Source organism: Oncorhynchus tshawytscha, linkage group LG13, assembly GCF_018296145.1.
Source record: "Oncorhynchus tshawytscha isolate Ot180627B linkage group LG13, Otsh_v2.0, whole genome shotgun sequence".
In the NCBI taxonomy this organism is placed as follows: domain Eukaryota; kingdom Metazoa; phylum Chordata; class Actinopteri; order Salmoniformes; family Salmonidae; genus Oncorhynchus; species Oncorhynchus tshawytscha.
The window spans coordinates 32,588,420-32,732,598 of record NC_056441.1 but is presented as its reverse complement, the minus strand read 5'-3'; the positions used below and the strand labels follow the sequence as shown (position 1 = coordinate 32,732,598).

Here is a 144,179-nt window from a genome sequence, read left to right as displayed (position 1 = left end):
CGGTTCCCCTCTTTCCACTGGGATTCTCTGCCTCTAACCCTATTACAGGGGCTGGGTCACTGGCTTACTGGGGCTCTCTCATGCCGTCCCTGGAGGGGGTGCGTCACCTGAGTGGGTTGATTCACTGTTGTGGTCATCCTGTCTGGGTTGGCGCCCCCCTTGGGTTGTGCCGTGGCGGAGATCTTTGTGGGCTATACTCAGCCTTGTCTCAGGATGGTAAGTTGGTGGTTGAAGATATCCCTCTAGTGGTGTGGGGGCTGTGCTTTGGCAAAGTGGGTGGGGTTATATCCTTCCTGTTTGGCCCTGTCCGGGGTGACCTCGGATGGGGCCACAGTGTCTCCTGACCCCTCCTGTCTCAGCCTCCAGTATTTATGCTGCAGTAGTTTATGTGTCGGGGGCTGGGGTCAGTTTGTTATATCTGGAGTACTTCTCCTGTCCTATTCGGTGTCCTGTGTGAATCTAAGTGTGCGTTCTCTAATTCTCTCCTTCTCTCTTTCTTTCTCTCTCTCGGAGGACCTGAGCCCTAGGACCTGAGCTCCAGGACTACCTGACATGATGACTCCTTGCTGTCCCCAGTCCACCTGGCCATGCTGCTGTTCCAGTTTCAACTGACCTGAGCCCTAGGACCATGCCCCAGGACTACCTGACATGATGACTCCTTGCTGTCCCCAGTCCACCTGGCCATGCTGCTGCTCCAGTTTCAACTTCCACCTGACTGTGCTGCTGCTCCAGTTTCAACTGTTCTGCCTTATTATTATTCGACCATGCTGGTCATTTATGAACATTTGAACATCTTGGCCATGTTCTGTTATAATCTCCACCCGGCACAGCCAGAAGAAGACTGGCCACCCCACATAGCCTGGTTCCTCTCTGGGTTTCTTCCTAGGTTTTGGCCTTTCTAGGGAGTTTTTCCTAGCCACCGTGCTTCTACACCTGCATTGCTTGCTGTTTGGGGTTTTAGGCTGGGTTTCTGTACAGCACTTTGAGATATCAGCTGATGTACGAAGGGCTATATAAATAAATTTGATTTGATTTGATTTGATTTGATCAGCCAAAAGGAAAGGGTCCGCTTTTTCCAAAAATGTCACTCCTACTGTCACAGACTCATCTTTATCCCGACCCTCGGTGCAAGCCTTGGGCTCCGAGATCTTCACCACTCCTTCCACCTCCGATACTTCGCCTTCATTTACTTCCATTTCTCCTCCTGTCTTCAATCTGGTGTACAGCTCACTCTGCTTACACTTTCCACCATTCTTCTTTAACGAACCGTGTCCCATTTTCCCACAATTCTTTACCTATTCAAGCTCACCCTCTTCCTCCCTCTCTCTCTCTCTTCGACCTCCTCTGCCTCCCCTTTTCCCTCCATTCCTCTAAGTACACGTCTCCTTGTGATAATACTGCACTTCTCCGGGCATACATCTCATGCTTGCCTTCTCAAGGGACACCATTTCCAGCTATAGCTTAAGGGATGGCCCACAGTGCCTTGCAAAAGTATTTATCCCTCTTGGCGTTCTTCCTATTTTGGTGCATTACAACCTGTCATTTAAATAGATTTTTGTATTTGTATTTTTCATGTAATGGACATACACAAAATAGTCCAAATTGGTAAAGTGAAATGTAAAAAAAAATTATTGTTTCATGCAAGTGGCACCATGAAGACCAAGGAGCTCTTTCAGCAGGACAATGACCCTAAGCATACTGCTAAAGCAACACTTGAGTGGTTTAAGGTGAAACATTTAAATGTCTTGGAATGGCCTAGTCAAAGCCCAGACCTCAATCCAATTGAGAATCTGTGGTATGACTTAAAGATTGCTGTACACCAGCGGAACCCATCCAACTTGAAGGAGCTGGAGCAGTTTTGCCTTGAAGAATGTGCAAAAATCCCAGTGGCTAGATGTGCCAAGCTTATAGACATACCCCAAGAGACTTTCAGATGTAATTGCTACAAAAGGTGGCTCTACATGGAGGGGGTGAATAGTTATGCACACTCAAGTTTTCTGTTTTTTTTGTCTTATGTCTTGTTTGTTTCACAATAAAAAATATTTAGCATCTTCAAATTGGTAGGCATGTTGTGTAAATCAAACGATACAAACCCCCCAAAATCCATTTGAATTCCAGGTTGTAAGGTAACAAAATAGGAAAAATGCCAAGGAGGGTGAATACTTTCGCAAGCCAAGTGCTATTCAACTATATTCTTACAGGGGCCAGATATAAATGTAAAAAAATATGAGGTTAATTGAACGGGGGCCGGGCATTTTCCACGTGATTATTCTTAGGAAGAGCTTTTCTTAAAATTAAATGTTTCTAAAAGTAATTAGGAAAGAAGTGGAGGGCGCATAACCAACATGAGTCCAGGTGCAACCAAAAACTGTGATAATCATTAAAAAGGAAAAGGCACAACACTTGCTCACCAGTTTTTTATTTTATTAAAAGGTTCTTAAAAGTAATTAGGTGATTCCAGCCTGAAAGAAGTGCAGTGCATTCGGAAAGTATTCAGGCCCCTTCCCTTTTTCCATATTTTGTTACGTTACAGCCTTATTCTAAAATGGATTAAATTTAATAAAATCCTCATCAATCTACACACAATACCCCATAATTTAGAAATGTTTACAAATGGACGATGAAATATTTTTTTACATAAGTATTCAGACCCTTTCCTATGAGACTCAAAATGAAGCTCAGGTGCATCCTGTTTCCATTCATCATCCTTTAGATTTTTCTGCAATTTGATTGGAGTCCACTTGTGGTAAATTCAATTGATTGGACATGATTTGGAAAGGCACACACCTGTCTATATAAGGTCCCACAGTTGACAGTGCATGTCAGAGCAAAAACCAAGCCATGAGGTCAAAGGAATTGTCCTTAGAGATCCAAGACAGGATTATGTCGAAGCACAGATCTGGAGAAGGGTACCAAGAACACAGTGGCCTGCATCATTCTTAAATGGAAGAAGTTTGGAATCACCAAGACTTTTCCTAGAGCTGCCCGCCTGGCCAAACTGAGCAATCGGGGGAGAAGGGACTTGGTCAGGGAGGTGACCAAGAATCCGATGGTCACTCTGACAGAGCTCCAGAGTTCCTCTGTGGAGATGGGAGAACCTTCCAGAATGACAACCATCTCTGCAGCACTCCACCAATCAGGACTTTACGGTAGAGTGGCCAGAGGAAGCCACTGCTCAGTAAAAGGCACATGACAGCCTGCTTGGAGTTTGCCAAAAGGCACCTAAAGGACTCTCAGAATCTCTGGTCTGATGAAACCAAGATTGACCTCTTTGGCCTGAATGCCAAGCGTCCAGTCGGGAGGAAACCTGGCACCATCCCTACAGTGAAGCATGGTGGTGGCAGCATCATGCTGTGGGGATGTTTTTCAGCGGCAGGGACTGGGAGACTAGTCAGGTTCGAGAGAAAGATGAATGGAGCAAAGTACATAGAGATCCTTGATGAAAAACTTCTACAGAGCTCTCCAGTCCTCAGATTGGGGCGAAGGTTCACCTTCCAACAGGACAACGACCGAAAGCACACAGCCAAGACAATGCAGGAGTGGCTTCGGGATAAGTCTCTGAATGTCCTTGAGTCCAGACTTGAACCCGATCCAACATCTCTGGAGAGACCTGAAAATAGCTGTACGGCAACACTCCCCATCCAACCTGACAGAGCTTGAGAGGATCTGCAGAGAAGAATGGGAGAAACCCAACAAAAATACAGGTGTGCCAAGCTGGTAGCGTCATACCTAATAAGACTCAAGCCTGTAATTGTTGCCAAAGGGGCTTCAACAAAGTCCTGAGTAAACATGAATACTTATGTAAATGTGAGATTTCAGTTGTTGGTTTTTTATACATTTGCAAACATTTCTTAAAAAACAGTTTTTACTTTGTCATTATGGGGTATTGTGTGTAGATTGATGAGAAAAAATACAATTTAATCAATTTTAGAGTAAGGCTTTAAGGGAACAAAATTTGCAAAATGTCAAGGGGTCTGAATACTTTCCGAATGCACTGTATGTTTGAATTAAATTCCCTCAGTCATTAGGTGCATTTTTTTTACACACTCCCTTCTAACCACAGGAGGTTGGTGGCATGTTAATTGGGGAGGACGGGATCGTGGTAATGGCTGGAGCGGAATCAGTAGAACTGTATCAAATACATCAAACACATGGTTTCCAAGTGTTAGATGACATTCGATTGGCTCCGTTCCGGCCATCATTAGGAACTGTCCTCTCCTCAGCAGCCTCCACTGCTTCTAACGAGTCCTTGTGACCACCAGAGAGGAAAACAGAAGGCATGTGCATGTTCCTGAGTCATAGCTTTCAGGAATGGGGGCATAATATTTTGTAGCTTAAACCGCTCAAACTCTAGAGCCAAATATAAAACAAAATCAACATGCCATATAGGCACTAGAAATCACTAGAACCCACTAGAACGCCACTAGAAACCACTAGACACCACTAGAAACCACTAGAAACCACACTAGCTCTCACAGTCTCATGTCAGAATTAGACGTTCATCCATGTTTCTCAAACGTCACATTTCGAAGTTCTTCCAAATGTCAAATTTCAAAGTGTTTAAGGTTAAATTTAGGTTTAAGCATTCATTTTGAAATCTTAAAGTTAGGCATTAACTCCGAATGGTTAAGGTAAGGGTTAAGATTTGAAATAGTCTTAAAACAAAAATCACAAAAACATATTTCTATATCACTGGATTCGAACATGCAATCTTTGGCACCAGAGGCAGATGCTCCATCTTTCTGACACATCAAATGTCAAATGTCAAATTTAGAAGTGGTTAAGGTTAAGTTCAGGCATTAACTCCAATGATTTATTTCTTTTGTCTCAAAATAACTTTCTATCGCCGGATTCGAACATGCAACCTTTGGCACCAAAGGCAGATGCTTGACCAGCAAAAACCACTTTCTATCACCAAATTCGAACGTGCAACCTTGGCACCCAGAGTCAGATGCTTGACCAGAGGTAGATGCTTATGCCCATCTGCCTTCCTAGTGTCTCTTCATTTTTTTTCTTCTTTCAATTTAGACCAAGACAACCAGGTGAGGGGAGTTCCTTACTAATTAGTGAGCTTAATTGATCAATCAAGTACAAGGGAGGGGCGAAAACCCGCAGACACACGGCCCTCGGAATGAGTTTGACACGTGTCGTACAGTATAGCTATTATTTAAAACAGTAGTCAAATTTGGCATTAATGATCAAATTATCTTTAATGACCCTAAGATTAAAAACTCCCTATGAATGAACGAAAGTTCAGTATGAGTACATAACTTATACAAGCTACTTATACAGATATGATTTTGGGAAGGAAACAGGCACACGCTGTGGCACAGGCAATTCAACGCATTCTTAGTCTTCTACATAATTCACTTTCAGACAGTCATGCCCTTTGTATTGTAATAGTGTCATTATGTGTGGTCTCATTCCTCTGTCTCTGCTTGTGTTGGTGTGCCAACCTGTGTGTGTGTGTGTGTGTCTACATGTGTGTCACATCTATGACAGAATTCTTGTCATTACTGCAGTTGAAACCTTATGTAAATTTGTTTACTTGACAAGCCTGAAAAAGCGACTTTAATTTTATGTCCCTGAACTACCTTTCAATTCTTTGACAAAATATGACTTGTATGGTTATGAGTCCTTAAATGACTCATAGTCTCATAGTTGAGATATGGTGCAGCGATTTTTGGGGCTTGTATCGAACTCCTGGTCTCACTCTGAAGGCAAACAGGCTGACCACTCCCAGTATTGAAACTTTTTTTGCAGTGCTTACCAGGTTGTTCAAATATGTAAATATTTTGATTGCTTCCACAAGGACTTCATCTCATGTATATCTTAAATCAAAATGATGTTTACACTATGAGAGAGATAGAGAGATACTGTTCCATTTTTAAAAACGAAACAACAACAAAAAACGCCGGCTAAACCACTTCTATTCTCGTTTCAGTCACGTCATTATTACGGAATTCCAGAACCTGTTAAAACTTGCAGCATAGTGAATTTACTATATTCCTGTTGTTTACATACTTGGCCATAGACATTTCTGCAATGTATGTGTGGCTCAGCACCGACCAGGAATATACTTTCACCTGTCCAAGTTCTTTCACACCAGTGCAAACGAAGGAAAGGAGACTTGAAGAGGAAGGCACTTTTGATTATTAAGATGCACTCGTAGATTTCCTGCCACCCTCATCCTTTACACTTGAAGAAACATGAGTCACCCTACAGGGCAATAGTAGGTAGTACAATTTAAATACAGACGAAGCAGCATTATCACTGTCATATAATTATCTGAAGATGCCCAACTCCAATCCTCAGGCACTGCAATCCCGCTGTTTTTAATTTCCCCCTGCACTTGATTGATTGTCACTAATTTCCCAGAGACCGATTCAAAGGCATGAACACTGTGGTCCACGAGGACTGTAGTTGTACGCAGCTGCTATATAAAAAGCAATGATGAAACTGAAATACCAAGAAAGAGCTGTCGGTTAGTAGTAATTGTAGCTGTAATTGAGAGATGCAAACTGACGTGTTTATGTTGTAATAGTCAGTTGGGTTTGCTGCTTCTAACAGGTAGTGGTCTGGAAAGGCAGGCCATTGCAGAGAGCAGACCGTTGTCTTTGATGTGAGGTCGTGTGGTCAGAGATGGAGAGAGACTCTGACTGTTCTCACCAACAAGATGAGGCCCTCGCTAGAAAAGTGACAAAGTGATGACAGATCAGAATATGTAGAGCTACAATCAACAAATGCAACAGTGAGGGATTCTGGCATGTACTAGGCCAGTGGTTCCCAACCAGGCCTATCCATGGGGGGTACTTTACCATAAGCTGACTGGTAAAATGCACATGAGGGGGCACTTCAGGGGTACTCCGGGCAGAACATACATTCAGTTGGTGGTACAGTAACCAAAATAAGTTGGGAACCACTGTACTAGGCTACTGTTTTTCAGTTCAGGGTACAATAGTCCACACGGCAAGGGATCAAGGGTAATTGTCACAAGTAAAATGCATTTACAACTGTGTGTTTCTGCTTAAAGAAATAATAGCCCATAGCGACTGATGTACTGTATATACTTTGTAAATAGATCAAGTTGAATTTACCAATTTGATACAGATCTATTCTATTTATTTATTTATCCGTTATTTTACCAGGAAAGTTGTCTGAGAACACGTTCTCATTTGCAGCAACGACCTGGGGAATCGTTACAGGGGAGAGGAGGGGGATTAATGGTGACTGAGTTGGTTTGAGGGCCAGATTGGGAATTTAGCTAGGACACCGAGGTTAACACCCCTACTCTTACGATAAATGCCATGGGATCTTTAATGACCTCAGAGAGTCACCCTACACAGGGCAGTGTCCCCAATGACTGCCCTGGGGAATTGGGATATTTGGGACCATTTTAAATAAATAAAATAAAAATAATTGGGACAATTTTTTTGATGTTTCATTTTGCTAAGACAGAGGACCAGGCAGCCTATTTAGTTGGTGTGGAGCAGCAACAGGTGCGACTGAGTCAGAGGTTCAGGTGCAAAAATAGGTGGTATTTATCTTCAGTAATGAAGAAGACTGGATCTAGCATTGAGTATTTACAAAATGGACAGTTTTTATGAAAAGAGTTGACAAAAATAATCAACTTCAAAAATAATAGACTTACTTGGCCAAAATAGTACACTCAGGAAAAAAAGGAAAGGTGCTATTTATAACCTAAGCTATTCGGCTGTCCCCATAGGACAACCCTTTGAAGAACCCTTTTTGGTTACAGGTAGAACCCTTTCCACAGAGGGTTCTACATGAAACCCAAAATGGTTCTACCTGGAACCAAAAAGGGTTCTCTTATGGGGACAGCCGATGAACCCTTTTGTAACACTTGACTTGTCAATGGAAACACACAAAGCTGATTATAATCTGATCGAGATCTGTAAGTAAATGTTACAATTAGTGCTGCTTCTCCTGAATGAGGAGAATGGGTATCCTAGGACCTGCCCTAACCTGGCATAGACCACTCAGACAGTCAAACAGGGACATTAAGTGATAATCACCCTAGAAAGGCATTCCCATTACACACTTGACATTAAAATGAACATTACTTAATATTAACACATTAATGTTAATGCCTCAGTTTGTGTGGGGAGAATGAAGGGAAATGACTCAGGCACATGGCAATGACTCAGGCACATCGTCACACATTTTCATTTTTCAACAAAGAATTACTTCATAAACTCAGAAAATAACAGTCAGTATCTGGTGTGCCCACCAGCTGCATTAAGTACTGCAGTGCATCTCCTCTTCATGGACTGCATCAGATTTGCCAGTTCTTGCTGTGAGATGTTACCCCACTCTTCCACCAAGGCACCTGCAAGTTCCTGGACATTTCTGGGGGGAATGGCCCTAGCCCTCATCCTCCGATCCAGCAGGTCCCAGATGTGCTCAATGGGATTGAGATCCAAACTCTTCGCTGGCCATGGCAGAACACTGACATTCTTGTCTTGCAGGAAATCACACACAGAACGAGCAGTATGGCTGGTGGCATTGTCATGCTGGAGGGTCAAGTCAGGATGAGCATGCAGGGAGGGTACCACATGAGGGAGGAGGACGTCTTCCCTGTAACGCACAGCGTTGAGATTGCCTGCAATGACAAGCTCAGTCCGATGACGCTGTGACACACCGCCCCAGACCATGGCGGACCCTCCACCTCCAAATCGACCCCGCTCCAGAGTACAGGCCTCAGTGTAACTCTCATTCCTTCAACGATAAACGGCAATCTGACCATCACCCCTGGTGAGACAAAACCGCGACTCGTCGTTGAAGAGCACTTTTTGCCAGTCCTGTCTGGTCCAGTGAAGCTGGGTTTGTGCCCATAGGTGACGTTGTTGCCGGTGATGTCTGGTGAGGACCTGCCTTACAACAGGCCTACAAGCCCTCAGTCCAGCCTCTCTCAGCGGACAGTCTGAGCACTGATGGAGGGATTGTGCGTTCCTGGTGTAACTCGGGCAGTTGTTGTTACCATCCTGTACCTGTCCCGCAGGTGTTACATGTGGTCTGCCACTGCGAGGATGATCAGCTGTCCACCTTGTCTCCCTGTAGTGCTGTCTTAGGCGCCTCACAGTACGGACATTGCAATTCATTGCCCTGGCCACATCTGCAGTCCTCATGCCTCCTTGCAGCATGCCTAAAGCACATTCACGCAAATGAGCAGGGACCCTGGGCATCTTTCTTTTGGTGTTTTTCAGAGTCAGTAGAAAGGCCTCTTTAGTGTCCTAAGTGTTTCAAAACTGTGCCCTTAATTGCCTACTGTCTGTAAGATGTTAACAACTGTTCCACAGGTGCATGTTCATGAATTGTTTATGGTTCTTTGAACAAGTATGGGAAACAGTGTTTAAACCATTTACAATGAAGATATGTGAAGTTATTTGGATTTTTACAAATTATCTTTGAAAGACAGGGTCCTGAAAAAGAGACATTTCTTTTTTTGCTGAGTTTATTTCTAATTTTCTGCTTTGGGATGCTCCTGCATGACCGATTAGTTGTGATATTATTTGATTCCTTTCTAAATCACTTTTTTTTGCTTGGCCTAATTGCACCTGTGTAGGCCTAAAGATGTTGAAATAATCAATTCTAAGTAAGACTTCCATGGACTTTACATCTCAATGATGCCTATATTATGTTTTTTGGAAGTGCAGCTAACTGTTATAAAAAGAAAAAAAACAAGTCTTCAAATCTACCAATGCATTTGCATTACTTGACAAAAAGGATAAAAGCAGTCAACTGATTCATATCTGTAACATGGATTATTCTGATCCATTTAGCTTATTTTGTTGGTTTGCGTATTGACCACAGTACTACAGTCTTTCTAAATCTATTCCTGTGGGACCCAGAAGGCCTAGCACTAACACACCTGACTCAACTACTTGACTAATCGCTAATCACTCAACTCGTGAATTGTTGAAGGGCGTGTGTTGATAGTGCTGGGCTAGAACCAGAATGTGAATGAGAGGCACTGCAGTACAACAAATAAGAACAAACATGCATAGTGGTTATTTATTGCATTTGGATATACAGTCCCTTCGGAAAGTATTCGGACCCCTAAACTTATGACATGTTTTGGTAGGTTACAGCCTTATTCTAAAACGATTACATCGTTTGTTTCCCTCATCAATTTACATAAAATACCCCATAATGACAAAGAAAAAACTGGATTTTAGAAAAGTTTGCTAATTTACAAAAAAAAAACGGATATATCAGTACATATCTATTCAGATCCTTTACTGAGGACTTTGTTGAAGCATATTTGGTAGCGATTACAGCCATGAGTCTTCTTGGGTATGACGTTAAAAGATTGCCACACCTGTGTTTGGGGAGTTTCTCCCATTTTACTCTGCAGATCCTCTCGAGCTCTGTCAGGTCGGTAGGGTTGCTGCACAGCTATTTTCAGGTACCTCCAGAGATGTTCGATCAGGTTCAAGTCCGGGCTCTGGCTGGGCCACTCAAGGACATTCAGAGACTTGTCCCGAAGCCACTCCTGCATTGTTTTTGCTGTGTGTTTGGGTCGTTGTCCTGTTGGAAGGTGAACCTTCGCCCCAGTCTAAGGTCCTGAGCACTCTAGAGAAGATTTTCATCAAGGATCTCTCTGTACTTTGCTTCGTTCATCTTTCCCTCGATCCTGACTAGTCTACCAGTCCCTGACGCTGAAAAACATCCCCACAGCATGATGCTGCCATCACCATACTTCGCCTCGAGGCATTCAGTCCTCAATCTTGGTTTCATCAGACCAGAGAATGTTGTTTCTCATGGTCTGAGAGTCTTTAGGTGCCTTTTGGCAAACTCCAAGCGGGCTGTCAGGTGCCTTTTACTGAGGACTGGCTGAGGAGTGGCTGAGGAGTGGCCAGTCTACCATAAAGGCCTGATTGGTGGAGTGCTGCAGAGATGGTTGTCCTTCTGGAAGGTTCCCCCATCTCCACAGAGGAACTCTAGAGCTCTTTCAGAGTGACCATCGGGTCCTTGGTCACCTCCCTGATCAAGGCCCTTCTCCCCCGATTGTTCAGCTCTAGGAAGAGTCTTGGCGGTTACAAACTTCTTACATTTAAGAATGATGGAGGCTACTGTGTTCTTGGTGACCTTCAATGCTGCAGACATTTTTTGGTACCCTTCCCCAGATCTGTGCCTCGACACAATCTTGTCTCGGAGCTCTACGGACAATTCCCTCGACCTCATGTCTTGTTTTTTTCTCTGACATGTACTGTCAACTGTGGGACCTTATATAGACAGGTGTGTGCTTTTCCAAATCACGTTCAATCAATTGAATTTACCACAGGTGGACTTCAATCAAGTTGTAGAAACATCTCAAGGATGATCGATGGAAACAGGATGCACCTGAGCTCAATGTCGAGTCTCATAGCAAAGGGTCTGAATACTTATGTAAATAAGGTGTTTCTGTTTTTAATTTTTAATTACATTTGCAAAAAATGCTAAAAACCTGTTTTTGCTTCGTCATTATGAGGATTTTTATTTATTTAATATATTTTAGAATAAGGCTGTAACATAACAAATGTGGGAAAAGTAAAGTGGTCGGAATACTTTCCAAAGGCACTGTAAATGCATTCAATGTTAGGCACATTAAACAATACGATATATAGTCCAATACACTAACATAATGCAATTTCCTGTAGTTGGCATAACTCCAAAACGATTCAAATGCTCAACATTCAACGTCAACCACCCTTAAAGGACACTGCAAGGCATTCGAATTCAAAGAAGAAAGTACAGTATACAATTAGTGTCCGCTTGTTTGTGTTCATGTTGATCAGTCTTGCTTTAGTCTTTCTTCAACCAGTTTTTCTGTCATACATTGTGAGCAACTAAAACAAGAAAAGAGTTGTCAGTTAATAGTCGCTAGTTGTAGCCCGAAATGTGAGATGCAATGATTCTACCGAGGCGTTTCCTTATATTTTAATAGTCAGTGTGCTTGCTGCTTTAAACAGACAAGTGGACAGGAAACACAGGCCCATGCAGAGAGCACAGCCTTGTTTTTGATATGAGGTGTGTGGTTAGAGTGGTTAGAGGTGGAGTGACTCTGAGCTCTTACAAACACTGTGAGCTCCTCCGTAGGAGCCTGTGCTGTTTTGCAAACACATACAGTACATAAACATGAATAATCTTACTTACAAGGAGAAATCTGTGATAATTACTGAATTATCCATTTCTAACCATTATACCACGTTTCGATGGATGTGTTGAGGTTTATCTATCACGACAAATACAGAAAAAATTGGAATTAGAATCAAAGTGCTCCTTAAATGGCTCCTAAAATACTCCCTAAAAATCCCTATAGTTTTTTTTTAATATGCTGTGAAGTATTGGTGTAAGCTTTTAATCATACCCCTTTTATCTAACATAGGGACACTTGAAGATGTAAAAAAGAAGAAAAAAAGGTTTCCGGTATTTCGATTTGAAGGGTGTATATATATATATATATATATATATATATATATATATATGGTTAAAAAAGCTTTGAGACAGTCATTCTTCTGATGTGTCAAGATGCGTGCCTGCCTTTTTCTGTTGTGGAGTACTCTCTCAGGTAAATTCATTTCCAACTCTTGTGCTATTACCACTTCAACAATGCTTCCTTTATGGCAAATTCTTAAGCCAAACATTGGTTAAAAAAAATTAAAAAACAGATTCGCTTTTCCATCACAACTACCAATCAGACAGTTTGCATAATTCTGAGTTTCATAATTCATGTTTCTGCTTACAGCTACTTGGACAAACCAAATAATTGTGACCCAGACACCTGGTGTGGTGAAGATGATAGCCAGTGGCACGGTGACTTTGAAGTGCCACGTTGATCAGATTCTCGCCTTTTGCCACTCAGTGACTTGGATGAAAGTAGACGCCAGGACTGGAACAATGAGCACAAGAACTAACGTAAAGATTAATACGACATCTGAGGTAGGGAAACGGGACAGAGTATGTTCGGCAACCATCACCAACGCATTAGTGAGCGACTCTGGCATGTACTACTGTTTGGCTGTTCACTCCAAGGCGGTCCACACTGGCAACGGATCCAATCTAATCGTCACAGGTGAAATACAACTATGCATTTGCTAATATCAACACCATATAAGCTGCACTGCCAATAACAAGGCGGAAGGAATATCCCCAAATGATAATTGAAAGTTATTCTTCTCATTACAGAGAGCAGCACTGAATCCCCAAACATCAAAATCGTCTCATCAGACAGCGACGGCTCCTCCGCCGCTCTGCTGTGTTTGGTGTCTGGAGTGGTCCCGTCTCAAGTCCATGTGTTCTGGCTCATAGACGGGAGAGAGGACAGTGGACTTACTGAGTCCACCTGGACAGACAACAGTGATTCAGCCACAGAGTTCACTAGGAACCAGATTCTGGTCAAAGCAGAGGAGTGGGACAGAGGAGCAGAATGCACGTGTGTGGTAGAGTTCGAAGGGCAGTACATCAACAAAACCGTGCAACACAATGGTAACTGCTCTTCCTCTTACTATCATTAGTTAGCACTACTGTAATAATATTGACCGTATGTTCATGTAGTAACATTAATTTGACATTAAATGCAGTGAATTTTAAGATATTGAAACGTTCTGTATTGAGCTGTACCATTCCCTTTGATGAGATGTTATTGTGTCCTGTCAGATTTCTCCACAATGTGTTACACCATAGTGAGTCTCTACAGGGTTCTGGGAATTGTGTCCGCTCTTCTTCTTCTCCTTACACTGATTGCACGGGTACAGCTATCCTGCAGGAGCAACAATTCAGGTAAGAGGTATTTTTGTATGATAGTTCATTATATACTGAACAAAAATATAAACGCAACATACAACAATTTTAACGATTTTACTGAGTTACAGTTCATATAAGGACATCGGTCATTTGAAATAAATTCATGAGGCCCTAATCTATGGATTTCACATGACTGGGCAGGGGCGCAACCACGGGTTGGCCTGGGGGGGCATAGGCCCACACACTTGGGAGTCAGTTCGAGCTAATCAGAATGAGTTTTCCCCCACAAAAGGGCTTTGTTAGACAGAAATACTCCTCAGTTGAATCAGCTGTCCGGGTGGCTGGTCTAAGATGATCCTGCAGGTGAAGAAGCCGGATGTTGATGTCCTGGGCTGGCGTGGTTCATGGTCTGTGGTTGTGAGGCCGGTTGGACATACTACACAATTCTCTAAAACGACATTGGAGGCAGCTTATGGTAGAGAAATGAACATTACATTATCTGGCAACAGCTCTGGTGGACATTCCTGGAGTCAGCATGCCAATGGCACACTCCTTCAAAACATGAGACACCAGTAGCATTGTGTTGTGTGACAAAACTGCACATTTTAGATTGGCCTTTTATTGTTCCCAGCACAAGGTAGATATGCCACACCTGTCAGATGGATGGAATATCCTGGCAAAGGATAAATGCTCACTAACAGGGATGTAAACAAATTTGTGCACAACATTTGAGAGAAATGTGTTTTTTTGTGCATATGGAACATTTCTGCTGTCTTTTATTTCAGCTCCTGTACATGTTGCATTTATATATTGGTTCAGTATAGTTACGTGTGCGTGCATGAAACAAAGTTCCATGTGAATACACACGTGTTTTTTTGTTTGACATTTTTCTTTCTTTTTTATAACTTTTGACTAACTAAAAGTGCTAACTGTGTTCGTTTGTTTTTTCTTCAGGCAAGCGTAAGAAAAGCAACAGAAACCCCCCAAACTAAAGAAAAGGAGAGCTTTGGGATTCTGTCTTCATTGTGAAAACTTCAGGAAACCAACATTCAGAATTTGAGGGCTTTGAGTGAATCAGAGGGCTTCATACCAACTAGGAAGACGTTAAGTATGTAGTACGTTTTCACTGGGTGTCGAAAGGCTATAGAATTTTTACGTGACTTCTTATAAAAAAAATCCTTTTCACTTTGCTTTTGATTTCATTACATGAAAATTGTCAGATAAGCAATATGCATAAAAAATAAAATGTGTTGGAATAGCCCAATTCTTCCATAAAGTGATATCCTGAAAGTACTGTAGTGATGAAATGTTTTTTTTCCCTCATCTTGTGTCACCATCTCAAAACATCCAGTAGATATCAGTGTTTACTCAAAATCTACAACCTACCCTTCCTGTCACTTGTGCGTCCATTGTAGTGACACTGATTGAATGAAGAATAGCGCCGAAGGAGATGGCTGCCATTTTATAATCCCATAACCAATTGTGCTATTGTGTATACTTTTTTGAGCTATTTGTAACTTTTTAAAAAGTAAGCATTTCACTGTCAGGTATTCGGCACATGTGACAAATTAAATTTGATTTGAGATAGGCTGGAGCTTTTTTAAACTATTCTAAAACATCAGGTAGAAAACTGCATTAACCAAGTTGTCTGCATCAACATTTAAACAAACTAGCCATCATTTTTTTTTACTAAGTTTTTATTTCTGTGATGGGTCTACATTGCCCCATGCTGTATCATAGTGTAGAAGTGTTTAATTGTGTTTTTATTTTTTACAGTTGACTAAAATCAGTGTAACCTTTTATTTAACAAAAAGGACTACTGTACTTTGTATTGAGAGTATTAACATTTCATTACCTAAATGGGAATACTTTTGTTCAGTCTTGCCATTACTTACTTGATTTTACCATGACTTAATCTAAATGCATCATTTTCATTAATTAGCCAGGGTGATTTATATTCCATTCAGGACTAAGCAGCAGCATAACTATTTTCCAACCCTTTAAAATAATGTTGTTGTGGTAAAATGAACTGATACAATAATAATAGTACATTCCATCTATTTTCTGAGTTTCATTGATATCGTGAAAGCTGCTGAGGTTAAGTGATAGCTGATAGCATATCACGAAAGTACAAAGGTTCATCTCTCATAATGTGCTATTGGGTGAAAAAAAAGCCTGCAAATAGAATTTGCTAGTGGTTTGTTAATAGCAAGGAACAGATTTGACCAAAGCTGTGTCTGTCCATAAGCATATCATACTGAGAATACCAGAGCGATAGATAGATTGAGTGTGTGTGCAGGAGAGCGTTAGGCAGCTAAAGCTTAAACTACTGTGGTATGTGGTCAGCTTCTGTTCTGAAGGCTACAGTCCTGCACCTGTCACACTTTTTCATATGTTACACAATCTGCAGTCTGTGCCGGATCAAACAACTCACAAGTGTCAAAAACAGTGAGCCTTCTCATTTTGGTCAGAGAAACAGGCCGTACAGAGTTTGTCAAAGTGCGTTTCAGATTGAGAATTTGAATGTATTTTTTTTAGCATTCAAGCAACGTTTTTAAACATGTGTTCAAATACATAGGCAGTGTTGGCACCAACAGTTCCAGGAAAATTGTAAATTAGATAAGAGGTAATGAAAGAGGTAATAAAATGAAAACAAAGAAAAAAACAAGATATTAATTTACAATTAATCCCTGAGGGTGAGACAGGATAGCTAAGAACACTTATTTCCAATGTGGTCCTCTGTGTAGGACAAAACCAGGACAAGGTCAAATTCTGTCGTTCTGCCCCTGAACAACCCACTGTTCCTAGGCCGTCACTGAAAATAAGACTTTGTTCTTATTAACTGACTTGCCTCGTTAAATAAAGGTACAAAATGAATAAAAATACACAGGAAAACACTTGGGCCTATAAGCAGCCAATTAGCCTACACCACAATAAATATATCATCATTACAAAATTCAAGACTATTTCAGTAATTTTCCTATGTAGGCTTGTACACGTTTTCCCACGGAAGGGCTCTAACCTGACCTCTGAAAACATTTTAGGACTGGGACAGTTTAATGACTATTAGGAGGATTTCCCACAGTTGAATTACAATATTAAAAAAAGAGCTCTGTGTCGCTCTGGGCACTTAGCAATTGGGGACACTGGCTCTTGCTTTATACACAAATACATACATAATAATCTGAAAACTCTTATGCAATTTCTCCTTCCAAAATATTATTGGATAATTGTATTTGGGCGTCTCCCAAACTGGATGTGGTCCAAAGTCGCATACTGGACCTCCTGTGGAACAATCAACACCAGGGAGTTCATTATAGGAACATTTGTTTCTCAAGGAATCAGAAATAGGTATAGCTGTTGCTGCTGCTTTAAATACAGAAATGCTTTAACACTTCATGTGGACTGAATTGGGGCAGCAATACTGCAAATGTAAACCAGGGTCTCATTTGTGACTATTCACACCATAGAAAGGATAGTCAGTCAATCTCAATCAATACATTCACAATGAAGATAACTGAGTAATAATCTAAAACAATCCTTCTAGGGGTGAGAGTAGGTTTAGCCTCATTTCATTGGAGTTTGTTAACAAATGTAATCCATATAAAAATGCCAATCTGTATTTTACACAAACCACAAGATATTTCGCCAATAAGTACTGTAATTACACTATACTTACCAAGTAATACGCCAGTATGAGACATGAGAAATTTTCAGAGCAGTATGTTCGGATCATAACACTACGGCCAGGAACCACACCCTAATAGGGTATCCCCCCTTAATCATATCACAATAAACTCTTACCAGTTGAATGTGGACACAAATAAGCCTTTCTGTTTTATAACTTTTCTGAAATCTTGTGTACAAATATGCAAATGAAGTAGTAACTTATTAAATATGCATATATTTGCATATCACGCAAATACATTTTTCTGGACAGTGGATAAAGTCAGCCTAAATATTTTGGTTTCATTTTGTTAGGACAATCCAGGACCGGACTTACACACAGCCGATTGTAAATAAATACTTTATTTCATCTTTCTATTTGTAAAATACTAAAGAAAGTGACATAAAATGTATTGTTGGTACATTTTTCAGAAGAAAAAATCCTCTAGAATTAACGTTTGACAACATATTAACAATCTGGAGTATACTTCTAAGGATAACACACACAATTTGGTTAATACAGATGCTTCTGAGGATGAGAAAAATGAGTTGGCGGGTAGGAAGAATCTGACTTTTGGGAAATGGCATTTAATGACAAGGACACTGAAATTTAGACTACCAATTTAGACCCAATCACCCTCTTGTCCAGTTTGCAATATGGGCTTTTAAATTATGTGTGATTCAATGTAGTGAGCTTTGCAACTATGGATGTATATGTCCATTTAAAAATGCAGTAGTATGATACATTAATGAAAATATACATTTATCAACTTTTTGACATTTTTACTTTTTGAAAATACTATTATTAATGGACCAAAATACTAAAAAATCTCTAAATTGATAAGTACAGTTGAAGTTGGAAGTTTACATACCAAATACATTTAAACTCAGTTTTTCACAATTCCTGACATTTAATCCTAGTAAAAATTCCCTGTCTTAGGTCAGTTAGGACCAACACTTTATTTTAAGAATGTGAAATGTCAGAATAATAGTAGAGAGAAGGATTTATTTCAGCTTTTATTTCTTTCAGCACATTCCCAGTGGCTCAGAAGTTTACATACACTCAATTAGTATTTGGTAGCATTGCCTTTATATTGTTTAAATTGGGTCAAATGTTTTGGGTAGCCTTCCACAAGCTTCCCACAATAAGTTGGGTGAATTTTGGCCCATTCCTCCTGACAGAGCTGGTGTAACGCAGTCAGGTTTGTAGGCCTCCTTGCTCACACACACTTTTTCAGTTCTGCTCACACATTTTCTATAGGCTTGAGGTCAGGGCTTTGTGAAGGCCACTCCAATACCTTGACTTTGTTGTCCTGAAGCCATTTTGCCACAACTTTGGAAGTATGCTTGGGGTCATTGTCCATTTGGGAGACCCACTTGCGACCAAGCTTTAAATTCCTGACGGATATCTTGAGATGTTGCTTCAATATATCCACATAATTTTCCATCCTCGTGATGCCATCTATTTTGTGAAGTGGTGCCTCCTGCAGCAAATCACCCACACAACATGATGCTGCCTCCCCCATGCTTCAAGGTTGGGATGGTGTTTTTCAGCTTGCAAGCCTCCCCCTTTATCCTCCGAACATAACAATGGTCATTATGGCCAAACAGTTCTATTTTTGTTTCATCAGACCAGAGGACATTTCTCAAAAAAGTACGAACTTTGTCCCCATGCGCAGTTGCAAACCGTAGTCTGGCTTTTTTATGGCGGTTTTGGAGCAGTGGCTTCTTCCTTGCTGAGAGGCCTTTCAGGTTATGTCGATATAGGACTCGTTTTTACTGTGGATATAGATACTTTTGTACCCGTTTCCTCCAGCATCTTCACAAGGTCCTTTGCTGTTGTTCTGTGATTGATTTGCACTTTGCGTGGTCCCATGGTGTTTATACTTGCGTACTATTGTTTGTACAGATCAAAGTGGTACCTTCAGGCGATTTGGAAATTGCTCCCAAGGATGAACCAGACTTGTGGCGGTCTACAATTTTTTTCTGAGGTCTTGGCTGATTTCTTTTGATTTTACCATGATGTCAAGCAAAGAGGCACTGAGTTTGAAGGTAGGCCTTGAAATACTTCCACAGGTTCACCTCCAATTGACTCCAATTATGTCAATATGCCTATCAGAAGCTTCTAAAGCCATGACATAATTTTCTGGAATTTTCCAAGCTGTTTAAAGGCACAGTCAACTTAGTGAATGTAAACTTCAGACCCACTGGAATTGTGCTACAGTGAATTATAAGTGAAATAATCTGTCTGTTAACAATTGTTGGAAAAATTACTTGTGTCATGCACAAAGTAGATGTTCTATCCGACTTGCCAAAACTATGGTTTGTTAACAAGAAATTTGTGGAGTGGTTGAAAAACAAGTTTTAATGACTCCAACCTAAGTGTATGTAAACTTCCAACTTCAACTGTACATGCAAAAATGTACTTTTATCCTGTGGTGCCTGGCCTTACAGTGTTTTTCCCCCAATGTGGATACACTATGGACCAGTTCCCTAGACACATATTAAGCCTACTTCTGGACTAAAAAACTATCTCCAGAGAAAATGTTTTTAAGTCAAGGACTATTGGCTTAGTCGAAACCGGCCCCAAGAGTTAAGTTGGGCCGAAATGTTGATTTAAAAGTTCTACCTGAGAAAATCTGATAGCACAGCAATGGATTATAAAGGTATGCAACGTAAAAAAAAAATTTGGCACCTTCACCAAAAATTCTAAACCAAATACAATAGCTACTTACCGAGACGGATGATCTAACTGCCTTTCTAGCTTCTCCGAGTCTCCCTGCAAATGTTACAAGTCAGATCATGACAAACACCAATACAGCCATTACATCCCCGATAAACTAGTGTAGTTCAAAATGTTTTGGAATCCTTCAATCAACCAACCCTGCATCCTCCATCGAGAGATGCTGTGAGAACTAATGGTGTCTCAAAGTACGCCAATGGCACCCCATTTACTTCTCTATGAAATATTTTAATCTCATCTCTCACACTCAAATGTAAAACAGAGTCCCCTAAAAAATGTCCCAACTCCTCATTAACAGCAGAAATGTGAAAAAAAAGTAAGCTCATTTATTCTATCTATTTCAACTGAATAGTTAAAAAGATAATGAAAATGTGCCTCCTGGGTGGCGCAGTGGTTAAGGGCGCTGTACTGCAGAGTTCCTGGGTTCACGCCCAGGCTCTGTCGTAACCGGCCGCGACCGGGAGGTCCGTGGGGCGACGCACAATTGCCCTAGCATCGTCCGGGTTAGGGAGGGATTGGTCGGTAGGGATGTCCCTGTCTCATCACGTACCAGCGACTCCTGTGGCGGGCCGGGCGCAGTGCGCGCTAACCAAGGTTGCCAGGTGCACGGTGTTTCCTCCGACACATTGGTGCGGCTGGCTTCCGGGTTGGATGCGCGCTGTGTTAAGAAGCAGTGCGGCTTGGTTGGTTGTGTATCGGAGGACGCATGACTTTCAACCTTCGTCTCTCCCGAGCCCGTATGGGAGTTGTAGCGATGAGACAAGATAGTAGCTACTACAACAATTGGATACCACGAAATTGGGGAGAAAAAGGGGTAAAATTCAACAACAACAAAAAACACCAAAAAAAAGATAATGAAAATGCAAAAACATTTTCGCCCACTAAATACCACCAAGTTGATAAACGCTATCTTAAAATCCTTCTAAAATCATTGGCTGTTGTAATCCTAAATTAGAAAAATTATAACATTTTACCAGATTGATGCTGCCTGCTCTCTGTGCCTGTGCCTCTTTGTCTGAAATTGAAACAGAGTAGTTCACATTATCACTCCAGCGACCACTGACTTCTCAAATTAAATGTTGGATTAATGGTCAGACACAAACCTTGTATCCTCATCAGTAACCATGGGATGTCCTATAGGAAAAAGCAACAAAAATGCCACATTTAAAATCCAGGTTGAAGTATACATTATGAATCAATGATAATGTTCTTTGCCATTTGTTCAAATTCACTCTATGATCTGATCTCAAAAGCAGAGGGAGTAAACTGTACAACTAAGGAAGAACTACTAGAATTGCATATTTCCAACATTCCTATTTCTGACATTGTTGTAGAGTGAAGTAAGATAGAGTAACTACGTCGTTTGTGACTTTGGCTCAGTTTCTCTGATTTTAAGACTGAGTTCTTCTTCATCAATGTTGAAATAATTGGCAGTCAGGAGGGGGTAGGTGTATTATAGCTGCAGTTCAGCTGTAGTCAAATCAAAACTGCAAAAGCAGAACCATCTATATGCCGCAGACACTTGACATAACGATCTCTATAACCATCACAGAAAAGCCTAAGGAACAAAGACAAGAATAACCTTTCTTAACGTTCCTGTGCAAGAGAAAATATACAGTAGATATCCTTTTGCATTCCATTTGCTCAGAAAAGGACATAATGGAATAGAATTGTCACCCCCACATTTGGTCACCTATTCTATAGGTAGTAAAAACATTCCCTTTACCTATATCTTAGTTTGACGACTGAACTGGCCTACTTACACACCTAGCCATGACCATAGGCATCATGTCATAGCCCTAATGTTTTTGAGGGGGCTCTGATAATTTACAAAATAAGCTACATCTTTGTACATTTGTGTCCTACAAACTGATCAAATTGATGGGGCATGTACCTTCCTCGGTTTCAATGGTTATAATGCCTCTGCTGAGGACAATGATATACCGTACATTGTCTTCCACAAGGTCATTTGGTATTTGTTTCATACAGTTTTGTCCAATTATTGATTAGATGTAACTTACCACGGTGCCGACACACAGCGACAGTGACAGCCACTATAATGGTGAGGAGAGCAGCTGCAGATATCCAATACAGCACCATTGTGCACATGCCAGTGGAATCTGTGGTGTAGGTCAAAAATACAGGCAAGAAAGAATACACAATGTACATAGTAAATGAGAAGTTGATAAGAGAACAACGTTTAAATCAGAAAAGGAAAATCATCACAAACTCTATCACATTGGAAAAATATATAATTAAGTACAAGTGATAACTGCTATTATTGAAATATAAATGATTAGGGTGGGGACACACTCTCACATGTATGATAGTATATGGTAGTATATGTAGTAGTATATGTATGGTAGTATAAAACATGTGTTTTACAGTGTTTTACAGTGTATGTGTATTGCCCTTTATGTGAAACTATAATTGAGCCTTTCCTCTAGTATAATATGCTCATCCCACCCATCCTCAGATTTTCTCATATCTTTGTAAGAAAAGTTAATAGGCTACTTTTGATTAGAAATGCTTCTGATTTAGGATGACGGATGGCTTTTTGCAGAGGAGACTGTTGAAATTAACATATAAAGTGAGTATTTGAGAAACAGTGATGCAATTACCATTGGGCTTTATCAGGGTTTTGTTGATAGAATTTCCTTCAAACTCCACCACACACGTACACTGCACCCCTCTGTCCCACTCCTCTGCCTGGACTAGAATCTGGTTCATAGTGAACTCTGTGGCTGAATCACTGTTGTCTGTCCAAGTGGACGAAGTTAGTCCACTGTCCTCTCTCCCGTCTATGAGCCAGAACACATGGACCTGAGATGGGACCACTTTCAACACCAAACACAGCAGAGGGATGAAGGACTCTGCTGTGTAGTATAGAGTCGTCAACACAACAGACCCGTCACCGTCCGATGGAGAGAGGAGTTTGATGGCTGGCGATTCAGTGATGTTCTGTGTTCTCTCTCTCTCTGGGGAAAAGATTGTCAGAATTTTAAACAATTAAATGACTTGTTGAAATGGTTGTTCAACATAGACTACACTCTGAATGCACAATTCTTCATTTAGCCCATACAGGCAACCACATTCAATACGTTCAAAGGGTTACAGAAATTCTATGCAATATTTACAATTGGCTATTTAGATTTTTCGAGCACAAGATTTATTTTTGTGTGTGTACTTTTTTTTTTTAAACACATCTGTGTATTTTTTTAGCAGTCAACTTTGTGAATGAAAATACCAGACATTCAATTTACCTGTCACAACAACTCTAGAACCATTGCCAGTGTGGATCATTTCGGATTGAACAGCTGAACAATAGTACATTCCTGAGTCGCTCACTGTTGCGTTGGCGATTGTAGCAGAACATAGTTTGTCCTGCTTCCCTTCTCCCTCCTCAGAGTTGTTATCAATCTTTAAGTTTGCAATCTTAGTCAGTGTTCCATTCCTAGGGTCTACTTTCATCCAAATCACAGAGTAGCAGTAGGTGATAAGCTCAACCAAATAGCATTTCAAGGTCACTGTATCACCAGTCTTCACCATCATCCTCGCTGGCGTCTGGATGATAATGGATGTGTGTGTAGCTAAAAAAAACAGAATAACAAGAATATAACATATATTTCAACTAATTCCTGTTAGAATGTTTGGTGAATTTCATAACTTGGTTTTTCTGAACATGAATATACCAAGCGTGGATGCCAAACAGAGGGGAAAAAAGCGTACTCCCTGTCCACTTAGAAAAAGATTTAGAAACTTTTATAGGCCTCCTTTGTCTAACCTAAAATGTGAATTATCTTGAAATTGCTAGATTATAAAATGAATATTTACAGCCAGGATACAGATTCATTGACATGATCAACATTTATTCTCACACAAGTTTATTAAGAAGTTATAATTTACTAGAATACTGTGGTTAAGGGCTTATTTCTTGCAATAAATGAATGTATGCACGGTGGTGATGAGACATAGGCTAAACCCCTTACTACCATTATTCGTTTTCCTAAATAAATGTACCTTTCCTACATTTATTAGAGTCATACTAGAGTCATACTTGCCTTTCAAAACATGGCTCCAGCACAACAGAAGTATCAGGGGCCATGGCATTTTAGATTCACGGAATTTGAAGGGCATCATCTCTTTGAGTCTGTTCAGCCACCTTGACGAGATGAAGGTGTCTCGCGCATAGCCCTGCTAGGTCGCAGAAAGCGAGACCGACAACATCTCACCGGAAATGAACATATAAAGTGTCCTGCGTTATAACAAACTGTGAGCAAGGAAAGATAGGTCATATTCCAGCAAAGGCCTCTACAACAAAAAAACTTAGAATAAATGCAAAGTTGACAAGATTGCACCGACTGAATGCAACGAAGATACATTTAAGAATTGACTCACTAAAGAACTGCCTGTTTTCGACAACTACGGCTAGGCTATATTGAGATGAATGAATAAACATGATGACATCAAGGATTATTTGTTTTAATCAATTCACGTCCGTGATCTATAACCTCAGTTTGTACAAAAAGTAATAAAATACGTAATTTTGAACAAAAAAAGAATGTAAGAAGAATGTAATTTACTCTGTAAGAATATAGCCTATTATGCCATTGACCTGGTTCTCTGTAAAGTAGTAGGCGAATTACCTTTTCAGAATTATTTTTGAAATTGGCTTAATTCACTATTATTATTAGGCTACGTCAGTTTTTTAAATCATTATTATAATAATTGTTTATCTTACCGGATATCATCGTTAGCCAATTAAACAATACATCACTAAAAACGTTAGGCGTGTATGTCTATAGAGATATTGTTATAATTGTTAACATTGCCTAATTATCTGAACATAATATAATTCATAACGTCTGTTGTGATTCTGCCATGTGATGTGTGCCTTATCTCTATTTATGGCGCTGGATTCTACTAATGATGGATTCCAAGCCAAAGTCAATTTACATGTTGGTATAAACTTTCATTACAGGCTGTTCTAATTCCAGAAGGGAAAGTAGAACACGTGGATAAGAGAAACATTAGATAGGCCTACATTCAAATACAGACGGTTCAGTGTTACATAATGATTTTCTGTTGTTGTATTACATAACAAAACAACAATTGTAATGTTAAATTTTAACACTAAATAGGGTAGTTCATATTCAGGTGGGGGGGACAAACATTTGAGGTATATTCTTAAAAACTAAGACCATAAAGATTTATATAAATTTATGTTCATAAACTCCTGCCATTTATTTTAACGTTGCTCGCCTTGATCTAACCTCAAAGGGCGCAAGCGATGTTGCAACCGAGCGAGGAAAAATAGCTTGAGGCGGCGCCTACACAAACTACCTGTTTACCATTTGGGGTTTCTAGACCACAAAGCTCATGGAAACTCTGAGATACTGCTGACATTGCTGAACAAAACAGTCTAAACATATTCCCGGAAATCGACAAAGGGGTTTGATGAAATGACAATAACATGTTTTAGGCTGAAACATGTGAGATTATAGGTCTGCGTAAAAGGAGCATTTTGTCTTTGTGGTAAAGGCAAAGGCGGCATGATGATTGAGATAAATGCGTTGATGCTGCAGTCGTGCCACTTTTCTTTTCTGTCTTGGTTAAAAATATCAGCATTTCTAACACCATTATGAGTTAGAGGCTTTCAAGAGGTAATATTTTGCATGAAGTCTTTGATGCAGTGTTTGACTTAATCTGATGCTGACCTGTGAACTCCAATATGTTCCCATAACATTCACAGAGATGCTTCTTGTTGTTAGTAATTTGATTAAAATAAAAACATATGGACTTACAATGATTGGGAGTGAACTTGTAGATACAATGCCCTCCTTAATGATTGGGACAGTAAAGTATTTTTTCTTTTCTTTTGGCTCTATACTTCCAAAGTTCATCCATATTGTGTGAACCATTTAGAAATTACAGCACTTTTTTTGAACATAAAACGTATTGGGACAAATCACTTGTATTTGTATTAAAACAGTAAAAAGTTAAGTATTTGCCCCATATTCATAGCACATGATGCATCGAGCTTGTGACTACAAATCGTGAATATTGATGAAAGACAAAGTTACAGATGCACAAATATCATAGGAGGATTAGCTAACATGCTAAGGACTTGCAAAGTAGCTAAAAAGTTGTAAGTAGTTGAAAAGTTGCTAACTAGCTCAACTGCTAAAGTTGTCCATGATGAGATTCGAATTCACAACCTTTGGGCTATTAGACATTCACGTTACATTCGTTTTTGCGTTAAGCAACCATCTGTCTTAAGTAACCATACCAAACATTCCAAACATTAGCATTAGACTAAATCGAGTTCTCGGATTTACGTACAATATAATACGAAATGCTCTGGGACCAGGTTCCCCCTGTTATCGTAATGGTGAGCGATTATCATGTTTTGGGGGTATGACATTTGTGCATCGGTAACTTTCTCACTCATAATTATTCACGATTCATTCAGGATTATCCCTAATCATGGTAGCATCCACATTAATGTAGAAGTGTTTAGAAACATATTATATTCTTATCAACAATAAAAGTGACTCCAAAATGACACAATACATTATTTTCCATTTATTTTTATTGGGAACAAAATAATCTGAAACACATCCAAAACAAACATCAAATGCATCCCAAAAATGTGTAGAGTCACAAGCTTGATGTAGTCATTGCGTGTTATGAATATGGGACCAAATACTTAACTTTTTATAACTTTAATACACATTTGTCCCAACACCTTTTCGCCCATAAAATTGGGGGACTATGTGCAGAAATTGCTGTAGTTTCTAAACGGTTGCAAGCGCCATGCTCTACCAACTAGCTATATGGGACAATTTAATGCAATAAGACCCACAATGGCCACAAACAAGTGCGTTCGAACTCCAATGAGCGCACGCCCTCTTTTGGTAAACATTTATGCTATGCACGCAGGTTAGGCTACCATTTGCCTTGACTCTCGAGTCGCAGAGATTCGGAAGACACTGCCATGACTTAGCCTATCAAATACAAATTATAAACGTATAACAGCCTACTTAACTACAATAACATGGTATTTACTTTTAGATTGTAATAATTGCTTGTAATAATTGCAGACCTAGTGAATAATGTGTTATGGCAACAAGCACCGTTTCTTTATCCTGTCAGATAAGATGTAGGCTATAGACCAATATATGTAGGTGCTGTCAATACACTCACCTATCATTTTGTATATTTGGAAACTGTGCTAAGTCCTGCAGAGGCATGAAACATTGCCATTCGCGCAAAGGGCTGTTCCAAGGTAGCTGCTAAGACTCAAATCTTAGGCTATTTTCTATTATTATCCATCTTACCAGCTCCTTTCCTCGCTGTGTTCATGACCTACCTATTGAGAGATGGGAAGTAAAGCTGCAGGGTACATTGTTAAATACATTTTGGTATGGTCAAATTGGACATTCTGGTATGGTATGGTTTAAATTGGACATTCCCAGTAGCAGTGCGTGGGTAAAATCACTTGGGATGCCAAGCCCGCCCCCCCCCCAAAAGAAAACTCATTAAAGCCATTATGTGGTAATTGTGTTGTTTGCTCCATAACCTGTTAATTCATATGCCTTGCGGCCCTGGTATATAGGCCGAAAGGCAGAGACAACAAGAGGACAGAGGCAGAAAAAAAAAATCAATCACACCGTTGTTTTACCACAAAATCGGATAGCAGCCTCTGACCAAATTAAGTCCATAAAGCATATTAAATGTACAGTAACAGACAGTTGCATGACCTACAGCATGGTCAATCAAGTTAATGTTTCCATTTCAACTTCAATATTTCAACATCATCAAATCACCTCTGCTTAGTCTAATACAGTCACAACTAAAATATACCAATGACAATTTAGTCCAATCAATGTAAGCTAAATATGATGTGGCTGTCCATGGTTCTGATTTCTGTGCGCGTTCGTCCAAGTAGAAAAACGTGATGACTCACCCTACTTGTAGAGAAACACCAATGCCATCCTCTCTTTCGTGCTGACAAAACGGTCTATAACTCTGTCATACAGTACATACTTTTATTTTTTGTTGTCTTAGTCTACCTGGCTAAAATGCTTGCTTGTTCCTTCCTTAATGACCTTCCGTATACCGGCCCAACAAGAAGGCTGAGGGAAGAGCTTTTTCGAATTTTCACCAGAGAATTGCCAGAAACTGTTCTGTGGAGGGTGCAAGATCAAGTAGTGACCTGGTAAAACGGATTGTTGATCTACATGTCTGCACATGTAATGAGCTCTGAGGTGCAGGGTTGCAGTCAGATGTTGTGGGTTAATGGATCCTGTGCTGTGTAAATTCAGTTTTGTTTCATATCCAGCGTATATAAAACAAATGATTGGATAAAAAATGTAACTTTTTCCAGGTAATTTATTTACATGTTATTGGGTACAATCATCCAGGTATCATCAGAGAGGTGGTTTTGACTGCAAGGTATGTGTGAAGAGCCTACCCAATGGTTTTTACTTGCATAGGCCAAAAGGATGTTTTACAAAAGCCTTGTAAATTAATAGCTTAGGATAGCTCATGTGGCCATCTTAGTTTCTGGTTTTGTTCAATTTGATTTGGCTAGGCCTACTTATTCCAAATTATAAACCTGGTGGTTCGAGCCCTGAATCCTGATGGCTGACAGCCATGGTATATCAGACTGTATATACCACGGGTATGACAACATTTATTTTTACTGCTCTAATTACATTGATAACCAGTTTATAATGGCAATAAGGCACCTTGGGGGTTTGTGGTATATGACCAATATATCACGGCTAAGGGCTGTGCCTAAGAACAGCCCTTAGCCGTGGTGTATTGGCCAAATCTTGGAAAACAGCTTTTGTTTTACCACTCCTCAAGGGAGGTGATGGTAGTGAGTTGGATAATTATCGGCCCATCTCTAAGCTCTCCTGTTTGGCTAAAATTCTAGAGTCACTGGTGAATAGGCAACTACAATCTTTTTTAATTAACAGTATTCTTTCTAGTAATCAATCTGGCTTTAGACATAAACACAGTACTATTACGGCCACTGTACGTGTTGTAAATGATATTACTAATGCCCTAGATAATAGAAAGTATTGTGCCGCCTTGTTCATAGATTTATCTAAAGCTTTTGACACTGTAGATCATGCAATACTTTTGGGTAAGCTGTCGTCCATAGGACTGGGACTGGATGCCTGTCGTTGGTTTCATAACTATCTAAAGGATAGAAGTCAAGCTGTTAGAGTCGACGGCATCCAGTCGGAGCCATTGGAGTTGGTTAAAGGGGTCCCACAAGGTTCTATACTTTGTCTATTACTGTTCACTCTCTACATAAACAATATTGGTGATGAGATAAGAAAGTGTCAAATTCATTTATATGCTGATGACACTGTCATATATTCTATCGCTTCAACGGCTGAACAAGCATTATCACTATTATTTTAAGATATTACAAGAGTCTTTTATACAGCTGAAACTTGTTTTAAATGCAAAGAAAACACATTTTATGATTTTTAATAGGTTCAAAAAGTTGGTTGAAAATACACTTGCACTTACGAGCTTAGATGGTTCTCGAATTAATCAGGTCTCTGCATATAAATACTTAGGGATATGGTTGGATGATAAACTGTCTTAAAATGCATATTGATGAACTTTGTAAATGGCTAAAAAACAGGCTAGGCTTCCTCCATAGAAACAGGACATGCTTGTCCTCCACAAATAGAAGACAAATTGTGCAAGCTACTTTTATGTCTGTTATAGATTATGGGGCTATTATTTACATGCATGCTATGGCATCAACACTTAAATCGCTGGATGCTACTTCTCATTGCGCACTTACAGTGGGGCAAAAAAGTATTTAGTCAGCCACCAATTGTGCAAGTTCTCCCACTTAAAAAGATGAGAGAGGCCTGTAATTTTCATCATAGGTACACTTCAACTATGACAGACAAAATGAGGAAAAAAATCCAGAAAATCACATTGTAGGATTCTTAATGAATTTATTTGCAAATTATGGTGGAAAATAAGTATTTGGTCAATAACAAAAGTTTATCTCAATACTTTGTTAAATACCCTTTGTTGGCAATGACAGAGGTCAAACATTTTCTGTAAGTCTTCACAAGGTTTTCACACACTGTTGCTGGTATTTTGGCCCATTCCCCCATGCAGATCTCCTCTAGAGCAGTGATGTTTTGGGGATGTTGCTGGGCAACACAGACTTTCAACTCCCTCCAAAGATTTTCTATGGGGTTGAGATCTGGAGACTGGCTAGGCCACTCCAGGACCTTGAAATGCTTCTCACGAAGCCACTCCTTCGTTGAGGTTTTCACTCAAAATCTCACGATACATGGCCCCATTCATTCTTTCCTTTAACACGGATCAGTAGTCCTGGTCCCTTTGCAGAAAAACAGCCCCAAAGCATGATGTTTCCACCCCCATGCTTCACAGTAGGTATGGTGTTCTTTGGATGCAACTCAGCATTCTTTGTCCTCCAAACACGACGAGTTGAGTTTTTACCAAAAAGTTATATTTTGGTTTCATCTGACCATATGACATTCTCCCAATCTTCTTCTGGATCATCCAAATGCTCTCTAGCAAACTTCAGACGGGCCTGGACATGTACTGGCTTAAGCAGGGGGATATGTCTGGAACTGCAAATCCTGCATCCATGGCGGCGTAGTGTGTTACTGATGGTAGGCTTTGTTACTTTGGTCACAGCTCTCTGCAGGTCATTCACTAGGTCCCCCCGTGTGGTTCTGGGATTTTTGCTCACCGTTCTTGTGATCATTTTGACCCCACGGGGTGAGATCTTGCGTGGAGCCCCAGATCGAGGGAGATTATCAGTGGTCTTGTATGTCTTCCATTTCCTAATAATTGCTCCCACAGTTGATTTCAAACCAAGCTGCTTACCTATTGCAGATTCAGTCTTCCCAGCCTGGTGCAGGTCTACAATTTTGTTTCTGGTGTCCTTTGACAGCTCTTTGGTCTTGGCCATAGTGGAGTTTGGAGTGTGACTGTTTGAGGTTGTGGACAGGTGTCTTTTATACTGATAACAAGTTCAAACAGGTGCCATTAATACAGGTAACGAGTGGAGGACAGAGGAGCCTCTTAAAGAAGAAGTTACAGGTCTGTGAAAGCCAGAAATCTTGCTTGTTTGTTGGTGACCAAATACTTATTTTCCACCATAATTTGCAAATAAATTCATTAAAAAATGTGATTTTCTGGATTTTTTTTTCTCATTTTGTCTGTCATAGTGTACCTATGATGAAAATTACAGGTCTCTCTCATCTTTTTAAGTGGGAGAACTTGCACAATTGGTGGCTGACTAAATACTTTTTTGCCCCACTGTAGGTTTATTACGGGTTGTAACGTTCGTCGTTGGGAGAAAGAGAGGAGGACCAAGGTGCAGTGTGGTAAGTATTCATTATGCCTTTTAATGAAAACGAATACTCGAACAAAAGAACAAAAAACAATAAACAAAACAGTTCTGTATGGTGAACATACACTACAGAAAATAATCACCCACAACTCAAAAGTGAAACCAGGCTACCTAAGTATGGTTCTCAATCAGGGACAACGATTGACTGCTGCCTCTGATTGAGAACCATACCAGGCCAAACACAGAAATCCCAAATTATAGAAAAAGGAACAGACTGCCCACCCCAACTCACGCCCTGACCATACTAAAACAAAGACAAAACAAAGGAACTAAGGTCAGAATGTGACACGGGTGCTAGCTACAGAACTCACCACTGTGTTTTATATAAAAATGTAGGTTGGACTTCGCTGTCCATGAGACGAGAACAACATGCTCTCGTGTTTGTCTATAAAGCACTTCTGAATAAGCTACCTTCTTATTTATCATCACTCATCAACATTAGAATTAGAATTCCTAAAACCAGGTCTCAAGCATGGATTACACTTGAGGCCCATGCGATCTCCACAGAGTTTTCCTGTTCCTGTTACGCTCCTTGCCTATGGAATAGCCTGCAGACTAAACTTAAACTTGAGACTCTTGTCCCCTTTGCCCATTTTAAATATTTATTGTAGCATTTTTATTTTTGTATTGCTTGTAACTGTTTCGGGTAATGCAAGTTCTTGTGCTGTTAGTAGAATAACCTGTGTGTAAATGAAATATGTTGCTGTATTTTTGTTTAGTTTTTTGTATTATCTGTGATAAAAAAAAGAGACCTTGGTCTCAGTCTATGTTCCTTGTTGAAATAAAGGTATAATAATAATATACCACACCCCCCCGTGCCATATTGCTTATATATATATACTACAGTAGACCTATTATAATCAGCATTGTTATTTCCAAAAACCTGGATATGTGGAACAAACAGAGTGTCAAGTAATATGTCTGCCAGAATGCTCTGCTGAAGTTAGTAGTGGATGATACTAGTAAAAGCCAGAATGGGCTTTAAAATTGACAAAGGCATTGAGAAAAATGTGTTAACATTAATTGTAATGAAGGGAAAATGTAATGATGTGACCACAAGCAACATAGTGGATTTGATCTGGATTTTAACCTATAATATTGTGTTATCAGCAGCAGAGGATAATACAATCTTTGGTTATAGTCTTACCGGTTTCCTCCTATAGGTGGCGCCTGTTGATCAAGAGAGATAGTCTACGGTAATCTGTTGATCAACCGTGTGTTCACTTTGCTGAGCGGGGGCCATACAATTATATGGGAGGAGGTAGGCCAGGCAGACAGGCGTTTTTTCCACTGGGAGCTCCAAGAGCAAATGTTTACGGTCAGCGGTTTCCTTTTGTGGGCACGACTTATTTCGTTCGGAAGCGAGAGCAGAGCTTGCTACCTGAGCGGCGTAAACTACTACACCAATCCGATCCAGCCTACCTGAACTCAAGGGTGCGCTGGATAGAACAACGCGGAGAGAAGACACTCATAAACGCATTCCGTGAAGATACCTTGTTCTCTGCCCTTTGAGATGTAGGTAAGAACACTGACGAGTAGGCACTTTTAGTAGCCTTTTTCAATATTTGCAGTAGAGCACGTTAGATAGGCTAGCTATGTACTTTAAATTAGTACATTTGAACCAGCACAACCACTTAACGTTGTTAGCCGGAACATTGTTGCTAGTTCAGCTTTTCATTCAGTGAGCGTTTTGATTGTAAACGGCCCATTTTACAGCCAGCATAACGTTACTCTCGTGGTAGACTTCATATGTTTTGTCGAATTTGCATTGTGAATGGGAACGGAACAAAACAAGATTTGTTATAATACACGCCTGTATTTTGTAAACGATTCTGAATGCCTTTTGCGCGCTGGGTGTTGTAAACCGAGAGAAAGCAACAATTATGGGATGAACTTTGGAAAACACGTGTTTTCCTCTGGCTGACTCGCGCTGTGGAATGTTTTGGGAGTGGAATGTGGGGATTGTTTTCCATTTGTCTTGTACTTTTGTTGTTTTACTGTTATGAAATTCAGTTGCAGCGTTCACTCTGGAATCCAATGTTTGTGGGTGTCGAATAATATCAGCAGTGAAAAAATAAGCTATATTCACTAGTTCATAACCTTTGACTTGGTTGTCTGTCTGTGTTTGCCCAGCGAAGTTGGCCAACCAAACTCATACAGCTTGGTGAAACTTTTCAGTTGTTGATATAATGACCAACCGTATCAGACCTAAAACACTCATTAGCTAGTCTGTTCATTTTCAAGCAGTTAGGCCGATTAACCTGTGCCCCCGCACATTGATTCTGTACCGGTACCCCCTGTATATAGCCTCACTTCTGTTATTTTACTGCTGCTCTCTACTTATTATATTTTTTACTCATCTATTTTTTTACTTAACTTATTTTTCTTAAACGTATTGTTGGTTAAAAGCTTGTAAGTGAGCATTTCACTGTAAGATCTACACCTGTTGTATTCGACACATGTGACAAATATAAATCTATTTATTTGACTGGGTCAATAACATCTTAAAGATGTAGGTTAGGATTGTCTACGCGCTCTAAAACGTGAGTCTACCTCCTGATTCCATTGTCACTGCTGCTCGTGGATGGAGAATGCAGAATACCCATGCAATATAGGCTAACCCATGAAATGGCTACATTTGTGTTTCAAAGTGATTTTAATGCATTTTTGTTATTCTGTGACAGATCTAATGCCAACGGAAAGCCATGCTTGGCTGCAAATATGAAAGAAGTCATTGACTGACTGTTGTCTTTGTGGCAAAGGGATGGAGAGGGAGGGTTGTCTTGCTCTTACCCACTCAGGTGGAAAATTGGATAGATAGTTGAAGTGTGCATCAGAGGCGCACAAACTAATTATTCTGTCTAGGGTTGGGTGGTATCCAGATTGTCGTAGTTATACCGCTTCTGTACCATACCAGGACATACTGTATTACCGAATGTGCGCACAAGGGGTGCTATTTCACAAAACAACAAAAAATTGGACACACACAGAGACAAAGGCATGAGGGGATTGAATGTCTCTGCTCTAACCAAGAAGCTTGATCTTGACATCTAGCCTCGTAACTATCAAGTTAGCAAAGCAAATGCATAGCTGGAGCCCTGCGCTGGATATAATTTGTGACACATTTTATATATGCCACATGACCTACAGTTTGTGGACACCTGCTCGTCTAACATCTCATTCCAAAATCATGGGCATTAATATGGAGTTGGTCCCCTCCCTTTGCTGCTATAACAACCTCCACTCTTCTGGGAAGGCTTTCCATTAGATGTTGGAACATTGCTGCAGGGACTTGCTTCCATTCAGTCACGAGCATTAGTGAGGTCGTGCACTGATGTTGGGTGATTAGGCCTGGTTTGCAGTCAGCGTTCCGATTAATCCCAAAGGTGTTTGATGGGGTTGAGGTCAGGGCTCTGTGCAGGCCAGTCAAGTTTTTCCACACCGTTTGTTTGGAAGCACAGAATTGTCTAGAATGTCATTGTATGCTGCATTTGTATTTGACAAACAGATTTGTTGTAAAGTTGACGGTGCCACGTTGAGTCAATGAGCCCTTCAGTAAGGCCATTCTACTGCCAATGTTTGTCTATGGAGATTGCATGGCTGTTTTAAATAACTCATCAACAGGTGTGTCTGAAATAGCTGAATCCACTCATTTGAAAGTGTCTACATATTTATATATAGTGTGTGTAATAAATATATATTTTTTACGGTATTGAAAATCATACCATCTGTATTTTGGGGGAAAAAACAGTATATCGCTCAAGCCTCCTTCTGTCATTGGTGGAGGATCTCCACAGCTCTTGAAACCAAAGCCTGCACAGCACAATCATCTTATTTGAAGTCAGCTTCAGCCTCTGGACATGCTGATGCTTTATTGCCTGGCTGGTAGTCTGAAGTTCTCCAACCCTTTCGTCTGACAGTATTGTTCATAAATGGGGGCTTTTCCCTCAGATCTTCATATCATGAGTCGGTGAGTAATCTGTGAAAGCAGATAAAGGTGCGTGGTGGGTAGAAGTGCAGGTGTCTAGTGGTTCTAGTGGGGGGTTGTGGCGGTGTGCTATTGCATCCTAGTTAATAGGCTTGTTCATGGAAAAACAGTTGTGCAGCATGTGTGCATGCTCATGTCCGCACACGCACACCGATACACGCCATTAGACATGCAGATAAACACACTCAATCTCAGCTAGACACACGCATGAACGCACGCATACCCGCACACTCAACTAAAACCCCAAACCCCTCGTCAGACCTGGTAATAGAGTGGTGAGGAGGAGGAGTCTGCTGTGTATGGAAGTGACGTTGCCATTTCTTTAATGTTTTCAGGTTCATTTAAACATAATTTGAAGCTTTGTTTGATTGACAGTAACAGCTGATTTTGGGATTGTATATCAATTCGCTCATCTTATAAATCTGTCATCTAATGTGTTCATTTTTAAACCTTATGCAGCCAGTTCCAGATATCAGGGCATAAAAAATATAACCGCTGTCCTTAATTAGCCTAGTGGGCATGTGCGCTCAGCTATATCCTGTGCCAAGCTTGTTTTCCCTGGCTGGCTAACTGAACTATGCAAATTTTCGCCTTCATTGCTAAAGGTCATAAATACTGCACCTTACACTTCAAAACTCTGTTGCTAGTTATAAAATCATGTAACCAAGAAATTTGCTGGAAAGAAACTTAAATGATTTATTGAAATAGTCATGACTGGTTTGGGGTATCTGTCGTGTAAGACAACGGTGGCGAAGGTTATCATTGCTCCTTAACACGAATCCAAGTTCTGTTTTGAGATACATAGTTGTAAGGTTAGCTGGAAGTTTCTGTCTGTTTTTGGAACTGTGGCAACGGGTAGCCTCTTACCGCTTGGCTCGATGGGATTTGTAGTGATTTTGCCAACACAGCCAGATATGTAAACAGTATTGTACACTTAACCTTTTTTAAACGCCAAATATTTGTTGCGGACCTTGTTAGTTTAATGAGTAATCCAGTAATGGCACAAGTTAATTGATATGAACTAAATTGATATGAGGGTCTGCGGAGCTGCTCCTCCTCGCCACTCTACGCTCCGGGCTGGTCAGATCTGCTGTAGTCATGGCAACCCCACAGGCCTAGGGGGATCAAAGCTTTCGCCTGAGATTTGCCTCTGTCTTTTGCCTCGCTCTCGCTTGCTCTTTCTCTCTCTGTCCCACTCTCTCGATGTCACATCTGTAGCCTGGCTTGGACAAAGACGAGTCTTCTCTTTCTTGTCTTCTCCTCTTTCTTTGCAGCTGGGGTTACCCCTACCACAATGAGTCCTAGTGACGTTTTCATATAACCCTAGTCCCCAATTTTGTCTCAGATTATACCGGGCCAGGACTTTGATGGTTTTGACCTGCGCATTTTTACATTATAACCATATGAACGATTGTTGCTGTGGACGCAACTCTCATTCTTAATGAAGCCGTTCTCACACAGAAAAGCTTTGCTTCTGTTTGCTTTGCTTATTCACCTCATCCCTTTGTTTTGGTGGCTCTGTTTTGCACCGTTATCATTTGACTGATTTGGGAAAGCTGCATACAAAATGTATTTTTATTTAAAGATAAAGTTCTGTCTAGCCCCAATTCAGACTTACGCACAAAAGTAAACTTGTAAATTTAGAATGGTACTGTGAAATGAAAAGTATTTGAAGATTAATTTTGCCTCTGCTTATAAATGAAAGAAAACGTTCTCCTTTTGAAATATATTGTCTGTGCATCTCTGAGTGATGTTCTATAGATTCCAGCGGTCATTTCATGTTTTCATGTGCATCTGAGATACTGCTGTTCAAGCAGGCAGAAATGAGTCCGGTATGACACAGCATTGCCATAAAGCCACTCTCACAACACTGGAAGTTAATAGGAATTACTACTTTACACCGCAAAAATGTCTATCATACATGTCAGATTTCAATACTGGCCAATGTCAAAACACAGGAGGTCGTCTTCTCTCAAATGAGATGTTGATTAAAAAAATTGCGATATTCCTACCTTGAGAAATGTGTAATTTAAGAGGGTCCATCACATTTCTCCTATTTGTCTGCCTCTTCAGTCCAGGGTGCATACATAAAGCGATATGAGGAATCATCTTTGTATCTGTGCCATTTTATAGAGTCTGTGACAGCAGGGGCAACGACGTTGAGTACATTTTGGCTGAACCCCAACCCACACACACAATTGGCTGAACCCTCCTGATGACCTGGTTGGACATGACTCCAACAGGAGTCAGAAGTCCCACCCACTTGACAACATTAAAATGGTGCTGCCCATGCTAATTCTGCCTTTTGGCCACTAGTTTTCTATATCATTCTCCATGGGTACGTTGCATGGTGCCATTGCAAAGACTCCACTCAGCGAGACACATCGATCTGCAGGTTGAACATATTGAGATTGTAGACTCCTAAATTGATAATGCAGTTTGTTTAGGCAATATGTTTTTTTGTTTTTTTTTACAGCTAACTAGGTTCTTCACTTGCTGATATTGACTTTGATATTAATGTGTGTAGCTACGTTTGTGTGCTAGCCAGCTAGCCAGCCAGAGACAAAATTTAAAAACATGTTCTCACAATATTTAACTCTGTGAATTAGTGGATTGTTTTCTTTAAGCCCACCTCCCCCTTTCATTTTAAAGGTGCTCTGGCTACTGTCAGGGGCCTTGCTACTGTCTCTTCTCAGAATTGCAGAATGAGGGTTTTATGCGGGCATTATATTGCCTGTAAAGTTATAACTCACCCAGAACAACTGGATCTTGCCATAGTCTTACCCTATGATTTGGGTGTGCCTGTGGGTGGCATTGGTCCAATCGTCTTTGGTCCAAATCAGATGATGGTTATTATATTTAAGGCAGGGTGGTATACCATATTTGACTATATACCGGTATTGTTGCACAGACGAGTTTGGGTTTTTACTTTACCACTTCTGTAAGGCCATTCTACTGTCAATGTTTGTCTATGGAGATTGCATGGTGGTGTGCTTGATTTTTATACACCTGTCAGCAACAGGTCTGGCTGAAGTAGCCAAATCCAAGTAGCCAAATCCAGTAATTTGAATGGGTGACCACATTTTTGTATGTTTGTAGATAGGTATGTATGTATATATATGTGTGTGTGTGTGTGTGTGTGTGTGTGTGTGTGTGTGTGTGTGTATAAACGCAACATGTAAAGTGTAAAGTGGTGGTCCCAGGTTTCATGAGCTGAAAAAAAGATCCCAGAAATGTTCCATTAGCACAAGCTTATTTCTCCATATTTTTTTTTTGCACAAATTTGTAGACATCCCAGTTTTGCCACAAAACACAATGCCACAGATGTCTCAAGTTTTGAGGAAGCGTGCAATTGGCTTGCTGACTGCAGGAATGTCCAACAAAGCAGTTTCCAGATAATTGAATGTTAATTTCTCTGGTCTGCGGCCTCAACTGCAGACCACGTGTAACCATGCTAGCCCAGGACCTCTACATCCGGCCTCTTCACAAACAGTCAGAAACTGTCTTGGGGAAGCTCATTTGCGTCCTTGTTGTTCTCACCAGGGTCTTGACCTGACTGCAGTTTGGCGTCGTAACCGACTTCAGTGGGCAAATGTTCACCTTCAATGGCCATTGGCACTCTTTAGAAGTGTGCACTTCACCGGTTTCAACTGTACTGGGCAGATAGCGTGTATGGTGCCGTGTGGGTTAGAGGTTTGCTTATGTCAACGTTGTGAACAGAGTGCCCCATGGTGGTCGTGACAAGACCCTGACTCCCGTTGTCAAATATTCAACATGGCAAGTCTACATATGTTTAGGAGTTAAAATGGAACAAAAGGAACATTTGTTGTCTAACTGGGAGTCTTGTGAGTGAAAACATCCAAAGATCATCAAAGGTAAACGATTAATTTGATTGCTTTTCTGATTTTCGTGACCAAGTTACCTGATGCTAAGTGTACTTATTGTTTTGTCGAGCGATCGATAAACTTACACAAACGCTTATTGCTTTCGCTGTAAAGCATAATTTCAAAATCTGAGACGACAGGTGGATTAACCAAAGGCTACGCTGTGTTTTGCAATATTGCACATGTGATTTCATGAACATGATATATTTTCTAGTAATATTATTTGACTGTGGCGCTATGCTATTCAGCGTTGCTGATGACAATTATACCGGATCCGGGATGGGTTGGTTCAAAGAGGTTGTCCTCTTGGTGTTGGGGCAGTATTTTCATTTTTGGAGAAAAAAAACGTTCCCATTTTTAAATGGGATATTTTGTCAGGAAAAGATGCTAGAATATGCATATAAGTGACAGCTTTGGATAGAAAACACTGTTTCCAAAACTGTAAAGATATTGTCTGTGAGTATAACAGAACTGGTGTTGCAGGCGAAAGCCTGAGAAAAATCCAATCTGGAAGTGCCCCAGGTTTTGAAAGCACTGGGTTCCAATGACTCCCTATTCAGCTGTGAATGTACCATCAACGAGCTTACGCTTTCTACGTATTCCCCAAGGTGTCTACAGCATTGTGACGTAGTTTTACGCATTTCTGTTGAAGAATAGCCATAGGTGGCCACATTGCGTAAGTGGTCACATGGTGGCCCCGAGAGAGATTCTTGCGTAAAATACAGAGGTAGCCATTACTCCAAATCAGTCCTAGTGAAAAACGAATTGTCCCGACGGATATATTATCGAATAGATATTAGAAAAACACCTTGATGGATTCTAAACAACGTTTGCCATGTTTCTGTCGATTATTATGGAGCAAATTTGGAATATGGGTGACCGCAAAACCCGGCGATTTCTCAGCCAAACGTGAAGAACAAATGGAGCTATTTCGCCTACAAAAATAATATTTGGGGAAAAAATGAACTTTGACTGTCTACTTGTGAGTCTCGTGAGTGAAAACATCCGAAGTTCAAAGGTAAACGATTTAATTTGATTGTTTTTCTGATTTCCGTGACAAGGTTGCCTGCTGCTAGCAAGGCATAATGCTATGCTAGGCTATGATAAACTTACACAAATGCTCGTCTAGCGTTGGCTGTAAAGCATATTTTGAAAATCTGAGATGACAGGGCATTAACAAAAGGCTAAGCTGTGTTCCAATATATTTCACTTGTGATTTTCATGAATAGGAATATTTTCTAGGAAGATTTATGTCCGTTGCGTTATGCTAATTAGTGTCAGAAGATGACAACGGTCCCGTTCACGGGATGGGATGTCACTACAGGTTAACCGACTTGCCTAGTTAAATAAAATAAAAATAATTACTTGCCAACGTACAATCATTGGACAAATCTTAGGAAGTCTCTGGATTTTGCTCGCCCGAAGTAGAGTATCCCATGATAAGCTGTAGGCCGCATGTGTGGAGGTAGTGGTGTGATGGTGCTTTGCTGGTGACACGGTCTGTGATTGATTTAGAATTCAAGGCACACTTAACCAGCATGGCTACCACAGCATTCTGCAGCGATAGTCCATCCCATCTGGTTTGCACTTAGTGGGACTATCATTTATTATTCAACAGGTCAATGAACCAACACACCCCCAAGCTGTGTAAGGGCTATTTGACCAAGAAGGAGAGTGATGGAGTGCTGCATCAGATGACCTAGCATCCACAATTACCCAACCTCAACCCAAATTGAGATGGTTTGGGATGAGTTGGACCGCAGAGAAGGAAAATCAGCCAACAGTGCTCAGCATGTGTGGGAACTCCTTCAAGACTGTAGGAAAAGCATTCCTCATAAAGCTGGGAGGGAATGCCAAGAGAATGCAAAGCTGTCATCAAGGAAAAGGGTGGCTACTTTGCTGGCTACTACATGATTCCATGTGTGTTATTTCATATTTTTGATGTCTTCACTGATAAAGAAAACCCCTTAAAAACTACAAACTTTTGACTGGTACTGTATGCCAGGTAATCAGCTTTACAAGGTGTGTAGAGCCTAATGTGCTTAATTTTTAATTTTTAATAATTCTTAATTTTTTTTGGCCACTTTAGCTGTGATACAGACCTTATTAAAACATAAGCCTATGGGTGAGGCTACATGAGGTGTGTGACTATGATTTGGACAAATCGAGAGAAAAAAGGGCATTGTTTCTAATGCTGGGCATCATTCACAATTGATAATACATCATTCACAGGCAATAGGCAAATATTGTCACCCATCAGACTATTCTTGATTTAATCTTGTCTTTACATATACCATATAATAAATATACACGTGTGTGAGAAATTTGTTTTGATTTAGAATGGACTATTATCATGCACCTCGATACAGGTGCAGCGGGGGAAAAAATACATGTGACCTATACACTTATATAGCAAATGGAGGACACTTTTCCCGTGGTTCATTTTCATGCCAGCCAGGTAGGCTATACTCAGGTTGTAAATATAACCAATGTGCTTAATATTAGGAAAGTTGAGAAATAAATACACTAGGCCTAGCTGATGGGATCCTCTTTTTAGTAGAGGCCATCACTCTGTTTTCTCACGGAAATGCATGGCCTATAGAAATGTTGCGCAACATGAGATCTCGTGAAGTATTTGATTACATTTTTGAAAACATTTGCATTTATGTCAGAGTGATTTAGAGGGACAATAGAGTGTTGAGTACCAGGCAGTCAGAAAGTTTGGTAGGCTACTGATGACTAGCATCAGAGCTTGGAGAAGCCCAAATACCTTGATTAATAATTAAGAACAAATTCTTATTTTCAATGATGGCCAGTGGGAACAGTGGGTTAACTGACAGATTTGTACCTTGTCAGCTCGGGATATGAACTAATATATATATATAATATATATTATACTGCTCAAAAAAATAAAGGGACGCTAAAATAACACATCCTAGATCTGAATGAATGAAATATTCTTATTAAATACTTTTTTCTTTACATAGTTGAATGTGCTGACAACAAAATCACACAAATTATCAATGGAAATCAAATTTATCAACCCATGGAGGTCTGGATTTGGAGTCACACTCAAAATTAAAGTGGAAACCCACACTACAGGCTGATCCAACTTTGATGTAATGTCCTTAAAACAAGTCAAAATGAGGCTCAGTAGTGTGTGTGTGTGTGTGTGGCCTCCACGTGCCTGTATGACCTCCCTACAACGCCTGGGTTTGCTCCTGATGAGGTGGCGGATGGTCTCCTGAGGGATCTCCTCCCGGACCTAAACTAAAGCATCCGCCAACTCCTGGACAGTCTGTGGGGTCCCAGATATGCTCAATTGGATTCAGGTCTGGGGACTGACCCATCGCCAAACCGGTCATGCTGGAGGATGTTGCAGGCAGCAGAATGTTCTCCACGGCGTCTCCAGACTGTCACATGTGCTCAGTGTGAACCTGCTTTCATCTGTGAAGAGCACAGGGCGCCAGTGGCGAATTTGCCTATCTTGGTGTTCTCTGGCAAATGCCAAATGTCCTGCACGGTGTTGGGCTGTAAGCACAACCCCCACCTGTGGACGTCGGGCCCTCATACCACCCTCATGGAGTCTGTTTCTGACCGTTTGAGCATGCACATTTGTGGCCTGCTGGAGGTCATTTTGCAGGGCTCTGGCAGTGCTCCTCCTCGCACAAAGGCAGAGGTAGCGGTCCTGCTGCTGGGTTGTTGACCTCCTACGGCCTCATCCACGTCTCCTGATGTACTGGCCTGTCTCCTGGTAGCGCCTCCATGCTCTGGACACTACGCTGACAGACACAGCAAACCTTGCCACAGCTCGCATTGATGTGCCATCCTGGATGAGCTGCACTACCTGAGCCACTTGTGTGGGTTGTAGACTCCGTCTCATGCTACCACTAGAGTGAAAGCACCGCCAGCATTCAAAAGTGACCAAAACATCAGCCAGGAAGCATAGGAATTGAGAAGTGGTCTGTGGTCACCACCTGCAGAACCACTCCTTTATTGGGGGTGTCTTGCTAATTGCCTATAATTTCCACCTGTTGTCTATTCCATTTGCACAACAGCATTTGAAATGTATTGTCAATCACTGTTGCTTCCTAAGTGGACAGTTTGATTTCACAGAAGTGTGATTGACTTGTAGTTACATTGTGTTGTTTAAGTGTTCCCTTTATTTTTTTGAGCAGTATGTGTGTGTGTGTGTGTGTGTGTGTGTATATATATATATATATTCAAACCAATTTTCATTTGTCACATGCGCCGAATACAACAGGTGTAGGTAGACCTTAGCATGAAATGCTTACTTACAAGCCCCTAACCTACAATGCAGTGTAAAAAAAACGGCACCCGGTAATGCTTGCCATGCGGTAGCAGGGAGGACAGTCTATGACTAGGGTGGCTGGAGTCTTTGACAATTTTTAGGGGCTTCCTCTGACACTGCCTGGTATAGAGGTCCGAGATGGCTGGAAGCTTGGCCCCGGGGGGATGACGTCATCGATGCACTTATTGATGCAGCCAGTGACTGTGTATGCCTCAATGCCATCAGACGAATCCAGGAACCTATTCCATTCTGTGCTAGCAACACAGTCCTGTAGCTTAGCATCTGCTTCCTCTGACCACTTTCTTTTATTGACCTGAGTCAGTGGTGCTTCCTGCTTTAATTTTTGCTTGCAAGCAGGAATCGGGAGGATATAATTATGGTCAGATTTGCCAAATGGAGGACGAGGGAGAGCTTTGTATGCGTCTGTGTTGTAAAGGTGGTCTAGAGTCTTTTTTTTCTTTTTTCTCTGGTTGCATGTTTAACATGCTGGTAGAAATTTGGTAGAACGGATTTGTTTCCCTGCATTAAAGTCCCTGGCCACTAGGACCGCCACCTCTGGATGAAAGGGGGATACCTAGTCAGTTGTAAACCTGAATGCCTTCAACTGAAATGTGTCTTCCGAGTGTTTTCCTGTTTGGTTATGGTGGTATGCAGCTCATTGAGTGCTATCTTAGTGCCAGCATTGGTCTGTGGTGGTATATAGACAGCTATGAAAAATACAGATGACAACTCTCTAGGTAGATAGTGTGGTCTACAGCTTATCATAAGATGCTCCACCTCAGGTGAGCAAAACTTTGAGACTTCCTTAGATATCGTGCACCAGCTGTTTACAAATATACAGTGCCTTGCGAAAGTATTCGGCCCCCTTGAACTTTGCGACCTTTTGCCACATTTCAGGCTTCAAACATAAAGATATAAAACTGTATTTTTTTGTGAAGAATCAACAACAAGTGGGACACAATCATGAAGTGGAACGACATTTATTGGATATTTCAAACTTTTTTAACAAATCAAAAACTGAAAAATTGGGCGTGCAAAATTATTCAGCCCCTTTACTTTCAGTGCAGCAAACTCTCTCCAGAAGTTCAGTGAGGATCTCTGAATGATCCAATGTTGACCTAAATGACTAATGATGATAAATACAATCCACCTATGTGTAATCAAGTCTCCATATAAATGCACCTGCACTGTGATAATCTCAGAGGTCCGTTAAAATCGCAGAGAGCATCATGAAGAACAAGGAACACACCAGGCAGGTCCGAGATACTGTTGTGAAGAAGTTTAAAGCCGGATTTGGATACAAAAAGACTTCCCAAGCTTTAAACATCCCAAGGAGCACTGTGCAAGCGATAATATTGAAATGGAAGGAGTATCAGACCACTGCAAATCTACCAAGACCTGGCCGTCCCTCTAAACTTTCAGCTCATACAAGGAGAAGACTGATCAGAGATGCAGCCAAGAGGCCCATGATCACTCTGGATGAACTGCAGAGATCTACAGCTGAGGTGGGAGACTCTGTCCATAGGACAACAATCAGTCGTATATTGCACAAATCTGGCCTTTATGGAAGAGTGGCAAGAAGAAATCCATTTCTTAAAGATATCCATAAAAAGTGTCGTTTAAAGTTTGCCACAAGCCACCTGGGAGACACACCAAACATGTGGAAGAAGGTGCTCTGGTCAGATGAAACCAAAATTGAACTTTTTGCCAACAATGCAAAATGTTATGTTTGGCGTAAAAGCAACACAGCTCATCACCCTGAACACACCATCCCCACTGTCAAACATGGTGGTGGCAGCATCATGGTTTGGGCCTGCTTTTCTTCAGCAGGGACAGGGAAGATGGTTAAAATTGATGGGAAGATGGATGGAGCCAAATACAGGACCATTCTGGAAGAAAACCTGATGGAGTCTGCAAAAGACCTGAGACTGGGACGGAGATTTGTCTTCCAACAAGACAATGATCCAAAACATAAAGCAAAATCTACAATGGAATGGTTCAAAAATAAACATATCCAGGTGTTAGAATGGCCAAGTCAAAGTCCAGACCTGAATCCAATCGAGAATCTGTGGAAAGAACTGAAAACTGCTGTTCACAAATGCTCTCCATCCAACCTCACTGAGCTCGAGCTGTTTTGCAAGGAGGAATGGGAAAAAATGTCAGTCTCTCGATGTGCAAAACTGATAGACATACCCCAAGCGACTTACAGCTGTAATCGCAGCAAAAGGTGGCGCTACAAAGTATTAACTTAAGGGGGCTGAATAATTTTGCACGCCTAATTTTTCAGTTTTTGATTTGTTAAAGTTTGAAATATCCAATAAATGTCGTTCCACTTCATGATTGTGTCCCACTTGTTGTTGATTCTTCCAAAAAAATAGTTTTATATCTTTGTTTGAAGCCTGAAATGTGGCAAAAGTTCGCAAAGTTCAAGGGGGCCGAATACTTTCGCAAGGCACTGTACATAGACCACCAGCCCTTGTCTTACCAGAGGCGTCTGTTCGGTCCTTCTGATACAGTTTAAAACCTGCCAACTGTATGTTATTCATGTTGTCGTTCAGCCACGACTCATAAGATATTAGTTTTTAATGTTACGTTGGTAGTTTAGTCTTGCTCGTAGGTCATACATTTTGCACGTTGGCCAATTGAACAGATGCCAGTGGGGGTTTACTCGCTCGCCTACGAATACCTAGGAGGCAGCCCAACCTCCGCCTCCTTTTTTTTTTCTCCGTCCTCTCTTCGCGGAAATGACGGGGATTTGGTCCTGTTCCCGGGAAAGCAGTATGTCCTTCACGTCGGACTCATCATTAAAGTAAAAAGCTTCTACCAGTTCGTAGTGAGTAATTCCTTTTCTGATGTCCAGAAGTTATTTTCGGTCATAAGAGATGGTGGCAGCAACATTATGCACAAAATACTTTTTTTTTTTAAAGATAGAAATATCGCAAAGAAACTAACAAAATAACAGTTGGTTAGAAGCACATACAGTGGGGCAAAAAAGTATTTAGTCAGCCACCAATTGTGCAAGTTCTCCCACTTAAAAAGATGAGGCCTGTAATTTTCATCATAGGTACACTTCAACTGTGACAGACAAAATGAGAAGAAAAACAATCCAGAAAATCACATTGTAGGATTTTTAATAAATTTACTTGCAAATTATGGTGGAAAATATTAAATAGTATTTGTTCACCTACAAACAAGCTAGATTTCTGGCTCTCACAGACCTGTAACTTCTTATTTAAGAGGCTCCTCTGTCCTCCACTTGTTACCTGTATTAATGGCACCTGTTTGAACTTGTTATCAGTATAAAATACACCTGTCCACAACCTCAAACAGTCACACTCCAAACTCCACTATGGCCAAGACCAAAGAGCTGTCAAAGGACACCAGAAACAAAATTGTAGACCTGCACCAGGCTGGGAAGACTGAATCTGCAATAGGTAAGCAGCTTGGTTTGAAGAAATCAACTGTGGGAGCAATTATTAGGAAATGGAAGACATACAAGACCACTGATAATCTCCCTCGATCTGGGGCTCCACGCAAGATCTCACCCCGTGGGGTCAAAATGATCACAAGAATGGTGAGAAAAAATCCCAGAACCACACGGGGGGACCTAGTGACTGACCCGCAGAGAGCTGGGACCAAAGTAACAAAGCCTACTATCAGTAACACACTACGCCGCCAGGGACTCAAATCCTGCAGTGCCAGACGTGTCCCCCTGCTTAAGCCAGTACATGTCCAGGCCCGTCTGAAGTTTGCTAGAGAGCATTTGGATGATCCAGAAGAAGATTGGGAGAATGTCATATGGTCAGATGAAACCAAAAATATAACTTTTTGGTAAAAACTCAACTCGTCGTGTTTGGAGGACAAAGAATGCCGAGTTGCATCCAAATAACACCATATCTACTGTGAAGCATGGGGGTGGAAACATCATGCTTTGGGGCTGTTTTTCTGCAAAGGGACCAGGACGACTGATCCGTGTAAATGAAAGAATGAATGGGGCCATGTATCGTGAGATTTTGAGTGAAAACCTCCTTCCATCAGCAAGGGCATTGAAGATGAAACGTGGCTGGGTCTTTCAGCATGACAATGATCCCAAACACACCGCCCGGGCAACAAAGGAGTGGCTTCGTAAGAAGCATTTCAAAGTCCTGGAGTGGCCTAGCCAGTCTCCAGATCTCAACCCCATAGAAAATCTTTGGAGGGAGTTGAAAGTCTGTGTTGCCCAGCAACAGCCCCAAAACATCACTGCTCTAGAGGAGATCTGCATGGAGGAATGGGCCAAAATACCAGCAACAGTGTGTGAAAACCTTGTGAAGACTTACAGAAAACATTTGACCTCTGTCATTGCCAACAAAGGGTTTATAACAAAGTATTGAGAAACTTTTGCTGTTGACCAAATACTTATTTTCTACCATAATTTGCAAATAAACTCATTAAAAATCCTACAATGTGATTTTCTGGATTTTTTTTCTCGTTTTTTTTGTCATAGTTTAAGTGTACCTATGATGAAAATGACAGGCCTCATCTTTTTAAGTGGGAGAACTTAAACAATTGGTGGCTGACTAAATACTTTTTTGCCCCACTGTATAACGTCAGCCATCCTCTCAGGTGCCATTCTACCATTCATGGCAATACTTTGGAACAGATTTCCAACACTTTAAAAATATATATTTTTTAAATGCTCAAACTTCGGGCGCCAAATCAAAGCACTGCCAGTTGGGGAACCCTGACTTAGGACATCAAATGTTGTTTTTCTATTAAAAAAGTGTGAATTTTTTTTAAAGAGCAAATGCCTGAATACAGGGAAAAATCTAGAACCTGGAAAAACTAAGTGGAATTAGGCAAATATGAAATTTGTTATAGGTCCTTAATTAGCTTGCACGATGGATATCAGTGAACATGTTGTTAATACCTTCCCCTTGATCAAAATGTTCATATTGTTGTGAGTAGCAGTCATTTCAACCTAGAGTAAAGTAGGTCTTATCTGTATTTCTCACTGAATCTCCATGATGTTCCTTATGTCAAATAGAATTTCAAAGTGATTGTTAAGTGATATCAGTTTGTCAGGTGTTTCTCTAGTTGTTCACGAAATGATTTCACACTGCATGAATGATTAATTTAATTAGGGTTTTTCCTTGAGGTTTCTTGTAATGTTTTTTTTTTCGCTGAACAGCCTGTGTAGGTAGGTGGTGCCTACTTGTACATGAAATATACTAGTCCATTAAGTAATTCTGGGATATCCCAGAAGTTATTTGTTCCTCTTAGTGCAGACTTGGGAAATTAGTCATTCCTTTGCTGGCAGGCTTTCTGTCCACCCACAACTCTACAGTGCCAAGGGAGTACTGCTTTTCTCTCTGACCCTCCCTCCCCTGACTCCATCTCTCTCTCTCTTTTTTCTCTCTCCCTCAGATGCGATGACGGCTGGCTCCAGAGACAAGAGGAAGTGGCTTTTGCCTCTGTGCTCCCCCGACAGAACCAGTCTTTAACACAGACAAACAACGGACACTTTTCGCCAGACGCTTTCTCCCAAGCACTGATTTTGCTCTCCTCCCTCTTTGGGACATCATGGAACGCCAAGGCCCACTCCCTATAATCGTGGTCATTCTAGGGGTTATGGGTACATGTTTGGCCAGGCTTACCCCCCGGGTCTCGTTTCCTATGGGTAAGTCAAACACTTTTTATGATCTTGTTAGCTCCTCGATTATGAACTTTTGAAATCCAGTGATGCATTCCAATGCTTTCATTTAGTCTCGCTGTCTTAAAGTGACAGTGGCTTAAAGCAAAGTACTTTGCAGCTGTGAATACTCTCCAGTGACTGTATTTAGCTATGGATTATAAAATATATATATTTTTAAACTTAAGAACAGATCAAAAAGACACTCTTGGTGTGAATGCTTGTCTATCATGCCCTGCTTGGGCTGGAGAGATCCACCCAGTCCACAGATGTTTGTACATCCAATTGAACTATGCTCCTATACTCGGTATCATGATATGAAAAATGACAATGACTTGGAATGGCACGGTAAGTATTGTTCTCACCATTGTAGCTCTGGTAGTAATTGCATCCCTGATATGACTAGATGGAGGTTCAACGGGACCAACGAAGTGTCTGAAGTGCAACAGCGCTAACAGGGTGGAAATGCGATCGTGAGTGACAAGCATTGCTCTAACTGCGTGAGGCCGATTCAGTGTCGAGTTCGTTTTTCAAGAATCAATCACTTACGAATGATCAATGCTCATTGGTACTTTTTAAAAATGTATTTCACTTTTATTTAACTAGGCAAGTCCGTTAAGAACAAATGTGTATTTACAATGACGGCCTACTTGTCTCTGAGCAGAGATGATTACTTCAGACCAAAATACACATCTTTGCCATCTGTATATGGTGACGCTGTCATTATGTGCACGTTTTATAGTTGGTTCCAAAGTTATCCCACATGAGCCTTTCACAGGCTCACAAGGAATAACTTTGAGTGGTCTGTTGCCATCCATCATTTGTGGATATTCTGGAGAGGGGAATGAAAGTTGAGCTGAACCGATGCGCTGTTGTCTCTCTCTCGTACAAGCACTGCTCTCTGCAGTCGTAATAAGAAAAGCTCCCGAGTTTTGCCCCAACTAACGACGTACTAATGAGACTTGCATTATGGTTAACGAAGCAGCCAGCGGATGACTTCACAATGTTTTTGAACTGTTCGGTTGCATGGTCTTCAAAGCGTGTATTCATTACTATTGTTAAAGTGGAACTGACAGCGTTTGAACTACTTTGCAGATATGAAAAGTTTTTATTAGGTTTTATTTACTGCAGTGCTTTCCCACTCTATATTGCCATAGAATATTCACAAATGCCTTACACTGTCATTCCCCAAAAATTGATGAAAACGTGAAAAGGAAAGCACAGTGCTCGCTTTTCAGAAAATATAATACAATAAAAAGGTATATTCTTCCAAGGTGGTTATTTTGAACAGATTTTAATAAGATTTAATGTGGCTAAAACACTGTCAGTTCCACTTGAAGGGGCTGGGCAGTAACATAAAAAACCCGGAATGTTGTAATAAGGTTTTTAAACTTTCAGTTTGTTTGCTCCAGTTAAGGGTTGGAAGTTGTAACATAAAGTAAATAGTATCCACCGTTGGCCATTTGTTTGTATAACACTACTGTTCCTGCCTTAGTTTGCACTGAAAATGTCTCCATTCCTGCTCAAATATCACGCAAAGCACAGTTTCCAATAGAAATGTAGCCTATCCTCTAAGCTTCTAGTTCTTTCAGCTGTTGAATCTATGTTTGGAATTTCAAACTGTATTCCTTACGTTTAAGATGCAGATAACCTCAAGGGATTGCCAGAAGGTTTCAGTTCAATGTGTCTTCAGTGTTTACTGTGCAAATTGCTGAACCATTTTCACCTATCTCTGCTTTGCTTTTTCTATGGCCATTTCAGTGGCTTGTGTTTTGTTTAAAAGCTGTTGGCCATTGACCGAGGCCCTAATGGATTTATACTTAACATCGGAAGTGAGTTACGAGAACTACTCAGTAAAACAGGGTAATAGTCTGCACTGTCATCAATGGAATCGAGTAGGCCCCTGACTTGCAAATATTACGGGGTAAGATGAGGACACTGGCACAATTTGGCAGACTGTTTCAGGTCCTATAATAATGTGTAGTTCATAGGGCCCTATCATATGTTTTTGTTTTTTGCCTGATTACCTTTTAGTTTTTGCCCAAATTCTGTTTTCTCCGATTTGTTTTTCCTTGATTCCATTTGCACCCCAAAAATGCAGGGGTTTGCTCAAAATCCCACTTTTTTTTAAATAGGTCAGCCAATGTTAGGGATGCACCAATATGACATTTTTGGCCAATACCGATATCCTAAATTTTCCTTGCCAGAAAACCTGATACTGATAACCGGTATTTAACATTTTTGTGGCCTTCTAAGCATTCTAGTACAGTTAAATAGTTGAAACACACACACACACGGACCAAAAAGTCCCCAGCACCAGTAAAACATAATCAAAACCTATTTCTTTCATTTACTTGCTGTGCTGTTCGCTTGTTTACAGTAGAGGTCCCACCAATTTCATTGGAATGTCCCATTTTAATTAGGGCCGATTTTAAGTTTTCATAACAATCGGTAATTGGCATTTTTGGACGCCGATAATATTGCAATCCACGAGGAGACTGCGTGGCAGGCTGACCACCTGTTACGTGAGTGCAGGCAGCAAGGATCCATGGGAAGTTGCTAGCTAGTATTAAACTTATCTTATAAAAAAACAATCAGTCATGGTTGATATTACTATTTTAACTAGCTTGTCCTGCGGTTCATATAATCAATGCGGTGCCTGATATTGTCACTTCTCTTGCGATCAGTGTAAGCAGAGTCAGGGTATATACAGCAGTTTGGGTCGCCTGGCTCGTTGCGACCTGTGTATTACAACCGTTTCTTCCTAACACAGACCGTCATTAATTTGCCAGAATTTTACATAATTATGACAACATTGAAGGCTGTGCAATGTAACAGCAATATTTAGACTTGGTTGCTACCCGTTTGATAAAATATGGAACGGTTCTGTATTTCACTGAAAGAATAAATGTTTTGTTTTCGAAATAATAGTTTCTGGATTTGACCATATTTATGACCGAAGGCTTGTATTTCTGTGTGTTTAATTATATTATAAATAAGTCTATGATTTGATAGAGCAGTCTGACCGAGCAGTGGTAGGCAGCAGCAGGCTTGTAAGCATTCATTCAACCCTCACTTTCGTATTCAATATTCCCAGTTAAGAAGTTTTAGGTTGTAGTTATTATAGGACTATTTATCTCTATACCATTTCTATTTCATAGACCTTTGACTATTGGATGTTCTTATTGGAGTTGGTAGGCTTGTCATAAAGTCAAACAGCACTGTGCTTCAAGCATTGCGAAAAGCTTTTGGCAAACGGAGGAAAGTGAGGGTATAATATATATATATATATATCGGCCATTTTATTTATTTTTTATATCGGCTTTTTTTTTTTGGTTCTCCAATAATCGGTATCGGCGTTAAAATCAAAATTGGTCGACCTCTAGTTTACAGCCTCTAGTAGAGTACTTTTGCAAGTTTTAACCCCACTGGCTGTGTGGGCAGTTTTGTTGAGCAGGTGTTTCAATGCCATGAGAGAGTCTGCTGCAGACGCAGTTGATGAGCTTATTTCTCGAGTCAGTAGTTCGAATGGCAGCTCAGTATGATGAAATCCTGGTTGAGAATGAACAACGAAACAGCAGAGCAAGTAAGTGAAAGAAATAGGTTTTTGATTATGTTTGACTGGTAATGGGGACATTCGTAAATGCCAACAAAATAACTTGTTGGTGTGTGTGTGTTCAACTATCTAACTGTACTAAAATGCTTAAAAAGACGGCTAAAATTCTAAAAATCGGATATCGGGTTTTTGTTTGGCAAGGAAAATATCGGGTATGGGGAAAAAATGGCATATCTGTGCATCGCTAAGTTACGTTATATAGGTATGCACGTCAGCATTTTTAGCTATCGGCCAATTCTGAGATATTGTGCATCCCTATCCAATGTAGTTGCTTTTCTAAGTCCACAACAATGCTTAAAATCATATCAGGAGACCACTTTGGAAGTCTGGGCAAAATATTAGTGCATTTAGATTTTTGTGTGTAGTTACACTTTTAATGCCAGTGCACACCAACAAGACACCGTTGTTTAGTTAGCAATGTTGCACACGTGATTGCAGAGTTTGCAAAACAAATGGCCACTGGATTGATGCAAATAATCGTATTCTGCCAAATGTAAACGTTTCAATGAGAAGGTTTTTTGGAAGCGCCTCCATCTCTACCATAAGAAGGTTATCATTAGCATCATCGCTAATGGCTACACCAGTGTTGACACACACACAGACCGAGGCATTCCTGTGCCTGTTTCAGAAAGTTGCAGAAAATACAAATCACTGATGCAATTTGTTCATGTCTTATTATTAACTTGGGAAAATGAATTCTAATAATTTAGCTTAATACGTTTAGTTGATGTCCTAAGTTAAATACATTTTTGAAAATTGTTGAATTCTGTTTTGTCTGGATTCTGTGATTTTGTCCGCAACACAGATTTTATAGGGCCCTAAATTCACATTGAAGAGGACTCGCTGTATAACACAAGCGGAAGCCCAAACTGTGTCTGACTAGAAGAACAGGAAGCGAAGATGACCTGATTGAGAGAAATAAATGTGAAAGCGGATACATTTGCAGACTTAGGTGAAGCCTTTTTGTTTTGATTCCTCTCTGTGGCTTTGTTCTGTTTGGGCACAGTATCAGATTAGGTTGCGTGAGTGTTTTCATATGTTTTGCTCAGGAATAGTACTAATGGGGTCACTCACCCTTTTTTACAGTTTTGTGCCGTCCCAAACTGTTTTCTTTTTCCTGGCTTTGGATGCATCTAATCACATTGTCCTTTTTCAGCATGGTTTCAGCAACAGGCCGTTGCAGTACAGCTAAGCTCGGCTCAGTAGTGTGAAAAGGGTAAGCTTTTAGGCTTCCCCGGAAGCCTGGATTGAACTACTGGAAAAATGTCCATCCTCTTAGACGATGCCAATACCCCATTCAAGATCCATTTTTCCCCACACTCAATGGAACAGCACAAATGCTAAGTTTAAAGTTGACAACACTTCCTCCAACTCGGGACCCAAGATCAGCATCTCCAATAATGCTTATTGTTTAGGGTCAGAAGGGATTGGGGTCTGGGGTGCTGATCTTTTATAATTTTGTGAGAGGTGAAAGTAAACAAAGCTGCTCCAGGGTCTTTTCTCCTTTCAGAGCTCACTTAAGGAGTGTTGGAGGCAGGCAGGGAATTAGGGGACTTAATAGAAGCCCGTGGTGTTCCCGTCCTCCCGTGCAGCTTGAAATGTTGATTATCTCTGCTACTTGTAGCTGGGATGATCAAGAGAGCCCGCCAGGCTGATGCCTTAAAACCTGCCTGCTGCTTTAAAGGTTTGTTGTAGGTCCTATCATTTTCTCCCAATAACATTGTGTTATTTGGAGTTTGTGTTCGGGAGTCGCCTAACTTACAAAAGCAGTTTGTCTTATGTTAGACCAGTGGTCAGACCAGTATGCTAGGTCATTAATGTTTTTCTTCCAGTTCGCCAGGCATAGCCTATTGACCTCAGTATCTGGTCTACTTTTGCTGTAGTTGGATACATTTAAAAAAAAATATTATAATAATGATGTTTTACAAATGCAGGAGAATTGCCTGGCTTTAAGAATGTGGTGTAGAAATGTTTACCTCAGTTTCTGCACCTGCCCTGAACACCTAAGTTGTGAAGAATGTGCTTTCTGCTCACGGTCTGTTAGCGAAAGGAGTTTACTCTTTTCTGATTGAGACAGATGACCATTTTTGAGTGTTTACAAACTAAACCGCTCGTGACTCCATTCTGTGCTATTTAGAATTCCACAGAATAGGGTTTGAGTTGGCCATGGGCGAGGACCTAAACCGATCACTTTTCACTAAGCTTTACAGAACTCGCTCATTTTTGTTATGCTGACGTGCGGATATTTGGAGTTCCTCGTCTCATTGGTTTTGAGGAAGTGTCCTCGGGTAGCGCATTTCTGCCGTTAGCAAACTCTCACATCCCCATTTCCAGCAGACTTTAGTTAACCACTCAGCCTCAGGCAGTGGGGCCTCAGTCAGCTGGAGCCAACCACTAAGACGGTTGGCATCATGCAACATGCACAACGCGAGTTGTGTACAAATGTGTGCGCACACACCCACACACATTTTATAGATCCATACTTTTTAATGAATGAGTGACACAATGAATAACACGAGTGTCGATGTCATTACAAATGGATGGCCGTTATGGTAGTTATTTAGATTCAAAATGGCATCAAATTGCGGCGAGAAAGGGAGAAACATGAGTACTGTATTCACAACCGTGTGAGAATCTCTCAGGATTAACTTCCACTGAGGTCTCTTCATCTCCTCACTGAGATGAGCCTCAACCCCGTGTGTGCAGGCAGCGGAGGGATGATGACGCGCGCTGACAGGTATGGGACGGGATCCCTCCTAATCCCCAGGATGGCAGGTTTTATCTGCCGTGTTGCGCAACACCCACCCATCCCCCACTTCACCCTCTTTCTAAATGGGCGACTGCTCACACAGTAGCCCAGTCCGTTGCTCATTCATGAGTAACCCACCCATGAGACATGACCCATAGAGCCACACCGTAGTACGGAAATGTAGTCACTCCCTCTGCCAAATGTCTCACATGGCCAACCCTACGGTGTGAAGTGTCTAAACTCTAATCAACGTAAGTGTGTACTAGTTTTTCATTTTTTTATTCACAGTTAAGGAGCTCAGAGGTTTTGGGCTTCTCTGTTTTTGCCAGCACACTTGCCTTGACACAAATGTTGGATCTTTTACTATTTCGAGCGAAGTCTTTAAACTTAATTCCTCGCTTTAGCCCTGTCTTCCACTCCAGCTGTGTTGAGTTAAAATACTGTACCTGCTCCCCCCTTGCCGTGGCATCTGATATGGGCTCTGAGTGCTCAGTTCTGGTTGAGCCAGTCAGAACTGGATTCAGGCCAAGCCATTTGTCTTCCAGATCTGTGTTCTAAGTGCCGTCTACACACACACACACACACACACACACACACACACACACACACACATTTGATCAGCACCAAACATCAGATCTAATATTATTAGTCACATGTGCCGAACACAACAGGTGTAGACCTTACGAGCCCCTAACCAACAATGCAGTTAAAAAAAAGAGATAAAAGTAGCACTTAATTAAAGAGCAGCAGTAAAATAACAATAACGAGACTATATACAGGGGGGGGGTACCGATACAGAGTCCATGTGCGGGGGCACCGGTTAGTTGAGGTAGTATGTACATGTAGGTAGAGTTAGTCACTCAGAGAGTGGCAGGGGTGTAAAGGGGGGTGGGGGCAGGCAATGCAAATAATCTGAGTAGCCATCTGACTAGATGTTCAGGAGTCTTATGGCTTTGGGGTAGAAGCTCTTTAGAAGACTCTTGGGCCTAGACTTGGCGCTCCAGTACCACTTGCCGTGCGGGAGCAGAGAGAACAGTCTATGTCTAGGGTGGCTGGAGTCTTTGACAATTTTTAGGGTCTTCCTCTGACACTGCATGGTAATGAGGTTCTGGATGGCAGAAAGTTTGGCCCCATTGATGTACTGTAGAGGCTGAGCAGTTGCCATACCAGGCAGTGATGCAACCAGTCAGGATGCTCTCGATGGTGCATCTAAAACCTTTTGAGGATCTGAGGACCCATGCCAAATTTTTTCAGTCTCCTGAGGGGGGATATTTGTTGTCGTGCCCTCTTCACAACTGTCTTGGTGTGCTTGGACCATGTTAGTTTGTTGTTGATGTGGACCCCAAGCACCTTGACGCTCTCAACCTGCTCCACTACAGCCCTGTCGATGAGAATGGAGTGTGCTCGGTCCTCTTTTTCCTGTTGTCCACAATCCTCTCCTTTGTATTGATCAATTTGAAGGAGGTTGTTGTCCTGGCACCACACAGCCAAGTCTGACCTCTCTATAGGCTGTCTCGTTCTTGTCGGTGATCAGGCCTACCACTGTTGTTTCATTGGCAAATTTAATGATGATGTTAGTCGTGCCTGTTAGCAGTGTTTAGTCACAACCAATGGTCTCTTCTATGGCCTTGCCAGGGAGGATGAGATCAGTGGTTCCCAAACCGGTTTTGCCCAGGACCCCATTTTGATATAAAAATTATTTTTGTGTAATTGTTACCCCCCTTTTCTCCCCTATTTCATGATTACGACCTTGTCTCATCGCTGTAGCTCCCCAACGGGCTCGGGAGAAGCGAAGGTCATGTCATGCGTCCACCAAACCACGCTTCTTAACACCCGCTCGCTTAGCCTGGAAGCCAGCTGCACCAATGTGCCAGAGGAAACACTGTTCGACTGACGACCGAATTCCATCTGCAGGCACCCGGCCCGCCACAAGGAGTTGAGCCACCCCCCTGGCCGACCCAACCCCCTGGCCAAACCCTCCCCTAACCCGGACGACTCTGGGCCAATTGTGCACTGCACCTATGGAACTCCCGGTCACTGCTGATAATGAGACAGCCTGGGATCGAACCCCAGACTTCTGTGACGCCACAACACTGCAATGCAGTGCCTTAGACCGCTGCGCAACTCAGGAGGCCGTATGTCTCTCTTATTCATTCACGTGTATTGACATCCACACATTTCCTGGAGCAACCACTTGCGTGACTGAGCAAGAAACCCAGTGGAGGACCATATCCCTTTTGAAGCACAGGCCTCTCAGACCACACTCATCACTGGGCACATCTCCCTCTCCCTGGCGTGGGCAGAAAGCACACTAGGAGATTCTCCCACAACCTCAAAGTTCATCTACACTCAGATCGAACATTCACACACACGCACACCAGCACAGTTTCTTCTGACTCACTGGGGTGGTTATGAATGATGTCCGTTGGCTGATATCCGTCACAAACATTTAACACAAACACGCCACACTCTTGCAATCTCTCACACCCCCATGCATGGCCACATTAATCGTCAGACTCAACACCCTTGCAGGCCCACGCCGAGACGTAAACTCTCTGCAGAGCACAACTTCACACAGATCAAGTCTCATGAGGCCCGAAGGAGTGAAGCAAACAGTCCTTGGCAACCGTTCAAGCTAAATGTGGTCAGCAACCCCTTCTAAGCTTGGCACGGGACATACGGGGGTCCTGAGTAAGGCCGTGTAGAGAAGGCCTTGCCCAGACAAACAAGCAACAGTTTGATTTTGACGTTTCACGCCCCCCCACCAACTTCTCAGCTGATGTGGTTTTCTCATGACCTCCGCAACAAAGGAGCACTGTGTCCCCATGGCCTGGAAAGAGCCACTTCGTAGGTGGGGTGGGCATGGAGGAAAAACAATTACCTTTATCCCTGAGCCTGCACTTTTGAGAGATGTCTCCTGCTAACAGAGCTTTGAGAAGGACTAAGTGGAGTGGTGAAAGGTGACTTTCCACACAGTGCAACTGGTGTTAAACTAGAGAGCGATGGCAAAGCTCCTGAAGCAATCCAGGGCTGCCAAGTTAACCCACTGGATGCTACATCTGGGTCGTCAGCGTGACTCGACCGCACAAGTTCTTTTTGATTTAAAGAATTGGCATTAGCAGTTACAACTAGGAGCTTGCATGAGTCATCAATTATCAATCAAAAGTTGCAGACACAAGCTTGGTATTTTGCCTCAGAGTTCCATAGTTATCTTTCACTTCCTCTGCAGCAAATATTGCGGCTAAGGAACATCAACAGTTTGCTAGTCACGGCACCAATGTGACTGATCATTTAGGGCTGTTGGTGCAAGTTCAGAACCTGTTAGTGTGCTGAGCTGTACTTGCATTATGAGTTACTTTGCCCGAGGCCTAAAGACAGGTGTTGACTACCTTTGCTTCACTATCACAAACATTTTTACACTGAAGTCACACATTTTGTCATGGTCTGTTCAAAACATTTATTGGCTGAATACACGACTAATTTGCTTAAATTATTAAAATTGCTTTACCATTTGTGGACCCAGAGTTTGTCTTCAATGCAAGGGAATTCAAAGTTAGACGAGAATACTTCTCAAAAATCCCTGCATAATTTTAAACATCCTTATGATTCAGTCGTATGATCATTGCACTGATTCTAGGGCGATAAGTATAGTGGCTGACGTAAATGGTTCCCCCAAACTCTGTTTCAATTTCACAAACCAGTTAAACATCACACTATTTTCACTGCAGCTCATATATAGTAAACCATCATTTGGTCAAACTTTGGACTGTTCCCTTAAAAGGTTACTATATATCACGTACTGAATCAGACACTGCTCTTTAGAGTTCAAGCAGAACTAGTCTTGTCCGCCAGTCATGTGTCTGACAACTGTGAACCCGGCAAGCCAGGCAAAAGCAGAACAAATGCATTCACAACTCAAAAAGCACAGTTTCTGTGAAAAGTGTGAAATGGGCCTAATCAATATAATCAGTTTGGCCGTTGACTGGTTTTGAGGAATTTCCTAGTTCTATTAATTTGGTTCACTCACGGTCATTACTTTTCAAGTGTCATTTAATGTTGTCACTGTTTTGTCATCTAATGTTGATGGTGTACTAGGGAAATGTGTACTAGGGAAATCACAATGTTTCATTCATATCCAGCACCACCCCATCATTGACATATTTGAAAATTGAACTTTTCTGTTTTTTTTTTGTAAAAAGATGGTGTCATTGTAAATACTTAAATCATCAACCAATTAGTAGGCAATACCTATTCATAATTGGTCAAAATCACACAATACCACACAGTTGTCATTGGAAACCATTATCTTCCGCTATATTTTACCTCAAAACATAGTGCGTTACTATTTTCACATACTTTTGGCCATGTAGTATGCTTGTTGAACATCTCATTCTAAAATCATGGAAATGAATATGGAGTTGGTCCCCATTCCAATTCATCCCGAAGGTGTTCGATGGGGTTGGCACTATGCATTCAGGCAGGTAGTGTTCTCCCGGCATCCACCAAACCCATGATTCATCACTCCAGAGAACGCGTACCCACTGCTCCAGAGTCCAATGGCAGCAAGCTTTACACCACTCCAGTCGACACTTGGCATTGCGCTTAGTGATCTTAGGCTTGCGTGTGGCTGCTCGGCCATTGAAACCCATTTCATGAAGCTCCTGACGAACAGTTCTTGTGCCGATGTTGCTTCCAGAGGCAGTTTGGAACTCGGTACTGAGTGTTGAAACCGAGGACAGATGATTTTTTTACACACTTCAGCACTCGGTGGTCCCGTTCTGTGAGCTTGTGTGGCCTACTACTTCGCGGCTGAGCAGTTGTTGCTCCTAGACGTTTCCACTTCACAATAACAGCACTTACAGTTGACCGGGGCAGCTCTAGCAGGGTAGAAATTTGACGAACTGACTTGTTGGATAGGTGGCATCCTATGACGGTGCCACATTGAATGTCTTTGAGCTCTTCAGTAAGGCCATTCTACTGCTAATGTTTGTCTATGGAGATTGCATGGCCAGAGCAACAGGTGTGGCTGAAATAGCCGAGTCCACTAATTTGAAGGGGTGTCCACATAATTTTGTGTTTATAGTTGATGTGCTGGAAATTATGAATATGAAAGTGAAAACTGTAGACTGACCTAACTACTGATGCCCTAGGGCTTATGTTCTCTCTTGACAGGAGCAATGTAACGGATGATAACAGCAGTCTTCTGGATATCATTGCTTCTGTGGTCAAGCAGAAGTTGTAGAACAAGTAACGCTGTACTGATGTACTTGTCAGGCATCTACACATACACGCAATGTATACAGTGAGGTATTTAAATCAAGGCCTGTGTATTAAATTTGAGGCCATTTTGTGGGCCTATGCATGTGTGCATACACCTCTGTTTTATACAGTGCATTCAAAGTATTCAGACCCCTTGACTTTTTCCACATTTTGTTAGGTTACAGCCTTATTCTAAAATTGATGAGGAAAATATGTAATTCAATCAATCTACACACATTACCACATAATGATGAAGCAGAAGTACCTTATTTACATAAGTATTTAGACCTTATGCTATGAGGCTCGAAATTGAGCTCAGGTGCATCCTGTTTCCATTGATCATGCATGAGATGTTTCTACAACTTAATTGGAGTCCACCAGTGGTAAATTCAATTGATTGGAAATGATTTGGAATGGAACACACCTGTCTATATAAGGTCCCACAGTTGACAGTGCATGTCAGAGCAAAAAACCAAGTCGAAGGAATTGTCCGTTTAGCTCTGAGACAGGATAGGATTGTGTCGGGCACAGATCTGGGGAAGGGTACCAAAACATGTCTGCAGCATTAAAGGTCCCAAAGACTCACTCTCTCTCTACCGCACATGCTGTCTCGAACTCTGAATGCTCGGCTATGAAAAGCCAACTGACATTTACTCCAGAGGTACTGACCTGTTTCCCCCTCAACAACCACTAATATTTTATTATTTGACCCCGCTGGTCATCTATGAACCGTTGTTCCTCAAGATGTTCAATCTGGCATTAAATGGCCATGTACTCATCTCCCCCCGTCACAGCCAGAAGAGGACTGGCCACCCCTCAGAGCCTGGTTCCTCTAGGTTTCTTCCAAGGACCCTGCTTTTCTAGGGAGTTTTTCCTAACCACCGCGCTTCTCCATCTGCATGGCTTGCAGTTTGAGGTTTTAGGCTGGGTTTCTGTATGGCGCTTTGTGACATCTGCTGATGTGAAAAGGGATTCTAAATCAATTTGATTGAAAACAGTGTTTGGAACGACCAAGACTCTTCCTAGAGCCAGCCGCCTGGCCAAACTGAGCAATTAGGGGAGAAGGGCCTTGTTCAGGGAGGTGACCAGAGCCTGATGGTCACTCTGACAGAGCTCCAGAGAACCTTCCAGAAAGACAACCATCTCTGCAGCACTCCACCAATCAGGCCTTTATGGTAGAGTGGCCAGATGGAAGCCACTCCAGTAAAAGGCACATGGCAGCCCGCTTGGAGTTTGCCTAAAGGCACCTAAACGACTCAAACCATGATAAACAAGATTCTCTGGTCTGATGAAACTAAGATTCAAATCTTTGGCCTGAATTTCAAACATCACATCTGGAGGACACCTGGCACCATCCCTACGCTGAAGCATGGTGGTGGCAGCATCATGCTGTGTGGATGTTTTTCAGCGGCAGGGACTGGAAGACTAGTCAGGATCGAGGGAAAGATGAACGGAGAGAAGTACAGAGAGATCCTTGACAAAAACCTGCTCCAGAGTGCTCAGGACCTCAGACTAGGGCAAAGGTTAACCTTCCAACAGGACAACGACCCTAACCACACAGCCAGACAACATATGAGTGGCTTCAGGACAAGTCTCTGAATGTCCTTGAGTGGCCCAGTCAGAGCCCGGACTTCAACCCCATCTCTGGAGAGACCTGAAAATAGCTGTGCAGTGATGCTCCCCATCCAACCTGACAGAGCTTGAGAGGATCTGCAGAGAAGAATGGGAGAAACTCCCCAAATACAGGTGTGCCAAGAAGACTTATGGCTGTAATCGCTGCCAAAGGTGCTTCAACAAAGTACTAAGTAAAGGGTCTGAATACTTGTGTAAATGTGATTTGTTAAAAAAATCTAAAAACCTGTTTTTGCTTTGTCATTATGGGATATTGTGTATAGCTTGATGAGAAGTTTTAATCCATGTTAGAATATGGCTGTAATGTACCAATGTGGAAGAAGTCAAGGGGTCTGAATACTTTCCGGCTGCACTGTTATGTGTGGTCATGTTTTAAGTATGGCCTGTGAATGTTTCTGTGCACGTAGACGGTAGCTCCTATAATTGTGCCGCGGTACACTGATGTTTCCGCTGTTGTTATCGCATCACTGTAAATGTCTTTATCGCATTGCTTAGAAAACCCAGAGATCTCATCCCTCTAGCGATACTGCCTCAAGCAGGAAGTGGCTTTGTTCATTATTCATCAGCTCACAGGCACCTTTCACAATCACTGAACAACACAAAGCTGTCAGTGTAGGTCTGTGCCCATTTTAATATCCAAGCACAACCCATTTTTTTTGTCCCCAATGGTGCCACGGGTATGGAAACCATAGCGACAGCACAGGATTATGCTCGTCATGTGCTCATGCCCTCTCTGTAGAGCCTCTGTCTAAAATTCTGCTGCCAAGTCTTGATTAGACGAAGAATCACACCATCATAATAAAATGTATAATTCCAGACAGTCCTGCTTGCTGATTTTGATTTGGTAGCATTTGAGAAGTAGCCAATATTCTGATTATGAGAGGTTAGGTTGATTGTTGTGCTTTTTGCCTCCAGTGAATAATCTGTTCAGAACAATAAAACATTTCAAACGTTTGACAATTTCTCTGACCATGTTTGTTTAATTATGCTACACCAAAATGTCTTCTTTGCTGTCGCGTGTTGTGCCCAATCATCTTAACTGTGTTAGTCTTTGACGTGACTAGTAGGGGTTACAGAAAGTCAAAATCATGACCTTACAAGGTCACACAACCTGCCATCTATTGAGTCTCACTCACTCGCATATCCCCATGTTGGAAGGGAATTCAATCATGACAACCCTGTTCAGGGTTCAGAGGTTTTTCCAGAATATACAGAGAGTTTGAAATGGCTCTACGTAATAGGCAAGTGGGTTGATTTATTGTAATTGTTTAAACGCCATGGGGATGGTCTTTAAGAGTTTCTGGGCGTTCTTCAGTACTATGTGCGTGTGCACGTGCTATTTCCCATCTTTCATAGCGCCCTGCTTCAGGGCCTCCAGTCCAAATGAAATTGGAGCGTGGAACGAGGGGGTGCCGCCCCCTGTTATTGTATGGAAAAGGTTAATGAAAAGAGGAAGAAATTCCTGAAATGTCAGTTCTGTCTCGACACTCCATCTGAGCAGGTTAATGTAGGCTAATTATTACGCCAGTATATTTCATGCCGTCGTGTGAAAATAGCTGCAGTTGTTCAACATTGAACCATTGGAGTGACTTTTTCCATTTTACTTTCCCTGGATTAGACTTAATCCTAAATCTTTCTAAATATTCTGCGCTGAATAATGATTTATTCAAAGCTTAAAAATATGTAGGCTTTTTATGTAGGCTACGCTATAAGGCCTACGTTCAGTGCCAAGTTTGCCCTCTTGTGGTTAGAGCAGTCCAAAATATATTTTTCTGGGTGTTTGGATGCTGGGTGCGGACTGTATTGGGATATTAATAATATGTAATCTTTATTAAGTCTATTTTAACCTAACCCTTAATCTAGTGTCTTTGAGGACCGGTTTTTAAAAGCCCTCTGTTCAGAGTCGTTTGAGTTTTGTTACGTTTCTGCTGCTGAGAACGTAGGCCTATGTGAATATTATTTTTGACCATTTACGAGTGACTCCAATCCAACATGGATAGTTTATGCAGGATTCAAACCCACAACCTTTGGTGTCGACAGCATGTTCCAACTATCTGAGCCGTGTTATACTCGTTGCTTCGTGTGGAAGTCCGCATGATATGAAGGTTCAACTGTATCTGCATGCGCTTTATTTTGAATGGGAAAGGGAAACCTAACGCCTGCCACTTTCATGTCTTGCATAACAGGTACACCCGGGAGGTCTCTCAGTCACTTCGACAGCTCGGACGTCGGCAACACCACCACACTGTTGCTAAGCGACAACGGAGACACGTTGTTTGTGGGAGCGCGGGATGCAGTGCTCTCATTGGATGCCAGCCAGGAGGATGTCATTGTGATGAGGAGCAAGGTGGGGGGGTTGACCTTTTACCATTGACGTTTACACCCATCTAATCACAAAGTTGTTAATGAGTATGATCAGCTTTGAGACTTCATGAATCTGTATAAACCCTGTAAGTAAGTACCCTGCATAAGACCACCAGATTTGGTTGGAAAATACCTAAGCCCTACAGTTCATACAGGCTGTATTGGAAATATTCAACACTGGAGAAAATGTCCCCCTTCCAGTGGTTTAATTCAGCGGTTGTCATCTGAAACACAAACACAGCTGGTTCAACAGTCGTAACACTGACCTCTATCCCTCCATTCTTCTCCCAGTTGGACTGGTCCCCCTCTGTGAAGGACCTGGATGAATGCTCCATGAAGGGCAAGAAGAAGGCAAGTTAACCCTAGCTCAGCCAATCCACTCATTAGCATTATTAATGCCGCATGCTGCCAGTGTTTCCCCTAGATTTGATCTTAGACGGGCAGTTTAGGCCCCTGAGTCAATATCCGGGGCTTCCGTTGCAAGAGTTTTCAATAGCACTTCATTTGAACTTTGATTTATACCTTAATCCGTTAGAATAAGAAATTAATACAACACAAGTAGGTGCGGGGATAGGATGAGGCTGTGCACGGGGGTTCTGGTCTGTCTAGTAATTGGAGGAGAAGCATTACTTACTGGAGGCACAGCTGTCACTGCATTCCACCAACAGCCACCCCACCAAGACTGTAATTCTCTAATGGAATTGTTTAGCTATTTAATTGGATAACTTTAACCGTCTTTCTGGCCGTCAATGTGCCAGCGATACAAAAGGAGGAAGTCGATACCAGATGGTCTTATTCCAATCGGGATTAGCAGACCTACAGAATGGGCCTGTACCTAGCATCTGTGGCAATGGGTTTAGCCACATTTGAAGCATCTTCAATTCGAAACGCAATGGCGTGTTATGTTTTGATGGACACGTTTTTAAAAAGAGCTACTATTTTAATTTCTCAATCTCAACTTGTAATTCAAGTATGGGGTATTGCGTGTAGATTGATGGGGGTGAAAAAAACAATTGAATACATTTGAGAATAAAGCTGTAACGTAACAAAATGTGGATTAAATCAAGGGGTCTGAATACTTTCCAAAGGCACTGTATTGATGAACTGCTTTTGGCTCGTGAGCGCTACTTTCACACCTACCGGCTAAAAGTATACAAAAGTACCGGAGAGTCCCTTTAATGTAGGCCTCCCTTGAAGTAAGCCTCCACGTGTGGCCCCATTTAAACTAAGTAATGAGATCAGGGTTACCAGAGCTATTAGCTCACTGGTGCTCCCTCCCCCTGACCTGCTCTCTCTAGACAGACTGACCCAAGCGTTTCTGCAGGGTCACCCAGTTCTGGTTCTGAAGTTCATTGGGTTTTGAAGGTTTATTTATTAGGTTTGGCTATCGCCTATCAAACTTGGCAAAACGTTTATATTCTACAATTCCTAGAACATGAGTATTGTTTAGACTGGAGTGACCAGCTGTGTAGCACACAGTGTACCTCAAGGACCAGGATTAGGAAAATGTTTAACAACACTGTCTATCCGCTTTCTCCATCTCGCCCTGCACCCACATTTCTAAGGACGATACCTAGTTATTTGCACCGTCTTAACACGTTCTCTGTCTTGTGTATCCTCTCTTTCTGCCCCCCCCCCCTCAGGCGGACTGTCCCAACTTCATCCGGGTGCTGCAGTTCTTGAACTCCACGCACATGTACGCCTGTGGAACCTTCGCCTTCAGCCCACGCTGCACCTACATCGTAAGATGCTCTTCTTTCGAAGCAATCTGTTTCTCTTTCCACGTTTCTCTTACTGTAACTAGCTTTTACTGGCATGACATATATTTGTACAGTGTATTGGAACCCACACCTACATAATATTATTTCCTCAATACTTTTCTCATACTCCATATTCAAATTAAAAACAAGCTTTATCGTCACCAAATGTATGATTCAGTGTACTCAAGGACAAATACAGTGAGGACAGCAAGAAATGAACATGCTTGTACTGTTCCTCCCACACAATCTTACATTTCTATCACTCTAACTTGTTTTATTGGTTGTTTATCCCTATTTGCTCTCTCCTTCCGTGACCGCCTCCCTCAATCCTCTCTGTATTGTTTTTGTTCCATCCAGCCCTCTGAGTATCTTCTCCAACTCTGTTAAGAGGGTAATGGTGCTTGGTCATGGGCTGTACAGTAAACCCATATTAGATATTAGCTATCCAATGGCGAAGACATTAGTGTCAAGCACATCACGGCAGTAGGTAATTTTCTTGGCCCAGAAACGTGCGTGCCGGTGCTTCACACGAGATTGATAATTTCTTGAGCCAGTTATGTGCGGTACTGAGCTCAACGACCAGCCCCGGTAATGTTTTCGTACTCTGCTGGCTCGTCCCCTTAGTCTGATGCCCACGGGCTGAGACTGTGTGTGTGTGCGTGGAAGAGCATTTCTGTGTGATGATTAAGAAAATGGATCCTCGTGTAACCCCCAGTCAAGCCTGTGTTAACTCTGGTCATGTTGATGCTGACAGCTTTATTGTACTACACTCACATAGCCAACGCCGGCCAGGCCACTCAGACAGGACATCCCTCACATGTAATGATGCCCAAAACAGGGCAACACTTGTATGTGTCTGTGGTATAGATGATTGAAAAAATATATACTTTATATACTTAGCTAGAACAAAGCGTACTTTAGCCTCAGATGCCTGTCTGTCTTTAGTAACCATTTTACATTTGGGCCCGTTTTACATCGAGGTAATGATCTCTAGCAGTGTAGCACTTGCAGGTTTTTAGCTGCTACATTGGAAGTGTATCCCCGAGGAAGTACAAGCCACTTAATCAAGTATTTACCCTCGTGAGCCAATGGTCAATTAGCAGAAAGTGGACACAGAGCAAAATTTCAAGGTTCAAAATTACACTTTGCTAACCACGGCCATTGTAGCAGGATTCATTGACTACAGTATCACTCGTGGTTAATTACGAATCCAGTGTAGCGCGTCTAACTTATGATGTTAGATAAAACCGCACTAAACGCATAACTTTGGCTCCCTCTTGAGTAATTTGGTGTATTTTTCCCCATTTAGTTCCTGCCAATTCAGCTGCTACTCTTCCTGGGGTCCAGCAAAAATAAGGCAGTTATACCATTTTTAAAAACATTACAATACATTCTCAACAAATTTCACAACACACTAAGTTTGTGCCCTCAGGCCCCTACTCCACTACCACATATCTACAACACACAACAAATCTGTGTATAGTGCGTATGTATCGTGTGTGTGTAGGTGTCTGTGCCTATGTTTGTGTTGCTTCAGTCACTGCTGTTCCATAAGGTGTTTTTTAAATAAAATGTTACTGTTTGCATCAGTTACTTGATGTGGTATAGAGTTCCATGTGGTAATGGCTCTATGTAGTATTGTGCGCTTCACATAGTCTGTTCTGGACTTGGAGACTGTGAAGAGACCTCTTGTCGCAAATCTTGTGGGGTATGGATGGGCTTCCTTGCTGTGTGCCAGTGGTTCAAACAGACACCTCGGTGCATTCAACATGTCAATACCTCTCATAAATAGAAGTATTAATGAAGTCAATCTCTCCTCCACTTTGAGCCAGGAGAGATTGGCATGCATATTATTGTTAGCTCTCTGTGTACATACAAGGGCTAGCCGTGCTGCCCTGTTCTGAGCCAATTGCATTTTTCTTAAGTCTTTCTTTGTGGCACCTCACCACACGACTAAACAGTAGTCCAGGTGTGACGAAACTAGGGCCTGTAGGACCTCCCTTGTTGATAGTACTGTTAAGTATGTAGAGTAGCGCTTTATTATGGACAGACTTCTCCCCATCTTAACTACTGTTGTATCAATATGTTTTGACCATGACAGTTTACAATCCGTTTAGTCACCTCAACTTGCTCAATTTCCACATGATTCATTATGAGATTTAGTTGAGGTTTAGTGAATGAGTTGTCCCAAATACAATGCTTTTTAGTTTTTGAAATATTAAGGACTAATTTATTCCTTGCCACCCATTCTGAAACTAACTGCAGCTTTAAGTTTTGCAGTCATTTCAGTCACTCTTGTAGCTGATGTGTACAGTGTTGTCATCTGCATACATAGACACTGGCTTTACTCAAAGCCAGTGGCATGTCGATACTAAAGATTGAAAAAAGTAAGGGGCCTAGACAGCTGCCCTGGGGAATTCCAGATTCTACCTGGATTATGTTGGAGAGGGTTCCATTGAAGAACACCCTCTGTGTTCTGTTAGACAGGCAACTCTTTATCCACAAGATAGCAGGGGGTGTTTTTCCAGCAGCAGACTATGATCGATAATGTTAAAAGCCGCACTGAAGTCCTAACAAAACAGCCCCCACAATCTTTTTATCATCAATTTCTCTGTCATTTGTGTAAATGCAGTGCTTGTTGAATGTCCTTCTCTATAAGTGTGTTTGCCATTTTGTTTACTGTGAAATAGCATTGTATCTGGTAAAACATTTTTTCCAAAAGTTTACCAAGGGTTGGTAACAGGCTGATTGGTCGGCTATTTGAGCCAGTAAAGGGGCCTTTACTGCGGCGGCAGGTAGCCTAGTGGTTAGTGTTGGGCCAGTAACCGAAAGGTTGCTGGATAGACTCCTCAAGCTGACAAGGTAAAAATCTGTCTTTGCCCCTGAACAAGGCAGTTAACCCACTGCTCCCCGGTAGGCTGTCATTGTAAATAAGAATTTGTTCTTAACAGACTTGCCTAGTTAAGTAAAGGTTCACTTACTATTCTTAGGTAGTGGAATTACTTCTGCTTCCTTCCAGGCCTCACTCTACTCTGCTCTTTTCCCTATAGAACTCTGAGACGTTCTCCCTGGTAACAAGCCCCAGCGGAAAGCCAGAGGAGGGCAGAGGTCGCTGCCCCTATGACCCCTACCAACGTAACTCAGCCATCACCGTTGGTAAGAGATGACTCACAGGAAGTGGAGGGTAGTTAAAGAACCACAGGACAGAGCCTTTAGACAAGGAAATGTAATTGGCTATGGGCAATGATGACATCATAGCTTTAAACATTCTCCAGGAAGTGTGCCATTACCAACCAATGATATCAGACATGTTATGGTATACTGGTGTCTACTCCTTTTAGATCTGAAAGGATTTGATAGGTCTGAGTTGTATGGTGAAAATTTCACCCAACCTATGAGAAGGCAACATCAAGCAATTAAAAACATTGCTTGAAAAAATCATTTCAGATCTACAGGAGTGCCTAGGGGGATAGGGATCCATGTGGGATTCTTAGTCTCTTCGATGTCGTCACATTTGTCCCATCTCATTGTAGGGTAGGGGTTACGAGTAGTGTAGGTGGTGGTAATGTGGTGGCGTTTTAATCTGTGATGGTGTCTGAGAGAGAGGAGCAGCAGATGCTAATATTGCCCATAAACCCTTGGCCTGATGTCTTTGCCTTTATGTGAGCGGCATGTGACTGCTAGCAAACATTTACAGTACCTGGTGGAGGGGGTTTATGGGTAAGATATGTATTTACATATGTATCCTGATTAGGCTTATTGGCTACTTTCATTGGCCATAATTAACATTTTATGTTTTCGAGATTGTGATTTCACTGACCAAGAGGGGGATGTTTTAAATGTCCCTGGATATGACTTTCATAAATAGTCATTACGCCTGTCACAACAGGTTGTGAGAATCTGTCCCCAGCAAAGCTTGCTGTTATGACAGCTGAGACGTACTACGCAAGGTTAATGGTTAACAATGCACACATCTTGTATTTGGGTCATGTCCCTTGCAATAAATATCACGTCTTGACAGAATCTCTCGTCACCTGCTAAGGCATTGTGTCTTGATGTGCATGGCCATTTCTAGCACATTACATAATGATTACATGCACGGACTGTTCAATAATAGTTTTTCTTTCCTCTGAACATGACCTTGTTGTCATCCAAAGCCAGTACATTTCTTTAACTCTGTCATATAATAAAGGTATTGGACTCTGTTAATGGTGGAGGAAATGTTCAGCTTTGGCTCTTATGTCATTCTCCTGTATGTTTACTCAGATTCACATGCCTTGTACTGGATGACACTCAGTGTGTGTGTGTGTGTGTGTGTGTGTGTGTGTGTTCAGATGGAGAGCTGTACACTGGAACAGTAGCGGACTACATGGGAAACCGGCCGGTCATCTCCCGCCACCTCAGCGAGGGCAGCCATGTTGATCTGAAGCTGGATGACACTTTGGGCTGGCTGGAGGGTACGTGTCTGCAACAAACTACTCATGATGTATTACACACATCCCCAAGGCGCTTACATACACTGAGTGTATAAAACATTAGGACGGCCTTCCTAATATTGAGTTGCACCCCCTACTTTGTAGAATCTCAAATCTAAATATATTTTGATTTGTTTAACACTTATTTTGGTTACTACACGAGTCCATATGTGTTATTTCATAGTTGTGATGTCTTCACTATTATTCTACAATGTAGAAAATAGTAAGAATAAAGAAACCCTGGAATGAGTAGGTGTGTCCACTTTTGACTGGTACTCTACATGTGACCTATTCCACAAAGTACAGCTAAAAGGAAATGTGCATTTTAAAGAGCTACATTTAAGGACGTAGTTTATAAGTCTGTTGGTTAAGCCTCCTAACCAATACGTCTGGACTGCGTTCAAATGATTCCTTTGTTAATTAATGTGCCTAACAAGCTTTCAGTAACACACTTATCTCTCGATTAGTCTAGCCAATTGTTCAATCTTTTTCTCCAGATCCCACTTTCATCAGCTCCAACTTCGTCCCCAGCGAGGAGAAGATCTATTTCTTCTTCAGCGAGGTGGGCCGGGAGTACGACTTCATCGACAAGTTCACTGTATCTCGCATCGCCCAAGTCTGCACGGTAAGAGATGCATTATTGTGTGGTTGTACTTCGAGTGTGTGCAAGATGCGTGTTTAATGATAATCCTCTCAACCATTTCCTGTTTGTCCCAGAGTGACATTGGGGGCCAGCGTACCCTGCAGCGACGCTGGACCACCTTTGCCAAAGCCCAGCTCCTGTGCCAGTCTGACAACGAGCTGCCCTATAACGTCATCCAGGACATCGTCACCCTCCCGCCACCTGAGGGCGCCCCAGTGGACGACACTCTCTTCTTCGGCATCTTCAGCTCTCAGTGGTCAGTAGTTTAGACATTCGCTATGAATGGGATTAAGTCATCTGACATCTCCTGTATGAATGGCAACCGTTGTTTCTTGTTAGCAGGTCTTACAGGTCTGTCACCAGATCTCAACCCAATTGAACACTTTCTGGAGTGGTGCCTGAGATGCCATTTTCCACCACATCAACAACAAAATTATAGAATTTCTTCTAAAAAAATGGTGTCACATCCCTCTAATAGAATTGTAGAAACTATGCCAATGAGCATTGAAGCTGTTCTGACAGCCTGTGGTGGACAACACACTATTAAGAATGTTGATATTACCTGTACCTTGCTAGAGGATGACCAGTCCCGGTCATTTATAGTATAGTATTATGAACTCCAAATTATATTTGAATCCCAGAAAAACATTTGTCAAACAAGAACACCTTTAAAAAAAAAAAAAATGTTTTACTAGTTGGAATGTTGAGGCTTTTTGAAACAAGAAGTGTGTTTGTGCTTTAAAAAATTGCATGTCAAGTTCCTTTGCCAAGTTTTTAAGTTATTTACTTTAGCTGCTACCAGATTGTAGGACGGTTGTGACCGCAAGTGTCTTTGATGTTTGTGCACTACTAGGTCAGTGAACTCAGGGCGGTCGGCAGTGTGTGCGTTTCGCCTGGGCGACATCAAAGCAGTTTTTGCAGGCAACTACAAGGTCCTGAATCGGGACACGCTACGGTGGAGCATGCGGGTTCAGGAAAAGGTCGCCAACCCTGGAGAGGTAAGCTGTGTCTCCGTCTCGAATGACAAGAGGTCCCCTGAGGGTCAGCAGAAATAAATTAGCTTGTTAGCAAATTGACTTCTTCAAAGAGATTGGATGAAAGGAAAATATAATTAAGAATTAAAAACAACTTCTGAAGACCCAACGGAACAAAAGCTACTCAGACCAAACAATGCCGGGTGAATGCCTTGTTTATCCTTGCCTAGGTAAATGTTAGTTACGTTTCTGATTTGTTTACACAGTGGTGTCTCCCCATGATGTATTGCATTGAGGATCAATCAGCCATGCCTAAGATCATAAGCGTGGCCTGGTTTGATGTTCAGTAAAGAAGAAACTTACACACATTTAACTTGGCATAACAAATGTGATATCGGAGATTTACGACTTTAATCTCCTTTTATTCAAAGTTTCTTCAATCTCCTTAGCATACTTGTTGTGGATGACTCCCACACAGGCCAATTGGCATACAGCTGGATGTAAAATCCCTCTCTCTCCCTCCTCTCAGTGTGGCCTGCACAACGCCTCGGACAACACCCTTCGCTTTGTCAAAGAGAACTTCCTTGCGGACGACAGCGTACACCCTGTGGGGCGAAGCCTGACCATGGTGTCACCTGACCAGCGCTACAGCCACGTGGTCACCCAGCGTGTACAGGCCGCCAACGGCAAGGACTACACCGTACTCTTCCTGCTCACAGGTACTGGACGTTGTTTTCAACCGGAATCGACCTAAATATCAATGTGTCACTCGGTACATGTATGCACCAATACCGTGTTTAGTCATTTCTGCTCAAATGCTTGCTTTCAGAATCGGGATACCTCCACAAAGCAGTGCTGCTGGAGAAGGGTGCCCACATCGTTGAGGAGATCCAGGTCTTCGAGCAGCCTCAGGCCGTGAAGAACCTCCTGCTCTCAATAGCCAAGGTACCTTTCTCGTCATTAGGTATTCTCTATCTCAAGTCAGGTACTCATCCCACTTTACCCTCGCCTCGCTGTCACATTACATTTGAAGTGGCCTCTACACCACAGGGGCCTGCTGGCACTTAACATTAGCACTTCAGCCGCGAACGATGCAAACAGTGAATCTCCCTGTCGCCAAAGCTCTCAGGAGATGTAACCTTGACATTAACTTTGCCTGTCACATTCCTGTGTGTGCGCTGGGTTTGTCTGCTCTCGAACCCCACCAATATGCCCAGAGGTCTAAACCAATCACGTCACATCTGCTGGTGACTGACAGGTGGACATGGCCTGGGGAGTGTGTGTGTCACTTAATGGCTACATGCCTTCTGCGAAGTGCGAGATGGTTGGTTAGCAAGGAATAGACACAAAGTCAATTACACATGCAGAAACTCCGTTAAACATCTTTATTACCACTGCATATAATATTTCAAGGTTTTATCTAACAGCCTTCCTCACAAATAATGAAATTCTGATGACAAATACAAATTAATTTTTTCTTACTGTTTTTTTACTATTGTTAAGTGTACACTGTAGACCATAGTGTAGGCTAAATGAACAGAAGCTGGTAAGGTTTTGCAGGACGGTGTGTCCGAGGCAGGATGACCGTAAAGAAGGCCATGGTATTAGCACCGATAAGCCCGCTCTCTCTCGGATCTGCTGCACGAGAGAGCGAGTGAGAGAAATAAGCTGGAGAGCTGTCTGTCTATGATGTGTGTTCATGACGCTGCGCTTCAGTGTGACAAATGTATTCAAGGTGTGCATGCGTGTGTGCAGTATGGTTCGGCGTGTGTGTGTGCGCCGTATGGTTCAGCGTGTGTGCTCAGTATGGTTCTGGATCAGCGTGTGTGTGCAGTATGGTTCTGGATCAGCGAGCGTGTGTGTAGTATGGTTCAGCGTGTGTGTGTGTGTAGTATGGTTCTGGTTCACCATGCATGTGCTGTCTGTTGAAATCATAATTTATTTATGTAGCTAAGACATAATGTACTGTACATGTCACGTAGGGGTCACAACACACGTCGCAGAGAATCTTTGTTCTCTGACTGAACCCGAAATATGGTTATTTAGCGGACACTTTTATCGGTTGAAGAAGTGCTTATATTCAGTACGTGACCTAGACCACAGCCCGAGTGTTGAGAGCAACACACTTCCAAGACTAACTGTCAAAATTTGCTTCAATGAATCGTTCTCGTAAATAATACCCAATAAATCAGTTTGTTCCTTTGTTCATGTAAGTGTATACTAATGCTAACATGTTTCTATCCTTATCCCCCTATGTTGTTTGCCATAGCTGTACACCAGTGGTCACCAACCGGGTTGATTTCCAAAGCATTTCTGTAAAAAACAATAGTCTTGCTTTCCAAAAAAACAAACTTATTTTATTTATTTATTTTTTGTGCTGATGGTGGTTGGTGCACTTCAATCAGCAACCCTAACGCCGGGAAGGAAAGTGTTCCCATTTTGAAGCATTTCATGTGTCTGACGGTAGATCTCCGCCTACCCGGCAGGCCCAGAAAACAAATCAAGTGCACTTATAGGCCTACCGTTGGCCAATCAGATATCCGTGTCTGCACAGTTTCCTCGAGCCATAGACTGTAAAAAATAAGCTTTGGATACACAGCAAAATTGATACTGTGAGATTTCAAAACTTTTTAAAATCATGACAAGCTAGAGACTCAGTGAATACAGAAAAAAATCTGCTGTTTTTATAAGTAAAAAAAAAAAAATATATATATATATATATATAAGCCCCGCCCAAAAAAAGTTCTCTCTACTTCCACTTACTACTGTACAACCAGCACTGCAGCTGCAATCAATGAGTACAGCAAAGTGCTCCGATAAGCTTGCCTTGTTAATATTAGCGGCTTGTCTTTGTTAAAATCGAGGAATATGTAACTTTCTCTGGTCATCGGAGTAACATGAAATGCTGCTCGAGGCAAGAAAAGAATGCAGTGCGACTTGAGTTTCGCCATCAGCTGGAAGACTGTCCCCTTTTCTCAGCGGAGGAAGGGAGAGTGGAGGGAAGGTGCGTCCCGTGAGAGGCAGCCTCATTGCTGCTCCCTCCCTCCCTACCCTTAGACTGACCATTCGATGCAGGCTATTAAATCCAGTCAAATAAAAACGAAAGTTAAAAATATAAATCAATCTGGGCGGTGGATCTCGGCTTGCTTTTGGACGCAAAACTCAGAAAAGGTCGGTGACCTCTGCTGTACACTAACATTAGCGACTTAGCACTAACGCTATCCTTCCACCCCCACCCCCCCACACACACAGTGTGTGGTGTTTGTGGGCTCATCCGAAGGCGTGGTGAGGGTCCCGGCCTCCAACTGCTCCTACTACAGGAGCTGTGCCGAGTGTGTGCTGTCCCGGGATCCTTTCTGTGGCTGGGACCCCTCCGTCAAAGTCTGTACCCACGCCACCAGCATCCAGGGCAACGTGTGAGTGTCACACCCCGTCACGTTCCATTACAACCACTCCACCCAGCAGCTAAAACACCAATACACTGTAGGATTTATAGAATGTACCATGGCAAGCGTAATATACACCTTGCGTAGAGCCGGGTGTAAGGAATTACTTTTGGATAAAGGCTGTGACATTTTAGATTTGGTGGAATTCATGTATTTCCTTCAGGGCTGGATTCCCTGACGCACAAGTACAGGAGTAGGATTAATGTTTCTCGAAAACCGGCACATACTATTTAAGAAAAAACAGAATATTTATTTCGGGTAAGGTAAAAGGACAAGGCAAAAAAATCTGTCCTTCTGCCCCTGAACAAGGCAGTTCAGTTCAAGGCAGAATTTGTTCTTAACTGACTTTCCTAGTTAAATAAAAAATTAAATAGACAAACATTGGCAGTAGAATGGCCTTGAGCGTAGTGACTTTCAATGTGGCACTGTCAGTTCGTCAAATTTCTGCCCTGCTAGAGCAGCCCCGGTCAACTGTAAGTGCTGTTATTGTGAAGTGGAAACATCTAGGAGCAACAGCGGCTCAGCCGCGAAGTGGTAGGCCACACAAGCTCACAGAACAGAACAGCTGAAGCGCGTAGCGTGTAAAAATGGTCTGACCCCAGTTACAATACTCACTACCGAGTTCCAAACTTCCTCTGGAAGCAACATCAGCGCAAGAACTGTTCGTCGGGCGCTTCATGGAATGGGTTTCCATGGCCAAGCAGCCGCACACGAGTGGTGTAAAGCTCGCCACCATTGGACACTGGAGCAGTGGAAACGTGTTCTCTGGAGGGATGAATCACGCTTCAACACCTGGCAGTCCAATGGACAAATCTGGGTTTGTTGGATGCCAAGAGAAATGCTATCTGCACGAATGCATATTGCACACTGTAAATTTTGTAGGATGATTAATGGTCTGGGGATGTTTTTCATGGTTCGGGCTAGGCCCCTTAGTTCCAGTGAAGGGAAGTCTTAATGCCTCAGCATACAATTACATTCTAGACGATTCTGTGCTTCCAGCTTTGTGGCAACAGTTTGGGGAAGGCCTTTTCCTGTATCAGCATGACAATACCCCATGCACAAAGCGAGGTCCATACAGAAATACTTTGTCAAGATTGGTGTGGAAGAACTTGATTGGCCTGCCCAGAGCCCTGACCTCAACCCCATCGAACAACTTTGGAACGCCGAATCGCCCAACATCAGTGCCCGACCTCACTAATGCTCGTGGCTGAATGGAAGTAAGTCCCTGCAGCAATGTTCCAACATCTAGGGGAAAGCTGTCCCAGAAAGGATTGACCAACTCCATATTAATGCCCATGATTTTGGAATGAGATATTCGACGAGCAGGCGTCCACATGCTTTTGTCTCTTTATTGGGTCATGTGTAATTTATTGGGTCCATTTTATTTTTATGGAGTTAATCAAGAAGTAACCATTGCGCTCTACCAGAAGTTTAGTTTGTGTGTAATACCTGTGGATTCAGATGAGCAAAAAAAGTGTAATGGGTCCACACTCAAAGGGGCGGCAGGGTAGCCTAGTGGTTAGAGCGTTGGACTAGTAACCGAAAGGTTGCAAGTTCAAAACCCTGAGCTGACAAGGTACAAATCTGTCGTTCTGCACCTGAACAGGCAGTTAACACACTGTTCCTAGGCCGCCATTGAAAATAAAAATTTGTTCTTAACTGACTTGCCTAGTTAAATAAAGGTACAAATAAATAAATAATAATAAAAATATCACAAAGTTTACTTCATTTTTTTGTTACTAGATCAGGGATAGTGTACTCAGACGTTTTGGCTTTGTAGCCTTGTTCAGTGTGTAGCTACAAATCTCTTGTACAAAAAAACAGACATTAAAGTTAACCAGAATGTAAACAGGATCTTTGTATGAACAGACGCACAGAATATATCACACAAACTCACATACAGTGCATTCGGAAAGTATTCAGACCCGTTGACTTTTTCCACATTTTGTTAGGTTACAGCCTTGCTGAGCGAACACTTTTTTTTTTTTTTCATCGATCTCCACACAATACCCCATAATGACAAAGCCTAAATAGTTTTTTAGAAATCTTTGAAAGTGTATTAAAAATAAAGAACATACCTTATTCACATAAGTATTCAAACCCTTTGCTATGAGACTTGAAATTGAGCTCAGGTGCATCCTGTTTCCATTGATCATTCTCGATCAGCTTTAATATTGCAGATTGTAGCTTGCATACAACTTGATTGGAGTCCACCTGTAGTAAATTCAACTGATTGGACATGATTTGTAAAGGTACACAAAGTACTGTGTAAATGGTCTGAATACTTATGTAAATGTGATATTTCAGTTTTGTATTTTTTTATACATTTGCAATTTTCAAAAAACATGTTTTTGGTTTGTCATTATTGGGCATTGTGTGTAGATTGAATTTTTACATTTTTTAAAATCCATTTTAGAATAAGGCTGTAAAGAAGGCAAAATGTGGAGAAAGTCAAGGGGTCTGAATACTCTCCGAATGCACTGTACACACACGTAAAAACAAAAAAATGCACACACTGACAGTGTTTATCTCCTCTTCTACAGAGGCCAGGATGTGGATGGAGGGAATGTGCAGGAGGCGTGTGCGTCGCCCATGATGCCCAGATCCAGGTCTGGACTGCACAAAGGAAACGCAGGTGAGAACCACTAGTGTAAACAGCCTTCATGCTTACAGGGAACTTTGTAGACAAACATCTCCATGCTTATCCTATTATCTATCTGCCAGACTAGTCTATAGATGGATACACACTGCATTGTATGTGTGTGGGCTAGCCGCTAACTGCCATAACTAGCATCTGGCTCAATCTGAACTTGGGCCTCAGTCAGTGACTCCTGAATTCTGTTAGACTCCTTTCCCCCAGGCGAGCTGGTGTTGGTGTTCCTGAATGAGGTGGTGCGACTGCAGTGTCCAGAGGCCTCGAGCCTGGCCCACCGCCACTGGGAGCGACCCAACAGCCGCCTCTCCCCGGAGCTCTACCTGCAGCTGGAGGACGGAAGCCTGCACTTCCTGGCCACGCCCACAACCCTGGGCCACTACCTGTGTCTCTCCACAGAGAATGGCTTCCAGCAGAACCTGGCCATCTACCAGGTAAAGCAGAAGAGCAGCCCCACCACTCAGGCCACTGCCCCTGGCGTGATGCCCACCCTGCCCCAGAGCTCAGCTCTCCCCACAACCACCCAGGCCCTCCCCCGAACCACCCAGGCCAGCTCGGGAGGATGGCTCGCCCCGCCCTTGATGTGGCCCAAGCAGACCGAGCCGGAGACCACCGCGCCGGCAAGTGAGACTCAGGCCACCACAAGGCGGACCAGCAGGAACTTTACCTTCTGGGTGGAGCAGGCGGAGGAGACTGAGGTGAAGTCGCTGGGAGGGGACAAGCTGCAGCTGGCACTGGGGCAAACCTACCTGAAGGAGCTGGTGGTGGTATCTGTACTGCTAGCATGCTGCGTCAGCATCCTGCTAACCATTGCACTGTACGGCATGAGGAAGCGCTGCCGCAGTAGGACGGTTCCCCAAACCAACGCCCCAGGGAGGGACTTGGAAAGGGGTGGCCGTCAGGAGCGGGAGGCCCTCCGGGGGGGTCAGTCACCGCACAGCAAAGGCAAGCGGAACGGGCAGGCGGCTCACAATGGCCAAGCCAACGGGGTTGTGTGTAACGGCACACCTAAGGGCTCCAACGGGCATCTGCCCAACACCCCTATCTGAGCACAGTCGACCGTATTCACACCCTAACTATTGACAGTCATATCCACTCTTCCTGAGAGCAATGAAGCTTTTACATGGTCGCTCTGAGCCATGGGATTTTACATCAACACGGCTAACTGCAGCACTCTGAATTGTGTGGACTGTCATGGTGGGGAGAAAGACTGTTTGGCCTGAGACTGTGGTAACTCAACTAAAAGGACACTGTTTTATTCTGGTACGATACCAGCCTGTGAATCAAATGGGCAGACTGATAAACATGACTCTCACTGCTCTTATGTAATATTGTGTATTATATTGTGCTGTATATACTTTGGATTTGAGGATCAATCGACTAGACTGTTTTTGTGTATTTAATGAAAGAGCCAAGAAAGCCAATGTATCGAATGTACACGAAGGACTGTCTCTCTACACTGCCACCAAAAAAACTGAATTGGTTCCTAAACAGATTTCTCTTCCACTAACTATTAACTAATGTGTCCACTCAAATCTCAGGCAGTGTGGAAGCATATCACGAAGAACACAAAAACAGCCTTATCTGTTCGATCAGTGTTTTTTTTTTGTAGCATCAGGTCTACATTGCTAAACTACTTTCTTACTCTGCAGCTTCAGCGACGTTTACGGAGCACGTTGTACGGTACAAGGCTTTTTCCCCACTCTTATTTATTTTTTTACCAGTTTATTTTTTGTCATTCTATTGAATGTGCTGCCAATGACTTCAAGTGTTTCCAACTTTCTTTTTCCCTCTCACCCAAACGCACATTTTTGGGAAATCCTGCGGTCTGTGAAGCCATGAGAACATGATGTTGATTTGACACTGTAGGCTGATCTCTTCCAGAACAAACAAGATTATTCTGGTGTTTAGAGACTTTTAGTTTTGTTCATGTGTTGTCAGTGTATTAACTGGACAGAAATCTGAAAATCACTTTAAACCTGTGAAATTGCCAAAATTTGCATTTTGGATGAAAACAAACATGTTTTTTTTGCTAGACAGCTATTCAGAGACTGAAAACGGATGAAAGGTGGTTCATTTTAAGCTGCTTTAGATTATGATCATGATGAGGAGGAGGAAGACTAATAGTTAAACAAATATGGTACTTATTGTCATTGGTACTGATCAAACCACTTAAAAAAAAAAAAATAAGTTGTCTTTATTTTTATACAATCGTATCTTACCGTTCTAATGTTGCAAATAAACAGTTAAATTTGTGCAAAACCAAAATCTGTCATTTGTGTTGAATTTAGGCCTACTGCAGAAAACCTCATTATTTTAAAGCATTTGAACGCCTCACAGTATTATGTTATTAATGTAAGCTTCCTTGAGTAGGATTTAACAGAAAATGGCTCCAGCCTGTTCTCTCATATAAATTGGCCATTGTGCTGTGTTGTGAAAGTTTTTTTCCTTCACAAAGATATGCTTGTGTCCCGTAAGTCTTCATAGTCAAAAGACCCGACTGTGTATCAATCTGTGGACCTGTGTAAACGCAGCCTCAGTACCACATGCAAGAAGGTACTTAGTGGGCTTGATAGATGGAGACATGTTATGGCTTCCTACAATGAACTGATAAGATGACTGGACTCAACATGATCAGATTGATTTTCATCAGTAACTTGATGTAACAGACTTGTAGTCTGTCAACTGAACTGGCTCCATATCCTGTAGGTAGGTAATTTACGAAGTTTTTAAAATGTCTCTTTAAAAGCGCTCCCATTTGTCCACTGGGTGGCGACCACTACACAGAAACAGCCACTCAACTGACACCAGTTTAGCATTAGTCTTGCCATCTATCACAAAGTGATTCAAACTAGATGTATAGTAGGTAATCTCCAGTAATCTGCACTGACATTAACCATGTATTTTATCATGGAACACCATCAGTAGATAGACTAAGGATGCCAGGTGATAACTGTCTCTCACACACAAGATATCCTTAACTCTGTATACGGTTGTATTTTCACAGGGACACGAGACTGCTGTGAGCACTGGGGTGTTACAACTATTGTCTAACATAATACCTGAAAATTGGTTGTGTAGATTTAGAGAGGAGAGACGATTCACTGTGATTCACCTAAGTAGTTTCAAAAGGTTAATGATCAATTCTTCTATTTATTTGCAGCAAAGCATCGGCCCAACCAAGGCCACTAAGCAAGATGACTTTAGTCTAACCTGCAACAGGCATGCCTGCTGCTAGGCTCAAGGTGAGAGGGTATCATCCCGATTAGTGAGTGGAAAAATGTACGAGGTGTTGTGAATCCAGTGACTCTTTTTATGCCAGGACCTGAAACAACTAGTTCTCATAAAACTTAAAGCATATATTTTGTTCATAAAACAATCTAGTTGTCTTGTGATCATTACAGCAAAAATAACTAATTAGTTCATTATGTCATAGTTTGTATTTTGATGGTTAAACATGGGACATGACATGAGGCTCGAGATGGTGAAGTCAGTAGGTTGGATATATTCAAATGTCAAACCAGCCAATTATCAAAGTATGAAATGAAGAGTCACAAACTGGGCAAATCGTGTGGAGACAGCATCCAGTGCTGAATGGCTTCGACTGGACATCTGAATATCTAAATAACGTTAAACAAAAAGATCACAATGGAAATAACTCTCGGCTTCATTATAATTCTAATGGATGTATTGTACACATGCCAGGACCTCTGCGGCTACGCTAAATGTATTTCTTTTTTGGGGGGGAGGGTATGTGAGTTCACATTACACCTTTTTGGATTCATCATATGGCCATATCCATGCCAGACTTGAGTAACACATTTCATTAATTAAAATGAATGGAAAAATTTAAAGTGTTCCTGTCATTCCATGAATGAGTTAAATGCACTACATAACCAAAAGAATGTGGACACCTGCTCGTCAAACGTCTCATTCCAAAATAATGGCCATTCATTTGGAGATGGTCCCCCATTTGCTACTCTATCAGCCTCCGCACGTCTGGGAAGGCTTTCCACTAGACGTTGGAACATTGCTGCGGAGACTTGCTTCCATTTAGGCATGAGCATTAGTGAGGTCGGGCATTGATGTTGGGCAACTAGGCCTGGCTCGCAGTCAGTGTTCGAATTCATCCCAATGGTGTTCGATGTGGTTGAAGTCAGGGCTCTGTGCAGGCCAGTCAAGTTCTTCCACACCGATCTCGACAAACCATTTCTGTATGGACCTCGCTTTGTGCACGATGGCATTGTCATGCTGAAACAGGAAAAGGCCTTCCCCAAACTGTTGCCACAAAGTTGGAAGCACAGACTCATCTAGAATGTAAACGAATGCTGTCGTGTTAAGATTGCCCTTCATTGGAACTAGCCCGAACCATGAAAAACAGCCCCAGCCCATTCTTCCTCCTCCACCAAACTTTACAGTGGACACTGCATTCGAGCAGGTAGCGTTGTCCTGGCGTCCGCCAAACCCAGATTCATCCATCGGACAACCAGATGGTGAAGCGTGATTCATCATTTCAGAGAATTAGTTTCCACTGTGCTGATCAGCACATTTTTTGCTATGATGAAAAGTTGAACATTATAAAATAGATTAAAATCGTTTTTTAAGTATACCCTGTGTGAACAAATGTGTGCATTTTCATACTTTTTTTACTGACACAAATGTGACCCGCTATGTACCTAGCTAGCTAGGCCTATAATCACTATCTTAGAGATCCTAATTCTGTGGTGACTATACTGTTATGTTCATGTATGGGCATCCATAATTAAGCTTTTGAGTAGTACATGTTGCAAGATCATCACTTATCTTTGTCTCCCTTTTGATTTTTACAAGCCAATAAAGTAAAATGGTCTGTTTTGATTTTTTTTTGCCAGGAAAATGCAGTTAACAGCCGTACTGTCAATGGCCGCTAAGGCTGCCTTCCCTAAAGACTACCGCTACGGCACAAGTCGGCCTTGGACAATAGCAGCCAAGAGATTGAACCCACCAGGCAAGAAGAGAAGAAATGCGTTCATAGATTGAGGACTGGTCTGTTTTCACAGGGGACACAGTAAGTGGTCATGAGACAAAAGGACATTGAAGACCTTTAGGATATATGATACAGAACACTGATATCGCAGCTATGTGGCAAATTCTTTTGCAGAGATACTAGACACAAAGAAACTGTTAACCATGGAGTTCCTTGCTATAAAATCAACACATGAAGGGTAATGATGTGAATGTAATGTAGGACTGAGAGGGGAGAGTCCCTGTCAAGTTTTATTCAGCCATTAGCCTAACATTTTTTATTTAACTAGGCAAGTCAGTTAAGAACAAGTTCTATTTTCAATGACGGCCTAGGAACAGTGGGTTAACTGCCTGTTCAGGGGCAGAACAACAGATTTGTACCTGCATTGGAAGTCCTACCTGATCTTTGTGGTTGAATCTGTGTTTGAAATTCACTGCTTGACTGAGGCATGTTAAACACAGAGTCCATACAACTTATGTGACTTTTAAAGCACATTTCTACTCCGGAATCTATTCAGGTTTGCCATAACAAAAGGGTTGAATACTTATTGACTGAAACGTTTCAAAAACATACTTCCACTTTGACATTATGCGGTATTGTGTGTAGGCCAGTAACAAAAAAAAATCTTAATTTGATACAATTTTAAATTTAGTCTGTAAAACAAAAAAATGTGAAATAAGTCAAGGGATGTGAATACTTTCTGAAGGCACTGTAGGTGAGTTGGGTCAGCTACATGCTTGTATACTACACACACACACCCTTCCTTCTGAATTGACACTCCTAATTTTGTAATCTTCTTTTTTGGTTGGTGTCTGCCATCCCAGACGGACACCAGTCCGGAGGACACACTAGAGAAGACTTACCTACCCTCCCTCAAGACTCTGAAGGAGGATGTGATGGAGAAGACTTACCCGCCCTCCCTCAAGACTCTGAAGGAGGAGGCGATGGAGAAGCTGGGCATCGAAGAGCCCAAGAGGAACCGGAAGACTTACTGGTACTGAGGGGCGAGACCCTCTGGTGTCTGGGCCACACAGACACGGGTTGGGGAATTGCATCCATGGTCTCCCTCCCCCTTCTTATTTCCACATTGGTCACAACGGGGGGGATGACTGACTGCTCTTTATGGACCTACTGTAGGCCTATAGATCTGTGTGGTAAAGGCATGTTACCAGTTCCACATCGCTCAGTCTAGATGGATATCAGTGGAAACAGGTTGAGGGAGTACAGTAACGTGATGGGAACCATCATGTGCGCACAGACATGAAACTGGATTACTGGTCCCGTTTCAGGCAGAAATTCAGCAGAATTCAATATTCATGATGCTTTCAGAGTTTGTCTTCCATGTTTTGATTTGTATTCATGTCATGAATACGTGTCTAAGCAATACACAATCCTGTTCTTGATTTGACTTGACGTTGTCTTCGATAATGGGACATCAAAAATGAACAACAGAAATAAGCCTTGTGTTTCTGTGCTACAAATTGAGGATGTACAACACTGTCAATGCTACATCTGCACTTGTTGTAGAATTGGCTCGTTTAGTTATCCATTCAGATGCTGAACAAGTGGTCTTGTCAAAGCATCCCCAAGTTAACCTACGGCTAAGACTTAGATGAACATGTGTAAAGCTGCAATGACGTCTCGTTGTTAACAAAACTGCACAATCAGCAACTAACTAAATCTTTTTAAACAGGGGTTTACTTTGCAGGGCAGAACTTGGCATTTGAGGGACAGATTGACTGATAGAAAGTTTGGAATTTGACAGACAGGTCTGAAATCAGAGTTAACAAAGATGTCAAGGCTCTAATGGTCGGAGCCAAAGCAAACGCAGCGGGAAAAAAACAAGCTGCCAGCCTCTTGTAAAAGAGTCTGGGAGGCTGAAGCAGAAAATACCTGTCATTACACATCTTGGGAAAGCTCACAGCCACTTTGGCCATTTATTATATGTTAAAAATAGATATATTATACTTCTGGGGCCAGGGTGTAATAATGCCCTTTAGCCATGTTAAGCTTTAAGACAAATATCTGTGTCTCTCTTTCCAATCCGTCTGGAGGAAAGAGGCAAAGGACCAAGTAATGAAGATACTCCAGAAGTAAATCCCGAGCTAGGGAGTGGCATGGAGCGAGAAGTCTTCTCAATAGGCCCACACTTGCCTCATTTGACTAGCCAGGACTCTCCAACCCTGTTCCTGGAGAACTACTGTCCTGTAGTTTCACTCCAACCCCAATCTAGCACACCTGATTCAAAGAATTAGCTGGTTGACAAGTTTAATTAGTTTAGTTACAACTGGGGTTGGATTGAAAACCTACAGCAGGGTAGCTCTCCAAGGAACAGGGTCGGAGAGCCCTGGACTAGGGTGTGTCGTTGTATGTACGTCACCTCTATGGGAAGTTGGATATGTGTGACGTTATTCAAACTCTTACCACAAGGTGGTGCACAAAACACTCCAAGTTTTAGATGATGGCCAAGAAGGGGAAAGCCCCCATAAAAAAAACAATAGTGATGTACTGAACTGTTGAAAATCCATGATTTACAATTAATTCCTTACTTGTTATTTTATAGAAGAGTAATGATATTCTGTCGGTCAATAGTGGAAAACCTACTGTTTTCCTTAGTCAACTGAAAAGCAGTCTTCATAAGTCCATTTCCATCCACAGTTTATGTGAATAAAGTCATACCATATAAAACAAGTCAGGACAGTTGTGATGGAAACAGGACGTTTCGGTACAATTTTATAAATGCCAACATATAATTTGTTGGTTTGATATGGTGGGATCTTTTGGTGTTGGTAAAATTAATTATGCGAGAAATGGCGGTGGAAATGCCTTCATGCGGAAATATGGATATAATAAACATATCAAAGATCATATGGAAGTATACTTGGGCGTCAGGCGATGACATAGTGTGTGGTGCTCCCAATAAGACTCAGAAACCATGCCGTTTATTAGGCTACATAGGAAATAAGTTATGATGCACTTCACAGGGTTGTGAAAGTGCAAGGTGATCTTGGTGCTGCTTTTCAATACATATCGAGGGTCTTATTCTGGTGACATGATGAACGATGCTTGACTGCCGTTTGACAAATAAAAATATGCTCGCTCTTTAATAACCTCATAATGAAGACCAACCTACCTGAACTGTATCTGCAAGCTATTAGCTAGAGCGTAGATGTCAAGACCAGAGTAGGCACATTCGCAATTTAACGCAACAGATGTTGTGACAACTATCGGTTGAGTTGAAAATGCTATGGAAAACACATTGAACATTAGATTTTTTTATTAGGTTCATGAAAACGTAATTAAAAAAAAAAAATTAAGTACATTGTGTGCATTGCATCATCACGCACAGATTTTTATCTGCAACAAGTCCATTTGGTGGAAACACCATTGGTGGGAAAAAAAATGGCATATTTTCCAGATCTCACATTATAATTTGCATTGTACTCCCTCCCTTTTTGTCAAGTGGCTTTCTGTGTGTCTTCTTGGTTATTAAACTTGTCCATTTTCGGGTTGGCGTGTGTGTCTTTGATTAAATGCCTAGCTTGTCTTTGCACTATGAACAAAGGAATACAGCACATGCAGACTGCACACACACACTTTTTTGTGCCACAGTTTGCTATGCTATCGGGGTGGTCTGCCATGAACCCTCTTCTGTTTGACTCTCAGGATAAACCAGACGTGTGTGTGGCTATAAACCCTCATAACCCTAATGTATATTATTCCTCCAAACACCACCGCTGACATGTTATAGCCACTGGTTTCCATTTCCTCCCAGGGAAAAGTGCTTCCTAGGTTTCCAACCGCAGGAGAAACAATTATCGCCGCTATCTGGCGAGACAAGAGAAATGATGTGTCACATGTCATATAAATACATTATTACCTCATTCATGGTCATCCATATCCTCCCTTGGCCAATGAAATGCCATCATCTTCTGGGAGTATGACTAGCCAGAGTTTTGGCCAGAGCAGTCAGCTTCTTACTGTAAGTGAGACAAGCACAGTTATTTGCCCATGTTTTTTCCCCAGTTATCCAGTTTTCCACCGCTATTTGCATCCAAGGAAAAAGAACAGCGAGTCAGCTAAACGTCTGGCTTTGTGGTTTCTTTAAAAGGGAAGGAATGAACGGGGGAAAATGACTTAACAGCTGGCCTCTTTTCTCACTGTCGTGTGAGTGCGTTATGGATCGCAGCGTAGGAATATGGAGAGTCAGAGGAGGCCTATAGCAGACAGAACTCTTGCTCGCAATTGTATGCCTGTGTGTTGTGAGATCGATGGCACTCTTTCTGAATTTAATTGAAGAAGCTATATTGGCATGGATACTGCAAGAACTTACATTACCAAAGCAAATGTATTGGGAGGGACATATTGTACAAATGATGACAGAAAAATCTCCCTATCTGCAATACTCAATATTTAATTGTCATGACAAATGAAAATACACTTCCCAAAAACCCATCTTTGAGCCTGCACAGTAATGACAAAAGTGACCTATAAAAATATGCCACCCTGTATTTTCCTTTATGTGGTAAATAAGCAGGAACTGTAACAGTCAAATAAGACCGCCGAGAGTGACTCAGATGGGCTAAATTACAGACTTCGAATATACACAACTCGGTTCCTTCTAATTTAGGTGATATACTTTGGTAACCCTGCCTGTCCATGGACAACAAATGCATCCCACCTGTAGGGATGGATTAAGTCAAATGTTTGTTTACCTACTGATTGTGGGTTATTTGTTTCAAGGAGTTCCAGCATATTTCTGAAGCAATGTTGAACCGCATTTGAAATCACGCCCATGAGTCACTTAATGACCTGTGTGCTACCAGATGATGGTTTCTGTGTGTCTGTAGCACAGGAAGTTGGTGGGACCTTAATTGGGGAGAACGGGCTCGTCGTAATGGCTGGATCGGATTAGGTGGAATGGTATCAAACACATGGTTTCCATGTGTTTGATGCCATTCCATTCGCTGTGTTCCAGCCATTATTATGAGCCGTCCTCCCCTCAGCAGCCTCCACTGGCTATGGTTACTTGCATGTCAGAAAATGTTTATATTATAACTGAGGAATGCATCTGGTTTTGTTTGGTCGGATCCATTTAACGTGGCTTCCCTCACCAAAGGGTATTTGGTTATTATTGGTCATGAATTGAAACTGAATTAATTCACAGTGGCAGTTTTTTCTGGGCACCTTCATTGGGCCTCGTGTAAGCTAAGAAACTGTCCTTATTTCTTAACATAATAATTCTCAAAGCTTTTTCACTGTGAGACGTGGCACAAAGAGTCTTGTGCTTTAGGACCACCAATCACCCTCGTTCAATGTGTATTTAGTCGTCCACCTGGATGCCTGAATAAACCAGCCAGGTCCTCAAAAGGAAAACTCCTCTGTCCTTATAACATTGGGCACACAGCCATGCAATCTCTATAGACAAACATTGGCAGTAGAATGGCCTTACTGAAGAGCTCAGTGACTTTCAACGTGGCACCATCATAGGACGCCACCTTTCCAACAAGTCAGATCGTCAAATTTCTGCCCTGCTAGAGCTGCCCCGGCAACTGTAAGTGCTGTGAAGTGGAAATGTTTAGGAGCAACAACGGCTCTGCTGCGAAGTGGTAGGCCACACAAGCTCACAGAATGGGACCGCCGAGCGCTTAAGCACGCAGCGCGTCAAAAATTATTGCATCACATGTGCAGTGCACTATTCCAACACATGTACAGCTGATTCTCAAGATCTTGCACACTAATGAGATGCTATTGAGCCCACACTACTACACTGTCTGAGCCAAGGACTACATGCTTTCTGGTAAGTTTTGATTACAATACTGGGTGGGGTGAATATATTTTATATGACATACATGATTGTAGCCTACAGAGAAGTGTGTTTAAATCATTTCTAACTTGTTAACAATTTCTGCTAGTAAGTTTTTGCTACCATGTGGGTTTTAGCTTGCTTGAGCGTGCTAACTGAGGAGTGTTAATTCACCTGTTTCCATACGTTTCATTTTAAAACATTTATTTTACAAAGGAGTTGTTTAATCTAACTGCTTAACTATTTATCTGTACATGGAATTGTATTTTGTTGTTTTTTTACAACAAAAAAATCTCATCTTTACAGGAAAATGCCATGGGCACTATCTGATGTGTGGAGATATTTCACTGCAGCTAATGTAGAAGGAAAAGCTGTGTACATTTGCAAATACTGTGCCAAATCATTTGTGAAGAATGCAACAAAGATGCAGAATCATACAAGTACAGTCGTGGCCAAAAGTTTTGAAAATGACACAAATATGAATTTCCACAAAGTTTGCTGCTTCCGTGTCTTTAGATATTTTTGTCGGATGTTACTATGGAATACTGAAGTATAATTACAAGCATTTCGTAAGGGTCAAAGGCTTTTATTGACAATTACATGAAGTTGATGCAAATAGTCAATATTTGCAGTGTTGACCCTTCAAGACCTCTGCAATCTGCCCTGGCATGCTGTCAATTAACTTCTGGGCCACATCATGACTGATGGCAGCCCATTCTTGCATAATCAATGCTTAGAGTTTGTCAGAATTTGTGGGTTTTTGTTTGTCCACTCGCCTCTTGAGGATTGACCACAAGTTCTCAATGGGATTAAGGTCTGGGGAGTTTCCTGGCCATGGACCCAAAATATCGATGTTTTGTTCCCCAAGCCACTTAGTTATCACTTTTGCCTTATGGCAAGGTGCTCCATCATGCTGGAAAAGGAATTGTTCGTCACCAAACTGTTCCTGGATGGGGCGGCAGGGTAGCCTAGTGGTTAGAGTGTTGGACTAGTAACCGAAAGGTTGCAAGTTCAAATCCCTGAGCTGACAAGGTTCAAATCTGCCGTTCTGCCCCTGAACAGGCAGTTAACCCACTGTTCCTAGGCCGTCATTGAAAATAAGAATTTGTTCTTAACTGACTTGCCTAGTTAAATAAAGGTTTAAAAAATTATAAAAAAATAAGGAGTAGTTGCTCTCAGAGGATGTGTTGGTACCATTCTTTATTTATGGCTGTGTTCCTAGGCAAAATTGTGAGTGAGCCCACTCCCTTGGCTGAGAAGCAACCCCACACATGAATGGTCTCAGGATGCTTTACTGTTGGCATGACACAGGACTGATTGTCTTCTCCGGACAAGCTTTTTTCTGGATGCCCCAAACAATTGGAAAGGGGATTCATCAGAGAAAATGACTTTACCCCAGTCCTCAGCAGTCCAATCCCTGTACCTTTTGCAGAATATCAGTCTGTACCTGGTGTTTTTCCTGGAGAGAAGAGGCTTCTTTGCTGCCCTTCTTGACACCAGGCCATCCTCCAAAAGTCTTTGCCTCACTGTGTGTGCCAATGCACTCACACTTGCCTGCTGCCATTCCTGAGCAAGCTCTGTACTGGTGGTGCCCCATCCCGCAGCTGAATCAACTTTAGGAGACAGTCCTGGCGCTTGCAGGACTTTCTTGGGCGCCCTGAAGCCTTCTTCACAACAATTGAACCGCTCTCCTTGAAGTTCTTGATGATCCGATAAATGGTTGATTTAGGTGCAATCTTACTGGCAGCAGTATCCTTGCCTGTGAAGCCCTTTTTGTGCAAAGCAATGATGACGGCACGTGTTTCCTTGCAGGTAACCATGGTCGACAGAGGAAGAACAATGATTCCAAGCACTACCCTGCCTTTGAAGCTTCCAGTCTGTTATTCGAACTCGATCAGCATGACAGAGTGATCTCCAGCCTGGTCCTCGTCAACACTCACACCTGTGTTAACGAGAGAATCACTGACATGATGTCAGCTGGTCCTTTTGTGGCAGGGCTGAAATACAGTGGAAATGTTTTTGGGGGGATTCAGTTCATTTGCGTGGCAAAGAGGGACTTTGCAATTAATTGCAATTCACCTGATCACTCTTCATAACATTCTGGAGTATATGCAAATTTCCATCATACAAACTGAGGCAGCAAACTTTGTGAAAATTAATATTTGCGTCATTCTCAAAACTTTTGGCCACGACTGTACATAAAGTTCCCTCAGCGCTCACAACAAGCAACCTCAAAAAGTCCCTCTACTTTTATTCAATGTGAAAATGATGAATTAGACACCTTATCGATAGCAACAGCTCATGGTCCTCTTGGAATCAGAGTTTTTTTGACTCAATGGAGGAAGGTAGTCAGAGAAATGCTGATGAATGTCTTGCTTGAATTGGAAGAGATTTCTGAATGTTCTTCGCCCAGCATACACCCCTCCAACCAGACATGCTTTACCTACTCATTTGCTGGATGCAGAGTTCAACAGAGTTCAAGTGAAGTCAAGCAAATCATAGAGAAAGCAGACTGTATTGCAATCATCTCTGATAGGTGGTCGAATGTTCGTGGACAAGGAATAATTAACTACATCTCCACCCCGCAATCAGTATTCTACAAGAGCATAGACACAAGGGACAACAGACACACCGGTCTCTACATTGCAGATGAGCTGAATGCAGTCATCAATGACCTTGGACCACAGAAGGTATTTGCACTGGTGACAGACAATGCTGCAAACATGATGGCTGCTTGGTCTAAAGTGGAGGAGTCCTGCCTTCACCTCACACCCATTGGCTGTACTGCGCATGCATTGAATCTGCTCCTCAAGGACATCATGGCACTGTAAACAATGGATACACTCTACAAGAGAGCCAAGGAAATGGCTAGGTATGTGAAGGGTCATCAAGTTATTGCAGCAATGTACCGCACCAAGCAAAGTGAGAAGAATAAGATCACCACATTGAAGCTGCTCAGCAACACCCGTTGGGGTGGTGTTGTCATCATGTTTGACAGTCTTCTGGAGGGAAAGGAGTCTCTCCAAGAAATGGCCATATCACAGTCTGCCGATATGGACAGCCCCATCAAGAGGTTCCTCCTGGATGATGTATTTTGGGAGAGAGTGGTAAGCAGCCTGAAACTCCTGAAACTTATAGCAGTAGCCTTTGCATGGATTGAGGGAGACTATACCATCCTGTCTGATGTTCAGACTCTGCTTGCAGATGTAAGAGAAGAAATCCGTACTGCCCTGCCCATTTCCCTGTTGCTCCAAGCAGAGGAAACTGCAGTTCTGAAATACATCAAAAAGCGTAAAGACTTCTGCCTGAAGCCCATACATGCCGCAGTGTACATGTTGGACCCCAAGTATGCTGGCAAGAGCATCCTGTCTGGTGCAGAGATCAACTAGGCCTATGGTGTCATCACTACCATGTCTCGCCACCTTGGCCTGGATGAGGGCAAGGTACTTGGCAGTCTGGCTAGGTACACTTCCAAGCAAGGGCTTTGGGATGGAGATGCAATATGGCAGTCATGCCAATATATCTCATCAGCCACCTGGTGGGAGGGACTTTGTGGATCTGAGGCTCTTTCCCCTGTTGCCTCCATCATCCTCCAAATCGCACCAACATCAGCCGCCTCAGAGCGCAACTGGTCCTTGTTTGGGAACACACACACCAAAGCACTCAACAGGCTGACCAATACAAGGGTTGAAAAATTGGTGGCCATCCGGGCAAATTTGCGGCTTTTTGAGCCTGACAACGAGCCATCGTAAACAAGGTTGAAAAGTGACAGTGAAGATGAGGCCTCAGAGTCTGATGTTCAAGACGTGGATATTAAGGAGGTCCAGGGAGAAGGATGGAAGCCTGAGAGGAAGACAACCAAGCTTTAGTTTCTAGACTATCATTTTACAGATGTATTTTGAAAACGTTTTTGGTAGATGCGATGGATCATTGGGGATCATTCAATATTCCCTTTCTTTTGTTGTTCAGTGAAATCATCCCATGTGAAGAGTCAACTCATTTAATTAAAGTTCAATTCGTAACTAAATTGTTTTTTAAATTTATATTGGAAGGATATAATCATTTGCAATTATGTCTACTTACAATAAGGTGAAATGTTTATGTTTCTGCCTCCATATGATATGCTAAATATATCCAATGCAAACATCTACATTTAAATGGTATTAATATGAATTTGCATATATTTCTGTTAATTCCCATATATTCCCGTTAATTCCCACAGAAAGTTTCCACCTCTGAATATTCCCCAAAATGTGCAACCCTATTCAGGCTTCACAATATGGCTTTCAGATGGATAAATTTGGGTTTGGAGGATGCCAGGTAAACGCTACATGTCCCAATGCATAGTGCCAACTGTAAATATTGGTGGAGGAGGAATAATGGTCTGGGGCTGTTTTTCATGGTTCGTGCTAGGCCCTTTGATCCAGTGAAGGGAAATCGTAACGCTACAGCATACAATGACATTCTAGACGATTCTGTGCTTCCAACTTTGTGGCAACAGTTTGGGGAAGGCCCAAACTGTTTTAGCATGACATTGCCCCCATGCACAAAGCGAGGTCCATACAGAAATGGTTTGTTGAGATCGGTGTGGAAGAACTTGACTGGCCTGCACAGAGCCCTGACTTCAACCACATCTTTGGGTTGAATTGGAACGCTGACTGCGAGCCAGTCCTAATTGCCCAACCTCAGTGCCCGACCGCACCAATACTCTTGTGACTGAATGGAAGCAAGTCTCCCCAGCAATGTTCCAACATCTAGTGGAAAGCCTTCCCAGAAGAGTGGAGGCTGTTTTAGCAGTTAGGGGGGGACCCAACTCCATATTTTTGCCCATGATTTTTGGAATGAGATGTTCGCCGAGCAGGTGTCCACATACCTTTGGTTATGTAGTGTCCATCAAAATGTATATTGTTACAAAGTACCACCCAAACAAATGATCTGAATAAATGACAAAATACTGGTGTCAAATAAAATACACAATATCTTGTATTTAAAATACAGAAAATACAAAAGTCGATTCCCATGTGGACCAAATTCACTGCATTATCCTTTCTCTGGAAGTGCATCCCTGTTTCAACTTTCTCTCAAGTTCCTCCACTCATCCACCAACACCTGTAATGGCCACACAGGATACTGTCATAAGACGTCTGATAAAATGTTCTGAAGGATCCTGTTACAAATCACATGGATTTTTTTCTGGCCTCTCAAATACAAATGATAAAATACTAAAAAGTAATGGAGATATGTATTTTCAAATATATGCAGCAGAAGTATTACACATCTCTTACGGGAGGTAGGGAGGAGAGGTTCCCATCGCTGCACCGTAGGCAAGAACCAAGGTGTTGATTTGGCTGCAAGCTGCTACTGGGAGCCAATGGAGAGTGCAAAGGAGCGGAGTGACATGGGAGAACTTGGGAAGATTGAACAACAGGCGGCTATGACATTCATGGCACAAGCGTGGAGCCCAGCAAGCAAAGTTGCAAAGCCCAGGTTGCAACTAACATGCAACCTGGGGTTTAAATCTACATTTGCAGTATTTGATACCTGTCACCCCAGTCTGATTAGAAGGACCCACCTGGCCACCTGGATCTCTCTGGAGCACCACTCACTCTCCGGTAGCAGCGGCTGATCACACAGATGGTCTTTCTGCTCCCATAGATGGCATCTGTGTTGTTGTCTATGATGGGTTTGCCTGTGGGATACAGTTGCAAACCAATCCTTGGTAAGTACAGTGTCTGTGTCACTACTGTCCAATTTCCTGCTCTAGTCAAGAAATCCTATAGGATTAGTGATTTTTCCAATAGAACCCTATAGGAGTCTCACAATCCTATCGGATTTGGTGTCACCTCTCTCAAAATCCCTTTTGAATCCTATTGCACTACTTTTTTCCTAATGGATTAGTCTTTTTTTATCATATTGAATCCTACAGGATTCTCACAGTCCTATAAGATTTTGTGGAACATGTTTCGTAATCCTAGTGGAATTTTATTGAACTACTTTTTCCTACTGGGAATCAAAGGTAATCATATTGGACTCTATATGAGTCTCACAATCCCATAGGATTTTGTATCACCTCTATCAGAATCCAATTGGAATCCTATTGGACTACCTTTTTCCCTATTGGAAAAATATAGATAATCTGATTGGATCCTATAAATCTTGTAGGATTTTTTTTTGTACCCCAATTAGAATCCTATTAGAACTTTCTTCATTGAACCCAATAAATTATAGTTTGTTGTCAGAACTTCCAGTACAATACAATGACATGAATCACAAACTGTTTGCTGATCATAAACAACAGTTGTATATTCATTTCTGTTTTATTCACCTGTAAGAAAGCCTGCCCCTTTAAGAGTGAGTGATTAAGTCCCAGCTAGCATAAGCCGGCAGTGTTTATTAGCCTAACTCCCAAGTTCAGCTCGCCAACTGTGGCTGTGCAAAGAATCTCAGTATTTCGAACATTATTATTCTGTTTTATCCTTCACTGTGCGTGAATGCAAGAACTGTGAGAAAAATATTTGTGTCCTTATGTTTCCTGATCAATTTGTCAATGTTTTTGTCATATTTTCGTCATTGTACATCATTTTATTCACACATTTTTATTCTACGGTGGTTCCTCCTTTAAATGTTGCGTCATACTGTGGGACACCCTGCGTGCTGCTGCAGCATTCTGTGGCACATCATTTCATTCTCAGCCATTTCTTCTGCTACTGCAAGTTATTGCTAGTTTGACCGCCAGAGGGCATCTTTGAGAAGCATTTGATAGTATTCCGTATTGGCATTACCAGAGAATTTGTAACCTTTTTTGTAATAACATAGTTTATGGGATTGATTTAGAGAAATTTGGCTTAATTAATTTGATTAATATTATGGTGTTTCCATTCAGAGAAAATGTGTCAGTTTGTAATTTCAGTCCGTTTCGCTCTCGGAGTGCACACAGGACGTTCGGGCCGAGGAGTAGGGTTGATTTGAGCATTCTGGCCTTACAACGGCAGTCAAGCACCCAAGCTAACGTTGGCTGGTTACTTCCAGACACAAATGAGACCACTCTGACCATTTTACTCGCCCTAGCAGAGCTGGTAAGGCAGTTTTCGTGTTATCCAGAGCGTTGGTGACTGTAAATATGCTGCTGGAAACAATTTAATTACGCTTTTTGTCCGACGTTTACTGACACCGGCCATATTCAACGGGTGTTGAGTGCTCGTAAAGTAATTATTCTGCACTCTGGTACACTCAGATGAGAGTGCTCTGAAATCTGTGTAGATTGTAGGCTGGACACATGAATTTTTTAACAACGTTCTTTTCTGACATAAACTAGATCATTTTATCCGCCGTGGAGCCCAGTTATGACTATATTTCCCAAGTGCTTGCTGTCGTTTTGAAGTAATCGTGAAAAAACGGGCCTTATTTTAGTGCATTTTTCACCCTGCCAGCTCCTATTAGTTCTATTGAGCACCGTGGCACCAACTCGCCTTCCGAACGTTCTATTCCCAGCTTATTGTTCAACGTCACAATGCCTGCTTCACTATTCTTTGCAGTGAGACCTGCTCACGTTGTTTTATAGTTAAAATGTAAACAACAAAAATATTATTGGAACTCTGCGGTCTTCCCATTGTTTTCTATTAAAATTATCATAATTATAATGCATTTATGTATTTATAACACCTAGATAATGAACTTCCTTCAATGCAGTGTTTCACATTCTCCACGGGTTGAAATTAAGTATCTAATTGAAATACTGTGTCCTCAGATTAATGCAGATGAAGGGAGTTAGATATGCATAGTTTTTTTTCTGTATATATGAATTACAAATCAATCATGTTTCTAGTCTATTGCATAGTTACAATGTGATCAGTGAATATATTCAATGTACAGGTGTCACGCCCTGACCTTAATTATCTATGTTTTCTGTATTATTTTGGTCAGGTCAGGGTGTGACGAGGGTGGATATATGTGTTTTGGCCTGTCTAGGGTTTTTGTATGTTTATGGGGTTTCCTGGTCTAGGTGTTTATATGTCTATGGTTGCCTAGATTGGTTCTCAATCAGAGGCAGCTGTTTATCATTGTCTCTGATTGGGGACCATATTTAGGTAGCCATATTCCTTGGATAGAATAATAACCCACAAACTATGTTTAGTTGCCTGTTCTGCACTAGCTATATTGCTTCACGGTTCGTTTTATTGTTTTGCTTAGTTCTGTTCAGTGTTCTCTCTTTATTAAAGAGTTATGTTCGCTTACCACGCTGCGCCTTAGTCTCCTCTTTATGACGACGTGACAACAGGCTACAATGTGGGAATCTCAGGCATGGTAGAACTACAGTACCTGTGTATTTCGGACTTGCATCCTTGGCACAATAAAGTTATTATATTCTACTCTATCCATAGGCTTCATTAATGCCATTCAGACTTGAAGTTGATACAACAACGATGATAGCTGAGGTTCATAAATTGGTATGAATATTAGTTCAGAACCTAACGTTTTAGGGTCCATACACAGATCGGCTACATACTGTAGATAGCTACAAATAGTTAGCTAGCTATGTTACTTCAGCTGCATTGCAAAATAAGATTGCACAATTGTACATTCAATTTGCAGTAAATGCTTTAGCTAGCTAGATTCTTTACATTCACTGTTTCACAAGACGATAGCCTGGTGTGCTGGTTTTGTCAGGAGTCCCTAAAACATTAAACAACACGAATTACAAATTCATTCTCCTAACATTAGCTAGCTGGCTAATGTTAGCTCGTCAGATAATTTACAAAAATCGCTATTCAACAAGTTAACTTTATGACATAAAAATATTTCTTTGTCTCTACCTTTCCTAACATATTCCTCTCAATTGAACATTTTTTGCTTGACTCGTTATGTCGTTATAACAACTTACATCTGGCTCCACCATAATGCTTTGTCAGCCATCTTTGTTGAAGCACGCCATGAAGGCAAGGGTGGCTCGCGTCAAAATTCATCATTGGAACCACTCGATATGATTGTTCATATAGAAACCTTGGGACCCAAATGCATAATGAGTGCTCTAACTCCCCCTTGTGGTGGTCTGGAGCAATGAAGCCGTGACGCTGGGTACCTCTAAGTCCTGCGGTGCAAGCTCCCAACTTTTAAAGGAGGAACCATTGTAGCTAGGTGAATCACCCAGCAGGTAACATTGATACCATAATTTTCTGGTTGTAAACAGCTTTTCTGGTTGAGAAGACATATTAACCGATTACAACCAATGGGTTAATTACAAGCAGGTAAATACTTATACTTATGGTAGATAAAGGACACCATCAGGGTGAGGAGGACCAAGGAAGTGGTGGAGATGAAGCAGAAGAAGCCTATGTCTACCCAATAGGAGTGGATGTCGAGGTCCAACAGTTTATTGCCGCTTTGATCATACAGGGATTTGCAGAAGTCATGAGCATAAATAACTTGTCTGGCTATTGTTCTTCACCCACTGGATGAACCAAGCATTCCTGCAGTCACAGCCCACTGAACACGCACTGGTTGAATCAATATTGTTTCCCATGTCATTTCTAATGAAATTACATCGAACCAACGTGGAATAGACGTTGAATTGACATCTGTGCCCAGTAGGAGGTAAAAGAGTTATCTTGCTTGTATGGGGAAATCTAAAGACAGTAGTTGGCCATAGGTTAGGTGGAGCTGTTTTAGCATTGGAATTGGATGAAACAGCTCTGTAAGGAAGGCCTGATATAACTTTATAACTGATGTCAAGGTACACCGACTGAAGGGTCTTAATACCAAAACCTGCAATGAAAAATTATAATGATCTCCGAACTTCAATAAAACATTTTTTTTTGGTCAGCAGATGCTCCTATCCAGAGCTATTTACAGGAGCAATTAGGGTTAAGTACCTTGCTCAATGGCATATCGACAGATTTTTCACCTAGTCAGCTCTGGGATTCGAACCAGCAACTTTTCAGTTAATGGCCCAGGGCTCTTAAAGAACATGAATGTTGGGACCAACTATATCCAGACCTTGGGTAATACTTTCAAGGAGGGTTTGCAGAAACTAGAGACATTGGACTTAAATCAATCTGAACAGAATACTTTAAAAGATTATGATCACTAAATAATTTAAATTGATCTGGAAATCACATTTTCCATTTGAAACCTGGGACCTTTGAGGGACTTGGCCAACCTTCAAATCAAATTTTATTGGTCACATACACATGGTTTGCAGATGTTATTGCGAGTGTAGTGAAATGCTTATACTTCTAGATCCGACAGTGCAGCAGTATCTAATAGGTAATATCTAACAATTCCACAACAAAACCTAATACACACAATCTAGTAAAGGAATGGGATAAGAAAAAATATATGGATGAGCAGTGACAGAGCGGCTAAGATGCAATAGATAGTAAATAATAGATAGTGAAGGACACAGTATACATTATATACATATGAGATGAGTAATGCAAGATATGTAAAAATTCTTAAAGTGCCATTATTAAAGTGACTAGTGTTCCATTTATTAAAGTGGCCAATGATATCAAGTATGGTGGTGGCTGTTTAACAATCTGATGGCCTTGAGATAGAATCTGTTTTTCAATCTCTCTGTCCCAGCTTTGATGCACCTGTATTGACCTGGTCTTCTGGATGGAAGCGGAGTGAACAGGCAGTGGCTCGGGTGGTTATTGTCCTTGATCTTTTTTGCCTTCCTGTGACATCTGTTGTTGTAGGTGTCCTGGAGGGCAGGTAGTTTGGCCCCGGTGATGCGTTGTGCAGACCAGAATACCCTCTGGAGAGCCTTGTGGTTGTGGCCGGTGCAGTTGCCGTACTAAGCGTTGATACAACTCAACAGGATTGTACCTATAAAAGTTTGTGAGGGTTTTCGCCTCCTGAGGTTGAAGAGGTGCTGTTGCGCCTTCTTCACCACAACGTCTGTGTGGGTGAACCATTTCAGTTTGTCGGTGCTATGGACACTGAGAAACTTAAAACGTTCCATCTTCTCCACTGCTGTCCCGTCAATGTGAATAGGGGGTGCTCCCTTTGCTGTTTCCTGAAGTCCACAATCATCTCTTTTGTTTTGCTGACATTGAGTGAGAGGTTATTTTCCTGACACCACACTCCGAGGGCCCTCACCTCCTTCCTGTAGGCTGTTTCGTCATTTTTGGTAATCAAGCCTACCACTATTGTGTTGTCTGCAAACTTGATGATTGAGTTGGAGGCGTGCGTGGCCACGCAGTCATGGGTGAACAGGGAGTACAGGAGGAGGCTGATAACACACCTTTGTGGGGCTCCAGTGTTGAGGAACAGCGGAGTGGAGGTGTTGTTTCCTACCTTCACCACCTGGGGGCGGCCCATCAGGAAGTCCAGGTCCCAGTTGCACAGGGCAGGGTCGAGGCCCAGGGTCTCAAGCTTAACGATGAGTTTGGAGGGTACTAAGTCTATTTGCGGTGTGATGTTTCAGTAGGGTAAACCACATTTGACGTATGTATTACTCAAAAACAACAACATATTTTGGCAGGCCGTAACCATTGATTAAAAGCTGGCTTCCAATAGGCTTGCCCATGCCCAGAGTTCACCACCTCATTAAAGGAGTACAATATTTCCAAGCTAAACAAATAATGATAGGGAGAGACTCTCCTGTGTACACGCACAATGAATAACTGGGGGGCAGTCCTCCTGGGTCAGCAGTAAAGGATTCAGTTCTGCTGAATGCTGAGCTGTAGTCAATGAACAGCATTCTTACGTAGGTATCCCTCTTGTCCAGATAGGATTGTGCAGTGTGATGGCGATTGCATCGTCTGGGGACCTATTTAGGCGGTAAGAAAATTGAAGTGGGTCTAGGGTGACAGGTAGGGTGGAGGTGATAGGATTCTTGACTAGTCTCTCAAAGCACTTCATGATGACAGAAGTTTAGATACCTTAGCTTTCTTGGGAACAGGAACCATGGTGGCCATCTTGAAGCATGTGGGGACAGCAGACTGGGATAGGGATTGATTGAATATGTCTGTAAACACACCAGCCAGCTGGTCTGCGCATGCTCTGAGGACGCGGCTAGGGATGTCGTCTGGGCCGGCAGCCTTGCGAGGGTTAGCACGTTTACATGTTTTACTCACATCAGCTACGGAGAGCCCACAGTCTTTGGTAGCGGGCCGCGTCGGTGGCACTGTATTGTCCTCAAAGCGCTCAAAGAAGTTGTTTAATTTGTCTGGAAGCAAGACGTCGACGTTAGCGACGGGGCTGGTTTCTTTTTGTAATTCTGGATTGTCTGTAAACCCTGCCACATAAATCTTGTCTTACAATACTCCATCTGTCATCAAATCAATATTATATGCTATGTTCACAGGACTAGAAGCTTACGAAACTTTGATATATACGGTAATGCTTTCTTCTATGAAACAGATAAACCAATCACTCCATCGTTCTCTAACATGTCATCTCTAGATTACCTGATGATTGACAATCATGGTCCCCGGGGAGTACCTTGTAGTTTACGGCTTATTTTTGTAGGTACCCTAGTGGATAATCAGCTGTGGTTGGCAAAGGATTGGGAAAACGTGTGACTCCACTCAGGATAATGCTGGGTTGGGCAGGTTGTGTGATTAAAAGTGAGAGAGGCTGAAATTTAACCACGGAAATGGAACCACCTTCTGGGCTTTTAAAATGAATCCCATACATAGCCAGCAAAACAGCCTAAAATGTTTTGCAATGTTTCTTATTGGACAATTCCAGGTATTCTCTCCCTGTTTCAGTCCGTTTTCTTCTGTTTGAAGCATAATGAACACAACCTAGCCCTTTCTGCTTTGCCATTTCCCGCCTAAACAGTCCCAGCAATGTCTCATCAGTGTCAAATTCCTCTGGGTCTCGCCACTTCTGCCAAGGCAGAGGACATCTACAAAGCACCATTCACTCACAGTTTAACCCCAAGGATGGGATGCCTCACTATGTGTGCTTGCTTTGCATACTGCTCTTTGGGGTTAAGAAGACAATGTTGTCATTGATACACTTTCAGAAATCATTAGCAGAAGAGGAACTTTGTGAAGTTCAAAAGTCTTCGTCAACTTTTGTGTACAGAAACATTGCGTGTACTCACTCTGATTGAAATAATCTTACATTCACATAAATTAAATATTCACATCTGGAATTTCGAAATGATTGGTATAGTGTTCATTGACCAGAATAAACCAATTGAAATGGATTATACATTTATTGTAAATGCATTATTCATGGTTACCTGCAGGCGTACGTTATATTCAATATATACTTTTTCATAGGCTGCATCATCCCATCGCCTTCTTTGCATGCTCTCTGCGACTCTATTCTCTCTCGTTGCTTACCTGCAGCATCAGCAATTTGCCCGAATGCTGCACTGACTGACGCACTCTCCCCCTTCGTCTCTCCTCTCTACCCACCGCATTTCTCTTATATTCCCCCTTGCAATAAAACCATGTCTGATCCTTTCCATTAAAACGTCATCAATCGTCACGAATAAGCCTACGTTGAGACGTCGCTAAAACAGTTCAACTGCATTGCCATGTATGTCATCCCATCCCACTTTTACCCCATCCCTTTACACGGACACATTCTCCTCCATCCTCTTAGTTGAATGACAAAAGTGGGCAGTTCAAGATTTCATATTTGCCCTCACTGTCTCAAACTCTCTCTTTTCTTCCTCTCCTTTGCAGCCGGTCGGACGTACGCGTCCCATACCTGCATAGAGTTCCCAGTATTCTTGGGTACAGTATTGAACGTCGCAATATCCCGCGCGCACTGCACCAAGTGAGGGAGCAGATGCCGAAAAGACTTCCCATCCTTTCAACCCAAAAAATATTAGCAAATCCAGGATTGGACAACCATCAATCGAAATGTTTGTCGAAATAATGCGGTAGGTGTCGTTTTATTGATAATTTAGCCAAACAAGTTTGGACCGATGACGTTTAAATGAGGGCAGAAAGTTATAGTTGGCTTTGTCATCTGTACTTATGTGTGACATGCTATTTTCTTTTTTTCCTCTCATTGCTTTCCTTCCCCGGTGGTCCTGAATTCTTATTTACATGGGCTATAATTGGGCTACAAGCAGGATTAGACCGTTTAGGGGTCGTATTTCTTTTAAACTCACCTGCGCCCTCAGAATGTTTTTTTTCTTAAGAATAATGTTCCACGTTTCTTATTCTACAGTGAACATCGGATGCGTCATTTGAACATCTTTTCATCAGATTGAGAATAAATCCAGTAGCATAACTTTATTTCACAATGTCTCTGCATTGTCCTTTGACGGATGCATCTTTAACTTTGCAGCTTAAAGTTTAATACTACAGAGCTTTGCAAGATGTTCCACAAACTGTATTTCCACATCAATACGCACTTTCATCAGCAGTATTATTTAGTAAGAGACACCTTCCGCCCATGGTTGGCTTAACCATTAAGTGTCTATTGACACCCGTGCGTCAATCTAAGTAACATAATTTTAAACAATCCCCATAAAAATCCATCAGTTTAAACTAGAGATATGTTTTTTTGTGTGTACATGGGCTGCGTCTCAATGACCACATCCACATATGTCAGCCTTCTGCATTTGTGGTGGAAGGTGGCCAAGCTACAGTGGTGTTTGTCAAACCATGAGATGTCCAAAAATCAATCTTCTCACAAATAAAATGTGTAGCATCCAAAAGGGTTCGGCCTACAAACTAAAGTGACCACTCTATGGAAAGATGAGAATCTCAGGAATACTATGGTGTTCATACAAATTCATGTATGAGTGTAGTTTTGTGCAAACAAAAGTAAGGGGTTAAATATTTGTTTAAAAAAAGCAAAATATTTCCTGACACTTATAAACCTTATTCCTTATGATTTCTTTTTTTTACTGTATTTTTTGGGGGCCATTTATGAATGTATTATTCAATATGTTTCTAGTGGCAATAGTAGTAAATGCCAAATAAAATATTTTATCAAATCATACAATCAAAATATATATATATATATATATATATATATACCTAAAGGGGTACTAAAATTAAAAATCAATGGCTTAGACTTTTAGGTCTTAGCTCTTTTTGTAATGTAGAAACCTAAACACCATTAAACTCTCTCTCTATTCTATCCATCCATTTAAAGACAAAATAACTTTCCTTCACCACTTTCGTTTTTTGCTGTTCTCTAGCACAGTACCACTCCTAGTACTTCTCAGTTTCGACAGGGTCATAAATAACACCTCTCTCACTGTCTTTCGTCTTTACTTGTCCTTTCTCCCACTCTGTCTATTCCCACTGGGCACACACTGGTTGAATCAACTTTGTTTCCACGTAACTTCAATGAAATTGAAGGAATAGACGTTGAATTGACATCTGTGCCCAATGGGTTTTCTCCTCCCTGCGAGCTCTCTATTCCCCCCTCTCTCTGTCCCCCTCTCTGTCCCCCTCTCTAATGTAGTCTCTTAGTGGACATGTTGCCTTTGGCATCACAGGCTATAAGCGTCAGTCTTTGGTGCAGCCAAAAACGTGATTTTGCTGTGTTTTATATATATATTTCCACACTCTGAGGTTGGAATAATACTGTGAAAATGTGAAAAGGATGATAATGCCCTTTTAGTATAAGAGCTGTTTGAAAAGACAGCCTGAAATTGTAGCATTTTTTGGTAGGATGGAGTTTTGGCCTGCCTGGTGACATCATCAATCGAACAATAAGGTGGAGAGTTCCAAACCTCTCTGCCAATAACAGCTAGTTTTCAGTTTTCCACTCCCCACTCAGACCACTCCCAGACAGTCTTAGCTAAATTATTTTTGTTTCTTTTTGAGAATTTTTATAGAAAACAATCACAGTAAGGTACTTTATTCTTACCCAGAAATAAAACTGGCTGCTTTGGACATTAAAGCCTAATAAGTAGCAACTGTGGTGGGACGAAACCGTGGTGATATTTCATTTTAACATGAACTATTTTCTAAAGAGAGTCGTTGCTTATTCACATGATGGGTTTTGACCCCTGCGGCACTGCTTAGGCACTTTAATCTAGTGGCACCAATAGGATTCTAGCTAATAACTACCAAACGATTATCAATATTGAACTTCAGGGCTCATTTTAACCAACCTATGATGCCAGATATGGTTTCAAATTGCTGGTGACACGGTGGGCATATATTACTTGTTACTATCGCTAGCTTGTGTACTTTGTTGCTACAAAGGTTGTTGTCTATATCCCATATTACAGTAGAACACCCATACCCCAAGATATTTTTGAGAGATACGGTCTTGAAAAACAAATGTTATTGCCACTATTGGTTGTGAATGTGAACTTCTGAAGAGTTCATCAACCACTGGTAGGTTTTACAACTATGTTGAAACCAGAGTTGGGGTCAATTCAATTTCAATGCTTTTGTAGTTTATTTGAAGACACTTTCTGATAGACTCTGGGTGCAATCAAATGACATTTTCAACCAACCGTTTCACACTCAAGAAGCTGAAATTTCAATAGTGGGGTGGTTGTGTGATTCACGCACATTTTGATGGCTAAATGAAATGGAAGGATGGATGGATAAACTTAATAGATATATTAGCATTTACAATCTCTATGGTATCTCCAGTCCAGCCCAAAGAATATAGAATAATCCTGACTAGAGATTTCCAAGTCAATGACATCAATCTCCCATTGACATCAATTCCTGATTTACATGGAAGTTCGAATTACAGCACACACACATTTCTCAAGTTACGATGCGGCCGTAAGTTGGGGGAGTTGGGAGAGTAATTTTCCCCAAGGGACTTTTTTTATGTTAAAAGATACGAGTGATTTGTGAATTTGAGGAAGCAGGTTTGAGGAACAAGCAAAAAAAAGTATCTAAGGTCTACATGGTTGTTAAGGGGATATTTCACCCAAATGACATTGTTTCCTTTCAATCCGAAGTGTGGATTTTCGTTTCAGAGTAAGGAAACAAATATGTCATGTGGGTGAAATATCCATTTAACAGACAAGGTTGTAGGGGAGATTCAGAGGTAGTACTTAAAAAAAGGGAACTTGAACTAGCCTTCTGTGTTCATTGAACAAGGGGAAGTTAGACAAATGAACTAGGGTTACGTGGGTTAGACCAGTGATGAAAAGACTAAGAGCCGAGGGAATTAAAAACAAGCGGCCAACATTCTCTTGTGTGTATCTGGGCCAGACCATTTCTTTTTGCAATTTTCTATAAAACAACATGTGGATGTTGTGCCCTTGCTAGACCGTGCAGAGACTGCTAAAATCCTCTGCTTCCCCTGTGACACAGTCTCCTCAGTCTCCTCATCCAGGGAAATCAGGACATCATGCACCTTTCTTGTCTTTCATCCCACCCTGCAGGAGGCGAGAGCAGGACGCTCTGAGTGCACTCTGTTTCTCTGGCTTTCACCATACAGCCTCGGGGACTGTGGGCCTCTTTAGTTCAACTCAGTAATGGACACGGTATATAGGGGGGAGCATAAGCAGAAAAGTGAGAGGTGTCCATATAAGTGAATGGGCCTGAACAAGTACTGATGGAAGTGGAGAGCAGGAGGTAAGGAGGGAGAGTAAGATTATTTCTAAACAAAAATGCTCCATTAAGCAACCTTGAAATGAAGTGACGGAAAACGTAACCTCACTAAAATGGTTTCAAGAGTCACTGCTGTCTTACCCAGAGCGTGTAGCTGTTTGTGTGATTTGACCTTGATATGGTCTTGTACAGTACAGTACAGTACAAGTGTTTGACATCATAATAAAGTGCAGCGTGGGTTGCGATAACCTATTTTCGAAGTCCCCGCAATACCTCCTCGACAGCTACATAAGCGGTCTGCTTGCATTGTGCCTGTCTTTTTGTGTCTGCATAAAGCGTCCATCATGGTCCAAACCATGTGTTCTACAATAATGGACCTTTGGCTTTCAAATTTTCAGCACGGCTCAACCCATTCTCTTCAACTGTCAACACATTCAAATGAAAAAAGGACGTGTACATGGAGCCACGTTGGTTGGGAATTTTGGGAAGTTGCGCATTCGGACTGTGCATCCCCCCACGGACGATAGCGTAGCTATGTCACAATGGGACGCAGTACTATCACGTCTCAGCGTCTGTGGATGAAAGAGCTGGTTGGAAGAGCCCTATTTTGTACTGTGTGTACCATGTACTTGAGGATATTGCACAGGCAGCTTTTTCTGGACATGGCAGTGCTGTTGGTGGCGTCTCTGGGCCACGCTTGAGTTCTATTCCTTGTTTTCTTAATTAAAAAGAACAGAAAAGCTGACAGCACAATAACTGGCCAAGGACGTTCTTTCTGAAAGATGTGGCCAAGAGGCACCCAACAAATCAGGCCTGACTGCCATTTTATTCACCGTCATCAGTCTGTCGCCATCAGGATGAACACAAACCTGTGTTTACGGATACTCGGTAACAATGGTTCAGTTTGAGAGGCCCTTGGTTAGTGTTCTCTTCATGTGGTCATTGCTTTTCTTCAAGTCCTGTTTTAAGTGATTCCTAGTAGCTTTTGGCTTCTTTTTCCATGAAATAAAGAAAACGGGCCAGTATCTCTTGTCCTGTAATTTTCCAATGTGGACGTTTGTAAGAGAATGGGTATAAAGTGAAACACAGTGTGCAGCTGTCCACTCGCGCGCCGCTCGCCTTTTGTCCGACGTTTTCCAGTCAAGAATATTAATGGCTGCCTGTCTGTGGAGCTAACCCAGCTGGCACGAATACAAACAACATTTATTCAACCACAAGGCAGTGTCGGTTTATACGACACTTGTGTCCGTTTGTCTGCTCTGTGTTTGGATTCCTTTGACTGGATTTGATATACAGTAACAGCAATGATGAGAATAAGGGTGGAATTGAAAAAAAGCATAGATTAATGATCTGTGTGCTGCAATTGACTCAATTGCGAGCGACTTCAGAGTTGAAGCGTGAGGCTGAATTTATCTGCTGTTTTGGTCCTGTAGCTACCACTTTGTAGCTGCGTGAAGCACACCCGTACCTGCGCAGACACTACAGTTGAAGTCAGATGTTTACATACACTTAGGTTAGAGTCATTAAAACTCATTTTTCAACCACTCCACAAATTTCTTGTTAACAAACTATAGTTTTGGCAAGTCGGTTAGAACATCTACTTTGTGCACGACACAATACATTTTTCTAACAATTGTTTACAGACAGATTATTTCACTTATAATTCACTGTATCACAATTTCAGTGGGTCAAAAGTTTACATACACTAAGTTGACTGTGCCTTCAAACAGCTTGGGAAATTCCAGAAAATGATGTCATGGCTTTAGAAGCTTCTGATTGGCTAATTGTGTAAGGGGGCGCATACTGGCGGCAGAGAAGTCAGACGCAGGATAGAAAACTGTTTCCAGCGGTGCAGTTTATTAAACAAAAACTCACCGGGAAACATAACAAATATAACAAATGGGTACAATACCCTACGCACGCCAGGACAAACGTGCACAAAAACTTACAAATAACATTCACCGACAAACACATGAGGGGGAACAGAGGGTTAAATACACAACATGTAATTGATGGGATTGAAACCAGGTGTGATACAAGACAAGACAAAACCAAAGGAAAATGAAAATAGGATCAGCAATGGCTACTTCGAACGCCGCCCAAACAAGGAGAAGGACCAACTTCGGCGGAGGTCGTGACAGTACCCCCCCGACGAGCGGCCCCAGCAGAGCGTCGACAACGACCTCGGGGACGATGTCGAATGGGTGAGGCGCAGGGCGATCCGGACAAAGACGGTGGAACTCCTGCAGCATAGATGGGTCAAACCCGTCCTCGACCGGAACTCAGTTCCTCTCATCCGGGCTGTACCCCTCCCACTCCATGAAATACTGACGGCCCCTCGCCAGGCGCCTCGAATCCAGTATGGAGCGAACAGAATAAGCCGGGCCCCCCCCGATGTCCAGAGGGTGCGGAGGAACCTCCCGCACCTCAGACTCCTGGAGCGGGCCAGCCACCACCGGCCTGAGGAGAGACACATGGAACAAGGGGTTAATGCGGTAATCGGGGGGAAGCTGTAACCTAGAACATACCTTGTTAACTCTCCTCAGGTCTTTAAATGGCCCCAAAAACCGCGGACCCAGCTTCCGGCAGGGCAGGCGCGGAGGCAGGTTTCGGGGCGAGAGCCAGACCCGGTTCCCCGGTGTCTCACTGCGGTGGCGATCTGCATTATTCTTCTGGCGCGTCACGTCCTGCTGAAGGTGGACACGGACAGGAACTTCGGTCTGACCCTGATGCCAAGGCGCCAGAACCGGCTGGTACTCCAGTACGCACTGGAAGGGAGAGATGTTAGTGGAGGAGTGGCGAAGCGAGTTCTGTGCCATCTCGGCCCAGGGCACGAACTCTGCCCACTCCCCCGGCCGGTCCTGGCAATTAGACCGCAGAAACCTGCCCACATCCTGGTTAACTCTCTCCACCTGCCCATTACTCTCAGGGTGAAAACCTGAAGTAAGGCTGATCGAGACCCCCAGACGTTCCATGAATGCCTTCCGGACCCTAGACGTGAACTGGGGACCCCGATCAGACACTATATCCTCAGGCACCCCGTAGTGCCAGAAGACATGTATAAACAAGGCCTCCGCAGTCTGTAGGGCCGTAGGCATAACGGGCAGAGGGAAGAGACTACAGGACTTAGAGAAACGATCCACAACGACCAGGATTGCGGTGTTTCCCTGTGAGAGTGGAAGATCAGTAAGAAAAGATCAGTAAGGCCGCTGTGGAAGAGGTAAGGAGTGTAGCTTACCTCTGGGCAGGTGCCTAGGAGCCTTACACTGGGCGCACACCGAGCAGGAGGAAACATAAACCCTCAAGTCCTTAGCCAAGGTAGGCCACCAGTACCTCCCGCTCAAACAGTGCACTGTCTGACCGATGCCAGGATGACCAGAGGAGGGTGACGTGTGGGCCCAATAGATCAACCGGTCACGAACAGTAGACGGGACATACAGACGCACAGCTGGACGGGAGCAGGCTCTGCACGTAACGCCTGCTCAATGTCTGTGTCCAGCTCCCACACTACCAGCGCCACCATGCAGGAGGCGGGGAGTATGGGAGTGGGATCCATGGGACGCTCCTCTGTGTCAGAGCCGGGACAATGCGTCTGCCTTCGTGTACTGGGAGCCTGGTCTGTAAGAAAGGGTAAACACAAAACGGGGGAAAAACATGCCCCACCTTGCCTGGCGAGGGTTCAGTCTCCTCGCCGCCCGGATGTACTCCAGATTGCTGTGGTCAGTCCAGATGAGAAAAGGGTGTCTAGCCCCCTCAAGCCAATTTCTCCACACCTTCAAAGCCCTGACAACAGCCAACAACTCCCGGTCCCCCATGTCATAGTTCCGCTCTGCCGGGCTGAGCTTCTTCGAGAAGAAGGCACAGGGGCAAAGCTTTGGTGGCGTACCCGAGCGCTGAGAGAGCACAGCTGCTATCCCAGCCTCGGACGCGTCCACCTCCACTATGAACGCCAAAGAGTGATCCGGATGGGCCAGCACAAGAGCTGAGGTAAACAGAGCCCTCAGGTGATGAAAAGCCCTGTCCGCCTCAGCTGTCCACTGCAAGCGCACCGGGCCCCCCTTCAGCAGTGAGGTAATGGGAGCCGCTACCTGATCAAACCCCGGATAAACCTCCGGTAGTAGTTGGCAAACCCTAAGAAACGCTGCACCTCCTTTACCGTGGTGGGAGTCGGCCAATTACGCACAGCTGCAATGCGGTCACTCTCCATCTCCACACCTGAGGTGGAAATGCGATATCCTAGAAAGCAGACAGACCATTGGAAGGACAGGCATTTCTCAGCCTTGACGTACAGGTCATGCACCAACAGGTGACCAAGCATTCTGCGCACCAGGGACACATGCTCAGCGTGTGTAGCGGAGTATGTCAAAATGTCATCAATATACACCACTACACCCTGCCTGTGCAGGTCCCTGAAAATCTCATCTACAAAGGCTTGGAAGACTGATGCCGCATTCATTAACCCGTACGGCATGACGAGGTACTCATAGTGCCCTGAGGTGGTACTGAAAACAGTCTTCCACTCGTCTCCCTCTCGGATACGCACCAGGTTGTAAGTGCTCCTGAGATCTAGTTTGGTGAAGAAGCGGGCCCTGTGCATTGACTCTATCGCTGTGGCTATGAGCGGTAGCGGGTAACTATACCTCACAGTGATTTGATTCAGACCCCGATAGTCAATACACAGGCGCAGACCTCCCTCCTTCACAAAAAGAAACTCGAGGAGACTGGTGAAGTGGAGGACCGAATGTACCCCTGACGCAGGGATTCGGAGACATATGTCTCGCCGTGTTTGGAGGAAGAAGGATGAGTACAACCCCAAGAACACCATCCCAACCGTGAAGCATGGAGGTGGAAACATCATTCCTTGGGGATGCTTTTCTGCAAAGGGGACAGGACGACTGCACCGTATTGAGGGGAGGATGGATGGGGCCATGTATCGCGAGATCTTGGCCAACAACATCCTTCCCTCAGTAAGAGCATTGAAGATGGGTCGTGGCTGGGTCTTCCAGCATGCTAACGACCCAAAACACACAGCCAGGGCAACTAAGGAGTGGCTCCGTAAGAAGCATCTCAAGGTCCTGGAGTGGCCTAGCCAGTCTCCAGACCTGAACCCAATAGAAAATCTTTGGAGGGAGCTGAAAGTCCGTATTGCCCAGCGACATCCCCAAAACCTGAAGGATCTGGAGAAGGTCTGTATGGAGGAGTGGGCCAAAATCCCTGTTGCAGTGTGTGCAAACCTGGTCAAGAACTACAGGAAACGTATGATCTCTGTAATTGCAAACAAAGGATTCTGTACCAAATATTAAGTTCTGCTTTTCTGATGTATCAAATACTTATGTCATACAATAAAATGCAAATTAATTACTTAAAAATCATACAATGTGATTTTCTGGATTTTTGTCTTAGATTCCGTCTCTCACAGTTGAAGTATACCTATGATAAAAAATTACAGACCTCTACATGCTTTGTAAGTAGGAAAACCTGCAAAACCGGCAGTGTATCAAATACTTGTTCTCCCCACTGTATGTAGCTACAACCCGCACCAGAGTAGCTACTGTACAAGCCCTTAAACACAGACAGCTCAGAGTAGGCAATGTGGTATCTCCTGCACTTATCTCTTCAGTACCATTACTTGTATCATGATGTAAGGCAGGGTTCCCCAACTGGTGGCCCGCGGGCCAGGTTTTATTTGTACCCCCAAGTTTTCTGAGCAAAAAACAACAACATATTATTAAGACAAATTTGGGTGGAATTTTCATTGTTGGACATAAAAGACTATAAAAACACCAGGAAATCAGCTCCAAGTGATTTTAATTTAAGAAATCTGTTTCCAAGCATTCCCATGCATAACAGAGAGTCGCATGATTGTATACAAATGTAAGCAAGGTTTGAAATTATTGTTTTAGTCAAACATTATATCTGTTTGGGCTTCTTGTGTTCAATTTGCAGTCTATAAATGATTTGTAATTATGTTCCGGCCCCCCGACCATCCACTCCAGAAATAAAATCGGCCCGCGGCTGAATCTAGTTGATGATCCCTGATGTATGGTGACCTTAGGTATCCAGAGAAGTGTACATGTATAACATACAGTGCATTTGGAAAGTATTCAGACCCCTTGACTTTTTCCAAATTTTGTTATGTTACAGCCTTATTCTAAAATGTATTAAATAAATGTTTTCCCTCATCAATCTACACAATACCCCATAATGAAAAAATGAAAACAGGTATTTAGAAAATTTAGCAAATATATTAAAAATAAAAACAGAAATACCTTATTTACATAAGTATTCAGACCCTTTGCTATGAGACTAGACCTCCTGTTTCCATTGATCGTCCTTGAGATGTTTCTACTATAATGGTTCAGGCTAAGACCCAGATGCAGACACAGGAGGCGGATAGTATGAGTCTCAGAGTTTATTAAAGTACAAGAGCAGGCAAAAGGTAAGTCAAGCAGGCACAGGACGGCAGGCAATAGTAGTAGGTCAAGGCAGGCAAAGAGTCGCAATCCAAATCAGAGTCAGGCAGGTACAGGATGGCAGGCAGGATCAGGCTCAGGACAGGCAGAAAGGCCAGAACTGGGAGCATCATGCTGTTGGGATGTTTTTCATTGGCAGGGACTGGGAGACTAGTCAGGATCAAGGGAAAGATGAATGGAGCAAAGTACAGAGAGATCTTTGATGAAAACCTCCTCCAGAGTGCTAAGATCCAAGATGGCGTAGCAGTCAGACGTCTTGTCGTGTCGTGTCCCTTGTATATATCGTTTTTTTAAAACATATTTTTCTTTGCATATCTTTTAAAACATTTTGCTAAACCTCAACATCTAAATAGTCTCCTGCAACCCGCCTCACCCAATGTAGCGTGGATCTGCTTTTTTTCTAAAGTATTTATATTTACTTCGGATCCGGAACCCCTCAACTGAAGCTAGCCAGCTAACTACCAGCAAACCATCGCTAGCGGTCATCAGCTAACCGGTCATCAGCTAACCTTTAGCTCGGAAAGCTCTCGCCAGTTCGAACAACGCGACTAACCAGAGCATAACGGACCTATTATTTTTATCCCCGGATTCCCACCGCAAACAGAACATTTTCAGCTGGATCTTCACAACTAGCTAACTAGCTAACCGCAACCCCGGATGATTACTCCTGGCTAGCGTTTCCATCCACTTAGCTTGAAGCTAGCCCGGCCAGAGCTCCTGTGCTACCACCGAAGCATACTCCTGGGCTACAATATCCGGACCCACGACTGGTCTATCGATGTCACCGCATGCAGAGGCATAAACAGACTCACCCCATCGTGACGTCCCCCAAAGGCTAACTTTCTAGCCCTTGCTATCTGCTTGCTTGCTAATTCGGCCTGCTAACTGCTAGCTTGTTTAGCCCCGGACCGATAACTGCTAGCTTGTTTAGCCCCGGCCTACTAACTGTTAGCTTGTTAGCACAGGCCTGCTAACTGTCTGAATCGCTGCGTCCCCAGCCAGCCCAACCACTCACTGGACCCATATTTACTTTCAATCTCTTTTCGATTTTTAATTTGATTATACCTTCCGGTAACCTGCCTCACCCAATGTGATACGGAATCGCTATTATTTTAAATTTTTAAAACACATTCAAGAAACTCCAGAAGCTAACCAGCTAACTAGCTACAAGCTATTTAGTCATTGTTAGCCACTGCTAGCGGCTTTTACCTTCTGCACAGCCAGCCAGTTTTTTTAACCTGGATAATACTCGCCAGTCTAGCTTCCCTGCCCCATCCACCGCTGCCCCCTGGACACTGATCACTTGGCTACATAGCTGATGCATGCTGGACTGTCCATTAATCACGGTACTCCATTCTGCTTGTTTATGTTTTATCTGTCGGCCCCAGCCGCACTCAGGCTCTGTGTGTAGTTAATCCGACCCTCCCTGCCTAGTCAACGAAATTTTACCTGCTGTTGTTGTGCTAGCTGATTAGCTGTTGTTGTCTCACCTACTGTTTTAGCTAGCTCTCCCAATTCAACACCTGTGATTACTGTATGCCTCGCTGTATGTCTCTCTCAAATGTCAATATGCCTTGTATACTGTTGTTCAGGTTAGTTATCATTGTTTTAGTTTACAATGGAGCCCCTAGTTCCACTCTTTATACCCCTGATACCTCCTTTGTCCCACCTCCCACACATGCAGTGACCTCACCCATTACAACCAGCATGTCCAGAGATACAACCTCTCTCATCATCACCCAGTGCCTGGGCTTACCTCCGCTGTACCTGCACCCCACCATACCCCTGTCTGCGCATTATGCCCTGAATATATTCTACCATGCCCAGAAATCTGCTCCTTTTATTCTCTGTCCCCAACGCTCTAGGCAACCAGTTTTGATAGCCTTTAGCCGCACCCTCATACTACTCCTCCTCTGTTCCGCGGGTGATGTGGAGGTAAACCCAGGCCCTGCATGTCCCCAGGCACCCTCATTTGTTGACTTCTATGATCGAAAAAGCCTTGGTTTCATGCATGTCAACATCAGAAGCCTCCTCCCTAAGTTTGTGCTAAAGCAGTGAGTAAAACACTCTGCTAACCCTGATGTCCTTGCCGTGTCTGAATCCTGGCTCAGGAAGGCCACCAAAAATTCTGAGATTTCCATACCCAACTATAACATTTTCCGTCAAGATAGAACTGCCAAAGGGGAGGAGTTGCAGTCTACTGCAGAGATAGCCTGCAAAGTAATGTCATACTTTCCAGGTCCATACCCAAACAGTTCGAACTACTAATTTTAAAAATTACTCTTTCCAGAAATAAGTCTCTCACTGTTGCCGCCTGCTACCAACCCCCCTCAGCTCCCAGCTGTGCCCTGGACACCATTTGTGAATTGATCGCCCCCCATCTAGCTTCAGAGTTTGTTCTGTTTCGGTGACCTAAACTGGGATATGCTTAACACCCCGGCAGTCCTACAATCTAAGCTAGATGCCCTCAATCTCACACAAATCATCAAGGAACCCACCAGGTACTACCCTAAATCTGTAAACAAGGGCACCCTCATAGACGTCATCCTGACCAACTGGCCCTCCAAATACACCTCCGCTGTCTTCAACCAGGATCTCAGCGATCACTGCCTCATTGCCTGTATCCGCTACGGAGCCGCAGTCAAACGACCACCCCTCATCACTGTCAAACGCTCCCTAAAACACTTCTGTGAGCAGGCCTTTCTAATCGACCTGGCCCAGGTATCCTGGAAGGACATTGACCTCATCCCGTCAGTTGAGGATGCCTGGTCATTCTTTAAAAGTAACTTCCTCACCATTTTAGATAAGCATGCTCCGTTCAAAAATGCAGAACTAAGAACAGATATAGCCCTTGGTTCACTCCAGACCTGACTGCCCTCGACCAGCACAAAAACATCCTGTGGCGGACTGCAATAGCATCGAATAGTCCCCGCGATATGCAACTGTTCAGGGAAGTCAGGAACCAATACACGCAGTCAGTCAGGAAAGCTAAGGCCAGCTTCTTCAGGCAGAAATTTGCTTCCTGTAGCTCCAACTCCAAAAAGTTCTGGGACACTGAAGTCCATGGAGAACAAGAGCACCTCCTCACAGCTGCCCACTGCACTGAGGCTAGGTAACACGGTCACCACCGATAAATCCATGATTATCGAAAACTTCAACAAGCATTTCTCAACGGCTGGCCATGCCTTCCACCTGGCTACTCCAACCTCGGCCAACAGCTCCGCCCCCCCCCCCGCAGCTACTCGCCCAAGTCTCTCCGGGTTCTTCTTTACCCAAATCCAGATAGCAGATGTTCTGAAAGAGCTGCAAAACCTGGACCCGTACAAATCAGCTGGGCTTGACAATCTGGACCCTCTATTTCTGAAACTATCCGCCGCCATTGTCGCAACCCCTATTACCAGCCTGTTCAACCTCTCTTTCATATCGTCTGAGCTCCCCAAGGATTGGAAAGCTGCCGCAGTCATCCCCCTCTTCAAAGGGGGAGACAACCTGGACCCAAACTGTTACAGACCTATATCCATCCTGCCCTGCCTATCTAAGGTCTTCGAAAGCCAAGTCAACAAACAGGTCACTGACCATCTCGAATCCCACCGTACCTTCTCCGCTGTGCAATCTGGTTTCCGAGCCGGTCACGGGTGCACCTCAGCCATGCTCAAGGTACTAAACGATATCATAACCGCCATCGATAAAAGACAGTACTGTGCAGCCGTCTTCATCGACCTTGCCAAGGCTTTCGACTCTGTCAATCACCATATTCTTATCGGCAGACTCAGTAGCCTCAGTTTTTCTGATGACTGCCGTGCCTGGTTCACCAACTACTTTGCAGACAGAGTTCAGTGTGTCAAATCGGAGGGCATGCTGTCCGGTCCTCTGGCAGTCTCTATGGGGGTGCCACAGTGTTCAATTCTCGGGCCGACTCTTTTCTCTGTATATATCAATGATGTTGCTCTTGCTGCGGGCGATTCCCTGATCCACCTCTACGCAGACGACACCATTCTATATACTTCCGGCCCGTCCTCGGACACTGTGCTATCTAACCTCCAAACGAGCTTCAATGCCATACAACACTCCTTCCGTGGCCTCCAACTGCTCTTAAACGCTTCACTGCCTGCACCCGCACGCCTGACTAGCATCACCACCCTGGATGGTTCCGACCTTGAATATGTGGACATCTATAAGTACCTAGGTGTCTGGCTAGACTGTAAACTCTCCTTCCAGACTCATATCAAACATCTCCAATCGAAAATCAAATCTAGAGTCGGCTTTCTATTCCGCAACAAAGCCTCCTTCACTCACGCCGCCAAACTTATCCTCGTAAAACTGACTATCCTACCGATCCTCGACTTCGGCGATGTCATCTACAAAATAGCTTCCAACACTCTACTCAGCAAACTGTATGCAGTTTATCACAGTGCCATCCGTTTTGTCACTAAAGCACCTTATACCACCCACCACTGCGACCTGTATGCTCTAGTCAGCTGGCCCTCGCTACATATTCGTCGCCAGACCCACTGGCTCCAGGTTATCTACAAGTCCATGCTAAGTAAAGCTCCGCCTTATCTCAGTTCACTGGTCACGATGGCAACACCCACCCGTAGCACGCGCTCCAGCAGGTGTATCTCACTGATCATCCCTAAAGCAAACACCTCATTTGGCCGCCTTTCGTTCCAGTTCTCTGCTGCCTGTGACTGGAACGAATTGCAAAAATTGCTGAAGTTGAAGACTTTTATCTCCCTCACAAACTTCAAACATCTGCTATCTGAGCAGCTAACCGATCGCTGCAGCTGTACATAGTCTATCGGTAAATAGCCCACCCATTTTTACCTACCTCATCCTCATACTGTTTTTATTTATTTACTTTTCTGCTCTTTTGCACACCAATATCTCTACCTGTACATGACCATCTGATCATTTATCACTCCAGTGTTAATCTGCAAAATTTTAATTATTCGCCTACCTCCTCATGCCTTTTGCACACATTGTATATAGACTTTTTCTATTGTGTTACTGACTTGTTAATGGTTTACTCCATGTGTAACTCTGTGTTGTCTGTTCACACTGCTATGCTTTATCTTGGCCAGGTCGCAGTTGCAAATGAGAACTTGTTCTCAACTAGCCTACCTGGTTAAATAAAGGTGAAATAAAATTAAAATAAAAATACCTCAGACTGGGGCGAAAGTTCCCCTTCCAACAGGACAACGACTCTAAGCACCGATCCAAGACAATGCAGGAGTGGCTTCGGGACAAGTTTTCTGAATGTCCTTGAGTGGCCCAGTCAGAGCCCGGACTTGAACACGATCAAACATCTCTGGAAAGACCTGAAAATAACTGTGCAGCAATGCACCCCATCCAACCTGACAGATCTTGAGAGGATCTGCAGAGAAGAATGGAAGAAACTCCCCAAATACAGGTGTGCCAAGCTTGCAGCATCATACCCAAAAAGACTCGAGGCTGTAATCACTGCCAAAGGTGCTTCAACAAAGTACTGAGTAAAGGGTCTGGATACTTATGTAAACGTCATTTTTCTGTTTTGCTTTGTCATTATGGTGTGTAAATTGATGAGGGAAAAAAACAATTTAATCAATTTTAGAATAAGGCTGTAACTTAATAAAATGTGAAAAATGTCAAGGGGTCTGAATACTTTCCGAATGCACTGTATGTACTAGGTCGCCGTTGGTCAAGTGAATGAACGTGGCTCTGTTTTGAGGGTGTCTGGGGCTCATTTAGTAGGCTAGTAGTAAGCTCTGTGAAACTGAGTTGGAGGTGGATTGGTGCTTGACTATTAGAATTTCAGTCACATAGAATATGACAAAAAAAAAGCCTGAGTCAAGCCAGCTGGATAGGAGTGAACTCCCCCAACATGAACATGAACACGTACACGTACACACACACACAGAGTATTTGTGTGTATTTTGATGAGAAAACCTTCATTTAATGTGAGCAGGGCTGTGTTTTTGGGGCAGCTCACAGACTCTGCTTGTCTCTAAAACAGTGTCTGCAGTCAGTGACTTAATTGTCTACTGTGTTTGTTAATAGTCTACTGTGTCTGGGGGGCAGGATGGAGTTTGGGAAACTCTGAGCTAACCTAAAGTAGCCAGGCATAAAAGAAACGCCTGAAACAAGATCCCCCACATTCTGGTCTTGACGATAATAATTTTAAAAAACTGTCGGGCGAGGTTATCTTCTGTGCTGTTCAACCAATCCAGTAAATGTGGAGGAGGAGTTAAGATAGAGTGTTACCTTGATACCGTCCATTTGTTGGCAACTCCACTAAGGCTACCAGTCAAAACATTCAGGGAGATTCCTCCGTCCTCTCCTCCGTGACCAGGAAACCCGATAAGTGGTTGTTGAGTGGTCGAGGAGTCAGTTCGTTAGTAGGCGAACACAGGAGTGTCCTCCTCACCTCAGTAGCCTCCTCTCGCGAAGTGCGTCCTCTACGTATTCTCCGCTGAACTTAAAAACAACAACATCTGCCACACCCTCTTTGAATAAGCTGTTGCACATGCACATATTTAAAAATGATCCGCTTTTTAAAAATATATAATTTTCTCTATAAAATCTCTAGCACAACTAGCTAAATGTATTTGTACTACTTCGTACATTTATTTTGGGTTACCACACTTTTAAACGTCAAGCGCTAGTGAAGAAGGTCTCATTTCAAAGAAGTGATTTGTTTTCCACATTTCCTCCCGTTCTCTCCTTGATTACTTTTGATCTTTTTTAAAAAGAGGGGAGGACGGAGGAGAGGTCGCAAGGAGTTGAGCAAAACCAATTGAGATTCTATTTTCATCATTGATGGAGGAAGATAGGTTTTTACGACCAGCTAAACTAAACGGCAGCAAACTAGCCAACATATCGGGGTTGATAGGTAATACATTTTTTTATATAAATTTATTTGCTGTAAATGGTAATTTAGGTCTACAGAATTTTGTGAAAGTGCATCTAGGAAAAACGGGGATGGCATAATGATGTTATAATGAGTGAAATCATCATTTTATAGGTGATTAAACTGGTGGTCAAGGCAAACAAAATTGAAATGTTTTAATTTATGTGAGGCAAAAGGTTAAATCCTACCCTTTTGGAGAAGGATCTGGAAAGTACGCAAAAGTATGAAGTAAAGTTTGTTGCCCTGTCCTTTTTGAAAAGGACCAGAAAAGTATTTTGAAAAACATTAAATGAAGGTAAAAAGTAGGCTTCTTCTGCTGTCTTTTGTGTGAGGTAAAAGTAAAAGCTTTGTTCAGTTAACTTTCCTGAAACGTACTCACTCAAAAATGCTTCTACCCTTATTTGTGTGATTGTAGACGTTTATGGTCCCTCCCTTTTCCATCGTGGCTGACTCTGTGAGTTCGTGTGAGGTCAGTGAGAGCGGCCTGCCATGCCTGCTGAGCTAATAACAGGGCCAGACTGGCGAAGGAGCACTGGCAGGCAGCCCTGGGCTATGCAGACATGTAATTTGCTCCTGGAGGTGATGAACTGCTTCCGGTCAGATGTGGATTTACCCCTTTTTGGGGGCTGAGCTGCCTCTGTGTCCTGTATTAGGCTTTCAAAGCCCCTGATCTTTTTTATTTGATTTAATTGTGACCGTTTAGTCTTTACTTTATTCCCATAAATGGTAAATGTTCTGTCCTCCCCCACACATTTTTCTCATCATGTGTGCTTTCCCCTAATCTCTTCATCAACTCCACTTTCAATCTCATCATCCTCTGTTTCACCACATATCCCTCTCTCTGCTCCTTCTCGCTCTCAGCTCTCCATCGATCTGTTTGACCCTGTTTATCTCCTGCAATCTACTTGTTTACCCTCTGGCATTGATCTAACATTTTAATACTCATCATTCATTACATTTGGACCCCTCTGTCCTTATGTACACTCAAATCATAGAGGGTAAATAATGTAGGAGTAAAATAAGCTTTAAAAAGAATATTGTAACCAATTGGCGAAGTAGAGATTGTTTCTTCAATGCGGTGCAAACAAGGTGTATTTGCCATAGGGTGTATATGGAACATGTCCCATTTTTCCCCCTATCTCACTCTCACTACCTCTCCTCCACAGACCAGTAAGGTTCCTCCCCCTTCTGTGCACAGTTTGCCACCTGACCATGGCTTTCCCCACCCAAACAGGATACTCAGAAGGTACAAATCTTCTAAATGCCTCTTTTGACGGACTATCATTATATGGGATGGCAATGCATTGCATTAAAGCATTTATTTTGAGATCAGTTTATTATTTTAAAGCGGTTTTTCCTCCTTTATATACTTCCCCAGAGTCAAATGAACTTGTGGGGACCATTTTTATGTCTCTGCGTGCAGTTTGAAAGAAGTTGCTAACTAGCGTTAGACTGATTGCTAACTAGCAGTATGCTAACTGTTCCTGTAGACTTACAGTCAAAGCTGTTCCTGTAGACTTCCAGTCATTGTGCTAATGCTAGTTAGCATTGGCATGCGAAACTACCTCTAACTTCCTTCATACTGGACGCAGAGACATAAAAATAACCTTAGCAGCTCTGTGGTCCTCATGAACTAGAATTTAAAGCCAGTTGCTGTGTAGTAATTGCTGCATAATTGTTGCTGTTATGCTTGAGTTTGGAGATAGTTAAGATAAACATAAATTGTGTATAATTTATATTTCTATATATTTAACACGTACCTGATTAAAGTATTTGGTTTTCCGCCATTCCGAGATCATGGAATCACAGAACTCATCCGTGGAATATAAAAATTGCTGCAAAATCTTGAAGATTGTCCCCAAAATGTATTATTCACCACCACCACTAGAGGTCAATAGCCGGCCACTTACTCAGTAGCATCTTTTACTGACTGTGCCTCTCCTTCCTGACCTAGATGACAAGCGTCAACTCCAGGTCACCATCTCCAAGACAACCCCCATCTCCACTGCACACCTGGGGGGCTCCATCACAATTACCTGCCTGGTGTCCCTGTCACCTGGGCCCCCCTCATCCTCCTCGCCCCCGATCCCACCCCGGGTCAAGTGGAGCGTGTTGCATGAGGGGGAGCTGGAGGAGACAGAGATCCTGGTGGCGCGGGGTCAAAGGGTGAAGGTCAATGAGGCCTACAGAGAACGAGCCTCCCTGGTCAACTTTGCAGACTCGCCTGAGGACCTCTCCCTTTGGTTGGGGGAGCTGCGCTCAAGCGACACGGGGCACTACCGCTGCGAGGTGCAGCAAGGTCTGGACGATGCCAGTGATTTCACACAGATAAAAGTCAAAGGTAACAGAGGTTGTAGGAGTCGTTGTGAATTTAATTTTTTAAATGTATTTGTCTAGCAGTTTTTACCACATATTGTGTATTTAAGCCTGTCGTATTTCTCTGTGTGCCTATGTTTGTGTTTGTGCACACGCGTGTGCATACAGGTGTGGTCTTCCACTACAGACACGCCTCTGGCCGATATGCGTTTTCGTTCAGTGAGGCCCAGAGGTCGTGCGAGGGCATTGGGGCACACATCGCCACTCCCGACCAGCTTCTGGCAGCCTATTACGATGGCTATGAGCAGTGTGACGCCGGCTGGCTCGCTGACCAATCTGTCAGGTAAACCCCAGTATCCACAACATGACCTATAATACAAAGACACATTTCTTGAAGTTGCTAGACTTTGTTTTGACTACCTGAGTTATTAACAAGAAAGTGCTCAGGTGCCAAGATTATAGAATGACGACCCACAGCAGTGAGCTTATTCACATGTCTAATAGGCTACCGGGGCTTTGAATTTGGCCCACTGTGTGGTATGTGATACTATTTCACGCAGAAGCTGTTGCCCTTTTCTGTCAGAATGTGTGTTAACCTGACGGCAGCTGAATCCTCCTCCTGCTCACTCTATTCCTGGTGTTAAATATGCTAGATTTCCTCATGTGTATTTTCATGGCTTACATGTGTAAAATAGGGACTGCATTTGGTCCATGTTTCCAACACACAAAGAAATCCTGCTAACAGATTATACAACAACGACTGAGGCCCCTCACCCGTCAGAGTTAGTCTTTACAATGCTTTCTATTCACAGGAAATACAAATATTTTCAGTTCTTGCACCTATTCTGCAGATATCCAATCCAAGTTCCCCGGGAAGGTTGCTATGGTGACATGGATGGCCGCCCGGGATTGAGGAACTATGGGACGCTGGAATCAGAGGAGCTGTTTGATGTGTATTGTTATGTGGAGCATATTGATGGTAAAAAACAACAACTTGTGAATAGCAAAACGTAAAAAGTCAGTGTGAATAGCTCCCTGTAAAAAAGGATGTAAATGTGATTCTACAGAGCAATAACATATGTTTGTAAGTCTGTGACGTTGCGTCAAAAATCATAAAGTACAAACTATTAAGGACTTTCCATGACATAGACTGACCAGGTGAATCAAGGTGAAAGCTATGATCCCATTATTGATATCATTTGATAAATCCACTTAAATCAGTGTAGATGAAGGGGAGGAGACAGGTTAAAGAAGGATTTTAAGGCCTAGAGGCAATTGAGGCATGGATTGTGTATGTGTGCCATTCTGAGGGTGAATGGACAAGACAAAAGATTTAAGTGCACTTGAACGGAAAATCGTAGTAGGTGCCAGGCACACCAGTTTGAGTGTGTCAAGAACTGCAATGCTGCTGGGTTTTTCCTGCTGAACAATTTCCCCTGTGCATCAAGATATGGTCCACCACCCAAAGGACATCCAGCTGACTTGACACAACTGTGGAAATCATTGGAGTCAACATGAGCCAGCATCCCTGTGGAACGTGTTCAACACCTTGTAGAGTCCATGCCCTGACAAATTGAGTCTGTTCTGAGGGCAAAAGGATGGTGCAACTCAATATTAGGAAGGTGTTCTTCATGTTTTGTACACTCAGTGTCGTCTTCTATGTAAATTTGTCAATTCAGATGCTTTGTTGTTATATATTAGCATGTGTTCTGAAGGCACTCTATCAAATTACTGTGTTAGGTGTCCTTAAAGGGATAGTTCACCCAAATTACAAAATGACATATTGGTTCCTTACACTGCAAACAGTCTATGAACAAGGTAAGACAGCAATCCATGCTTTTATTTAGTTTCCCTGGTACTGTTTCCACATGCTAACGTTTTAGCATTCAGCATTTGTGGCACCATTCAAGTCATGGGACCGATATTAGCATTTTTCACCCTCATGTTCAAATCATCTATAAATTACTTTGTGAGCTTCACAATTTTAGATACTTTTGGATTATTTGGACATGATGTGCAAAAAATGCTAATATCAGTCCCATTTCTTGAATGAGATTTGTGCCACAAATGCTAAAATGTTAGCATGTGGTAACAGTCCCAGGGAAACTAAACTAAAGCATGGATTGCTGTCATATCTTGAAAATAGACTACTTACAGTGCAAGGAAACCTATATATAATTTATAATATATAACTATCCCTTTAAGTTACAGGCATGGAGGGTTTTTAGCTAGTGGACAGAGTACTCACTTTAGATGAGTCAGATCATTAGTATTTAAACAGCATACACTTTAGACATTGACAGTACTTTCCTTTCAAGGACAGTTACAATACCTTTTTTTAATGTGTAACATATTCAAAGTCAATTTCCCAACCAAGGTCTCATTCTCCCATGTGTTCAGCCTTTTGTGTTTTTCCAGATACTGCAGGGAAATTAAGGATCTAGGATATGCGTCTGGAATCTAATTCCCATTAGGAGTCTAACACGTGACCCTTTTTGTGTAGGGGAGGTGTTCCATGGCTCTGCCCCTCAGCAGCTGTCATTGGACGAGGCTCGGGCTTACTGTGAGAAGGAAGGGGCAGAGCTGGCTACCACAGGGCAGCTGTACGTGGCGTGGAGCAAGGGTTTGGACAGCTGCAACCCTGGCTGGCTGTCTGATGGCAGTGTGCGGTACCCCATCATCATCCCTAGGGAGCGCTGTGGAGGGCCTCAGGCAGGGGTCAAGACCCTGTATCGCTACAGCAACCAGACAGGCTTCCCTGAATCATCCAGCCGCCATGATGTTTACTGTTTCAGAGGTCTGGGTATTGTACTGGACTAATTCATTCTAAAACAGATCATATAGGTTTTAGTATTGCCAGAGATTGTTTCGGATTGCATGCTTCCGGCGATTCTGTTGTGACGTTATGCAGAGAAGGTGTTTGTCATATGAACGGAGATAAAACTATCTCCCTGACTCTCCTGTCTAACCCCTGTTCTTCTCAGGTGTTGGGAATCCTCACACTGATGCCCCCATGGACTACATGGCCACTGAGCCAGAGGACATCGGACAAGATATTGTCGTTCTTATGGAGCTTGCTGAGGAGCTCTATCTGAGCCAGGATAGCAAGCAAGTGGAGCGAGAGGCCCAGAGTGTCCTGGGATCCCTCCCCGTCTTCCAGTCGGCTCCTGCTCAGGAGGATCTGCAGGGGACTCCCCCTACTGCCCTGTCAAGCACAGAGGTCCCCCTCACCCATACAGCCTCTTCCCAGGACCTTCTCCAGCCCTTTGATGAGACTTCACTTCCTATAGAGGAAAACTACCACTCCCAGCATGCTACTTCACTACCCAACACCTCCAGTGAGCCAGACTCCCTCCACGAAGGAGACTATCACTCCCAGCATTCTACTTCACTACCCAGCACCTCCAGTGAGCCAGAATCTCTCCACGAAAGAGACTATCACTCCCAGAATTCTAGTTCCATACCCAGCACCTCCAGTGTGCCAGACTCCCTCCACGAAAGAGACTATCACTCCCAGAATTCTAGTTCCATACCCAGCACCTCCAGTGAGCCAGACTCCCTCCACGAAAGAGACTATCACTCCCAGCATTCTACGTCACTACCCAGCACCTCCAGTGAGCCAGAATCTCTCCACGAAAGAGACTATCACTCCCAGAATTCTAGTTCCATACCCAGCACCTCCAGTGTGCCAGACTCCCTCCATGAAGGAGACTATCACTCCCAGAATGATATTTCCATACCCAGCACCTCCAGTGAACCAGACTCCCTCCACGAAAGAGACTATCACTCCCAGAATTCTAGTTCACTACCCAGCACCTCCAGTAAGCCAGACTCCCTCCACGAAGGAGACTATCACTCCCAGAATTCTACTTCACTACCCAGCACCTCCAGTGAGCCAGTCTCCCTCCACGAAGGAGACTATCACTCCCAGAATTCTACTTCACTACCTAACACCTCCAGTGAGCCAGACTCCCTCCACGAAGGAGACTATCACTCCCAGAATTCTACCTCACTACCCAGCACCTCCAGTGAGCCAGACTCCCTCCATGAAGGAGACTATCACTCCCAGAATTCTACTTCACTACCCAGCACCTCCAGTGAGCCAGTCTCCCTCCACGAAGGAGACAATCATTCCCAGAATTCTACTTCACTACCTAACACCTCCAGTGAGCCAGACTCCCTCCACGAAGGAGACTATCACTCCCAGAATTCTACTTCACTACCCAGCACCTCCAGTGAGCCAGACTCCCTCCACGAAGGAGACTATCACTCCCAGAATTCTACTTCACTACCTAACACCTCCAGTGAGCCAGACTCCCTCCACGAAGGAGACTATCACTCCCAGAATTCTACTTCACTACCCAGCACCTCCAGTGAGCCAGTCTCCCTCCACGAAGGAGACAATCACTCACACAATTCTACTTCACTACCCAACACCTCCATTGAGCCAGATTCCCTCCACGAAGGAGACTATCACTCACACAATTCTACTTCACTACCCAACTCCTCCAGTGAGCCAGACTCCCTCCATGAAGGAGAATATCACTCACAAAATTCTACTTCACTACCCAGAACCTCTAGTGTTCTAGACTCTCTCCACGAAGGCAATTCCAGTCTCTACCAGCTAGTGCTGGAAACAACCCCAGAATTCCCTGAGCCGTCCTACGAGCCACACAGACATTACCAGCCGATGCCAGAGATGAACCCGGAGGAAACTGACTACCAACAGTCAGGATCTTCCAAGCACTTCCAGCCAATGCCAGAGACCAATCTCGAGTTGGATCAAGTGGAAGCCAACTACAGCACAACAGGAGGTAACCAGAGTCATCGGGAGAATACAAAAGAGACTACCACAATGGCCTTTGAACCCATAGATAATGCTACCGAGGCACGTGACCATGCCGCAGAGAGAAGACACAAAGAGGTGATCGTGGGAGAGCCTGAGGAGACATCCATCTCTACCAAGTCCCCGGGAGAGCTTGATCCCCGCCCAGCATGGTCTACCCTCTCCCCCCACGCAAAGGCAACCTCAGTGTGGTCGCCCCTGGATGGATCTGGAGATGTGTCCCAAGGTATGGCCAATGTGGCAGCCAATTCCTAATATACTTAGGCCTATAGCTTTATGATACATGAAGTTACTCCTAACTCTATTTAATTTGTCATTGTAGAGCTGTGTAGAACTTGATTATCATGCAACAAAAAATGTTTATTGTACTTTCTTTACAGAGATAGGACTAGTTGTCCACCAGGGAATCCACACAGACAGATTCCCCACCTCCTCCTCCTCCTCCTCCTCCTCCTCCTCCTTCACCATTCACATGTCTGCCTCCCCTGGAGCCACCAGCATTCCCAGTGAGGAGCAGACAGGAGTTACGCATTCAAGCAGCATCTTATCTGGACTGGATCATTCGGAGGAGCTAGGACTGGATGTGTACTCCACAGTAGGCCATCCAAAAGTAACCTCGCAGGGAACCTCCTCCACTAGGCTGGAGGGCAGCACCAGTCTAGATTTTGAGGGTATCGTCATTCCAGAAAGATTGGTACCTTCTAGAGAAGTGGAGCTGGCACCAGGGGAGTCTGATGAGGAGCACCTGGGGTCTGGAGAGGGCATAGACACTACCGAGTCTCCAGACCTCTCCACCACCTCCCAGCTGCCCGTCGAGTTTACCACTCTGGGCTATCAAACAACGACCATGTCCAGAATAGAGATGGATCCCACAACCACGGACCCTGAAGAAGACGGAAGTGGACATGAGCCAAGCACTGATGAACCATCCCTGGGAGAAAAAGTGACCGTCTTCCCCCTTGAGTCGCAAACATCCAGCTGGGATCTGCACCGCACCACCTCTGCACCCCAAGAGTCTCTGGAAGACCTTGAATACAGCGGGGAACCCCTTTCCACCTCTTCCCAGACAGATCTTCCAGACTCCTCAGAAGAACCTGATCTGTTTGGGTCAGACTCCTTGTCCATCTCAAGTACGGATCCCACCGCAGCCACCATGTCCACATCCACCATGTACACCTCCACAGAGTGGGCCACACGGACCTGGAGCCCCACCACCTCCACGACACAAGGTCCCCCAGAAACATCTGAGCCGGAGAGGGTGACGGCTCTTATGCCCCCCGTGGATCAGGGCCGGTTGGATCTGGAATTCGGCCTCACCCATCCACCCACCCTGCTCATGTTGCCCAATGAGAGGGCTGCCGTGGGCAGTGCCAGGAAGATTTCAGGTAACACTAGAGCCACCCTAACCAGCCTAACCGCCCTCCTCTTGCTGCTCGGCACCATGATGCACTAAACCCTGGCCACTCCCACCCCAAGCTGCCTTGCTCTACTTTCTGCAAACCACCAGCCTCCCATCGGCTCCTCTTCGTCTGTCTCCCTGTTTGTCTCAGCAGCCCACTCACCCTCCTTCCCTTCCCTCCCAGATAAAGAGCACCCTGCTTCTCGTCATTGACAGATATATGGGACAACTCCCTTTTACCATTTGTCCAACAAACCAGTCTTGCTGTGCATCATGTTTTTTTTTCACTCAAAGATTGACTTCTATGAAGTACTGTATTGCCCGGACACACCATTTCTGTGAAAGAGAATTGCAATGCTTGTTTGTCTCCTCCTATTCTTCCTGCAAGACTGATGTCCAACTTGCAACTTCACCGTCTTGAATGTTTCAGCATTCAGACAGTCAATCTCCTCTTACCAGGGGCCCGTATTAATTTGAGCACAATTCCAAATGGAGAAAAAAAAAAACAGCGTTATTCAACCGGACAAACATTTGTCCTTGCATTGTAGCGCCACTAACTCTGAATGTAACAGCACTGACTCCCAAATGCAACACCGTTGACATTTTATTGGTAAAGATTACAGATAATATTGATTTCATAGAGGGAAAGCATCCCGGTTACAAAACATCAGCACCTTTTTTAAAACTAACTCAGCAGCTATTGAGTTAGTCTATAGTAGATTGTATAGCACAGAATGTCACTTATATAACCACAATAATGGAATGTTTCTTGTCGATATCTAAATGACATCTATCAGAATATTTGTAATGTTAATTGAGGTACAAATGTCTGTAATGCCACCAATCTCCCAGTGTAACAGGACGTATCATTTGAAGAATGACAATGACCTCCTAGATGGCAGTCTGATCATAGTTTTTCTCCCCGAAAATGTTACTAAACATTTGTAATGAGTAAGAGTTGCTTAATGGAAAAGGGGAAACTATTGAGGCTGGTTTATTGTTTGACGCTAAAGTGACATCAGTGTGACATGATTAGTTCTGTGTCATCTCATCTAAAATGGGTCTTTGCAGATTGTGATTGTGTAGATGGAGAGTCAGAAGCAGCATCTCACAAGCACAGCTAACAGTATTGGTTGTTCTTTAAACATGTGTGCTTTCTCCTCTAAGGAATTAACTCATACAGGATGGGACCATTCATAAAACCACTAAACCAACAGACCATAAACCAGCCTGTTGGATAACTTGAACTGAATTGTATAAAATGCTACATTGGCTGTCTCATTTTAGGTAATGTGCTTTTTACACAGAGGCGTAACCATTAAAGTGAAAATCTAAATTAGAGGACATGACCTTTAAGTTTTGGTTTAATCGCTGGTGCTTTACTCTCCTGACAGATTAGGTAGAAGTTGCCCTAACCACTGACACAGCATCTTATATTTTTTTCATCTGCATCTGCCCAATGATTAAAATCGGGGGTTGGGTAATCTGTTCCTACAATTGTAGTTAAGGACCATTTCTACCTCAAGCTTTCTTGACACAGGTGAAGTCAGATACAGAGCCTTCGGAAAGAATTCAGACCGGTTGACATTTTCCACATTTGGGTAGGTTAATGCCTTCTAAAATGTGTTAAATTGTTTTATTCTCCCCCTAATCAATCTACACCCAATACCCCATAATGACAAAGCAAAAACACGATTTTAGAAATGTTGCAAATTTATAAAAAATTCAAAACTGAAATATTACATGTATTATTATTCAGACCCTTGACTCAGTACTTTGTTGAAGCACCTTTGGCAGTGATTACAGTCTCTGGACTTCTTGGGTATGATGCTACAAGCTTGGCTCACCTGTATTTGGGGAGTTTCTCCCATTCTTCTCTGCAGATCCTCTCAAGATCTGTCAGGTTGGATGGGAAGCGTTGCTGTACAGTCAGTTATTTTCAGGTCTCTCCAGAGATGTTTGATCGAGTTCAAAACCAGGCTCTGGGCCTCCCGGGTGGCGCAGTGCTAGCTGTGCCACCAGAGACTCTGGGTTTGTGCCCATGCTCTGTCGCAGCCGGCCCCGACCATGAGGTCCATGGGGCGAAGTACAATTGGCCTAGCATCGTCCGGGTTAGGGAGTGTTTGGCCGGTAGGGATGTCCTTGTCTCCTCGCGCACTAGCGACTCCTGTGGCGGGCCGGGCGCAGTGCTTGCTGACCAGGTCTCTAGGTGTACAGAGTTTCCTCCGACACATTGGTGCGGCTGGCTTCCGGGTTGAGTGCGTGCTCTGTTAAGAAGCAGTGCGGCTTGGTTGGATTGTGTTTCGGAGGACGCATGAGTCTCGACCTTCGTCTCTCCCGAGCCCGTATGGGAGTTGTAGCGATGAGAAAAGACAGTAACTACTAACAATTGGATACCGCGAAGAAAAAGGGGGTAAAATAAAATAAATAAAAAACGGTCTCTGGCTGGACCTCTCAAGGACGTTCAGAGACTTGTCCCGAAGACACTCATGCGTTTTCTTGGCTGTGTGCTTAGGGTCGTTGTCCTGTTGGAAGGTGAATCTTTGCTCCAGTCTGAAGTTCTGAGTGCTCTGGAGCAGGTTTTCATCAAGAAACTCTCTAAACTTTGCTCCGTACATCTTTGCCTCGATCCTGACTAGTCTCCCAGTCCCTGCTGCTGAAAAACATCCCCACAGCATGACGCTGCCACCACCATGCTTCACCATAGGGATGGTGCCAGGTTTACTCCAGAAGTGATGCTTGAAATTCAGGCCAAAGAGTTCAATCTTGGTTTCATTAGACCAGATAATCTTGTTTATCATGGTCTGAGAGTCTTTAGGTGCTTTTTGGCAAACTCCAAGCAGGCTGTCAATTGCCTTTCACTGAGGAGTGGCTTCCATCTGGCCACTATACCATGAAGGTCAGATTAGCGGAGTGCTGCAGAGATGGTTGTCCTTCTGGAAGATTTTCCTATCTCCACAGAATAACTCTGGAGCTCTGTCAGAGTGACCATCGGGTTCTTGTTCACCTCCATGACCAAGGCCTTTCTCCCCCAATTGCTCATTTTGGCCGGGCAGCCAGCTCTAGGAAGAGTCTTGGTGCTTCCAAACTTCTTCCATGTTCTTGGGGACCTTCAATGCTGCAGACATTTTTTGTTACCCTTCCCCAGATCTGTGTTTCAACACAATCCTGTCTCGGAGCTCCACGGACATTTCCTTCGACCTCCTGGCTTGTTTTTTTTTTGCTCTGACATGTACTGTCAACTGTGGGACCTTACACAGACAGGCGTGTGCCTTTCCAAATCATGTCCAATCAATTGAATTTACCACAGGTGGACTCCAATCAAGTTGTAGAAACATCTCAAGGATGATCAATGGAAACAGGATGCAATTTCGAGTCTCATAGCAAAGGGTCTGAATACTTACGTAAATAAGGTATTTCTAAAAAACGGTTTTCACTTTGTCATTATGGGGTAGTGTGTGTAGATTGCTGAGGATACATTTTTAAATCCATTTTAGAATAAGGCTGTAACGTAACAAAATGTGGAAAAAGTCAAGGGGCCTGAAGGCACTGTACAGGCCTTGTGAGTGTTGTATCAACTCAATATGAGAACTTTGGTGCCACCTACTGGCTGGTTGCATGTTAAGTTAAATAAAATCAAATTTCCTTGGTCACATTCACATATTTAGCAGATGTTATTGCGGGTGTAGCGAATGCTTGTGTTCCTAGCTCCAACAGTGCAGTAGTATCTAACAGTGCAGTAGTATCTAAAAACAATTCACAACAATACACAGAAATGTAAAAGTTAAAGAATGGAATTAAGTAATATATAAATATTAGATCTAACAATGTCGAAGTGGCGCTGACTAAAATGCAGTATAACAGAAGACAGTATATACATATGAGATGAGTAAAGCAGTATGTAAACATTATTTTTAAAGTGAATAGTGTTCCATCATTACAATGGTCAGTGATTCCAAGTCTATGTATCTAGGGCGGCAGCCTCTAAGGTGCAGGGTTGAGTAACCGGGTGGAAGCCTGCTAGTGATGGCTATTTAACAGTCTGATATAAACTGTTTTTCAGTCTCTCGGTCCCAGCTTTGATGCACCTGTACTGACCTCGCCTTCTGGATGATAACGGAGTGAACAGGCCATGGCTCGGGTGGTAGATGTCTTTGATGATCTTTTTGGCCTTCCTGTGGCATGCTGTAAGTGTCCTGGAGGGCAGGTAGTTTGCTCCCAGTGATGCATTGTGCAGACCGCACCACCCTCTGGAGAGCCCTGCGGTTGCGGGCGGTGCAGTTGCAGTACCAGGAGGTGATACAGCCCGACAGCATGCTGTCAATTGTGCATCTGTAAAAGTTTGGGAGGGTTTTAGGGGCCAAGACAAATTTCTTCAACCTCCTGAGGTTGAAGAGGTGCTGTTGCGCCTTCTTTACCACACTGTGTGGGTGGACCATTTCAGATCGTTATTGATTTGTACGCCGAGGAACTTGCAGCTTTCCACCTTTTCCTTCTGTTGTTTCCTGCAGTACACGATCAGCTCCTTTGTTTTGTTGACATTGAGTGAGAGGTTATTTTCCTGGAACCACTCTCCCAAGACCCTCACCTCCTCCCTGTAGGCTGCCTCGTCAGGTCTACTACTGTTGTGTCGTCTGCAAACTTGATGATTGAGTTGGAGGCGTGCGTGGCCACGCAGTCATGGGTTAACGGAGTACAGGAGGGCTGAGCACGCACCCTTGTGGGGCCCATGTGTTGAGGATCTGCGAAGCGGAGGTGTTGTTTCCCCTTTCACCACCTGGGGGCAGTCCGCCAGGAAGTCCAGAACCCAGTTGCACAGGGTGGGGTTCAGACCCAGGGCCCCGAATTTAATGATGAGCTTGGAGGTTACTAAAGGAAAGGAGAACAGGGAGGTATTCTTGTCTGATACATGTGTGCGCTCCATCCAGTCTGACACAAGAGGCGAAGTGATACTTTCAATTAGATTATATTTGGTGTTCTTGTATTTTCATACCAAATGGTCTGATGTCTAAGTCTCACTCTCTCACTTCTGGTTCCAGCCCAGGTCACATTTACAGTAGATTGCAGACATACCACTATAAGGTATGAGGCATCCATAATGTGTCTTAGTTCATTTTTACAATTGTCAGCAAACGTAACACCGTACTTTGGTAATATGTTCCGGACCAAAATATAACTACATCTACACAGAGATACATGCAAAAGTATAACCAACGGAAAACATCACGACAGGTTCATTTTAGGCAATCAATTGCAGATAAAGACAGTACTACAAATTCCCTTGCCCTCTATATCACATCATCATCACCAACACTACATTTCTAATTAGTACAACACTGAAATCAGCATAATTGTAGATGTGATAGAAATGACTCATCCTCGCCAGAAGAGGGCGAAATTACCCTGAGGGTTAACAAGTACTTGACCTGGAGAATAGTGTGGGAATCATTCAAGGTTACAGGGGATATCTTCAGCGAACATGACAAGGACTGTGGTCAAACTGAGTTAATGGAACATCATTCGGGCAGGAGATAAAGCACCTTATTCGGGCAGCCTTACAGACCTTGACCAACCTCGCTTTTTCTTTACATAATCTCTAAACTCCTCTGTCTTCAACTCTTTTATCATCATATTCATATTTTAACCACCTTTGTTTTCTTTCTCCTCTTGGCTGCTGCTGCCGTCACTGCCTTCTACATACTAGGCTATAATTGTATGATATTATCATCCTATTATTTGTACAACTCTTGCTGTGTTTCAGATGCCTGTCTGGAGGACCCCTGTTCCAACGGCGGCACCTGCGTTGAGATGGGCGCGAGCACCAAATGCCTCTGTTTGCCCAGCTATGGAGGTGACCTCTGTCAGACAGGTGAGCTCCTCATTCGGCTGTTACAGTATCTCCGTAATTGTAAGAGTGCTTGTTGTAATCCCCTAGTAATGCATTACCACATTCAGTAAAAAAATACTTTGGGGTTTGTATGTACTGAAGCAAAATAAGTCAGCCACGTTCCAGTCATCTTCACAAATAAAAGAAGTCAAAGGAAGTGAGAGGTCCTTCATTGTTTTGTTATGATAAGGTAAGACAGTTCTGCTAGTCTAGTTTTGTAGAACTAGTCTATTGATAACTAACTCAAAATCAATCAAAAGGGAAATCTTACACACTGTGGCTTTAGGAGCCTGTCAAACTCAAAGACCCGTCTTGTTCAAAGAGGACAAAACCTTGCTTTTGGAACAATTGTCCCCCTTCAGTTATGTCTGACGTAGGCTTTTCTCTGAGACCTGCTTGCTATGCCGCTGTGTTCCTGTCACACATATTTAGGGATGAGAAAATAGAAATGGAAAGAAGGTGAGATGAGAAGTGTTCTTTAGATGGATGAACCTCATGGATCCATCTGCTCCGTGAATCAGGGAAAATGTACGGCAAGGATTCAATCAAAAGGCCATTTTCCTGACTTTCGTGGCGATCACATTCATGTCAACACCTTGAATGTTGGCTCAAGCGTAAACAATCTCTGTTGCACTTGTCGACAATGCGTCTTAGATTGACTCCCGGCCACGGTCTTTAAGGTAGTTTCGTTTGGATCGCCTCATTGTTTCTCAAAACCAACCGTTCTCTTTCTTTCTTGCTCAATGGTCAGAAAATCTCAACAAATCTTACCTTTCCCTCTCAATCATTCAAATGAATTAATAAAATCCCTCCCTCCCTCCCTCCCTCCCTCCTGTTCTGTCTCTTAGATCTGGAGCAGTGTGAGGTGGGCTGGCAGAAGTTCCACGGGAACTGCTACAAGCACTTCAACCAGCGGCTGAGCTGGGAGGTGGCAGAGCAGCACTGTCGCATGGTGGGGGCCCACCTAGCATCAATCATGACACCCGAAGAGAAGGACTTCATTAACAGTACGCTGGGAGTAGTGACAGCAAGCCACCAAACTTCATACACCACCTTTCCCCTTCCATTGATAGGCTACTTCATTTGTTTGCATAGTGTACCAGTTTACTGCACATTAATACATCGGAAAGACAATAGCTAGCTCTCAAGGTTTTATGTGTGCTATTTATTAGCATAGGAAGGACAAATGTCATGCCATTGACCCTGCTGGGCGGAAGTGCTACATGCTAATGGTAATCTGGGTGAGGTAGTTCACCAAAATGACAAAGTAAGTTAGATGCACACTTACTTTTAACCAGAGTGACAAACTGTACTCAGCCACTGTCACCAACTTCTGATATTAACAAAAAAACAATGGAAGTGCTGTGGGCAGCTTCAGCGTGTTCTAAACTACAGGCCATATTACCTCCAATTTTATAAAAAACAATATTTTACCTTTATTTAACTAGGCAAGTCAGTTAAGAACAAATTCTTATTTTCAATGATGGCCTAGGAACAGTGGGTTAACTACCTGTTCAGGGGCAGAACATTTGGCAATGCAAACCCTGTTGATTGATATTAGCAGTGGAAGCACAAAGACAAAGACCTACTGTACAACTTGTTAGAGAAGCGATAGGACTACTGCTTGAAAAGCAAATAAAATGTGTTATTCTATCCTCAGATAACTTTAAGGAGTATCAGTGGACTGGACTAAACGACAAGACCATCGAGGGGGATTTCCACTGGTCCGATGGCAACCCACTGGTGAGTCCAGACAGATTAGTTTGACGGAGAAAAAGTACTGGGTCAAAACCTGTCCACAGGATGACATGCAGCTACAAAGACTAAAGGAAAAGACTTGTCTTCACAGCTCTATGAGAACTGGTATAGGGGCCAGCCTGACAGTTACTTCCTGTCTGGAGAGGACTGTGTGGTGATGGTATGGCATGATTCTGGGCACTGGAGTGACGTGCCCTGCAACTACCACCTGGCCTACACCTGCAAGAAAGGCACCTGTGAGTAATGGACATGATGTTACTACAAACAAGCACCAATCGACCAGTTCCTTTACCTACTGTACCTGTAACTACCTCTATGCAATAGATTACATTGGCGTAACTTAGAGGTCTATAGAAGTAGTCGTAGATGTTTAATGCACACATTCAATACAGTCCCAAACTATTGTCCTGCCCGAAACTGTATTGAATGTGTACAACAGACAAATAGTCTTTCAACTTTTCATGAATTTGTTTTCTGTTTAAAATACATTATCAACTACAGTCTTCGTAACTCCTCCCACAGCTTCATGTGGCCCTCCCCCCAAAGTCCGAAACACACTCGCGTTTGGCAAAATTCGCCAGAGGTACGAGACGGGCGCCGTTGTGCGCTACTACTGTGCCCAGGGCTTCCAGCAGAGACGAAACCCTCTGGTCATGTGCCTGCCGGGTGGCAAGTGGGAGGAGCCCCAGATCCTCTGCATCCCTGGTATGAACAGTACTATGACCCACCCACTTATCTCTAATTCGCGACCATGTTCCATTGCAGTTCTGATATGGCTAAATATGACTCAAGAACAGTTATTGAGATGCAGTTCATCTCTCGTACAGGCTGTCAGCAAGAATGAAGTACTGAAAGAATCATGATTTAGTACACGAATGTCACTGATTCTTTCGATGAATTAAGGAGATGCTTAAGAGTGGAGACGGGGATTTTAACCGGAACGTTAGTTGTTGTTCTGTAGTGGGGAGTTGCCAAATCTGCTTTAGCTCTGGAAAATAAGATCTGTCATTGGGATTCAATCAAAAGTCGCATTGTCGACAAGCACACTGCACTTGAAAGGTAGTTTACGCTTGAGCCAACATTCGCAGCGTTTACTGTGAGTGCAGTCTACACGACAGTCAGGGAATTGCCTGTAGAAAGCGCAATGTTGACAGTGTTGTGCCCTTGTCGAAATGTGCCTTTCACTGAGTCCCGTCCTAAGTCAAGGCAATGCCATAGCAGCAGGCAAAGCCAACCCAGAAAACTAGTGTCTAAATCAGACGGTGTTCTCACTCCGGAGATGATGTGGGAAGAACAAGATAGATGTCTGAAAGTGGTGAACAAATGACACTACATATTTATCCAACAGATTTGTCAGAAGTCTTTATATTCAACTTTGTGCTGGGGGTTTCCTTTCAGGGGCAGGAAGCACAGCACAGACAGTAGGAGTAACATCACTAACCACAGGAAGCCAGGAGCTGGCTGAAGAGGAATCACAAACAACAAAGGAAACGCTTCAATACTGGGACATCAAGTGGAACTTTTAAATGTCATACCATGTCCCGGTACACTTCAAGAGTTTCCTTTCCTCATTGACCAGAGATCTGAAATGGCCGAACAGGTAAAGGCAATAGGGTGATCTTGAAGGATAGGAGACAGGGAAAGAGTACTGGGACACCGGGTCAGTCAAGCATAACCTCTTACATTCCTACTGTCCTCCCCAAAAATGCACATTGATCTGAATCTGTTGTTGGGATAGCCTGGGCTTGAAGGTCTCTTGTCGCCCAACATAGGATGCAATGAATTGCAATAGTGTCCTAGAACGCTATGATACAGAACCCAGAACATGTTCTGTGAAAATCCTATCACTGAGGCATATCTATAATCAGTAACTCCTTGTCCGTTCATCCAGATTGTATAATGTGTGGATCTTTAAGGAAACGTTTCTCCAAACCTTTTCTCCAAACCGGCACATAACCCCAGGCGTGGTAGACAGACAGTGGTAGGATATGCAGTAGCTCGTCTTGAGCACTGTCTATCACAGGTGAAGTCTGGTGCCGGTTTGGTTCAGACGGTTTCTTTAAAGATATCCACGCATTGGACAATCCAGAAGGATGGACAAGGAGGTATGGATAGTAGATGTGAATTCATTAAAAGGATTACTGGAAACCTATGGACTTTTCGCCAGATATGTTCCGGACTCCGTAGCTATCTAGGATGCCATTGCATTCAATGTCATATGTAAGCCCAGGTCTCTTGTTGGTTTTAAACAGGCCTCAGCAGGCTAATGGTGTTCAGCGATCTCATCTCCGCAATTTATCATGTCAGTTCTCAATCATTGTTTATTGACTATTATTGGCAAATCAACTTTATAAATCCACCCATAATATTTTCAACAACAGCTGGTCTGTTTGCAATTCCATTCATATTCCATCAGCTGAGGACTACCTGGGGTCTGTTCAGGAGGGTGCAAACGTTACAGGACGTTCAGATAGAAATGTATTGTGTAGAATAGACATGATTGCCCAGCCTGGCCTCAGAGCCGCACAAAATATATTTGTGTAGTTCTGAGCACCTCCAAGAGGTATGATCCCTACAGTCTAGCAATCCAAAGGTTGCATGTTCGAGTCGCCTCGGGGATATCTGTAGCATTTTAGCTAATCTTTCCCCTAACCCTTATTCTAACGTTAACCCAATTCACCTGCTATGTAAATTCACCTAACCTTTGTCATTTTAGTCCTCCTAACCTTTGTAGTTAGTCCCGTAACCGCCAACTTAAATTGTCCCCGTAATTGTCCTTTGCTGTTACAGTGCTACAAGCAACGTGGTCTCAGACAAAGACTTTGCAATGCTATATGTCCTCCAAGACGTATGATACTGTACGACCACTATTTCATCCAACGTAGCGTAATGTATCATCCTGAAATGAGTGTCACAGATTTCCGTACAGATTCACACCAATTGCCCTGACACCACATTGGATTGCCTGTAGACTCGGGACTCGGGAACGACTGTAGTTCTGTTAGTAATATTTCTGCCTGCAATGATTTGAACTTTTCATCTTATTGAGTACACTGCAGGACAGGTGAGTCCTTGTAGGGATGTCTGGTTGAGTGTCGACTCTGTGGTCCAACGTAACCTGTCCCACACCACTACCCCTATGTCCTTTATAAGTCCCCTTCATAAAACAAAAAGGACTGCATAGGTGTACGCAATATGATGGAAACTCCACCAAGCCTACCAGAGGGCTAGGTGTGGCTATTACCATATTGCTGATACCAATACAAATATTTCAGATGCACAAGGTGACTTAACAAAGTCTTCGGAATGGAAGGAATGGTTGGTTTGGAATTGGGGCAAAAAAAAATCCCTGTGCTCTTAGAAACCCATATCAACTCTTGTACTCAGCATTTATGTCCATCTCAACCATCTCACAACCATACGCCTTCTTAGACTTTTGTCATCAACAGACTTTATATGAAACATGGTGCTAACACCCTTGCATATGATACCTGCATGAAGTACGTTAAGAAATGTTCATCCTTAAGAATCAAAATGGCAGGTTTGTGCAGTAGGATGTTAGAAAAATAAAACAACTCCAAACAAGCTTGTTTATAAAAGTCAATACCATTATAGAAGTAGAATTTACATTTCTCACAGTGGTCATAACTCTTTTGGGGTGAATAGAGGCGAGAGTGAGTGAGTAGCATGCAAAAGATTTGACCATGAATACGATGCCACTACTGTACTCATCAATGATATTAATTTAGTCTCAAAGTATGTTTTAATTACTGTCCACTCTTCCCTCTGATAGATGCCCTACATTTTACTGACACAGTTCTATGAAAAGCTTTGTGTTGTAATAAAGTTTTTTTATAGAATAAAGCAAGGATTTAATGAGTATTAACCACACAGCCATTATTGGAAATTGTATGTGTTTGTTCTTTATTTGCTTCGGTTTTTATAAGCATATTTTACGGTAATACTGTTCCTTTATAAACCAACTAAAATAAAATTTGAACGTTTCTGTGACTTTTTGTGTGCCTATTTAAATATATTTAAATATTTCAATGAGAAGAGACTGTCACTGGTAAACATGGTTACAGACCCAACAACATTATATAGTATATCCTCCTTGTCAAGAAAAGCACATGAGCTAATTATAATACACAAAGTAAGCAAAACAATGAAATCATTCCAACATTGCCTAAAATGATGAATAAGATACAAATGAGATAGACCTCTATAAGCAATTGGCCTGTAACAATTGAGATGTACAAACTAGGGCATAAGGGAACAATGAGCGGATAAGAGGCTATCCGTAATTTCGATTAAGACATTAATGAGTGGCTAAGATGGACGTAGTCCATATAACTATATGTTCATCACTTTTGATATGTACAGCGACAGAATCCAGAACATGGGCCGTTCTTACAGTATTCTGCCTGTACTCCAAGTCAGAACCGTAGGATAAATAAAGGGGACATATAAGCAGACAAAGAAAGCTCTTACAATATTCAATGATGACATTTCTCTAAAACAGGCTATAGGCTACATGTGCACCGCCAAGTCAGAACAGTAGGCTAAGTTCTGAGGGGGAAAGGGACCAAATTATTTATCAAGGCGAGACCCAGATGCAGACACAGGAGGCAGATGGTTGGAGTCTTACAATGTTTATTAATCCAAAGGGGTAGGCAAGAGAATGGTCGTGGACAGGCAAGAAGGTCAAAACCAGATCAGAGTCCAATAGGTACCGAAGGGCAGGCAGGAAAGTAGTCCAGAGTCAGGCTGGGGTCAGAACCCGGGAGGACTATAAAAAGATAATAGAAAAGGAGTATGGGGAAAACACGCTGGTAGACTTGAAAACATACAGGACAAACTGGCACAGGGAGACAGGAAACACAGGGATAAATACACTGGGGAAAATAAGCGACACCTGGAGGGTTATAGACATTAACAGGAACAGGTGAAACAGATCAAGGGCGTGACATTATTAGGGTGATGCACATGGGCTACTAACAGTTTACCACACCACATACACTTAGTATTACTTTATTAGCTACAGCATACATATCTCCCTGGCATATTACATCATTTATGCAGAAGCATACAAGACATTGGACTCACCGTTGTTGTGCTGTGATCACTTGAACAGGAAGGTGGCGTGGCGGTCCTTCTTGTGGGCAAATTTTGTCATCCAAGTTTGTCATCAAAGTCTGGCATTCTCTGGATTTATGGTGCTTTCAAGACAACTGGGAACTCAGAAAAAACGAGGTTGAATCATGACGTCAGAGCTCTTCAGGTCGGAGCTCTAGAAAGAGGCCCGAGTTCCCAACTTGGAATTCAGAGTTGGATGAACGTTCAAAGTGCATTTTCCCAGTCAGAGATTCCAGATGTTTTGAAAGCGGCAGAAGTCATGCTGGTTTGACAGCACGACCATTGTATTAAACATTTACTGGCCCATGGTGTTATGTGTCAATGTTTATCCTTTTAAGCTTGGAAAAGAGACTCTTTCTGACAGATGTTTTAAATCCTTAAACCCAGACTTGGATCACACACCCTTTCTATCGAATAGCAGACAGATGAAGCAAAATAGTGAATCCTTTGCAACGCTGGCAGTTAGCCCCTGATTCCTTCCAAACCACTTACTGTTGAATTTGCGATTTCCGACGTGTTGTGTAATGTTTATGTCCAATGGCCGATGAGCACCGATACGTTTTGTATATAATTTCTCTTCATATGACAAGCATTGAAAGGGATTTGCCAAGATTGTCGATGTGATTCATGATGATGACTGCTTGTCTAGCTTGCTAGCTAAGATTTTGAAAGTATGATGTCGACATTTGTATTTGTGTTTATTATGGATCCCCATTAGCTGCTACCAAGGCTACTCTTCCTGGGGTTCAGCAATATTAAGGCAATTATACATTTTTTTAAACATTACAATACAATAACAGATTTCACAACATATTAAGTGTCATCCAATCATAAAAGCTTTAACAAGAGCAAGCTATTGTGTTTCATTTGAAAACAGCATAACATTTTCGAAAAACAGAATACTTCAGGTCATCCCATTAAGTGTCATCTCCCGGACAGTCCAATCAAAGCTACGGTGGATAAAACGTGATTTTTATCTGTGACCAATGAACTTGAGCCTTCTTGGATGGGCACTTCTAATGTAAATCTATGGCTGCACCTAAGGTGGATTGAACTGCCTAGCTCTCTCTGTAGATTCTGCGGTGACTTAGTGTCCACATGAGTGACAGAACATTGAGCCAATCCCGACGCAACTAGAGAAGATTACCAACGCCTACTCTCTGGTTTTTTTCGCTGGCTGCCCCAGCATCACAGAAAGTACTGAGCTAAGCGGAAAACCCTGCGTTTCAGAGCTGCCTACTCATGAAAGCAACTAACTCCCAATTATGCAGCTTCATTCACTCAATTAGTGTGTTTTTACAATGTTTGCAAACTGATATGTGACATGAATTAATGCCAAAATAACATGCAAATCAGGCAAATTAACAAAAACATTATTTTACCATGAACATGTGTTATGGGATTTTTATAAATAAGGACTAAATTATGTATACATTTAGCTTAGAATTATAACTAAACAGAATATTACTCTGTTACTGTATGAACATATTAATCTTATTATAATCATTATACTGAATATAAGGTGTGTAGTTTTAGTCAAGAATTAGAAAAAGGACTTTCTGTTCCTTGTTAGAAACTAATGGCGCTATCGTCAGACCGGCTGGAATACTGTGTTCCTTACAGGACATTTTGTCCCTACCCAGGGAGGGGAGAGACCTTGGGCTTGTAGTAGATTGTTTAACAGGTGGCAGACAATGTGAGAAGGCTTGTGAACTATATTGCCATTGTATCTGAGAGGATGTACATAGTATTATGACCAGAGCTCTTGGGAATAAATGCTATTGATTAATATTGAGACTGATCTTTGTCTATTTTATGCAAATTAGAACCTTACAAATTCTTAGAAACTGACAAAGTGTTTTGCTTTGTTATAATTTAATTGATTAATGAACATACAGGAATGAAATTCCTCTAACAACATGTGAATAATCTGCTTGGACTGGTCGACCAAGAGTAAGACAGAGCTGGTCCTGAACTCTGTAAGTTAGCTGTCTCCTGGGCACATGTACATACAACACGGTCCTCATATACTGATTTCTCACATAGATGCACATCTTAAATCAGGTTAGGTTAAAGAGCAGTTAACTAGGCCTTAAAGCATATCAATATTAGCGGGCTAGTTATTGGTTTCACATAAAAAAATATGTTGTGATGTTGTTTTTGTCGTGATGATGTGCACTGGGTAAACTT

General features: G+C 42.7%; 3 protein-coding genes, 1 long non-coding RNA gene and 1 gene segment (V, D, J or C); 3 read left to right on the top strand and 2 right to left on the bottom strand.

The window, feature by feature from the left end:
* Nucleotides 1-12,485: 12,485 nt before the first annotated feature.
* On the top strand, nt 12,486-15,334 carry LOC112232419. The segment is given in 5 exon segments: nt 12,486-12,574; nt 12,752-13,078; nt 13,192-13,491; nt 13,663-13,785; nt 14,704-15,334. Coding segments are annotated over 5 exon segments (828 nt in total).
* A 919-nt stretch (nt 15,335-16,253) lies between these two features.
* On the bottom strand, nt 16,254-24,530 carry LOC112264711. Its single transcript, XM_024441487.2, has 8 exons — nt 24,220-24,530; nt 23,422-23,748; nt 22,780-23,136; nt 22,180-22,278; nt 21,262-21,292; nt 21,133-21,173; nt 20,151-20,194; nt 16,254-17,034 (listed from the first exon to the last, which is right to left on the bottom strand). The coding sequence occupies exons 1-8, from the start codon at nt 24,296-24,298 to the stop codon at nt 16,969-16,971; spliced, it is 1,044 nt and encodes a 347-aa protein (XP_024297255.1). The 5' UTR covers nt 24,299-24,530; the 3' UTR covers nt 16,254-16,968.
* An 8,256-nt stretch (nt 24,531-32,786) lies between these two features.
* LOC112232179 (semaphorin-4A) lies at nt 32,787-81,240 on the top strand. Of its 3 annotated transcripts, none has more exons than XM_042295536.1 (15): nt 32,787-33,107; nt 49,183-49,435; nt 64,890-65,050; nt 65,359-65,418; nt 66,711-66,809; nt 69,878-69,983; nt 71,162-71,284; nt 71,800-71,927; nt 72,020-72,201; nt 72,799-72,943; nt 73,449-73,638; nt 73,749-73,864; nt 76,172-76,335; nt 78,909-79,000; nt 79,211-81,240. In XM_042295536.1, the coding sequence occupies exons 2-15, from the start codon at nt 49,339-49,341 to the stop codon at nt 80,065-80,067; spliced, it is 2,520 nt and encodes an 839-aa protein (XP_042151470.1). In that variant the 5' UTR covers nt 32,787-33,107; nt 49,183-49,338; the 3' UTR covers nt 80,068-81,240. The 3 variants fall into 3 exon arrangements, with proteins under 3 accessions (XP_042151470.1, XP_042151471.1, XP_042151469.1); XM_042295537.1 differs by having other exon boundaries at nt 32,787-33,111; nt 79,226-81,240; XM_042295535.1 differs by having other exon boundaries at nt 32,787-33,111.
* Nucleotides 81,241-87,306: 6,066 nt separating this feature from the next.
* LOC121838997 lies at nt 87,307-98,880 on the bottom strand. Its single transcript, XR_006078524.1, has 3 exons — nt 98,711-98,880; nt 95,402-95,518; nt 87,307-87,851 (listed from the first exon to the last, which is right to left on the bottom strand). It is a non-coding gene; the product is annotated as an uncharacterized LOC121838997 (long non-coding RNA).
* Nucleotides 98,881-103,362: 4,482 nt separating this feature from the next.
* Nucleotides 103,363-140,864, top strand: LOC112232180 (brevican core protein). 3 transcript variants are annotated; one of them, XM_042295533.1, is made up of 15 exons: nt 119,850-120,629; nt 121,063-121,226; nt 121,814-121,893; nt 122,602-122,988; nt 123,132-123,306; nt 123,815-123,942; nt 125,467-125,760; nt 125,948-128,035; nt 128,190-129,194; nt 134,970-135,077; nt 135,944-136,102; nt 136,756-136,838; nt 136,945-137,089; nt 137,376-137,558; nt 138,252-140,864. In XM_042295533.1, exons 3-15 carry the CDS (start codon nt 121,860-121,862, stop codon nt 138,377-138,379), a joined length of 4,917 nt encoding a protein of 1,638 aa, XP_042151467.1. In that variant the 5' UTR covers nt 119,850-120,629; nt 121,063-121,226; nt 121,814-121,859; the 3' UTR covers nt 138,380-140,864. The 3 variants fall into 3 exon arrangements, with proteins under 3 accessions (XP_042151466.1, XP_042151467.1, XP_042151468.1); XM_042295532.1 differs by lacking the exons at nt 119,850-120,629; nt 121,063-121,226 and adding an exon at nt 103,363-103,678; XM_042295534.1 differs by having other exon boundaries at nt 119,850-121,226.
* The last annotated feature ends 3,315 nt before the right edge of the window (nt 140,865-144,179 follow it).

Excerpts from the sequence above, each read along its gene's own strand:
- LOC112264711 (XM_024441487.2), bottom strand. The coding sequence starts at position 24,298 with ATGATGCCCTTCAAATTCCGTGAATCTAAAATGCCATGGCCCCTGATA. Across the intron at positions 23,137-23,421 it reads TTCTAGAGTTGTTGTGACAG|AGAGAGAGAGAACACAGAAC; the intron begins GTAAATTGAATG and ends TCTTTTCCCCAG. Across the intron at positions 22,279-22,779 it reads AACCCTGATAAAGCCCAATG|ATTCCACTGGCATGTGCACA; the intron begins GTAATTGCATCA and ends CCTACACCACAG.
- LOC112232179 (XM_042295536.1), top strand. The coding sequence starts at position 49,339 with ATGGAACGCCAAGGCCCACTCCCTATAATCGTGGTCATTCTAGGGGTT. Across the intron at positions 73,865-76,171 it reads TCCTGCTCTCAATAGCCAAG|TGTGTGGTGTTTGTGGGCTC; the intron begins GTACCTTTCTCG and ends CCACACACACAG. Across the intron at positions 79,001-79,210 it reads ACTGCACAAAGGAAACGCAG|ACTCCTTTCCCCCAGGCGAG; the intron begins GTGAGAACCACT and ends GAATTCTGTTAG.
- LOC112232180 (XM_042295532.1), top strand. The coding sequence starts at position 103,659 with ATGTTTGTCGAAATAATGCG. Across the intron at positions 135,078-135,943 it reads AGGTGACCTCTGTCAGACAG|ATCTGGAGCAGTGTGAGGTG; the intron begins GTGAGCTCCTCA and ends TCTGTCTCTTAG. Across the intron at positions 136,103-136,755 it reads AGAGAAGGACTTCATTAACA|ATAACTTTAAGGAGTATCAG; the intron begins GTACGCTGGGAG and ends TTCTATCCTCAG.